At 38.0% G+C, this 144,179-nt stretch overlaps 1 protein-coding gene across 22 annotated transcripts; it reads left to right on the plus strand.

Moving 5' to 3' along the window:
• The first annotated feature begins 7,507 nt into the window (after positions 1–7,507).
• Positions 7,508–44,645, plus strand: POSTN (periostin). Of its 22 annotated transcripts, none has more exons than XM_087757890.1 (24): positions 7,508–7,810; positions 9,308–9,406; positions 16,184–16,248; positions 17,553–17,710; positions 18,305–18,469; positions 19,281–19,427; positions 22,049–22,190; positions 23,389–23,601; positions 23,762–23,896; positions 24,775–24,923; positions 25,457–25,593; positions 26,339–26,469; positions 28,685–28,815; positions 28,986–29,088; positions 29,467–29,534; positions 30,116–30,161; positions 32,353–32,400; positions 35,482–35,577; positions 36,197–36,286; positions 37,868–37,945; positions 38,376–38,456; positions 40,656–40,742; positions 42,815–42,856; positions 43,401–44,645. In XM_087757890.1, exons 1-24 carry the CDS (start codon positions 7,689–7,691, stop codon positions 43,433–43,435), a joined length of 2,568 nt encoding a protein of 855 aa, XP_087614016.1. In that variant the 5' UTR covers positions 7,508–7,688; the 3' UTR covers positions 43,436–44,645. The 22 variants fall into 22 exon arrangements, with proteins under 22 accessions (XP_087614016.1, XP_087614017.1, XP_087614018.1 ...); XM_087757891.1 differs by having other exon boundaries at positions 42,818–42,856; XM_087757892.1 differs by lacking the exon at positions 32,353–32,400.
• Positions 44,646–144,179: the final 99,534 nt, after the last annotated feature.

Consider the following 144,179-nt stretch of genomic DNA (forward strand, 5'->3'; position numbering starts at 1 on the left):
AACTTTGAGTCTTCTCCTTTCCTTGTCTCCCATATTGAAATGGCTTAGAGCTGTCTTTGTGTTTCTCTATCTAGCAATGCTTTCTCTGATTTAATCCCCATATACATATACATGGTATGTCATCCATTCATTGAGGGATGTGATGGGGAAGAATAATACAAAATTACTTCGCTAAACATCTTAATATGTTGATTAAGCTTGTGAAGGCAGATTAATGTATAGAATAAGCTTAGTGAAAAACAGTGGAAATATGAGGAGAAAAACCATTTGCAGAGGTGTCCCAAATGAAATTTAAATTTTAAAACAAAAATAATTGATATTTAGGAGATGAGTCCTTTGTCTAAGTCCTGCAGTAAATGACCAGAGAGAAATGAATCCAGAATTAGTACTGGCTTCTTTTGAACCATAATACAATCATGTTGAGATTTGTTTTCACTTTTTTATATCTTGTTGGCTGAGAGATTTTTGACAAGGGAGGCTAGGTTCAGACAAGAGCAGCGTAATGATAAGAAGAATTGGGTAATGGGGCAACATTAGAAGATTCAAATTGTGTAGCTTGGCAATGAGAAACCTAATGAGATTTATGAGAAGAATCTAAAAGCATTTGAATAAATTAACCCAACAGTAGGAGGAAAATTAATTAGCTCTTGCAGGTGTGGTGTAGCTATGCTTAATAGTACGCCCTTAATAAAAGTGAAAATTTAGGCAGAATACCAGCAGGAGGCCCTGTGGGGCTAGTCATTAGGCTGGGAAATAGCAGAGGAAAAAAGTAATAACCCAGCTGATCACCAGAAAACATATGGTATTGTAAAGTAATCTTATTCAACATAGTATATTTCTAAGCGTCTATTCCAAGAAAAACAACCACCCAAGAAAGGATCCAAAGGGTGGGATTCTTCTCACGTGACATTAGGCTGTCTAAATGTTAGGAGTCAGTTCAAACTAGTCACCTCACCTGCTCTGCTGGTAAAGGAGAGAGGCACTTACAGAACGCAAATCATCTGCACCTAAAATCTGAATTGCCCTCTCTCCATCTGGGATAAAAGGAGAGCCAAGATAACTAGCTTTGACTTTAAGATAGCTAAAGTTAGGTGATATGAACCCTGATTTGAAAAGCAATCACATCAAAAAATCATCAGTTGAGCAGTGTCATGATGTTTCAGAAGTGGAATATACTTTCAGAAGTGGAATATACTTGAGGATACCTCAAAGTAAAACCCTGATGTGACAGAAAAGAAGCAGGTAACTTAAGAGGGTTTATTAGCATCTAAGTACTGGTCATAGTGGAGGAAAAAATTAGGAGCCTTCTTGGACTATTTTATTTTAATTTCCCAACAAGATTGACTGTGACTATCAACCCATGCACTCATTATCATCCTCTTCAGAGGACCCACCATCAAGTCTTTTCTAGTTTCTTCCTTGAAGTTTATTTCTATTTCTCATTTGTGGTCATAGTTGTATACGGATTCTTCTTCACTAAAATAGGTATGGAAAGGAAAGACATAACTGATAGCAGCAAAGTTTTGCCAGGGAGTTATGTCAGAAATCCTGCAATGAATGTTTTGTTTATAATCCATCCCCTTAGAAACACACAACATTTTCGATCTTGCTTTCAGACAAACCAAGCTTGATTTTATTCCTTTACAAACTTCTCCTTAAGATATCGCTATCGTTATTGCTATTGTTATTGTTATTGTTGTTATTATTGTTATTATTATCACTATCACTATTATTATTATATTATTAGGTATTTACTTTATAGCTCTCGATTTCTGTGTATCCATGTAAACATCAAGCCCTCTTCCCTCTATTTGATATTTAAAACCCCCAAATTATACGAGTTTGTGTGGAAACCAGGCTGCATCTGGTCTAAGCATTGCTGGGTCCTTCACTACACCAGGGGAACTTGCTTCCCTTGGCAGTTTGTGTTGATAGCCAGGCTTACCGTGCGCTGCACTTTTTTTTTAAAAAAAAAAAAGTCTGATCTAAATCTCCAGAATGTACAAATTCTTGCTGAATTAAACTGATTATGCTGTACATCTTTATCCCCAGTGGTTCTCTGCTAGATACTCTCAAGGAAACAGAAGCATTTTTACAAAGCTTTTTCATGCTTTTTCAAGCTTTTCTGATGGGGTTCCTAAGTGGTGCTGCAGTAAACCACCAGGTGTTAAATAATTTTTTTCCCTTGGCTACAGCTCCCTTACACCACTCCTGTAAGGCAGATATGCAGAGAAGCCATGTACCCCAGCTGCAACTGGCGCAGATCTCTTTTACAACTAAACCCTTTACTTCTAAAAGGTGTATCACCTTGCACTTACAAAAATCTAGTGATTTCTTATACACATGTTACTGTCAGCGTCTTAGTTTGTCCAAATGGACAATGGATTGCTTGGGTTCTTCTAGTACATATCAATGGCATTCCTAAAAACAAACTAGTTTTTAAGAAGAGACACTGTAGGTTACTCCAGATGCAAACTGCTGATCTAAGTAAAGTTAATAACAAAAATCCCAAACTTGCTGAATCAAGGTTTCCAAGGAAACCTAAGGATTTAGGGCTAGGAAGGAGGACCTGGGTAATTACAGAGCATCACTTCTGCACCTGGGAAGATCATGGAACGGATCCTCATGGAAGCAATGTTAAGGAACATGCAAGACAAGGATGTGATCCGAGTAAGCCAGCATGGATTCACTAAGGGCAAATCATGCCTGACCAATCTGGTGGCCTTCTATGATGGAGTCACTGCAACAGTCAACAAGGGAAGACCGATTGATGTCATCTACCTAGACTTCTGTAAAGTCTTTGACAGAGTCCCACACGACATCCTTATTTCTAAATTGAGATATGGATTTGAAGGGTGGACTACTGAATGGATAAGAAATTAGCTGGATGGTCGCATCCACAGAGTTGCGGTCAATGGCTCTATGTCCAGGTGGAGACCAGTGACGAGTGGTATCCCTCGGGGCTCTGTCTTGGGACCAGTGCTTTTCAATATCTTTATCAATGACATAAACAGTGGGATAGAGTGCACCCTCACCAAGTTTGCGGATGACATGAAGTTGAGTGGGGCGGTTGACACCCCTGAAGGATGGGATGCCATCCAGGGGGACCTGGACAAGCTGGAGAAGCAGGCCCACATGAACCGAATGAGGTGCAACAAGGCCAAGTGTAAAGTCCTGTACCTGGGTCGAGGCAATCCCAGGTATGAGTACAGACTGGGGGAAGAACTCATTGAGAATAGCCCTGAGGAGAAGGATTTGGGGGTCCTGGTGGACGAAAAGCTGGACATGAGCTGGCAATGTGCACTCACAGCCCAGAAAGCCAACTGTATCCTGGGCTGCATCAGAAGAGGCATGGCCAGCAGGTCAAGGGAGGTGATTCTCCCCCTCTACTCTGCCCTCATGAGACCCCACCTGGAGTACTGCATCCAGCTCTGGAGCCCTCAACATAAGAAAGATGTGGACCTTTTAGAACAGGTCCAGAGGAGGGCCACTAAGATGATCAGAGGACTGGAACACCTCTGCTATGAAGACAGGCTGAGAGAGTTGGGGTTGTTCAGCCTGGAGAAGAGAAGGCTCTGGGGAGACCTTATAGTGGCCTTCCAATACTTAAAGGGGGCTTATATAAAAGAGGGGGAGAGACTCTTTTTAAGGGTAGATAGCAATAGGACAAGGGGGAACAGTTTCAAAATGAAAGAGGGGAAATTTAGATTAGATGTTAGGAAAAAATTCTTTACTCAGAGGGTGGTGAGGCACTGGAAGAGGTTGCCCAGAAAGGTTGTGAAAGCCCCGTCCCTGGCAGTGTTCAAGGCCAGGTTCGACAGGGCTGTGAGCAACCTGGTCTAATGGGTGGCGTCCCTGCCCATGGCAGCGGGGCTGGAGTTAGATGATCTTTAAGGTTCCTTCCAGCCCAAGCCATTCTATGATTCTATGATTCAAGCAACAACTGCAGGATAGAGGGAGCCTTTCTTTTCATTTAATTTTTTTTTTGGCCTATTTGCTCTTTCCACTGAGCACGCACACACTCACACAATAAAAAGTAAAGATATAAAGTAGTTATAAAATAAAGAAGCAGAATATGTATAGCACATGACCCACATTGTAAATGATCTGAAACATCTGCAGGTTTTAACTGGGAAGACAGTATTTGAAAAACCTTTAATTTCCTTCCATTCTTATTTGCTAAATCTGCACATCATCTGTAGAATTAGCCACAAGTGACTAATAGGTAGATGAGATGCTTCTGTTACTTCAATTTGATGTAAAGGCACTCATTCAACCCCCTAAATATTTGAATGCAAGGATTTTTGCATCATATAATTAAACTAATCTTTTTAAGGAATAATAAAACAAATTGCTTTATCATACAATAAATTCTTAGTGTAAACACTTAACACAGCTTTGAGAAAACTACTTTTATAGAGTTTTCTCCACTAGAGGTCTCTAGAGAAATACAAGAAACAATTCAGAATAGCAGATACCTTAGACTTTTCTTCTTGACACTATTCACATTTCGTGGAAGACAAAAATCAGCACTTGTTCTATACTTGTTCCAGGTATTTCTTTGGATATGCTTCTTCTGCTGTTGATAATAAAAAGTCCTTTTACTACAATAATAATTCATATCCATAAGATGCTTTAATGCATTTTATAATTAGATTTTCAGAATTTATAATTAGAATTTCAACATCACATCCCTTAGGAAATATAATATTGCACAAAGTATTTAGCCAAAGGAAGAAAAAACCTAAGGTGGCTACTTGGTGGGGTAGCCACCTTGCTAAATAAAGAACAAATTAAAATAAATACTGTAATCATTAGAAAATTATTACTCTGGTGTGCTGTTCAGCACGCCATTATATCACAGGCAAAACACAGCCTGGCTTCATTATTTGTTTTTATATCTGGCCTAACATAAACATAAATGAGGAACAGGATTCATGTAGTTTGACTGTTTTTTCTTCTTGATGGTTTTTGCTGGTTTTTGTTTGTTTGTTTGTTTGTTTTTTGGTTTTGTTTGTTTTTACTGGAAGTTTTTAAATTATAAATTTGTGCAGTTTCCATTGGGTTGATGATTTTCAAAAAAGTAATTTCCAGTTAAAGATGTCCTTTATCCATTTTAGGATCTGTGGATTTTCACACCACTCACCAGAACAACTCATTCATGATTTAGAGATTTTTCAGAAAGTCAAGCTTATGATCATTATGTTTTTTCTCATGCTGTTTTATTTCAGTGAACTTTATGTCTGCATTGACTATTTTTTACTAACATTTGCCTCACTAAATACAATGATGTCACCAGGGCTGCTATAAGGTTTAATGTTGATTATCCTTTAATTTGGTTAATTAATATGAATGTCTATTTGCATATTTCTTCATCACCAGTTTCTGTGCTGCCCTATTACCCCTGCCACCATGTTTGATATTAAGTTTGACATATAACAATCCTTCAGATCTTTTCTTCTATACCTCTGAAGTGGAAAGGGGAGTTTTATAACATTAATGTATGGAAGTGGGAAGATGAATGGTCTTAGCATCACTATTTATTCCCATTATGCCCAGCTCCTATCACAATCAAAGACAAGTGGAAACAGAGAAGAGTAAGGTATTATTAATAATAACTACCAGTTTAAGAATTATAGCCTACTGTACTCTATGCAGAGAACAAAGGGGGCTCTCTGCAATTTGAGGTTGGGTCACTAATCAGAAAGCTGGAAAAATCTGGAAATAAAAGTACTTGCCCTGCTCAGATTGCTCTTTCTTTTACTGTGGTGGATAGCTCTGTAAACAACAGGAGCCCAGTGCACTCAGCAGCATTAATTTCTACTCATTTTTTAATGCTACTGGTAAGTGTGAAAGAGAAGAACATGAGTTATGCCAAGAATTGAGAGACTCAGGAGGGAGGCACTCCTGAGAAGGCAGGTTACTGGGACAGTTCTGGGACTTTCTGAAGTTTGTCAAGTTACTTTAACAGAGTATCCTCTAATTTTTTCATCTGTAGATTGAGCACTGCAAAGGGTAACCAACTGAGGCCAATCAGCAGCTTGAAATGTCATAGCTAGACATTTAGGAGGTGATACTTCTCACTCTAGAGAGGTGTATTTCTCCCTGCAAAGACCAGAAGGACATAAAAAGCTCTGAAAGGAATAGAAGGAGCACAGCAGTGACTTTCTCCTAAAACTTGTAATATTATATCACAGAGTTGACCTGTCACCTCTATGAGCTGATCTGACAGTGGTGGTTTCAGACATGGAGTTTTACTGAGTTCACACACAGTGAGTCTAGAGATGCTAATACTTCCACGAGCTATCTCGAATCATTTGCAGGTAGGATGAGTACAGGTCGCAGTAGAAAAGAAATCCACCTACCATTTAACCAAATGTCCCTGCTCTTAACCTTAGAAACCATGAAGTGCTATGGTTATGTAAGACATGACCTTAATCATAAAATGTTTATATACCTACACCTAGTTATAACCTTTACCTATGACGGTATATAGGAAATAATCATTGTTTCTGCTTGCTGCTCCTTGCACCGTTTGTGTCTGTTCTATAATGAGAGGTTGGTCCCAGGTGTGTCAGTCCAATACTGCATCCATTTCCAGTTATTCACCTCACTACTCTCTCTGGTTTGGAGGAAGAAATTACAGCAAAGTAGTGCCATTAGAACTCACCTTACTTTCACAAAGATCTGAAATGAGCTACAGACTATACCTTGAAATTGTATTCATATGCAAACACTTCTATATATATATATATATTTGGCAGAATTTTTCCTTGACATGAAAATTGCAAACTCCTGGATTGCAGTCCAAACACCAGCTGTCCCTGGAGCCTTAAGACTGTCACTTCAATAGAGGTTTCGGCCTGTCGCTTCACCCTTCTGCCTCAGTTCCCTCATTTACAGCTTGGAATTATATTTTCCATTTACTTCACAAGAGGCTCCCAAGGACCGACTAATAAGTATAGAAAGGTATATATACAAATTTTCAGATAGTCAGTGATTTTTATGTGATTACATAAAGCTCCGAATAAAAGCATTATGTAATAGCAACTGTTATTATTGGAATTAAAATTAATATTTAAGCTAATTATGCATTTGATTGTATAACCACTTCATAATCAGAATGTGTGTTAATAGAGCTTTTTTTTCTCAAGAAAAAAATGTTATTCCAGGTTATTGACAACAATATTGTTTGGAACTTTCGTCAGCTTCACTAGTTAAACAGCTCATAGCTGATAACTGTGAGGACATAGAAAACAAAGGAAAGCAGTGCAGTTCGTATGGGAACAGACAACATCTTCCTCTGGGTTTGAACAAAACCACACACAATGATCATCACCTCTGGATGCTTCAGTGCTATAAATACTGAATCATAAGTCAAAGTCTAAACTTTTCAAACTTTCTCTGCTGTTGTGTCAGCAGAATAAAATGCTAAGCCTTCTGTAATAAGGAAGAAATTAGTCAATCAGGGATTAAAAAAAAACGGTTTATATGGTTAATGTATGGCACTAATTTAGGTTACTGAAGTTGGCAGCAAATGCTGCTGTTCTAAGGAGGGTGGTACGAAGTTTCAGGTTGATCCTGTGGTTCCCTCCCACCACCTTCCAACAAGTATATAAATTGTCAGCTCTCCAGACCCTTTGCCAGTTTTCTCTTCTAGGCTTGCCAGAAGCAACAGAGGACTAAAGATGAAGATCTTTTTCTTATTCACGTTTTCCACTTTTTTGTTGTCTGCTTTTGAACAAGCAGCTGCTTCTGCTCACTATGACAAGATTTTAACTCATAGTCGAATAAGGGCACGCGACCAAGGGTAAGTAACTGGATTTTATTTCTATTTTAAAAGGGTGCTTGTTAATCTTTATTCTCCCCTTTCTTCTCACATTATATTAAATGTGATATTTCACTATAAATTCTTACTATCATTCAAGTGGAACTTTCTTTCTTTCTCAATTAATTTTATAAGAATTGTTCCTAAATAAAAAGCTTTCTGAGGAGTTTCAAAAGGAGACGGAATACTGTTAAACTTCATGAAATGTGGAAAAATCTAAAAACACCACTTCTCAATGAATAAAACACATGCATTTTAGAATCACTGAAGTTAATTACAGTTCACAATTAATGTAATGGGATGTCAGATATGTTTAATATATATTTTCAAATGTTTAAATAGAGTTGACATCTATCGCACAGTATTTGCTCTCTTTATGCCATCCTAATGAAAATCACGAACTCTATTTAAATGCTTTCTAACATGGGACTATATACTGGGAGCCCTTTGTAAAACTTCTGTTCCCACTAGAGCAATGCGGCAAGCTGCTCGGCAGGGTACCCAAAAGACAATGCTTACAAGCCAGGCTGCTCAGAGACATGGAAATAATTTGAACAGCTGGTGTCAGGGAGACACATGTGTCTAAACATATTTTCCTTCAGTCTTCTTAAGTAAAAAACGTTCTGTGAATAAGAATTGTTTACCATCCTATCTTCCTTTGTGGAATTCCTTCTGCCTGCTACACACACACACACTGAGCTTTTCAAATAAAAAGTTCACTGGTTTCCCACTGATGTGAAATATATGTTCTAACTTTTGAGCTGATGAATTTTTTTTGACAAAATGCATTTGTTCCATGGAATTTTCCCTTAAGAAATTCCTCTTCTGTACATTACCATGCTAAGGAAAAAGTATTCCTCATTTAAAATCTGTGACTCCTTTTATTTACATGCCAATTTACCCTTTGGTCCCCAGTAATTCCCAGAATGTTTACTTAGGTGCCTGCGGTACTCCAAATGGTTGGTAATCAAAATAGCTGATTGATTTACAGAAGAGAAGGTTTCCTTCTACATAAAGAACAAGGCACTTTTCTTCCCCATTTCCGCATGACCTTCAGCTGCACAGATGTGTACAAGACAAAAACTTTAATGAAAAGAGCCTAATGGTATTCACAGCTTGGTCCCTGGTGGCTGGTAATTAATTCACTTTTTGCAGGGGGAAGGGAGAAATGTAAAGCATATTGAGACTTGAGTAGGCACAGCTGGTGATCACTGCCCATCAGAGACAGTGGGTCAAACCAGAATGGAGGGGAATCTTCTGTCCCTGCCAGGAGGGTGGGCTTGCCAAGGAACCCAGCTGGGCAGTCCTTGGGACCATGCACTGTGGTTGCTTGAAAACACACCTGCCCTGGGAACTGAATCCAGATGTTCATTTTTTGCTCTTGCTCAACAGAAATGGTATTTGCCACTATTTTATATAAAACTTTTCCAAAGATGTACAGAAACTTCTTTCCAAAATGTTTCTCACTCCCACCCATAGCCCGAATGTCTGTGCCCTTCAGCAAGTTATGGGAACAAAAAAGAAATACTTCAGCACCTGCAGAAACTGGTACCAGGGAGCCATCTGTGGAAAGAAAGCGTAAGTATGCTCTGTTTCAAAACTATTCCCCATTCATTGAGATAATATAATGTGCAATTAGTTTGCCTCTGAGAAAATGAGAGGTTTCTAACTGTTTGTTTCAAATGCAGACACAGGAAGAATTCAGTTCGTAATTTTACAGGGTTACATCTTCTCTTTAGCTGCTTCTAAAACCACCTGGATAACTGATCCAATAATTGTTGCCAAAAACAATCACAAAAGGAGTGGAAAGCCTGAAAATGATATCATAGTATATAGGTTTTTTAAGTTTAAGAGGCTTCAAAATATTAGTTTCAGCAATGCTTCTTTAAGTATTCATAGCTCTATTTTAAACAAAAAAAGATATGAGGTTAAGTGACCTACCCAAAGCCACAGAGGGACCTAATAGGCCATTTGTGAAAAGAACTCAACACTACCCAGCAGAGATGTGTGCTCAGACCACACCTGTCCACAAAGAAGAAAAAAATCAAAATATGGTTGTGGATACAGATTAAATCTGGGTGAGTTTGCCATTCTTTTAGAACCTGTGTGTATATTTCAATTATCACTTCTCGGAACACAAGTCATTGACTTCTCTGTGACAAAGTGTCAAAGTCACTACTGCTTTGTCAGCCATAAACCAGCTTCAGAGTGTGAACACATAAAAACCCCTCAGTCCTGAACTTGATCTGCCCCACTTTTCTCACTTAGAATTAAGTAATTTAAAAGACTGACTGTTTATCCAATGCAATAAACTAATGTTCTTCTCATGTACCACATTTTATCTTGCTGTTATGCAATTACTTGGATAAATTTCTCCGCAGTTGTCACTGTCACAGGGAATCTTTATTTTTATTTTTCCAGTATTCTCTTACAAGGTCCAAATAGGTCTTGGGTGACATTTTCAGAAAGGCTTGAGTGAACAGGGAGTCCAGTCTTCAATTGCAACTGTCTTAGGGTATTAAGAATCTCTTAGTGAAAGCCTATAAAACCCTTCCAAATGCCCAAGTAATATTTAAATACACAACTTGAATACTTGCTGAGAGACTGCATGCCCTAAGACATAAAGATGTTACTTTATATTGATACACGGTGCAAATTATATGTCTGAGGAACTTAACTCCATTTAAAGAAAGATTTGTATTTAAAACTTTCCTAATGAACATCAACCATTGTTTTAGATGTTAATGTAATGTGGAATAGAGATTTTTTTATTTCTGTGCCAAATGCTTCCTTAACAGAGGTTAATATGGAAGAAAAATATCTACAGTGTTAGCAACATAAACCAGTCAAGATGACTGCCTTTGTAAACAAGCTCTTAAATTCTCTTGAAAATGTTTTTATGATCAACAATAATTCCCTAAATAAACTAGAAAGGAGAGCTTGAACAAGAAGTGACTGATAATTTCCAATTAGTTAGTCATATTTTTATTCTCTTGATTGTCAAAGTCATGAGTAAATAAGATCCACATTTTCCAGTCCATTCTTCAAATCTAAAAAAGTGTTTCTGAATATAGAAACAATGATAAATTCTGGGAAAAAAAAATAGATATATTTGGCTTCAAACAGTTACACATGGCTCACATTGAAGCTCAAGTGAGCTTTTACGAACAGGATATTTTTAAGTTAAAACTGCAACTATAAGACTTTGTAAACTTGTATGAAATTCATCAAATGGTTCTTTACAGAAAGTCAAAGAATTCTATGTTGACCAAGAATTAGGTGCAGACACAATCTGGGTTTGTGCTGGGAATGGGGGGCACAAAAAATGATGCAGATTGTGTATGCATCACTAGCAATGCTGATGTGTCTACAGTCTCTCATGCTCTCTTCAGTGCATCTACATATATGAAAATTTCATAATTAAAAAGTATCCTTTTCCTATTTATTTTTTTTCATTTTTCTTCAAAGCCAGCTTTACATTTTGTTTCATTTTTCAGCTGGTTCAGCTGGCCTGGCTGACGAACAATTATATTCATAGTTCTTCTTGCGCATAATCCCTATACTTACTAATGTAAAACTGATTAAGACTCCCAAATTATTATTTATGTGAGAGAAATGTCTCTAGTAACAATTTTTGCACTGTTAAAATCAGACATGTAAATCTGATAGTAGTCAGGTAAAGATCTGAAATGGACTTGGATTGTGGTTTCTACTGCTTCTGTTAGGTGTCAGAGGCTCTGCATTTTTTGAGATTCCTGAAAGACGCTGCATGTCATAACACAGTGTTGGAAAGGATCTTTAGGAAAAAGACTGAGGGAAGATGTAGTAGGAGGAAGTTTTTTTCCACTTTCTTTCTGAGAAAATGTTTTCAGTGCTCTGACAGCGTACCATAAATTAATGGAGCTGAGTTATACTTCCGATACAGTGAAACACTGATTCCAACACACAGTCTTGCTTTTGAAGCACTGCAATGGCTTTGATGTCTCAACTCTAAAGTCCATCTAGACATGAAGAATGATACCATGGCACCACCAGAGCTGAGGAAAAGACCTGATTTTCATGGGGCCAAGCTATCACCCTAAGCTTTCTGCTATTGTAAACTTTATTGGTTACTAATTACTTAAGGAGGTTGAAGAAAGTAACAGCGGTAAGTTAGAGTGGACATAACGTAAATCATAATGAACGTCCTACCCAGACAAGGAATCTGATTATTCTAAATCCCCAGAAGTTTCTTTGGAACATAATTGACTGTCTGGAATCCTAACCAGTCTCTCCCATTTTGATTTTGGCTTTGTTTTTATAAGCAATTCCAAACAGTTTAAAACTCATTTTTCATACAAATTGCAGATTCGTATGCCTTTGATGATGGTAATAATGATCAATTTCCAGTCAGACTAGACTCTGTGTGGTCATTTCACCCACCTCTATCTTCAATTTTTTCAGGACCCATAGGTTTATAGTTTTTATCAGAATCTTTCTTTCTCCTCCAGGTGGCTTTATAATACTGAGTTCCCTTTTCCTTCAATGGATGTGCTGCAAGTCATCCAAAATACTTAATCTTTCATGTGAAGTCTGCCATACCACTTTGGCACTACATTTTATTCCGCTGCAGACACATCAGGAAGAAGGGTACAGCCTGAAAATGACTTAGACTGAAACTTGGATATTCTCAAAGTCAGTCTTGGAAAACATCCTACTCTTGCGGTTTTATTCCTAGATAGATGTCATTTCTTCCCATGAGAGAAAGTCTGCTCTCAGCACAAATCTGACAGGGAATTCATTACTTTGCTGAGCTCCAGAAGCAAAATGAGTTATGCAGTGATAGATACCTTCATGTGTCAGGAAAAACAGTTTGAAGGAATAGGCAGTTTGGACTCATTGAACTAAAATCAGGTAGTGACTTTGTTCTCTTCACTGACTAGAATTTAGAGGAATGTAAGCATTTTACAGAGTCTGTGTAAGGCCCTAAGCAAGAAGCCTGCTACAGCCAACCAGAGGAAGACATTGAGCCGTCAGGCTTGGTGGATTTGAACATGAAAGTCTACACAAAACTATCACCTATCTTCTCCCTCCTCTTTTAACATTCCTACCATTGTACAAGCACTCACAGAGCAAGGCTAGAGGGGGAAAACAGTGTGTATGAGAGTAAGTTAAGTCACAGAACTCTTGAGGGTTTTTTTGTGCCTGTAATAGAGCATCTGTTATAACTTAGTCTTAGCTGTTAATGGGAATTTTATACTCTGTGTGCTCAAAACAGAAACGCAGACATGACTAAAGAGGTTACTGTAATAAGAATGCTAATCCAAAGGACAATGGCTCTTCTCATTTTAATATCTCCATGTAAACAAGTCCTCCCTAACTTGTATATATGATCTATAAAATGTTAATTTAAGAACGCTTTTATTATTTACACTTCCTATCCACTGCTGTAAATCTCCAATTGGGATGCAACTTAAAGATTTGCTAAAATCAAAGTCTATTGGACCAAAAGTCTTTCCACTGTTTCTCTGAAGTATTTTATCTCCATGCCAGCAAGGAGTAGAAATAGATGAGTCATAGAGCTGATCTGAATAAAGTGAAAACTGGCCCTGGTAGCCATGAATAACAAGGACATAAGGTAGTGTTGCTCTGCCCCTTTTTCCTTTAGAATATAGTCTCTAGGTGAGGTCAGAACAACTTTGTGCTAAAAAAAAAACCAATAAAAAACCCAATAACCAATCAACAAAAAAAACACCCCAAAACAAAAAAATACACCTCCAAAAACTCAAGAATGCAGCATTGCTTGTCGTGTGAGTAACTGCATTCTTCACTTGGGCACCATCTTATATTGAACTAGTAGGGAGATACATATAAGGATAACTTATAGTGTGAGATGGTACTTCCCCTGTGTAATGTGTCTATACAGGAGTGGTGCTGAAGAACTGCATCTTGCATTGTGTTTTATCTGGTTCTAACCTTACCTTGGGATCCTCCATACAGACCCCTTTTCTCCTATTCCATCTTTCTCACTACATTTTGAGCACAGCTGATACATGGACCTTCTAATTGCAGTCAACTGTAAGGGAACATGAATGCTGTAAGTAGGCACTTACAGTAACCCTTGATGACTGAAAAAAGCCTGGGCTGTACATAACAAGTTACATGGTAAAAAAGGCACTGATCTTGTAATGTTTGGCTGAAAAAGCATTTTCTTTCTTAACTATGCTCTTCAGCCAATTTTCTGCCTTTCATTAATTGTGTCATTGTTGGATATGGTAAGAAGACTAAACTTGCCATATCTTATTCTATGCTTATAACTCAGCTTCCTCTTTCCTTTTTCCAAAAGCTAATTAAGACTGCAATCTTTCATAGCTGCTTATGGGGTGAGAGGGAGATATTTTCTATTCCATGGAAGGAAAAAATATTTTCTCATGACAAAGCAGTTCACACAGTTGGGAGAACATTCTGACTCCTATTCTGCTACACAGTTTTCTTTAATCAGATTTTTTTTATTAGCTTCTGGCAGGTATGCAACAAGGAGCAAGAGTATACCATTAATTTCCTCATTAGTTAGAAAATCTGTAGCCTAAACCATATGCTATTCTTGCATTCCCAAGAAATAGCCATTCAGTGAATTGCTTTAAAGAAGGAGATGTACTTAAAAGAACTGTACAAATACTTTCAATATATGGCTTCTCAGTTGAAAAGATGCACATGGCAGAAGGGTGAATATGTCATGTGTGCATATGTACATGAGGGAATGGAGACAAAATATTTTCATAGCACAGGGAAAGGAAAGACTTTTTAAAAAATATTCTTTAAACATCACCAGCTCTATCAGATTGCTGTCAATTATGGAATTATAATCCTCACTTTTAAAATCATGCTTTGTTATGCTAATGTTCTTCCAGTCTACTTTAATTTTTTAATCTCTTCAAGTAGTTTGGATGTTGAAGGCCTTAAGTTCAACTTTTCATTTGAATAAGCTGTTCATTTTAGTGTGCTTGTGGTTAATGTTTTGTCAGCTTTAGTTTATGAAAAATGAGAGAAGTGTACTCAGCTGCCACCAAAGAGTCTACAAATTAAAAGCTGGAATGTAGTGGTAAAGACTCAGCAAAAACCTTCAAGGAGTTACTGTTCAGTACTCTAGCACTGCCAACATCAGCCACACCTATAAAAATAAATCTATTATGTAAAACTGCAATGGCAATTTTTCCTTGTCATTCACAGTGTACCATAATTTGAAAAGTAATATCTGAAGTCTAATGTCTTAAAGTTTATGTTTTAGACTTTGGTAAGATTGTATAATTTGTTGGCGTTCCCTCTCCCAAGGAGCCAAAATCAACTCTGTCATAACTTTAGTGAATTTGCACTTTCATGTAAGAGAGGAGTATTTGTCAAGCAGATCTATGGCAGAGCTTTTATTTCTGTCATATTAACTAAAAAGATAATATATCTTATAAGACCATCAGTGCTAAATTGAGTGCTACAGTATAGAATTATCAGTTAGCCCTGATTTGCTGTTATGTTAGCTTACACATATTCAAGAAGGAGAATATTTTATTGACACCATTATATAACAGTTCCTGGTCCCTGGTATTGTTAAATTCTATGTATGCTGTGATGACATACTCTTTTAACTTTGTTTTTGATTTCCTGTAGTCTGGTTTTCATCCTCACTACATTTACTAGTGAACTGGTGTCCATCTATCCAGTCTTTAGTGTCCTTCTTCTCTATAACCTGCTTTATGTCTGTTCTTAATTAGTTCTCTCCCTCATTCCTGAGCTTCTTCAGTCTTCCTTGAAAAACTGAGGCTCTGCCATCCCACTTCCTGTCAGTGTACAATCCACAGGACCTTCTCCTAAATACCTGTTTAATTCCTATATCCAGTACATAGATGACCTCATGTAGTTTTGTCATTTTAAATTCTCTTCAGTTCATTTAATTTTTTTCTTTTTCCTTTACAACCACCAGTTTCTCTCAATGTCCTCACTTTCTTTATTTTTACTTTTCTTCAATCTCGTCTAATCTTTTCAAAATAGACTAGTTAAATTAATTTTCTTCAGCTGCTGTTCTAGTCACATAATCTTTTAATAACTCTACATGAGTTCCACATCCCCTCCAATGTTCCTTCCTACCACTTAAACTTAATGATGGCACTCATTCTGTAAATTCAAAAGCCTTGCATTTAGTAAAATGCAATCAATTTGTAGTCTATACAGAAAAGGTTCAATGATAAAAAAGGGGTGAAGATCTGGAGAGTGTACTTAGGAAGGAAAAAGTAATAATAAAAAAAAGAAAAATTAGACTCAGCTAAAATTAGTATACATTTGTCCTGTATATTATTTAATTATGCTTTTGTCTATATCCCACAGAACTGTCTTATATGAGTGCTGTCCTGGCTATATGAAGATGGATGGTATGAGAGGATGTCCTGCAGGTACGAGCTTATTTTCATATGGATGAGTCAGTATATGAGAAGCATTACAACGCAGGAGACTTTCAAAGGTGGTCATCTTGAGAAATGATTGCCTTTTTTTAGGAATTACTGCCTGAGAATACACAGCTTTATTTGCACACAGGCAGCACAGTTAAAAATCAGCCAGCACTGAATTTGATCATGCAGTTTTAGTTGAATTTCCCAGGTCCTTCCAGTTGCTGGATGGGAGAGGAACAATAGTGTCTTCAATTCCCGAAGCTGCTAAAGAAGAACTTTTATTCCAATTCCCATCACACCCCAGAATAACCTAAAGCATACCAGTGAGGTCAGAAACCCAGGACATAAGGTGTAGCATATCTAAATTCTGTTTATTCCTTTGCCTTGAATCTTATTTACTAGAAGAGTGTTATAGGCTTTAAATAAACTAAGAAGGAGTGAAAATGAAGACAGGAATTCTTGATTTCTCCTATTATTTGTGCTATTCTGTTTTGCATAAATAAAATTAATTGCAGCAGGGAAGAGTAATCTGAGAAGGAATGTATTTCACAACTTTAGATCCCTATATCTGAACTAATCCTTTTACATTCAATAACAGTTAGGCATATCTAAGGCAGATTTCAGTTTGTTTAATTAATTAATCAATTAATCTCACTTTAGATGTTTACATTAGGATGAGGTCAGTCACAGTCTACAATTGCCTGTTCCTCTCCATGACCATAAAAAGAGCCAAGAACAGCTAGCTTGCATGCAGATGCCTCACTTCTAGATGCCTAGAATTAGGAGAAATTAATCTTGTTCTCATGTAGCAGCATTTTAACTGTGAGACTATGGCCGTTCTTACTATCTTGATGAATCAATATATGCACAAACCACACACTGGAAGAAGAGCAAGAAGCCTCACAAGAAGAATTCTGGTCCATCATGACCGAATCAGACCCACTCCATTGAAATATTTGTGATTATAGGTGGAATTTGCTCCTGTTCTCAATGGATAGCCTCCCATTTCAGGTTGGGTTGGCACAAAACAAGACAACTCTTCTAAAGAAAAATTTTAAAATATTCAGTTTTGTTTGATTTAATTTTTCATTAAGCAAACAAGCAAAAAAAAAAAAGGCGGATCTGTTTGGATGGGTTTTGAGTATGTTGACAATGGAATTTTAATCCAAGCACATTGTTTTAATATTGATTTAAACAGCTTCAGAAGGACAATACTATTGTCCAACCAAAAGAAACAAAGTAGATTTGATTGTGAGAAACTGGATGACTGAAGAGTTTACAGTATTCTTATCTGATGTTTATTTTAGTTGCTCCTATTGATCATGTATATGGTACACTTGGTATTGTGGGAGCTACCTCCACGCAGCAGTATTCTGACATATCAAAGCTGAGAGAAGAGATTGAGGGACGAGGATCATTCACTTTCTTTGCACCAAGCAATGAAGCCTGGGAGCAATTAAATTCAGTAAGTGTGTGTGCGCACGTGTACATGTGTTGAAGTGTGTTTCTCTTTCAGCTAATGTCATTTTAGCTGCAACAGCTAGTCTATAATAAGGTAGACTAGAAACAGTATCGATATTTTAAATATAAAAGGGCATTACACAAGTTATAATAAAATAATTTGCATGTTTGACATGCATTGCTGAAGCTAGAGTCTGAATTTATTTTCAGGAGTACTAAACAACTCTAAGTGTTTCTTATTTAAGTACCTGCATGACAAATATTAATATTGTTAGTGTTATTAGCATAGTTTTAGGGAAACTGACAGGAATTCCAGCAATTGCATGATGTAGAGTATAATTGTACTTTGTCACTGATTCAGGTGTCCTTCTTTTAGTAATGTTTTTAGTTACATAAATATTGAATCAAAGCTCCTCCAATGACTTTGTGATTAGACCTCTTGTCTTCCATTTGTGAGCAAATCAGACTAAAGCATAATTTAAGTAGAGCCAGATTGATAGGTATCAAAGCTGCGTCTCCTAACAAGAAATATCCATTGTTGAATATACTGGAAGAATGTTTTGAAGCCTCTAATTATTTAAACTCCTTTCTTCTTCAGGAAATTCACAGGAATTTGGTTGACAATGTAAATATTGAGCTGTATAACGCTCTCCACCACCACATGGTAAACAAGCGCATTTTGACAAAAGATCTTAAAAATGGCATGACTCTGGTGTCTATGTATAATGATCAGAAATTGCTTATTAACCATTATCCTAATGGGGTAAGTCAATTCTCTTTTTTTTCCCCTAATATAATTATTCAGTTATAGCCATTACTCTTTCTTTTATTTACTTCTATAGCTAAGAAAACAGGCTATAGACAGTTTAACATCTAGCAAGTCAGTTGTCACTGACAGAAATAAATCAATTTTCTCTTGAAGAAATATTGTCCACTATGTAGACTAATCACTAAGAAAGAATAAACAAAAGTGCTGTTTGCTGTTTAGAAATCAAAGTTCAAATGAGAATGAACTTTCTTCCTAAAAGACAAAGCTTTTTGTGGCCAAAATATATGATCATAATAAATCCAAGAGCAAAATCTACTATTAATCTTTATGTGTTTACAAAATAATATTAAATCAGATCTTTTATTTGAATTGGGGTGCACGGAAGCAGCATTTAAGATTGTAGGAGACACACATCCATTATGTGGCTGGAAAAAAAATCATTTTTATAAATGCTAGAAATCTCCCAGTCAAGTCACTCATCTTTGTTGCCTTAAATGAATCAAAATGTTTATATTTGACTATAGTTTACATCAGTAAAGACCAATACAATCACCATATTAACCAGATATGGAAAAAAATGAATATGAGATCAGTGTAGCCTGAATAAATCTGCTGCTAGCTTTCCAGAAGCTTAGTCAGCCTTTCAAATCTTACAAGATTTTACTTAAAATATAAAATAAAAACTGAAAGAACAACAGTGAATACATAATGTACAGTACATACATTGCCAATCTGCAAGAATCAGATTCCAAGTATATGATCAAATTAATGTTTAATCTTCTACTGTTTGACTCTTCAAATATAGGTTGTTACTGTTAACTGTGCCAGGGTCATCCATGGCAACCAGATTGCTACCAATGGCGTTGTTCATGTCATTGATCGTGTCTTGACCGCTATTGGAAATACCATTCAAGATTTCATTGAAGTCGAGGATGATCTTTCATCTCTTAGAGTAAGTGGACAAAAAAAAAAAATTATCCTCTGTTTTTTTAGGTTTTTTTTTCTTCGTTTTCTATTTGTGCATGATACCTGGAATTAAGAAGGGTTAGTTCAGTAAGAGATGGAAATAAATTAAATTAAGAACTCCAGCTAATATTGCAAATCTAGCTATATAAAAAGGCAAAGTATATTTTACATAAGGAGTCTGCTTCTCTTCTTTTGTGGATCAAATAAGACCACATCAATAAAAAAATGTGTCTTCTCTTCAAGCACTGAGGTAATGAAATGTGTGAGCATAAATTACAGCGTCTGGTGCTAGATAAATAAAAATAATTTCAAAATGGAAAATAGGAAATGGTAAAAAAAAAAAAAATAATAAATTCCAGAACCTGACTCATAGCAACTTTCAGAACACCAGTAGGTACAATTTTTCTTGCACAGTGGAAACAGGGTTTTTTTCTGTCCAAGTTTCTAATTTCTCCTTCTCCTAGAAGATGTGTCTGCTTAGTGCAATGGGATTTCATGCTGCACATGTTTAAAAAAAATATGGCATGGTTTTGCAAATAGCTGTTGTCCTTTTTCCTCCTCCATTTCTTCAATAAATACAAAAAATATTTTAAATGCAGAGCCATAAAGGTGGAAAAGACGCTCTGAAACCCTCAAATCCAGTCCATGACAGTTACAGGCAACCACGTCATTTAATCCCTTTAAAAAAATGAATATAAAAGCCAACCCTTTCTAGTCTACAGTTGAAAAAGAAGGCCTCTCTATTTCATTTTTTCCCTGTGTGTTCTTTCTTGTATCTCTTCTATTTGGGTTTAACTTTTGTGAACTCTAAGCAGACTTTTTCACCTAATCCTAGATAAGGTCTTACCTATTCCTTTCATATTAACTTGCATACCTCCCTAACTCTGCTTGAAAAAAAACTTACTGGTTTCCAGGATACATGCTAGCATCATGCTTGTCTTTCTTTCAGTTGCATCACATTGCACTCTGCCTTTCTGACTTTTCAAAAGGTGAAGTCTCTGTTGATAGCACATACACCTGCTAGCTCCTGTCTGCATGCCTCTGCACTTCATACTGCTTTAATGACTTTGGCTCCAAAAGCAAATGTTTTAATGAAACCATTAAACAAAATCAGCCCCGAGACTCTAATATGACATTTCCTTGAGGATGGTTATTCCCATCTTCCAGTTTGCCAGTTTCACAGGTACTTTATCTTTCTGTCTTAGGTTGAGCTAATAGTATTTCATATTTAACTGAGCAAATTCTTTACTCAAGTCCAGGTGTGTTCAATTTTACATACATTCTTTTTCTAGGAAATCTGTTCATGATTTATATTGGCATACTCTATCATATTATCTTTTTAATCCATCATATATTCTCACAACACCTTTGATTATTTTTCCTGCATTGTTCTTTTTCTTCAGTCTTTGATTCTAATGAGGACAGGTTGCAGCCACCAAAGAAATACATATTATTATAGTATTCTCTTTTAGGATTAATCCAATAATGGAAACACCCAAATTGTGAGGTTGTACAGAGGAGATTTATAAGCAAGTTAAGATGATTTATTTAAGGAATAAAAGGGAAAATATATTGTTTTGAAAGATATTGAATTGGGTTTTATTTATTTCAGACTGCTTACCTCTTCTTCATTACTAAAAAGTAGATAATTTTTCATCAATTGTGTTTAACTTTACTTGTTTAATGTGCAGAGCTGAGTAACATTTTAGGGATTAAAAACCTGGAGATAATTTTCCCTGGCCTCAAAGTCTGAGACAGAACAGAACAGAACAGAACAGAACAGAACAGAACAGAATAGAATAGAATAGAATAGAATAGAATAGAATAGAATAGAATAGAATATTTCGGTTGGAGGGGATCTACAATGATCATCTAATCCAACTGCCTGCCCAATTCAGGGCTCACCAGAAGTTAAAGCATGTTATTAAGGGCATTGTCCAAATGCCTTTTAAATACTGACAGGCTTGAGGCATCAACCACCTCTCTAGGAAGCCTGTTCCAGTGTTTGACCACCCTCTCAGTAAAGAAATGCTTCCTAATGTCCAGTCTAAACCTTCCCTGGTGCAGCTTTGAGCCATTCCCACTCATCCTATCACCTGGGAGAAGAGCTCAGCACCTCCCTCTCCACTTCCCCTCCTCAGGAAGCTGTAGAGAGCAATGAGGTCACCCCTCAGCCTCCTGTTGTGATTCAAAACCTCCTCCTTGTATTTAATCAAACTAGTCATACACCTGTAACACATTTTTTATTATTTCAGGGACAAATTATTAGCTTTGATAGACTATTGCTTTGATCTAATTTGTCAAAACCTATATGTCCACATTTAAAAATTCAGGCCATAATAATAAAAATTTCTGCCCTGTTGTCATATCTATAAGAATTTATTGATTATTGTGCTCTAAATTAAGGAAGTAACTCAGTATATCAAGACACATTTTTCCCACAAAATTAATTTTCTATTCCTTTTTGTCAATTCATTTTTTCATCTTTCTATAACACTGTTCTCAGTCTAGCATTAAAGTACCTGGGGACTCTAGGTGAAACTAGACAGATAATGTATTTGGTAATATTTTAAATAACCAGCATTAAAAACCAAATTTATTTTCTAGGCTGCTGCCATCACATCAGATGTCTTGGATATTCTTGGAAGGCCTGGTCATTACACACTCTTTGCTCCTACTAATGAAGCTTTTGAGAGACTTCCAAGGGGAGTCTTAGAAAGGATCATGGGTGACAAGGTGGCTTCTGAAGGTATGTAACTTTTTTTTGCAAATGAGAAATACAGGTGAATAGATCTGGAGGTAGAAACTACATTATCCTAGTAGCTCTGAAATTAAGCAGCTGTACTTTCATACATATAGGAGGAGTTATTTCTTCTGTTTTTGATTTTTCCAGTTACCTAAGGATTCAAATTCACTGAAAACTTAGTTTCCAAAACAGTTTAAAGGAAACTGTGAAAACATAGGCACACTGATGTTTCTAATAGGTCAGCTGCATTGTTCCGATAGAGATTCCTGCCTCTAGAAATGCAGGGCTATCTGAATGTGGGACTCTCTCATATCTTTCTCGTGAACAGCTTTGTCATATAAAAAGGACATGTTCTTGTAAAAGGCCCATTTTGCCCTGCAAGTTGAACTGAATTTATACTATATATTCTGCCAAACTACAACAGTCAGCACACTTATTCTTTTGAGAACTACAATAAAATGAAATAATAACTGAATCAGTCTGTTATGTGCACAGTAATATAATGGACCATTAAGAAATGGAAGGTTACATTTCTATTGTCATTTATGAGCTCCACTGCACTAACCAAGTTCTCCATCATTTCATTATAGCCTGATTAAGTCACTGTGCAGTATCTCAATGGAGAATGGTGAAAAGAGGGATCTGGGCTAATTTTAATGTGAGGCAATGACTAAAACTGGAATCCTGAAATAACATGACATTTTTGTTGTGGCTTTTTTAATTTTTTTTTTCAGTTTGTTTTCAGGAATTTTTTGCTGATTCTTTTGGTACCCACAGAGGATAGTACACTGAATCTCACTTATATAGTAAGACAACAAAATATAAATCTGGGGCTGACTTTGCATAGCCTGTAGAGTTTTGTACTTAGAGGTCCATTTGGAGCATACCCTCTGCAGTGACTGAGTTATATACTCTGTTACATGCAGATCACAGCAAAGCCAGTATAGTTTTCATAATATAAGGGATGCCAAAGATTTTTGACCATAGATGTTGTTTAGAGGCCTATAGTATCAATTATCATATAAATAACTTTCAATAAAGAATCTATGAGTGCAAATAGGAAAATATGCTAGATAAGCTAGTAAACAATAAAATAGTGTAGATGTAATAATTTATCCTACAACTATATGTGAATTATATATATATATGAATATATGTGTCCAAACACCTATATGTGGACTTCCTGCTCTTTTCTCCACAGCTCTCGTGAAGTTCCATATTTTAAATACTCTCCAGTGCTCTGAAGCCATCACAGGTGGAGCTGTCTATGAAACCTTGGAAGGAAACACAGTTGAAGTTGGTTGTGATGGTGAAAGTCTGACTGTGAATGGAGTGAAGATGGTGAAACGCAAAGATATCGTGACAAGCAATGGTGTTATCCATCTTATTGATGAAGTGCTAATTCCTGATTCTGGTCAGTGATGTGTATGAAAAACTTCTTACACTGAAGGTGTTTTCTACAATCTTACCTAGATTCCCTCAGATATATCATTATGGATAAGCATGGAGAATTGAAATCTGGAAAAGGAATAAATTGTGTGTTAAAATACCTTTTCTTATTCCTCTATTTGCAGCCAAGCAAGTCATTGAGCTTGGGGGTGCCCAGCAGTCTACTTTTACAGAGCTGGTGGCACAGCTAGGACTGGCATCTTCTCTAAGACCAGAAGGCCAATACACTCTTCTGGCACCACTGAATGGTGCTTTCTCAGGTTAGTAGCCTTAAAAGATTATGCTCCGAATGTCAAAATAAACAAGAATATATGCTACCCTGACAGTTTTCCAAATAAGCCCCAGTACTTGTTCTAAGTCCCAAGGAAAGAGAGCAATAGAGAAATAGAGATACTTCATCCTTTCAAAATACATACCACGCAGAAAGACAAACCAAACCTAACCACCAGGCTGCACAGCTTGTTTTTAGTGGTATCATTTGTTAATGGAAATAGTATCACTAAAATAAGGTACAAAATATGCACAGCCAGATTGTGGGAAAGGAAAGATATTAATGAACTGCCAGTTCCCTTAACATTTGCATTACTTGCACTAGATTCACAACTTATTTATTCTCAAAAAATTTATACAAGAAGGATGGTATTTTCCAGCACATTAAAGCAGAGAGAAACAGTACAAATATACTATAAAACAGGTGTTTGCATATTTGCAGAAGTGACCACATGGGCATCCTGCCCTTCCCCCAAGAATTCAAGGGTTCACTCACCACCACAGCAAAAAATTTGGAAAAAAATAGTTTTTAAGGTGCACATGCAGAAAGAAAAAGTTCTAATAAGAACTTCAGCAGTAATTCAGAAGATGGAGCAGGCCCACCTATAAATCAACTGTCATATTATTTATAGTAATTAATCAGGGCTATGTCAAAAGTTCATGTCTGAATTTAAGGAATGGCAATTTGCAGAAACTACTTAATAATTCATTTTCTGTGTACACAGATCTGTCCAAGACTTACTTCAAGCATTTCAAAGAAAGATTCAGTATTTCCATGTTCTTTTAAGATAGCATCCACAGGTAACCTTATTTGAATAAAAATTCACTATATAAATCACTATATCTTAATATGTAAATGGCTTTGTAGATGACACCTTAAGGATGGATCAACGCCTTCTTAAAACGATCCTGCAGAATCACATTATAAAAGTGAAAGTTGGGCTCAATGAACTGTACAATGGACAAGAGCTGGAGACAATTGGAGGAAAACTGCTTAGAGTCTTTGTGTATCGCACAGTAAGTGAACAGGACTTTCTAACAAAATGTATCCCAACTATGAAAATGAAGAGTCATGAAAGAATGAAAGACAAAGCTGAATGAAACCTCCAACATTTACCATTATGACTATCTAGCAAAAATCTTTAAGCTTTTAAGCTAGTAAAATGTGAAAATCTGATCTTTATCAACGGGAACTTTGTTTGCATGGAAGACTCTTTGGGAAAACCAAACAAGATTCCAGATTTGGCACTTCATTAATCACAAATTTTTAAAGCTAGATTTTAAAACTAATTAAGGACATTCTCAAGGGAAACAAAAAAATCAACTTTGGAAATATTTACACCATATTACTCCAGATTTTGCTACTTTTGCTTTTTCAAGTGATACCAGATTTCCTGGCAAGAACACACAATCTGACTGTGGGAAATAGATATGAATATTACTTTTAAATTTAGGAGCCTGTTGGGAAGTATGAATCCATCGCATTTTCTCAAATATGTTTAAATGTGTACCATTATGTGAATAGCTACACTTCTTTCTCTTTTAATCAGGCTGTTTGTATCGAAAATTCATGCATGGTCAGAGGAAGTAAAGAAGGAAGGAATGGTTTTATTCACATCTTCAGACAGATCATCAATCCAGCAGAAAAGACACTGCATGAAATGCTGAGAAATGATAAGCGTTTTAGGTGAGTAGCAGTTTTGACAGCACTGAGATTTTCCTAAAAGGGTAGCTGTATACACAGCACAGCTGGTCTGAGAAATAGTTGTGGACTGTGGGTTATTGGATTTTTGGGGGGCAGGGAGGGCAGGGAAGGGGTTATTGCGTCCTCCAAAAAAAAAGAAGGGAGGGAAGAAAAAAGAAAAAATGTTCTCTTCCAGTTCTATGCTGAAAGAGCTCCCAGACTTTATGCTGGAACGGGTGTTTACAGCACATAAGAGTCAGTAATATACCAGAATGAGAGGAGTAAGATGACAAAAGGGATTGGATGATACATCCAGAGCTATAAATGCCTCTGAGTCTGGAGTTTTAATTAACAAGCATTACAATTCTATATGGCTGCAGCATGATTGCATATCCTTCCAGTACATATTTCTGTCCCCTTCCTGCAAGTATCTCAATACTCCTAGAGAGAGCAACTACCCTTGGCATCCTCCCTTCATCTCTTTGATCTGTGGGGTTTTAGTTGATGAATTCTGCTCTGATGTAGGCTGCCAATATTTTTTTTTTTTTCCAAATCCTTTTTCTTCAGTCTGCTACTCTTAAGACCATCTTTTCTTTTTTTTTTTTTTTTTTTTCTTTCTTTATTTCCGGGAAACAGTGTTTGAAGATTCATGCACTATCAGAAAAAATAAGGGAACTAAGTGCCTGGACCAAAGTACAGTTACTACACTTCAACAGAATGTATTTGTGTTTTGTCTGTTTGTAAACAGTGTTTTCCTCAGTCTGGTGAAAGCTGCAGATTTAGATGATGTTCTGTCGCAGCCTGGAGAATGGACTCTGTTTGTTCCAACTAATGATGCCTTTAAGGGTTTGACTGATGACGATAAGGATATATTGATAAGTAAGTAACATAAGAAAACTAGAAATATAAGCAAATGTAAAATTGATAAGAAAGGTGGCTAGTGCATTTCTTACACAAAAGATGTCTGATTGATAAAACAGTTTACCTTTTGCATAGAGCAGGTCATAGGATTTCCCTAAATTAATTCCTTCTTGGGGGATAGAGAAAACACCTTTTTGGAAAAAAACATCCAACCTGAATTTAAATTTAAATTTCAATCCTTGATATATTATTCCAAGGTGTAATTACCTTCCAATTTATGTAATTTCTTTCCACCTTACACTTTCAAAGTCTGGAGTTATGTAGATTTTTCACAAGACTTAAAAGTAGTTTCTTTAATGTCATGCTTTATTTCCATAAGAGAAGAAATGCACAGTAAATACTTCAAATGTCCTGCAGAATTTCCCACTGGAGGGGTAGACTGTGGCCACAGCACTATAAATATTTTTAGTTTATTTGAGAGTAATGTAAATGTGCCTGTGCAAAAGTGTGGGAGGAGTGGTTGCCTTGAATCCCACATCCAGAACGTCAGTCACATTTTCCGTTCCTGCACTTTTCAGATCAAAGTTTGAAGACATGAAGCCAAATCCCATGAATCCTTAATGACTTCAAAGAGTCCAGCTCAGAGCACTGATAAGCAGCAACCCCAGCTCTATACATCCTTTAACTCATTAATGAGGCACAGTGAATTTGAATTATCTCTTCAGCCATTTAAAATTCTGATAGTGGTCTGAATTACCTTCTAGTGTGGTGTGTCTCTAGTGACTAATAATAAATTAACAGATAGCCCAAATGACTAACATTAGATAGCTATAAAATGAAATGAAGCTTGTCTCAAGGCTGTGAACTGAAGTAACTAGATAAATGTCATTGTTCTGTTTTTATTGGACTATATAGTTATTTTACTAACTAAGACTGAGTTTATCAGGTCTATTATTTTTGTTTTCAATTCACAACTTGACATTGTACCCAAGGCCCATGCCATTTTGGATTATTGCTATAATTAAGAATACAATCATAGTAGCCGTCCTGCTTTTCAAGGGGCTTTATTTATATTTAATTTAATTGCATTTCAGTAGTAAAGTGAATTGCAGTAATATCAGTGATTAAAACAAAAAGCAGAAAAAGGAACATGTTCACTGAAAGAGACACCAGGAAAAAATTATAACCAGACAGTAGTTCCATTGCAGTTTCATCAAGGCTGAAACTCCTCATTACAATCAATATCAGCGTGTAATGCTAATATGAAACTTCTAACAGAATGGTCACTATTCCATGTAATGGCAGGCAGATGTGTTTTAAAACTACTCTGCGTGGTACCCTGTCTCCTGGGGAGGTTGTGGGTATTCCTACAGCCCATCCTATGACTCTGAACATCCATGGACCCAGAGCACCAGAGCGCCCTGTCAGCACATTCACTTGGGCTCCAGAATCCATTTCCTTTTTAAGACAGTCTTGAAAATGTTGGCTTTTTTTCTTTTTTTTTTTTTCCCAAATAATAATGTCAAACTTTGAAATATGGAAATCATCCCTAGAATAGGGGCTTTTTCCCCTTTCCCAGCTTCTCCAAGCTGTGCCTGTTCTCTGTAAGAACAGACAAAAACAGCACTCCAAATGACTCCTTCTTTTCTGTCTGAAGTAAATAGCAACTTTCTCCTGCCCCAGATAGGAAAAGATGTATGTATATAAAGAATTGTGAGTTATCCCCAGTCATCTCAGAAAGGTGTTGCCACAAGAGAATAATTATATTAATCATTAGCTATGGTTCCCTTTAATTGCAACAGTGTTAAGGCTGGAGTTTATCTAGTAGCTTGGTGAAATTTGATACTGCCAACTGCTTAGTGGTCCTGAAATTACTGTGTTTGCAGATGAATTGTGAAGCATGTTTAAGAAAAGGGAGAAAAAATCTGATTAGAGGTGCAAGCAAAAAAGAGAAGATAATACAGAAAAACAGGAAAATGCTGGCCACTTTTCTATTCTTTTGTATAGGACTTCCATAGCATCTTTATGATTATGTTCTGAGTGCCTTTGTGTCATATGGTTGGTTTTTACCTTTTATCATCATTTTAACAGACTCAAATTGTATGTGTTCATGGTAGTTTCTTTCATACTATGCTTAATTCTGGCTCAGCCTGTATGAATCCTTAGAATTTCCGGGAAGAACTATCCAATACCATTTAATTTTTACTCCTACTTTTCTTTTCTTTCTAAATAGGAGACAAAAATGCTCTCAGGAATATTCTTCTTTACCACTTGACACAAGGAGTTTTCATTGGAAGTGGCTTTGAGCCTGGCGTGACAAACATTCTTAAAACCATCCAAGGAGGGAAACTCTACTTGAAAACAGTTAAGTGCTGAAAAAGAAGTCTCCCTGAAACAGCCTTGTAACAGGGATTTGACATTCCATGTCTATCCACATTACAGAATGGGATGCATTTCTCTGAAGGTTATATTATGGTTTGGGCTTGTTTTTTAATGTCCCTGATAACCTGTGTTTTCCTTTCATCCTTTACCAGGTGAATGATACTCTACTGGTTAATGAACTGAAATCAAGAGAATCTGATCTCATGGCAACCAATGGTGTTATTCATGTTATTGATAAACTCCTATATCCAGCAGGTGAGTATTAATTCATGGAATTTATACACACTCTTCTCAATCTGTTTACATGTTATGTAGGTGCAATAACTTAAAAAAAGTAATTACTTTAAAGAGACAAATCCTATGTGGAATAAGAAACAGAAAATTTACCTTACTACTCATTTTGTGGAAGAACCTTGCTTGAAACCCTGGCAACTCTTTGAAATTCTGTGAAAGTCAAGTATATGGAAGACAAGATGCCATAGGCTATCTTTTCCACCAATATAGAAGAAAGTATGTGTACAAGTACACACTTGTGTGAGTGTTTGAGAGGGATTACATCTCCTGATCACTGTAAATGAAAGTAAAATGAACACAGATCTATGTTTCCTCTTACATGCTTATTTCTTTTGTCAGATCTGCCTGTTGGAAATGATCAGCTGCTCACAATCCTGAAGAAGTTGATTAAGTACATTCAAATTAAGGTACTCTTTAAATAATGATCCTTTCGTCCTTTTGGCAGGATCTCTGAAACCGTGTACATAATTCATTAGTGATTCTCTGGTCCCTCTGTTTCTTCAGCAGACAACACATTCAATAGCTCCCAGTTACCAAAACATAGTCATGAATGATACACTGCACGCAATAGTTAGAGTTTATGTTTTTCAACACCAAATCATTGTAGAATATTTGCATTTGGATAACTCCAATGTGAACTGGCCCAAATCTGCTCTTTGGTTAAGGTACACTTTATCACCCCAGCAAAATAAATCACTTCTAAATCCTTGAGGCAATCCCTTTTTGAAAGAAATATTGAGTGGATAAATTGCTATGTCATTAAACCCACCAGCCTCAATAGCCTGTGGAGAAAAACAGGCATCCTTACGTATCTCAGCTATACTCTTGAGATTACGTTCTCCCTCAACAATGAATGACAGGACCTAGGCAAATAGCATAGCCTAACTTTTACATCAATGAAGCAGTGAATCCTACCCACACTCATTGGGAAAGCAGAAGGCAAGTTCTCTTTCTTTTAAATTTTAAAATTACTTTTTTGTATTTATAGTTTGTTCGTGACAGTACCTTCAAAGAGATTCCACTGACGTTTTACAGTAAGTTCATTTTAAATACTTCCAGATGGGTTTGAGATTGCTTTTTAAATGTTGCCAACTCCAATCTTGAATTGTAGATCTTTTTCTCAACCAAAAAGAAAGCAATTTCTGGGAAATTAAGATGTGCCAATGAAGCACAGGAAGAGAAAGACTCAAAGTAGAATTTTTCTGGCTTTTGTGGGTATTTTTTTCCCTTTTCAGATGTGTGACAGGGAAATAACCCTGAAGTAAGCTGTTCAGACTCTTTGGGGTAGGCAAGATACATGTGGAAAAGATTGTTTTTCAGTTTTTAGCCAAGGTTCAGTGCTTGGTGCATAGTACAGTTGTACTGCCTCTCTCTCTGAGATGTAGCATTGTACTGTGCTGACTCTCCAAGATGTAGCATTGACCAAACTCTGCACTGAGATGCTTTCTTTTTCATAAATGTTTCTAGATGGACAGAGTGTACCTGTTCCACCTGTTTCCCATACACGAAAATATGAAGCTTGTATGGGAGGCAGTTGTTCTGACCGTTTTCTCTTTAGGGAGTAAATGTAAAAAAGGAACCTTTTTTGCTCTCTTGCAGTCTTTCTCAGGGTTTGCATTTAGTTTCTGCATATAAAGTACAATCTGCTGAAGCAAACTGTTAGAAGACGAAGATCCTGCTGAAGCTTTGGCTTGTGAGGGAATATGAATTTAGGCAGATAATTAAATTAATGTAGGATTCTACCCACATTTCTCAGAAGAAATGGAGACCATCACATTAAGCTTTTGAAAATTGAGAATGGACACACTGAATTTAAAAGACTCTTGGAACAAAAAATGGAATACTCTATCTTGATGGCAAGTTGAATATGAGTCAACAGTGTGCCCTGGCATCCAAAAGGGGCAACCGTGTCCTGGGGTGCAGGAAGCACAGCATAGCTAACCAGTCGGGGCAGGTGATTGTCCCACTCTACACTGCACTGGTGCAGCCCCACCTCAAGTACTGTGTGCAGTTTTGGGTGCCTCAATATAAGGACATCAAACTATTAGAGTGTGTCCAGAGGAGTGTGACCAAGATGGTGAAAGGTCTTAAGGGCAAGACTTACGAGGAGTGGCTGAGGTCACTTGGTTTGTTCAGCTTGGAGAAGTCTGAGGGGTGACCTCATCGCGGTCTAAGCTTCCTCAAGGGGAACAGTGGAGGGGGAGGTGCTGATCTCCTCTCTCTGGTGACCAGTGATAGGACATGAGGAAATGGAATGAAGCTGCATCAGGGGAAGTTCAGACTGGACATTAGGAAAAGGTTCTTCACCGAGAGGGTGATTGGTCACCGGAACAGGCTCCCCAGGGAAGTGGTCACAGCACCAAGCCTGTCAGAATTCAAGGAGCATCTGGACAATGCTCTTAGTCATATGGTTTAGTTTATGTTTAGTTAGTGCTATTAGTCATATGGTTTAGTCTCCTGTGAGGAGAAGGGAGTTGGACTTCATGATCCTTATAGGTCGCTTCCAACTGGAGATATTCTATGATTCTATGATACTGTCTCCCATGGCCAGTGAGAGCAGCATAAGAAGCAATGCCTGTAAACTGAAGTAAGGGAGGTCAATGTCAGGCATCAAGAATTTTTTAACTGTTGATTTAGTTGAACACAGGAATAAAAAGGCTAGGACCTCTATCAGTGAAGGCTTCTCTGCTAGTGAATGGATATGAGTCAAATAACAATCTATCAGAGATGTTTAATGAATACTTGAGTCTGTCTTAGGTGTAGAGGGACAACTTGATCTCCCAAGGGCACCACAGTTGTGCTCTCCGTGACATTGTACCAAGTGTAAGAACAGTTCTGAATGTTAGAGGGCTTCCTCTGTTTACCAGGTCAGCTCCCTAATGAAAAGAAAAGGGCAAGATTCAAATTTAAGGTACATCAGGGAATTGTGCAAATCTTTATGCAGGGAATTGTATGAGCCATGGGTTTCATGACCAGTGGGTTTCATAACGCACAAAGATAAATAGCACGCCAGCAGACTCTGTCTGTGGGTGACTTGTATACACGACCATTTAGTAACTAGAACCAAGATCCATACTTTAGATCCTTTTGAGTTACTTCTTTTCTGTCCATTAATATCTGTGATTTTATCCACATCTTTATGACCAGACCAAATCTAACTGATCATTACCATCAAGAAACTGTAAGAATGGAATGTGCTTTAGATTCCATTTTCTATACTTTCAGAAATTAACATAATTGAAAGCAACGTCCAGCCCATCATCAGAAAGGAAGGTAAATGAGGCCCTTAGAATATATATTTCTGTATATTTTCATATACATATACAGAATATATATTCTATATATTTCTTTAACAGGATGCATTTTGTTCATAACAACCCCAGGATGTTCAGCACTTTGCTGGAAAAGCAAAGATACAAATATTGCAATTAGAACTGGCTGAAATATTTTGTACAAAAAGATTTCCCACAGTTGTTCTCCCCAAATGGATTTTCTCCTTTTTCTATGGGCATTTTTAAAATATTTTTTAAATAATCTTTTTTCAAACCATTTCTTTTAAGTGCCCCAAATGTTACTATACTTTCAATGAAAACACTTACTTTTTAAAATTAAAACAGTTATTTTAAAAAATGAAGTAAAAAATCAGTTCATTTTTCTATAGTTTTCAATCAGTTCTAAATACCAATATCTGTCAGACGCCTGGAAAGGACGGTTAGCCAAACTTTCTTTTTCAGTTTCTTGAGGCAAATGCATGACTTAAAGATTGGGGGGGACTTCCTCTCAGCAGAAGTGACATGAGCTTGCTTTTTCAGCAGCTGGTCTGTGCATCATCTCATTTAGAATTAGACGCCATCTAGCATATATGCTGATCTTTGTTGCCTAGTCTCCATCATTAAATCAGATCCACAGAGCAATATAAATGGACAGATGATTCTATCTAATTCATCCAAGATATTTTAGAAATCTTCCTATGATGGTGAATCACTCTCTGAAAGTACCTGTTCTTTGTTAAATCCAGAGACAGAGCATTTAGTTTAGGTGATTTACATGATGTTTAGAAGTTGAAAGCTGACTGAAACAAAATCTTCTTTTAAAGAAAAAATGAAATGTCTGAGCACTTCTATAGTCAAAGGTACAACCAAGTGTTATTCACCAGAGAGAGAAAAAATAACTTCATAAGTTAGTGAGCATTGAAGAGTTACTCTTTCCCATTGCCAGTACAGTGTTTCTGCTTTGAGATGCACTCCAGGGAATGATCTCTGGCCAATACAGCCTTTCTGCTGATGATTCAGAAATAGACTCAATAAAGCCAATTCTGGCTCTTCCAAGCTCGCTAGTAGTAACAGTAGTGAGTGTCAGCTCCCATCAAAACTATATAAGCCCACAACTGCCTGTAGAAAAAAGCTGGTAAAGTTGCATGTTAATTTTTTCAGCATACATCAGGAAGTTCTAGCAGATCATGATGGAAAGGAGATTTCAGTAAAAAAAGAAAAAACATCCCCACCCCCAAGTTTAGAGGGTGATGTCTGTCCTTTCTTGTTTCAATGTTTTCTACTTGATTTGTGCTTCCATTGTCAATACATAGGCAAGTTAAAAGGATCTAAAGAGTTAAATCTGATAGAAATCCAAATCTTAATGGATTAAATGTTCAAAGGATTGATCCTAGATTAGGCAGTATAGCAAACCATGGCTTTACCTTTTGTTCTGCGTACATCTGCTGTATCAATCACATAGGAAGGTACAGTAATTTAGAAATATATAAAAAAAAAAAAAAAGGATTTATAGGCATTCATAAATATACCTTTGACATGTTTTCATTGATATTCATCACTTTTATCAATGTGTATTAGTATTTAATGGATTCTAAACATGCAAAAATGCCTCTAAATTTAAAACAGAAGCACATGAATGAATCTTGTAAGATTGTTTCTTTAAAACATTTATGAATGTTTTTCAGTCAGACTTGTTAGAATATAAAAGAAAAAGCAATGGGTTGTTCAGCTATTTAAAGTCCAGATTAGATGAATAGAGCTCTATAATGACTGGGCATCGTTATGATCCTACCATCTCATCTGCAGCAAATAAATGAATTGTTTAGCTCTAAAGTCTAACTTATACAATCATCTTCTGCTGCAAAAGCAAACAAAAATGTATGCTTGGATTTGTTACTATTGAAGGACACTAGGTAGCCTGAATTCTACTGTTTTCAACAGTTAACACCAGGGACACATATTAAAAAGCTATTGTTAAATCCTGATCAGTAATTTAAAAAAAAAAAAAATCTATGCAGTATTGACTTCTACATAAATTCACATAAAGGAAGATTTGAAAGGATTTTTAAGGAAAGTGAGAGAGGTGGACTGTGTTAAGTTTCTAACTCTGAATGTGGAATAAGTTAAGAGTGTATTACAGCAGCTTCTTAAGTGGAAGATGTTGCCGTAACACTTGTTACAGAAGAACCATGTTATTCCTGCTAATTGACTGCATCAATAGTATGTTCCTAATTTATTTAGTATCTGCTGCTCCAGCTTGTCAGACAGAGATACATTTGGATCAGTGTGGTCTATAGGGATTGCACAAGATTAAGAGGTTTGTTTTGGCCATTGAAATCAAGATGACCTCTCACATGCAAATCAAAGATTGATAGCCATTAATGCTGACAAATATCCTTACAGCTGTTCCAATTGATCTCTGAAGGTTTTTTTTGTTTTTTTTTTCTTTAAGCTGGATGACGACTGGCCAAGTCTTGGTAGCTTAAAAAGGAAAAAAAGCCAAATAACATCCCCCAAAACCAACAAAATAATAATAAAAAAACCCAACCCGAACAAAACAACATAAGGAATTCTGATTAAAAGACCTAGTTTGCTCTTGGATATCTATACAGTTAGTAGGAAATAATGTGACAAACATTCCCCTATCTAGTTCTTTTCTAAGCTTTCATACAATAGTTTGCATGCTGATCACTAGCAGAGCAACAGCTCTAAGATTCCAGCAACGCTGGCAGAGTAGGCTTCTTACCAATATGTATAGAGGAAGACTTCCTTTCAGCTGCTGAGGATCTGTTTTTTTGCTTGAGACATGTCAACAGATGTTAAAAATATCAGATACACAAAACTTTAAAAAAATTGTAAATATTTGGTGCACAATAGGATCTAAATTTAAGATAGCATGGGAGGAAGTGCAAGATTGTACAACATTGCTGCAAATGGCTTCTTAGATTTAAAAAATCCTCCATTACAGTCATCTGGTTTATTTAGGGCAGGGGGGATAATGCTAACTTCATCTCAGCCCCGTGGAACACCATAAATATTTTTATGACTATTTGTAACATGTTGTTTTTTTCCTGTATCACAGACCCATCTATCACACAGCTCACTAAATTAATTGAAGGGGAACCTGAGTTCAAAATAGTCAGGGAAGGGGAGACAATAACTAAAGTGATTCATGGAGGTTGGTATGCTTTCAGCAACTCGATTTGTATTAGTTAAAATTTGAAACATTCACTATTCCCAGTCAGTTCCTACTTTATGTAAGTGATTCACGTGATATGTTAGACAACTGTTCTGTTTTTAACAAGACCTTCTGGAATTGTTGTAATTTTATTGCATCATTTCATTCTCGCTTCTCACGTATTTCAGAAAATTGGATTTTTTCAGAAAAACTGTGTGTTCCATAGCTACAGTCAAGACAGTGTTAGAAATGCTCTGCATGCTGACATAACATCTGTCTCAGTTAAGAATTATTTGCCGTTCATTGTCCTGCAGTCAAAAACGCAGTACGTGATTCTGTAATAGAAGGGTAATTTTATCAGGTAGAGGTAAACTTTGCCTTCTGCTTCGCTAGGGCCATTGAGAAGTTCACATCTATGTTGCTTTTAAAGGAAAACCAGCATGTGGCCATCCTAACTTTAGAGGAAACTTAGTTCCTGGTCTCCTCTGAACATTTTTATTTTCTGTAAAATATGCTATGGGATTTCCTTGTGTGCTTCAGTAAGTTTCAACATCTCAAAAACAGCACTTGTAACACTGTTCATCACTTGATTATGTCTTCAATTTAAAAATCCTTGTAGAACCAATTATTAAAACATACACCAAAATCATTGATGGGCGACCTGTGGAAGTGACAGAGAAAAAAGTAACAGAAGAAAGAATTATTCAAGGTAAATTATGCTGAACGATTTTTACTTAGTAAAGTTCACCATTACATACAAAAGTAACATATCTTAAGTTCTGTCCTAATGCCTAAACTGCATTTCCTGGAGAGAAATGCCTAAACTGCATTTCCTGGAGAGATTCATTTTCCCTAATGCTTCCCACTGCCTATGTAAAGCTCAAATTCTGGCTGTGTGTGCTACACACACATATGCAGAAATGACAACAATATTTTAACAGCATGAAAAACAATGAAAACTTGTCTTTTTTTTTTTCTGCTTTTGCAAAATTCTTGCTACCGTTTTAGGATGAGACTGCTTTTGTTGCATTTTTTCTGATGGCTTGCTTTAAAAAGAAGACTTCTTTTTTTGTGTGTGTGAACTTTTGGGTTGTATATCTCCAGGTAGGTTTCATTTGACCAAAGGCAGACCTTCAGTGTGTAGATATCTACTTTTGCATGTCATCCCAGGCTCCCTTAACAATCATTTCAGAAAAAGAACTTTTCTGTTTCTCTGTAAGGAGGGGCCTAAATTGATCTGACATCCACAAGTTAGACATTTGTATTCAGCTAATATAAGATAATATTAATACGCATCTGTGTTGTTGATCTCCCACAGTAACTTTCAAACTCTGTGGCCAATTTCAATTATCTTTGACCTACTACAGAGATATTTCTTTAAGAATCCTAGAAACTTCACAGAAATTGAAAAGTGGAGTGAGGCGTATTTAAGCAGTCACAAATTCTCCGCTAAGATATTTTGATTCCCTTGGTTAAATATCAGTTTGAAACTGACATTAAAATTCTGTCTGCCAGAGCAGTTGTAAGGGAAAGACAGTGTTATAGGAACATATTGACTTAGCAGAAATCTTAATATTTAGTTTATTTAGAAAATCTTATAATTCAATTTAAGAAGTCATTCAAGCAAGAGAGAAATAAAGAACCAGATTTAAGTTATTCTCATACATCTATTTACTACAATGAAAATAACTGAATGAAAAACATTGGTGGTTTCTGAATAAACCTGGGACTATTTTTCAACACAAAATTTCTGGGGGAGAAAATAAAATACCATTTTCTCATTTCTCAAATTCAAGTTTCACTAATATCCCACGTAAAATGGTCAATATAATGTAAAATGCCAGAGTTTCAGACCTAATATTTCCTTCTCTTCATTCTGTAGTAGAAACTGATAAAGAATCACAAATGTTAAGCTCTCAAATGATTCACAGCAGTAATAGAAGCAACAACGTTTATTTACAACCATGGATCCAGACCCTTTTTGCACTTAGGAAATATCTGATCTATGACCTAATACAACAATGTGTTTAAAACTGTGTCTTACTTTAAGAATGTGAGCGGATATTTACTATGTTAACATTATCTAAGTACTTTCCTGAATAGCTCTAAATACTATTTGTAGCCCTCTTTCAGTTTAATTTCGGACACAGTGAAAGATAACATGATCATAAAAGGAGATTAAAGCATGTTAACCATGGAGCCATCCTAAGTGTTAAACAGGAAAAAATAACTTAAAAAGCAATCCTGTAATATCTGATTAAAGTCACTGTCTTACACATCTTTTTTCCAGGTCCTGAAATAAAATATACCAGAATTACTGCAGGTGGTTCAGACAATGAAGAAAAGTTAAAGAAATTGCTTGAAGAAGGTTAGTATTCTTGTTTTCTTTCCTTCCTTAAAAATATATATATATATATATATATATATATATATATATATATAACTTAAGTAATTACAGAATGGATACTCCATGTTTTCAGCAAATATTGCAAAATCATACCCAGAGATTAAACCTCAGTTAATCTGAGAAATGTCCAAATCTAATGTTCTAGTTTAAGTCTGTGATCTTCACATTTCAGTCAGATCCAGAGTTGAGGCTGCCTGGGTCTAATATATAGTATTCTATGTTTGTCATAAAATAAGGTGTTTTCAGTGTTTACATGGAATTTAATATTGCGACAGATGAATTTTGTAATTCAGAAAAATGTTATGACAGGATTAATTCAGTAGTATGTTGTTATAGGATTGTCAAATGTTTTCTGTAAATCAATTTTTTGCCATAACCTGTATCCTATCAGAGGTTACCAAGGTGACCAAATTTATTGAAGGTGATGGTCATTTACTTGAAGATGAAGAAATTAAAAGACTTCTGCAGGGAGGTAATTCAGTGTATTATAACTAACCTTTTTGCAACAGGTTATGATAACTGAAACCCCTCTCAGATATGTTGATATCAACATTTTAAAGACTGACCTAGAGGAAGTGTAATTTTAATGGGATAAAAAATAGAATGCCATATATGAAGTGCCAGATGCCTGTGAAATGGAAATAAGTATAAAAGTTTGATTAATCAATTTTTTTTATGATATTGATCATGAAAAAAAAAAAAATTGTTTTTTTTCAGTCTTTAAAAAGTTACCTAATTAAAACTCAGGGGAGCAATGAAGATTTATTCCACTAGCTGTGAACTCCAGCAAATTTAAATCTGTGAAAAACTTATGAAGTGGAAAGTATTGTAACAGGCCAAATTCATCTTACTTATCAGTTCTTCAGAAATGAATATTCATTGCCCTCAAGTTAATACTTAAAGGCATGTTTAGCATCCTTCTTTCAGTGCTTACAGGTGATGGATATCAAGGCTTTAACTTTAATTCTCTTCAAATATAGCATTCCAAGGAATGGTTTTCTTTCCTTCTTGCTCTCTTATTTCTAACAGTTTTGGCAATATATAACCAGTAGCTGTAGAAAACTGGTAAAAAACCTTGTGCTTATGAAATTAATCTTTATCTATGAATTTGGAATGTTCTCTGCTTAATGTAGATTAGAAAAACTATCTATAATAGCAATGTGGAATAAAAAAAAGAGAATTCAAGTGTTCTGTTTTTAGTCAATGTTTGTGTAAACCTGAGTCAGAAGCTCAAAAACATGTATGGATGTTTCTCTTGGCATAAATTAGCTGAATCCACTTTATTTTATGTTTGTTTTTTAATAAGTTACAAACGTGAATACCAGTGAAGTAGCTCACAGCCAGCTGTGTGTTCACTAAACTAAATCTTGTAGTCCTTCAAAAGCACTGTTCTGTGGATGTGACTTAAACTTCAGTCAAGTAAAAAATATAGTGACGGCTGAACAGCTGAACAGCTTTCCACCAAACCATGCTAGATGTTAAAACAGCTAGTCTTAGAGAAAAGCCAACATATGGCTATGAATACTGTTGATTGTATTTCTTTCTTCTGTTTTAAACATCTAAATCGTAGTTTTACAGATCGAAGTCAGGATTTGCCTATAATCACTGGAGAGAAAGAGGACCTTCCAGAGGATTTTTCAACTTATCCTATCTTAAGTGTCCCAGCTATGTGAAAAGAGTTGCTCTCTGGAGATGCCTATTTCAGTGCTGAATATCTAAAAGGAAAGTTGAAAATGAAAGAAATTATAGCAAGAAAATCCCTCCATATACTGGACTATGTCCGGTTGGTGTCAACCAGGCAATAAAGAGCAGGATCAAACTTTATCTGTAGAATTGTTCAAAATTCTGGTGACAGGTCTGATGCCAGAATCTAACAATTACAATTGTAATTGCAATCATCTTCAGTTACAGATGTATACCATTAAATAGATATAATCTGTAGAGATACAACTTACAGTGATCCTATAGGCGTATGGAAAAGAGATAAATAGTTTCTCTGTAGTAAATTTGGAAAAGACAATATTGTCTCTTGAATTCTTGCTGGTTTTCCTTGCTATTATATGTTAGTTTGCATAAGCATCCTGCTTTACAGAATGGACCAAACAGGCATATTTGTCTCTTGTTTTAATTTGATTTTTCTCTGTCTTTTCCATTATTTATCCAGTCAGCTACCCTTGACTGCCATGATAATACCTTACCATTTAGCCAATAAAAGCAGATGCACATGCTGCTTTATGGCTGTTGGTGATAATGGTGATAATTGTTTACAGCCCTCTTGTCTGCATCAAATTACTTCTATTTTACTGAAAATTTCCTAAGCATTTAAATCCAAGTCCAGTCACAAATGAATGTGTTACCACTGTCTAAAGTAAAAGAAACATTTCATATGGGCTGTAATTCTACTCATACAATATCCAGCGCTGCTTATTACAATTGGCAGTCTTTGCTGAAACAAAACTTCAAGCCAAGATTACAATGAATGACTCTCAACCCTAGAGAAGGAATCACCTGTGGCAGGGCCAATGAAATTAGCAGGACCTTACAGTATGAATAACATGGTGGCCTGCATACACCTACACCCTCAAAATGACATTGTTTCCACTGAAGGTTCCTTGCATATGGAAAAATGCTATGCCAGATTTAACTCATTTGTTTTTGATGCTTATCGTAGCTGGAACTGAGTACACCAAGGTTACTAAAGTAATTGAGGGAGAGCCACAGATTATCGAGAGAGAAATCAAGAAAGTCCATCTGGAAGGTTAGTTTGTCTAAAAATCTAGTATCACTAAGACCTGCTTTGTCTGCAGTGATCATTCCAGGTGGGATTTTATGGTATCTATTCACAAAAATTACCTAGGTCTGAAGCCAGTATTTTAGCAAGAAGAGGTTTATAATTGTTTTGGAAAAGAATTTTTTCACTGACGTTGCAGAGAAAAATGTTGAGGCTTACCTTGTGGCTAAAAGTAACTAAAATATTTGGCAAGCATAGTAGACAAGAGGAAATGTCTAACCACAAAGCTTAGGTAAAACATTTGAAGGAACCCGCACCATAAGAATTGCCTTTTCTCTAAGCAGCACATCCAGAAGAAGAACACGTGAGTTGTTTTTAACTTGAGTTATTTCTTGTCAGTGTTAACGTGATCTGTTGATGTGAGAGGTTCTCGGTTTGGTGAAGGGAGGGTAGGGAGGGGGGAATATAACCTCTGGGGTTGAGTAAATATCTCATAGGGTCTTGGAATTTCTCGACCCTTATCCTGTTGTTAAATGAGGGAAACTCTTGGATTTGAAAAAGCTGAATGGTGTCAAGGTCCAAAATGAATCTCTTAAAGGAGCCAAACACAATTCAGCCTGGCTTTGTACCAGGAATTTGTTCTTCAAGTTTGACAATCATTTTTTAATGATCTTCATTCAAAGTTAAGAAATAGCTTGTTTAGGGTTTCTTTTGTATTTGTATGTATATCCTTTTCTAATTCTAATAATGCAGAAGAAGTTATTCTGTCAGCCTTTGAACTAAATTCATAGGAAAAAATATTATGGCTGGTGGAGAATGAAGCTAAATAAATATGTTTCTACTTTTTAAATTTCTAAGCCTATGCTAAATGCTGAAGGTATACCACAGTGTTTGTATAACTTCAATGATGAGTAGTACAAGGCATGCAGGGAAGTCAGCTCTTGCCTGAAAATGACAGACAGGTGTGATCTTCAACCATGAAGTTTGTCTGAAAACATAATTTTATGGACAGCATATAAGTATGGCAAGCATACTTTGGATGGACTGTGTTCTGTCCTTGTCAGGGCAATGTAGAGCTTGAAATTTTCTATCATGTTGGTGCAGACATTCAGTGTTTAGCCTCGGCTGTAATGAGGTGAAGCTTGTATCTCAGGGCTATGCATTTATATACCCTGTACCTCAGGATGAAAAGACAACTGGCTGCAGCTGGTTAAATGAAGATGCAAGTACCTCATGGCTGTAAAGAAGGAAAAATACCGCAGTAACATTTCTGTGACAGTAACAGAAGAATTCTCTCTTATGCTTGTGAAATGTTTTTCCTCTCAATGAGGAGACATCTGGTTTAAAAAATGTCTCAAGGTTTGATGAGAAAGAGGAAGAAGTGTCCATAGTTTCACTAAGTCAGTATTTTGGAAAATAGATGTATCTGCTAATGAGGTTGGTACCTATTCAATAGCCCTTGCTCTACTCTGCCCTTTAAAAGAGAAGTCTCTGAGAAAACTAACTGAACTCTAAATGTGGAATCATAGTGTGGACTCACAATTCAGTTACACATCAAGCCCCAAACACAGCTGGAAATGTGGCCAACATCTTATGATAGTTGAGTTTCAAGCATAGCACTTATAAATAATTCCTGAAATAATGTCTATACAGCAGACCTGGACATCCTCTGCCAAAAGCTGAGACTGAGTCCTGGGCTGTGCGTTAACCGGAACTTGTATGTCACTGACAGTGTCAGATGGTGTTTGCTGAAGGAAGAGCATGGGCAAAACGTCCTGGCACCTGCCTACATCATGTAACCATCTGTAGGAGATCAGTGTGAATAATGTATTAATTCATACTGTTAAAATGTAAAAATACTTTTGAAATGTTGGTAAGATTTGATGGATGACTGCAGATGACAGAAATGTGTGAATTGTATTATAAGCATTCATGTTTCAGGTGATGAAGTCAACATGTTAATGGACAAAATTCTTAATTTATTGAAAACCTTAAAGAACAAACTTTGCAAGTCAGCAATGGGTTTCCAACATTTCTAATGAGCTTTAACTCAAAGGCTCTTAAAAATAACTTCTGACTGCAACATTTCTGTTTTCTAGAAGCGCCTGTACGGAAAGTACAAACAACCAGGAGGACACAAGGTAAAAGCAAAATATATATTTAAACATTTTAGCATACATCAAATATTATTCTCAGTTACGTTAAAAGCCAGGAGGGAAAAAAATACCCTTAAGAAAACAGAGTTCAAAAGGAAAGAGTGGCATGTACGTTTTTAAAAAAAAGAAATTTTAACAAAATTTGGTATTGTTAATTACTGGGTTTCTAGATTTTTTTCTTATATACATTTCTATCTGAAAACAACTTAGATTACATGCTTTGGTCAAACAGTGTTTCAGATTAGAATAAAGCCGTCGAAGTGAGATCTGACTCTGGAGTCTAACACTGTGAAAATGGCATTGTGGGATTCCCCACCACAGGATTTGTAACTCACTGATTTTACATTATTTTGATCAATTAAGAAGCTGAGAGATCATTGTAATTTCCTAGCTGCTAGCACAAGAAAGATTCAGCATCAAGCCTCATCTTTCCTCTTCACATGCCTGTTTCACAAGTAAATACAGTATATAGTGTAACTATATTATAAATAATTATAGGTAATAATTATGGTTCTTCCATTTTTCCCAGGGGGAGCAGCAAGAAGGAGGACAAGACTAGCTTAACCCTAAAAGCTTTCCAAGATAGAATCCACAGAATTATAAATTAACAGCATGGTCTTTGAAAGGAAGAGAAACTGTTTTTTTTTAAAATGAGAACATTAGAAAACAACATTGTTTTGATAACATAACGTAAACTGAACCATGAATCCACAGAAAGATGTGAATCTGCAGATACTCACTGCTAGCACAGTGTTCACCAGGAGGAGTAGTCCATTGAGGGTGCTTTAACTGCTCTTGATGGTAAGCACTATGCAGGGTGGGATCCTGGAACTGCTGAAGGCCATCAGCTTCTGTAGAACCAGGATTCCTTCTTATGCTGGCTAGTAAGTGTTTGTAGGATTGGATTCAAAAAGAGCAGGGAACAATATAGAGTGTATTTTTTTATTATTATTTTTCCACTAAATAAGAAATATAAATGAAATTAGATCATTTCTAGAAAAAATCATTTCAGGTAACTTTTAGAGTAATCTAAGGAAACATGAGATGTTAACATAACACTTTTGGTTCAGTAGTATTGTATTCTTTTTATAAGTCAAAATTCTTCATGTGTTTAATGTCGTAATAACACCAGTAACATTTCCTTTTCTAAACAAACAAATATGCCTTATATTAAATGTATCCTTTTTTTGTTGTTGTTCTACATTGCATATCCAAATGTCTTCTAGTAACGTGGCTAATGGAAGCTCTTAAAAAGAAGAAAAGCAAACATTGTGAGCTTCTTGAAATGTATTTGAGATCATGTTGACTTCTTTATTTATAAGAAAAATCATTCCCATTAAAGGAATTCTGTACCAATACATATACTGAGATTCTTAAGTGTTTTCCCACTTTTTCCTAAATGTGTCTTTTCATTATTAAAGTGGATTATAAAAGGGATAAATAAAATGCATGCAAGCAGTTAACTCAGCATGGAAAAAGGTTTTACAAAAATGAGGCTAGGTCTGAAAGCTGTTATATCAAAACATGCTTTGCTAATGTCTGATACTGATGTGGAGTTGTCTGTAAATTATGTCAATTTTATAACTCCAGTTTTGTATTCATAGAAGTTGTTTGCCTTTATTAACAGAAGTTGGAAAACAATTACTCATGGAGTAGAAAAAATGTGTTCAAAGTGCCTTAATTCTGCAGACCAAAGTTTTAGAGGGGTTATCCAATGTGCTTTTATACTTCTATTTTGAAACAAATACTCAATAAAGAATTCGGCTGAACTGTGCTTGCTTTCATTTGTAAATACTTTTTTGAATAGTAAAGCAAATTCTAAATATTCTTAAGTTTTTAGTGTATGTTAGTTAAAAAATATGTTTTCACAGGAGCAAAATGATGCTTCCCTTTCTCACTTAGCACATGCTAATGCACTTAAACTGCATCATTGTCCTTAAACACAATTAAAAACCTTCCCTAATTCCATAATCACATACCATGAGCACTACTCCCTGAATGATAAAGCTATCTGAGCATTGGATTGATATGGTGTGTAGCCTTACTGGGTTGTCAGACTCTCTCAATAAGGTAACCTCAGTAACAACTACCATAGTGCTTTGGTGGAAGGACAGCTTTTAACCCTGGTAAGAGCTAGATAGCTTTTAGGTGAGAATGAGAGCTCTTAGGACTGCCTAGAGGGTGAACTGAAGCTGTCATCTGTCCCCAGGGCCTTTGTCTGTCATTAAATCATTAACTTTAATCTACTTTCTTCACTGCTGTGCCACTGTGAGCTGTTGGTCAAGTGAGATTTTAAAGGACAGTAATTATGTTAGGAGAGGAATGTGTCTGTGCTCTCCTCTCCCAAAAAAAGAGTAGGAGGTGAGGAAGAAAATGGAATGGAACTGACAGATAAATTATGTACAGGAACTGGGGAGGAAGCAGGAGGAGGCAAGAAAATGGATTAAAACCAATCCTGTGGTAGGACATTTTTAACTTTTCCGGTGGGAATAAATTTCTAACATACTAATTTTGGTATGTTTTCCACTTTGATAACATTTTAAAGCCTCTGGTAGTCACTAAAATATCTTTCTGTACTTCACCCTTCATTAATATAATCCAGGTGAAATACGACAGTATATAAAGGGCACTCCTCCATGAACGCTTGTTTCCCTGATACACTCTGTCCCTCTGAGTCCTTCCTTGACCACAGGTGTCTGCCCAGCTGCACTGTACACTGACATTTCTTTTGATGGAGTGGCTTTTTCTATTTATGTGAACAAGAATCCTTCCACAACCCAATGTAGAAAGAAAATCAACATGTTCTTTTAATGGTTTTTCATATAGTTAGTCATTTATGTCTCAGCACGCACAGCCTTTTACTAAAGAGTAGATTTGGAGAACTTTTGTGACTATGGCTCCTCCCACCCCATTATCTATTTCCCCTCACCTTATAGTAATTTAAACTAATGTAATGTGATTAAACAAGGAATTAGCATACTACCAAGTCAGAATGCTTACTAATAATAGAGAACTCACTCTTTTCTTTGGTGTTTCCTTATAGTCTCTTGGGGATTTATAAGCAGGAATGACCGGTTGAGTTGGTGATGGAATTCTCACAGTGCTTTATCTGCTTCCTTTGGTATCTTGTATGAAAAACTGATGCCAAAGACTTTGTAATGGGCAGTGCTCCCAAATCTGTCTTTTTTGCCAGCAGTAGGTGCAGACAAGAGATCTATAAGATCACTAAATATTCATGTTTGCTTTAAAAATATTGAAATTTTAGAATTACACATTTAATTGTTACCTTGTGATTTTCTGGAAACTAGAACTTGTATCTACTTGCTTTTATTTGTGATGTAGGAGTGTGAATATTCATAAATATTGATAATTTGACCAGTATTGAACAGAGGAGACCATGGTGAATGTTTTTCATGTATCAGATAAGATGAAAAAAAGTGGAAGCTACAAGACACAGACATTATAGGTGCATGTCAAAATTGCCCTGGATTTAACAATACTTTACATTTAAATATCACCATATACTTAATTCTTCATCTCTGTTCTTCATTATCAAGGCCTTCATTGTCTGTATTTGTCAGACTCATAACAAAAGTCCTCTCATCTCCATTCATTTAAGCTATGCCAGATAAACAATAACACAGTGGGAGAGGAGGAAAAGAGGGCATTGAGGAATATCTACATTGGTATCCGTGAGAGAAAGCCAATCATAATGTTCTAGGAAATTACAAGTCCATACCCCAAAGCTATGATAATACAGGATTCATCCATAGGCCACTAGAAAAGAGCAGCTTCAAATTGTGACAGTCCACAAAATGGATATCATCATAGTAGCAAACTTGGGGTTGATGGAGAAGGACTTTAAAATTACCATCGCAATAAACTGTTTTTCAATATCACTGCAATAGTTCAACCACAAAACTGGTAAGTGGAAAGGAAGCCCTAAGGAGTAAAAAAAATATTGCCAGGATTGAGATTTTTGACTGAAGGTTTCAACAAAGAAAGTTTTTCAGTTAAAGTTAAAGCTGAGGTGCAGATCAATGTTTATAAAACAAATATGTCAGAGGAGAAGACTGAAAACTTGAGTAGCATCTTATGACCATAATTACTGTTGGAGGAGACTTGAGTGGTGAGCTAGTGACCTGACCTAGCAATGGCAGAAAATAGGTCTTGTTCTAGATCACTGAATATGCTTTTTTTGAATATAAAATGGTCGCTTCTGTCCTCTCTTCCTCTTTCTCTCATCTCCCATGTGAAGTGACCAGCAAAGATGCCTGAACACTTCTTTGGCATGGATCTATGAAGTCAAAACATTCCTAAACTGGTCCTCTGAGCTTTGCAGTCATGTTAACTCTGCTTAGTTTAATACATATAAAGCCCGCTTCCCAAATTTTCCGGTGATAAAGAACAAGACAAAATAACTGAAATTGACTTCTCCAAAACAAAACTTTGTTTATTCTTTCCCTTAAACGTGAAAAGTAAATGGATCAAAGACATAAAATAAATAATTAAAAAAAATAAAAATAAAATAAAAGCATCACCACAAATCATATGCTGTTTCATATAGATTTCTGTCTTCTGTATTCAATACCCCTCTGCCCAATTGATCTGAAATTTCCTGAGGTCCAAAATTTAACAGACGACTGACATCCTTGTACAAATCTTTACATACTCTTATACATATTCCTGTCAGTGTACCCTCACCCGTGACCACAAGATTGATGAATCAAGGCCTGAAAAAAGGAGAAAAAAATTATTCTTAATAATGCCTGATTCTTTAGTTACATGATTCAGCAAAAAGTTTCATCCAGCCCTATATCTCCCTTTCTAGTTTGAATCAGAGCACTGTATTGTACAGCCTGATATCTGCATCACAGGCGTGTCAGCCTTAAACTGCTTATGCTACCTTTTCTTTTCAGGGTTCACATTTTTAAGCTTAAATAATGTTCTGTTAATCTTGGTACTATATAAGGAAAGTAAATTTTTCTATCTCTATAGACACAGACTTTGGATTTTATCTTGCTTTCTCACCCTTCTGTTGTTTCTTCAAAGATCCTTAGAATCACCTGTGGTGCCACCTTGGTGCTCTCACCATGGACCACTCACACAGCAGCTTTTTGACACAACTGTAGGAGCTCTAGTAGTAAAGGCACATGCAATATTTCTAAAAGCCAAACAGAACAAAACTCTCACTGCTTTAATTCTACCCCCACCAAATACATCAAAAAACGTTACAAAATTTAAAAATGTCAATGTTGTTGAATATTGACTTCTTCAATAGGAAAAATGCCATCTGTGATATTTTTCTACATGAAAAATTGAGTAGCTCTATTCGTTAGTGCATTTTAAATGCCTATTTCAGCTATGCACATTCAGTGTTGGCTTTCCTTTTTTCTTTTTTTTTTTTTTTTTTACCAGGAACAATTTTCAAAAATATTGCTTTTAGAGAGATTAAGCTGACATTTTATAAAGACATATGATTTGCATTATCTCATGGACTTTGAGTTTCAATTAAATGCCATTTGTGTAAAGTGGAGGCTTTTGAAATTAGCTATACACCAAAACAATGCAGCAGTTTTTTAGAAAAATACTAGACAGAATGTTTTCAGGTTATACATTAACTAAAAGAAGGGACAAAAAAAAAGACTTCTTATAAGAAAACTGTATAGTTACAGTTGCATTCTTCTTGCAGACTCTCTCAGAGTGGTTAACAAGTATTGGTCAAACTGACAAAAAGTTATTTCATTAACATTGTTACTAATTGCCAAACAGTGTTTATTACTAAAAATAAAATTGGTTAAAACACTCAAAAATCCATTTGTCTAATGATCTAACAAACCTGGAAATAAATAATAAAAAATCAAAGGCATCCTTTCTGTTTTAGTGCATGTGTTTTGAGATTAATTTTTAGTAAGAGGAGTATTAAATAGAAATTAAATAGCTGTTCTCATACTTGGAAAATACAAGAAAATTAGTTACTTTTTTTAGTCAACAGATCCCCAAGCATCTTACAAAAAAAAATCAACATCTTTGTCCCGGTTTTACAGATGGAGACACTTAGTCACAGAAAAAATTAAATCCTCTCTTCTGAGTTCCAGTTCATTTCACCGTTTTCCAGATCACACTTCTCTGGTTTCCTCATCACTAGCTAACATTTGATATCAAAATGCCATAAAAAAAATTGACATCTTGTTACTCTGATGGTGGTACTTTTTGTGGTTTTATGAGAGCAGCTATGTTAATAGGACAATTGGTAGAGGTGACATGACTCCTGATCTTCTGCCTCTGATCCTTCTGGGTGCTCCACGGACAATGAACAAACTGCCTGTCCTTTGTCATTCAAAGTGAGAAATATGTTCATATATATACACTGGAGAAGAGAGATGATACTATGGTAGTGTCAGAAAGCTCCATCTATGCAATACTACTGCATGGGAAGGGAAGGGAAGAGTGCCAGGCTAATACTTACAGTTGTGCCTATGCTAGCAAACTAAACAGAGAGGGGAAACAAGCTCGAGCACTGACATTCAGTGATCCATGTTATTTAGCTGATAGTATGTTCCTTGGACTGGGTTTTGCCTATGACAACCACGCAGTGCCTGGACATAGTTCAGGATACAGTGAAGAGAAAGGATTGTTCCCAATAGGAAACATAGACAATGCCATCTTGATTTAAGCAGGGTGGAGTATTGAGCCCCACGGAGAGCAATAAAGTGCCACTTTCCCCCACAGTCAGGAAACAGGCCTTCATCTTTTTTTATTGGCTAGTATAAATGGTGTGCATAATACCAGTCTTGTGACCTGTTGTGGGCCAGATGGCCGCCTTCTGTCTCTATTCCTCTCCTTAATTCCCTGTTTTCAGTGTTTTACCCATATGGAACTTGAAATAGCATTTCTGCCTTAAAAAAGAGAGAGACTGGGTAAGACCTTGTTTGTACTTCATTCCCCCCAACCGTAGCTCCTCATCGCTCTCCTTAGCCAAGTGGAAGAGCTGAGCAGAGTTGCTGTTTCAGGAAGGCCAAGGTGCATCTCTGCTTCTTGGAAAAAGGAGTAGTAATATATTTTAAAAATAAAATCCACCACCTGTGTTGACCAAGTATCTGCTCCAGGGTAGAGGGAATGTAACCTAGACTGTCTGAACATCCATTGCATAAAAAGGGGTGCTAAGGTTGCAAGCTCAGACATGGACTACCTTACATTGTAGCAGGTCTCTGTTGGATGAATAATGTTCAATGAGTTTTGAGTCTGCAAATCAAGTTTCTTAAATGCAAGATTCTTTCTTTTGCAGAAATAACTATAAAAATCTACCAAGTAAAATCAAATGGATAATTTGATTCCTTTATAAAGACAACGGTGTGAAATCTTAAATAATGTCAGGAAGGATTTTTTTTACCATTTCCTTTTTGACAAATGAAAACGTGCTATGTAAGCGACCATCGTCAGTGTAAACCTAGTATCTCTTTTCCTGTCATTCATCTGTAAAAAGATCTAGAATAGCAACACTGAAATAATGAATTCCACTTTTTGTCCACCAAGTATTTTAGTAAGATAATTGGTGGAGGCAACAGTCCTGAGAGATAAATGTGTATTGTGATTTGTTCTTTTACTGTCTGAAGCTCAGAATTGCTAAATGCCAATCCCAGACGGAGGGTCTAAGAGACACCAAAGTCTAGGCATAGCTCAAATAAAAGAAGACTTGATCCCTTTGAGTACTGAGTTGCAGAAATTCCTGATGATAGCATGAGATACGTAGGGCCTCCTCTTTGTAACTGGGACGTGTGTGATGTAGAAAGTCTTTCTGAAATTCATGACGGCACAAGGCTTCATGTTCAGTTATCAAAGGAAGGTTTGCCTCCACGCCTCTTCTGCTTTATGCATCACAAGTGTGAAGATTTCAAAAGCTCACCATCTCTGTGTCATCTTTCTCCAAATGTATGTTTTTATAGCATTTCAAGAAAATGCTAGTATGAAAGTATAAAAGCTTGCCAACATTTGCCAAGGGTTGTTTTTTTCAATATAACATTACTCTATTTTTGACATATACAAAAATTTTTGCATCAGTATATTACCTTTCTTTTAACCAGCACGAATTAAAAATTCAGTGATATATGAGTTTTGTGTTTAACTGCTAGCACAGAAGGGGAAATATTGGCTACAGATTCTACATGGAGAGAAGAATAATTCCTTGTGGTACAAGTAATTAGCAAAAGATCGGGATGACACTGTATCATTAGGAGCCCAGCACACTGTTGATTGAAAGGTAGCAGTACTTTTTTATTCAGGAGATTTTTCAGTCTCCTTTACAGCCATAGTAGTTTATTCCTAATGTCATACCAGATTAAAATGCTTCTTTTCTTGCTGCTTTAACTGGTGTCTTTTAAATACCAATCTTTCTTTTATAGATTTCTTCCTTGTTAAACAGAAGTAACCTCTATGATGGAAGGTGCAACTTGGAGGAATGGCATCAGAACTTACACTTTGGATCATAAAGTTCACCCATCCTCATGTGTTGGGTTTTGCATTCTTGCTTCACTTTCTGGTCTGATGCATCTTTTGCCTGCTCAGATTTCTTGGCTTTTGATTTTAATTTCCATATCTATACTGCTAAATAAAAACAGAACTAGAGACTTTGCTCATGTATTTAGATCCAGTGGCACATGCAGTCTGCAATCACACTACACAGCAGTTTGTCCTCAGCTTCTTTTACCATCTGGTGCCCCTATGATGTAATTTTCTTGGCAGGGGCTGGGGACGAATGCCTTTTTTCCCCCGTCGCTGATTTAGACTTGTGTGAAATGACATGGTGCTTTTGAGGATGCTGTTTTAACATGACACAGAAGTTTTGCATTGTATGCACTGTGGTAAAGTGTACAGGAGTTAATTGAGAGTGCAAAAACTGCTGGGGCAGGGATGGAGAAAGAGAGAAAGCAAAATCTGTGCAGCCTTGTCTATGCTGTCTGTTGGAACATTTCCTGGAATCTGTTATTCACAGATTAATGCATGGGATTGGCTCAAAAAGTAGAAGCTGGTGTGGGCCAAAACCATGCTACAGAGTGCTCTATCAGCAGAGTACTGTGTCCAGTGCTTTGTCTTGTTCCCATATACTATTTATAGTTTAGATGTAGCTATGGACTAGGATAGTTGGAATTCGCTCTTTATATACTGTACTTTATGTTTAACTTCATCTGAGTCAGTGTAAATTAGGTGCTGTAATATTGGTATAGGTCTGGAATATTCAAATGGAGGGGCGGGGGAGAGAAAAAATTACTAGTTTTGGACATCCTTTTATCAACTGCCCTGCCCGTCTTTCTTTTTAATTTCCAATAATTAACTCATCTCTGGTAACAGATGTGTGAGATTCACCTGTGTGAGAGGTGATCATTTTTATCTACAAACCACATTGTTTAGGTTATTTGTAGAAAAAAATATAAGCTTTACGCTTCCCCTGGACATCACAGAATCACAGAATGTTTGAAGCTGGGAAGTGTCTCTGGAGATCATCTAGTTCAACCCCCCTGCCTAAGCAAGTGCAGCTACAGCAACTTGCCTGGGCCTGTGTCCAGTCAGGTGTTGAGCATCTTCAAGGATGGAAAGTCCACAATCTCTCTGGACAACCTCTGCCAGTGATTGACCACCTTCACAATAAAATCGTTTTTTCTTATGTTTAAATGGCATTTCTTGTATTTCATTTTTTGCCCATTGCCTCTTGTCCTGTCATTGCTAACCTCTGAGAAGAGCCTGGCTCCCTTTTTGTTACACCTTCCCTTCAGGTATTTATGAGCTTTGCTGAGATCCTTCTGAGCCTTCTCTTCTCCAGGCTGAACAATCCCAGCTCTCTCAGCCTCTCCTCATATGTCAGATGTTCTAGCCCCTTCATCTTAGTGGCCATTTGCTGTACTCACTCAACTAGCTCCATTTCTTTCTTGTACTGGAGATCCCAAAACTGGACACAGTACTCCAGGTGTGGTGTAACCAGTGCTGAGTAGAGGGGAAGGATCAGCTCCCTTGACATGCTGACAGTGCTTTTCCCAATGCAGCCCAAGAGGCTGTTGGCCTGCTTTCCCATGAGGACACATTGCTGACCCATGGTTGATGTGTCGTCCAACAGGACCCAATGTCCTCTGCAGAGCTGCCTTCCAGACAGTGAGCCCACAGCCTGTACTGGTGCCTGGGATTATTCCTCCCCAGGGGCACGACTTGGCTTTTGCCTTTGTTGAACTTCATGAGATCACCATCGGCCAGTTTCTCCAGCCTGTCTTCTGAATGGCAGAACAGCCATCTGGTATATCAATCACTCCTTCTTCTTTTGTAGTCTCTGCAAACTTGCTGTGAGTACGCTTTGTCCCATTGCCCAAATCATTAACAGAGATGTTAAACAATATTGGGCCCAGTACTGATCCCTGGGATATACCACTATGAAATGAAAGATGCTGCTGGTCATGGTGTGTTGGATGTTTAAGCTATGAGGAGCACTGCTTACTGCATGCCTGCTTTATAATCATTCATTTCATTATAACTCCTGTTGATACTTTTTAAGGTTGCTTTAATCATGTCTGGGTTGAATCACAGGCATTTATCCCTCTAATTGCTAGTCCGATTATCTTTTAATTTTTTTCTCAGCAAAATATTTAACAGTTTTTTCAACAGCTGTCTTTCCCACAATGGATCATGTGGCCTGAGTCAGGGCCACACTGAAGCCATGTGATGAGAATGTGATGCTAAACAGAATTAAAACAGCATGTTTATTAATTGAGAAGAATACATGAATGCAAAAACTACTGGCAAGAGATGGGGACATTTTCAGGGGTATAGACAGGAGTGACTTGAGGTATGATTTGCAGAAGTTTACCCCAGGCTCTGTCTGTGCTGCAAATAAGTTCTAAGAAACCTCTTAAGGTCATCAGTGTCCCTGCAATGCCCCAGAGCTCAGGTGCCTGCCTGTCACTGTCAGTCTGTTGCCGTGATCTATAGCAAAACCAGACCCCGCAGTTCTCAATGGCAAGTACAGATCCATCTGCCTACAGACACCTAGATCCATTTGTCTGGAGGACTTAGCATGACTTGTGTCTGTCCTTTATGAAGACCTTGATTACAAAGTGCCCATATGGCAGTGGAAGATAAAGATGGAGTGGTGAGTGAGACTGCTGAGCCCCCTTGTTCCATCTCTAGAAAAAAGCACCTATGATTTAATCAGGAAAGACTGTTCTTTCCAGGGAGGGCAGAAGGATGGCTCGTTTCTGGAACCCAGCTGGTCAGAGACAAGAAATACAGTAAGTACAATTTTTAAAGAGGAATCCTGGCAAAGAGCTTTTTAAAATAAGCTGTATATTGCCGCATTTTTTTTCTTTTGCATTTTCGTATAAAATCAGGTATGGATGTGGTTGTCTTTGGAAAGGTTTATTCTGTAGTGCCAAGACCTTGGCAGAAGTGCATGTGATCACTGCAAGGCACACACCTCCTATGCAAGTCTGCAGAAGCCCCAGGAGCATTTCCAAGACAGTGGATCTTCATGTGTGTCCCAAATATGCCCTAAGTCTATTGGGACAATACCTGAATGTGTACTCTCCTCCATCTCCAGTCCTCAGCAAGGACTCAGAAAACATGAGCCAGGGAGATGTCATGCCAGAATCCAAACAGAAGCCAGTCTGGAACAAAACAGCTGTACATCAAATGTGTATTTATTATTTCTCCAGCTGCAGATCAGAGAAATTACAGATGGAAAAGTCTTATTAGATCATTTTATCAATCTCCTTGCCAAAGCTGGATTGTTCCCCACTGTTACAGTCCATAATGCTTTGCCCAGGCAAGTGGTGCCTTCCTATAGTCATTCTCTCACACGCTCCTCAGAGCCACTTTCCCATATTTTTCTCCCCTTTCTGGCTTAGGTGTCATCACACTAGGCAGACATATTTTATCAAGTACTCCTTCAGCAGAAAAGACAGCTGTTTTAGCTATAAAAGGATGAACATCCCTGTTAATGTGACAGTAATGAACTTGCTCATACTTTCCTGAAACATCTGTACAATTGGACATCTATTTTGGTGTTGAACAAACTATTGACTTTAATTTAGTTTGTGGATGGCCTCATATGTCTGTTACTTTTTTTTTTTTTTTTTGCCTTCTTAATGATGCCATAATAGTTCAGGATATGCGATTCATGAAATCACAGAATCACAGAATGTTTAAGGTTGGAAGGGACCTCTGGAGGTCATCTGGCGCAAACCCCCTACTCCAGCAGGGTCAACTAGAGTTCTAAAAAAAACTTAAAGACTTAGTTGCATTTGTGAAAAATTTCTTATGAGCTGGAAATGCCCCTATGTATTTCCCTCCTTTGTCCCAAAATCAAATGCATTTTTCAAACACCAGTGCAATGAGAACCTATTTCATGTAATTGTTGGCACTCCTCAGGAATCAAGTAGAGTTATGTCAGTAGAAGTGTGGCAGCGGATGACTATAAAATTCAGCATTCTTTTCAGTTTCATTGTTGAAAATCTTACTGGTCTGAAAGTCTTCATCCCCTGGCAGCCAGGATACCAGGGCTGCCCCCAAGAATCAGGCAGCAGAAAATCATTTCAAGTCATTTGGCTCTTGACATCTAGACCCGGAGACTCAAAGTTCAGGAAGCCCCTAGGCTTCTGGTTGCACAGCCAGAATTGCCTGTGAGTAGGAGCACAGCTGACTGAAATAACACCAGAAAATCAGCTGTATTGGCTGATCACAGAGAGACAATAAGACATATGTGCAAAGTATATGCATCTGCAGTTTGTTCACTGGGAATCTTTAGATTGTGTCTGTCTCATCTATCCATATAGAGTGCATACACAGACACCATGAATTTATCATGCGGATAGTTTTGTGCATTTTGTAACTGTGTACTCAACTGCAAATGTCAAAATTTGCAGCTCAGTTCTATAGTATGATTCAAATGAACTTAGGACAGCAACCAGCCACTCTGAAGTGCTAAGTGAAAAAAACCCTCCTCTAAATTTTAAGCAACCAGAGTCAGATGTTACCTAGGTGCCTGTGGCTTAGAAATGCTAAAGAACCCAACCAAGCAATTAATCATGGACTGTCCTCTTTCTGCTCAAGGATAGTTCAATGGTAGATTCTGTTTGTTAAAATGCACTACACTGACAATGATGACACTTTCAGCACTAAGATCCTAGACCCAGTGCTAAAAAGCTCTTTTGAATCTTTCGTTTTCTCCCTATCCAGAATTCCAGGTCAACAAGGATCATGACAGGGCTTAGCTGGTGACATTTATGAGTCACTTTCTAGTATTGCTGACACACTGCCATCTAATCAGTTTGTGAGGTTATGATCTAACTCTTTGTGGTTTCTGTGTGAATGCTATTAAAAATATTTTTGCAGTGGAAAATTACCACATAAGGAGTAACAAAAGTTGAAGATATAAACCAGACTTTTTGTATGTCTTCTATTCCTGAATGCTCTTTTGTTCATAGAATCATAGAATCGTAGAATCATAGAATCATAGAATACCTGGTTGGAAGGGACCTCAAGAATCATCTGGTCCAACCTTTCTAGGCAAGAGCACAGTCTAAACAAGATGGCCCAACACCCTGTCCAGCTGAGTCTTAAAAGTGTCCGGTATTCATTCATAGGTGATGAGACACTATTAGAAGCTGACCTGGCTCCACTCTGCCCCTTGGTCACCATGTGCCTCTCAGGGAAACCACAGCATGGGGGGGAAATCCCTGTATGACCCAGGCTTACCTGAACACGAGGGTAGATGGTATGAGATACTCAGATCACAGAACATCATGATCAGGTTAACTAACCTGCTCCCTAGTACATGGCAGAGATTCCCCTATGTTTGTTTCTCTGCACTATTCAATGTGGTAAACCTTTACTTCTGCAATTTAATTATTTAGGTCTCCCGCTACGATACTATTATTGCTTTTTTATTCTCTTTGTCACTCTCAACAATCTACAGGAAAGCAAGGTATTTTTCTTTGAGCAATGGCTATAGCTGCAAGTAACAGAGAAGCTTTCAGGTGCACAAGCTCTTTGTCAGGGCTGAAGTGGAAGCATTCAATAACTGACCCACACAGTACCAGAAGGATAGGTCACTTCATAAGCTTAATTTGGGAGGTGCAAAAAGTATGGCTGGGACAAAGATTTTACCAGCTGTTTGATTAGAGATAGTAGGTGAGTATTATCTAGGAGGAGACATCCTACTCCTGCAGACACCGGTGGGAGTTTTGTCATTAATTTTAGTGGAGGCAGAATTACATCATAGTCTTTTTCCTTTCTTTTTGTACTGTCTCTCCAATCTTATTTTATTATATTACCTAAAGAAGAGGAGCTGTGATTCTGAATCTGAATAAAACCTTTAAACACATGATGTCAGTGGGTTGATATATCAGATAGTCTTGCTCCCAGCACTTGCTAACTACAGCAAAGGGACCTGTGGGTGGGAGGTCCTAAAGGGTGGGTGGTTTGGAAGTATATCACTCTCCCTTTGGAATTATGAACTGAGGTAGATGCCTAAGTCTGTCATCTACTCTACAGTAAATAGGCAGATTATGGCTCTTGGTCTTTACAGTATCCAGGAAAAAGGAAGGTCTGCAGTTATGACTATCACCTATATGAACCTGCAGAAGTGACTGGCCTTCAAATATCAGTGTGAAAAATGGAACATTTGGGTTATGGTCTAAGATGCAGTTAGTTAAAACACAGCTTGATGTAAATTACTCACGTTCAGAGTTTTTTTCAAGGGAATAACTTACTGAAACAGCAGTGTAATTGAGGAATCTGTTTTACTGATGTTGCTTCTAACAAAGAAAGAGTCTCTGTTTTTGATAACGGTGTTCCAGAGGTCCCTGAAACAGGGCCAGCTAATTCACTCTTAGGATTTTTTTTCCTTCGAACCCAATCACCCTTTTCATCACATCAGAGATCCTTAGCAACTTGTCAGTACGTCACTTCTGTTTTCAAAAATACTTGTAAGATGCTAAGGTGAACATATCGGATTCCAGTCAGGTGACAGACATGGTACTGTAAGAATTTACAACTAGTGGATGTAACCTCATTATGGGAACTTTTATGGTGGGATTATGTAGGTTGAAAGAATGGTTTTACTGAAAAAAAAAAAAGAAAGCAAATAATACTTCAGGATAAGGCATCCTTGAGCAAACATATAGGGATCATTGCAGGACAACTGAAGAGCTACTGATAAGCAGAATATGGACTGATTGTTTTGTATTTTTCTGCAATCAAAAACTTATCTCAGCAGGTCTCTCTGAGTTCCCTAATTGTCTTTTGCATAGAAGTGTTAGTCTACTCCTAGGGTTTCTTTGGAGCTCCCTCTAAGACAAAAATTGGTTATGACCAGCTGATAGTTCACTCTGGGTCCTCAGTCCATAGGCACTACTGAGCTGGCATACAAGGTGTGCTCCCTCTGCCCTACGTATAGACATCCAGCAGGCTTTCCATCTTCAGTCCCTCTTGTGTGATTTCATACCATACCTCATGACTTTCAGCACCTGCCCTCAGTTTCATGACACATTGTTTTTCTGGGTTGTAGCACAGACTTCACGTTGGTTTTGACACTCTGGACTGAAAGGCACAGACCAAAGAATTGCAAGGTTGAGAGAAAGCCTGGATTCATGCACTGTATGAATGAGCCAATCCACTGTAAAGGAAGCTGTCTCTGAACAACATGGATACAACCACTGACCTCATATGGCATGACGTCCCTGAAGCAGATTCGTTCACTTGTGTGTAGCTACTAGCTAACAGCATAGTCAGAAAACCTATGGGCTGAGAAAACACAGATGCTCAAGCTTGATAAGAAAGCAGCGCAAGGCTGTTCAGGCAATCACACAAGGCCACACAGAACTTCCTGTGGAGACCTGCCTGGTTAAACATTGCTATCTACTACAGCTTTCAACACAATACACGTTTGCCCATTTATTTTTTAACACTTTTCTCTTACACTCGACCTTCTTTCTGCTGTTAAAATTAAGTAATGATTTGATTTGGAGAACATCATACATATACCTGAACTGGAGAACTTGGAAGAGCTCTATCCTTCCAGACCTGAAGGCCTATTTGTGACACTGTTACTGAAACTGGGACAAAACCTGAATATATACCATCATCTCACAAGCACAGGTTTTCCAATAAAAGGAAATCCAAATACATGTGCCCAGGAACAGTGATATGCTGTATCAGGTAAGCTGGTGTGGACAAGCAGTGGACCAAGACTTTGAGAAGACCACAGATCCCACCCACACAGTTAAAATCCATCTCTACCCACAAAAGCAGGAAAGGAAGGGTCTCAGGGGTGAAACGCAGCTGAGGAAGTCAGGTTACCAGAGTCTGATCTAAGGATAGGTGAATCCTACAAGTCTGCACCAGAAGAGATGAAGACATGATGTTTGCTTGATTACAGGGGTATTTTCAGGCACACCATAACATAGTCAGCCAGAAACTTAGTAAAAAGACCAAACATTCCAGATAATCCAGTACAATCTTCATATACAGGGATAGTTCTAACACACTCACTGAAAACTCTGGGATAATATTTTGCCCTAGGTTTTTTTTTTTGCCAGGACAGATTTTTAATACTACAGCAAAAAAGAAAGAGGCAGAAACCATGGCCCTGATCCCATCCCTCATGGCAGGTTATATTGTGTGATGTATGTCCCCATTGCTAAAGTCCTACCTCCTTCCCCAAGCTTCACTTAGAAAAGATCTCTCTTCCCTCTAATCCAGCTCAGCCTCAATATTGTTAGATCGCTCGTATCATTACATTTTTTGTTAGTAGTTAGGTTAGACCCAATGCAGAATTTGGTCTCAGCTGAAAACGCACCATACATGGTGCTAGCTGAAACTGCAGTTTTGAGTGATTTGCAGGCCAGCATGAATATGTATAAGCAATATCCAACACTTTCTGACTATTTCCACAAGCCGGTGGAAGTGCAGCTGCTGGTGTGATCACCCTGTGTGTACTCTGCCTGCAGATACAGACAGCCTGGACTACAAGAAAGCCTTTGGCACACTAACCTTTGGTAATAAGTCTTTCTGCTGTGCGTAAATCTGCGCAAGAGTGAAGCTCTCTATAGTGAATTCAATCTCCTTTTCAGTAAGTAGCAAAACCACTTGAGTTATCCAGGGGATATTTCATGTTTCTAAATTGGGAATTTGCTTTGTCTCACTTGGCCTGAGTGAGTGTTCTTCACCCAAAAAAGGAAGAGACATTGTAATGAACTTAAGCCTGATGCACAGAGTGCACAGTATTTGGCTATCTTCATCAAAGTCTTTTAAGGTATCCAGTGTCAGAATTAATCTTTAGTATTTAGATTTTATTGCCAAAACATTTAGGCAGTCTCAATTTTTATCTAGCCGTAAAAATGTAAAAATGTTTGAGGGATTGTTTATAATTTGAAATTGTATGAAGAAAGGTGGCCAACAAATCCTATACACATAATTAATAATAACAAAAAAAACATTGTTTCTGTTGTTTCTGGTAAAGAGTATTATCTTCAGTGTAATAATAATAATAAATACTCATGGTCTCAAAAATACTTAGAGGTCACTGATACTACTATTTATGGACATCAGCATTTTCCAAAGAGGGAAAATCTATTCATAGCAAAATTCTTAAATTATCCTCATGACCACAGGATTGCAATCAATATAAAAGGAAGATTCTGACATTTGGCATTTCAGGATATAAGTTTTGAAGGAGTGCAGAAGATTTAGGCACTTATCTCTCAATTACTTTTGAATGACGGTCAAGCTCCAAGAGGAGTATGTGCATTTAAGGATAAATAAAGGAAGAAAAAGACTGTAAAGCACAAGCTTAAATTTAGTTAAGATAAAAATATCAGTATCAGATTTTCTTCAGGTAGAAATCCTAAGCACTGCCATCTGCAGACAGAAAAAGCATGAGGCTCTCTCTGATGGGACTTTCTTTGCCATATTTGACAATTGGTCAGTTTACATGCTGTAGATACGTCTGACTGTTCACCAGAACATCTCTCCCCTCTCTCAGCTCCTCCTATCCTTTGGTCTTCACCTCAAGTGCCACAATGTCCTGCCAGTGGAGCCTGAGTTCCCAGATTCTCTGTGGGAGAAAAGAAAGGTAATTTTTTTCTTGAGTACTCTGACAATTCATCTCAAAACAGCTGCGATGATAGTATACTTCAGTAGTCAAAGGTTCTTCTGGTGGGGAGGATTTTAGACATGGCACTAATTAATTGGATAATACCCAATACAAAGATTTCAACAAAAATGCAAACACCTGTGGTGTTTTGATCATAATAGTTTCCACTACTATCAATCTTTCTGTAAAGAAAAACTGCTATAAAAGATGTGATTTAATTCACACATTGTGTAATTTTGATTTGCGTATTTTACAAGTTGTTCAAGCTTTTAACCTAGACAGTAATAACAGGAAGCTTTAAAATAAGTCACAATGACTTATTTGGACTAAAACTGGATATAAAGATATCAGAGCTGATATGTTCATAGAACAAGTCTGAAAGTTTCTGTTTCAGTGTAAAGGCTGTCATTTTAAATTATGCTACTACTAAGTGTTTTATTCACTTAAATAACTGGTGATCATTTCTTACACTTTCACCTTCAGCCAGATATTCTCCTTTTTTCGGAAGTACACCCTTTGTTGCAAACTGATTTCATTTTCTGCATGACCTTGAAGCCGTTTCTCCAAGACACAGGACAACTGTGCTGAACAAGCGATCTGTCTATATTTTAATATTAATAGTCTGCTCTTTAGCCTCTATTGTGCATTTAACTTTTATAGTTCTCATTTATAGTCACCCATCCTGTCTGTCCTGAGAAAACACCTCTTTAAACTTAATTGGCCTCTCTGAGATTTTGCAATGCCTGAATAGTGTCTGGTAATGGAAAAGGACCTGTATTTACTGTTATCCAAGAAAGTTCTTATCGTGATTATATAAAAAACAAGCTATTTTTTCCTCTTTTATCATATCATATTCTTTAAAAAAGTCTTTTTATGATGAAGAGATCAGTTCTTTCAAATTAAATTTTCTCCTTTCATAAACTATAAATATTTAGCAACAAAATTGATATTTCTTTACAAAAATCACAAGATAAAACTGAATAATAATAATAATAATAATAATAATAACAACAACAACAGCAACAACAGCTCTTAGAAAAGATGACAGCCAGCTGGGATCTCAGGAGTTTCATAGGGCCATTGAGTAGCTTGGAGTGTCTCGTTTCCATACTTTCCCCCAAATGTCCATTATCTTGTCCCTAAGATGTGCAAAAAGTGATGGTCCTCCAAAGCTGCTTTTCCTTGTCAGTGCAGAAGACAGTAAACCCTACAGCAGACAGAATCATTAATTACAGATGATATACACAGTCTCCCCATAACAGTGAATTGCACAGTAAAGGAATCACCAAGCAGTGGTCAAAAATTGCTGATGGAAACAGGTTTTGTTGTAGTGCTTCACGGGTAGCATGTGTCTACGTTCCTGACTTTGGCTCAAGAGGACAGTCATGTGAGACACCTATACTCAATTTCCAGGAGAGATCACTATGGGAGTTTCTCAACCAACCTATTTTGTGCTTGTGTAGAATTATTCCACTTTTCCCCTCAAAGAAATTGAAACTTTCTATGAGAAAATATATTTGTGCACCTTTATTTTTGCTCTGCATTTTAGACAGATTGTCACCGCATAATTTGCAGTTTTACTTTTCCACTTTGATAGAACTTTTCTGTGCATTGATTCCTTTCCCATCTCTAGGGACTTCTGGGAAATCGATAACATTGTTTTCTGATTTTACATGCCACAAAAATATTTTCAAAGTAATGATTTGTAGTTAATGATTTCACACCTGAAATCAGTAATATACCTCATAAAACACTGTATCGAACTGCACAGAGGAGTTTCTGGAACTATTTCTATATTGTCAAAGAATACATCAGGACTAAAAAGTATTGGTTAAATATTTCTCTGCTCAAAACCTGGGATTCATCTAGTCATTATGAGCTGTATATTTGTTCTGGTGTGATTTTTTTTTTCAAATTATTAGCATGAATTTACATGGATTTTAGTGCCTGAAATTAAATTATGAAGTTCCAGGAAATACACAGAAATCTGCCAGTGCTCTAAAAGATGCTTAGTGCTTCAAACTTTTCCTTCATTACTTCTTATTTAGTACTTTCACCTAAATCAATCATTAAGTCTTCCTCAGACAGACTTCTCATCACAGGAGCTCAAAGAGGCAGGAGAACATCTTAACTATTTTAGCCATAAAGGCATATGATTAAAAATGCCCAGTTTACTTCTCCAGGCAGACCTAAACCAGTGTGATTCCTCTGTTATGGATTCAAATATTTCATTATACAGATAGATTTATAACTACATTTACAGCTTCTGGGATAAGGGATATATGAAATCTGCACACATCTTTGACAGAAGTATATGCTTCTGCTATGCAATGTGATGGGTACCTTCAGCTGCTGTTGAAACACCATCCAGGTCCTTAAAAACTCATTATTTCATATATGTTCATCATCATCTTTCACCTTCTTGAACAGCCAAATCTGGAAGTTTTCAGCAGTTTTTGGTTTACAGTGTGTGTGTGTTCACTGCCTTAAAGATACAGCATGAATATGTTATAATAGATAACAGTGCAATTTAATACTTGGTTGTATTTGTTCTTCTGCCTGTTTTGAGTTGTACGCTTCATTAAGTCATAACAATTGCTCACTGAGAAATGTTATTTTGTTTTTATATTCATTATTTGCATTTAATTTCATTTTCCCTGTTTGTTGCCATGTGTTCTTTCATACAATAAAATCCTTCCTAGTTTAGGAATTTCATTTTTATTCTTAAAGTGCTTAGCAATATCTTTTTTTACACCTTGGATTTCTATTCTCTTCTCAAATCAAGCAGTAACAAAACCCAATTTACTTCAATAGACCATATGATCTTCAGGTCTAAGTTTAATAACTGAAGAGCAAGTCTTTGCTCTCATTATTTGGATAGTGACAAGTTACAGTATTGATAAATGAAATATAAAGGTGTGAAAAATAAACCAAAGGAGTTGGCAATTCCGTAGAGGAAAATAAAGGTAACAACACAAGTACAAATTATGCCTATGCTTAAAAAAAAAAAAAGAAAATGCAGTAACACAGCAACTTGACTTGCATATAAGTTCTTCATTCCCCTTCAGCACAAGAAGCAAGCACAGAGACAGTGGAAACAAGATGATTTTGCTAACAAGTATTAAGAAAATGATCCAACCATGCAGTATGAATATCAGAAAAGGCAAGGTAAAAAACTAAATGAGAGTAACACCAAAAGAGTACGAGGATATAATTTCTGAGTTCCTAAGCAGCAGAGTGATGGATGTGTTGGTCTACAGTTACATAGAAAGGGAAAACTGCCAGCCAGTCTGATGCTTTTTGTAATCCTTTGCAATAGTGCTCCCTTGGTAGGTCAGACTAGTTGCTATCAAAATTAACTCCAGTCACAAAGAGCAAAGGTCTTTCTCTAGAGTAGAATGAAAAAATACTTTGAGAATTGAATGTCTTCAGATTGGTTGGACATGATTAATTTAATTCTAGGAGATAAAAGAAACTGCCATAATCTCAGAAGAAAAAGAGATTATCTTGAAGAATTTTTTGGAGAAGGGTGAAGTACCAGAATACTGAGAGAGGTGTTTTTTAAAAGGGACAAAACAAAAAATATGAACTTTCAGTCCTATTCATCAGATAGAATTCAGTCCGATACTGGAAAAGACCTTCAATCCTGGAAAAGTTCTGGAGGAAGCAATCTTTTAGCACATAGTAAATAACAAAGAGAACAGTAACTGAGAGTATGGTCAATTACAACTCATGTTAAAAAAATCTGTTTTTCTTCTAGTTATCAGTCTTTCTGGATACAAGGAGAGGGCCACGTTAAAAATAGCATTGCCACTAGTCTCTTGTAAGCTCTCTAAGTGTTCCTAAAACAATTTGCCTATGTTACATATACAGTCTACCAAAAAATGCAGGCTAGTGTGTTACATAGGAAAAGTTTTTATTAACATGTCTTTCAAATAATCTGTGCTGATTCAGTCTCAGACTTACTGTTTTGTTTCTGCAATTAGGTATATGGGCAGCTTATGGACCATTTGAAAATACATTCATTTTGTCACAGACTAGTCTTAGCATGCATCCATTAGATCATACCTATTCCTAGTACAGGCCAAATATTTTATTCTAAAACAAAAGCTCATCCAAATGTTATATTTATCCCCATGTCTATTAGTTTACAGAACTAGGTTTTAAATTTCACCAAGTACAATATTTCTTACGCTTTTTCTGACACTTTCACTTCTATTCTCAGCTGGGAAAAAGCTAAATAGAGCTCCTCATGGTAGTCAAATATTTCCTTTTTTGGCACCAATCCAAAATTCAGAGGTGAAGAAGAAAAATTCAAGCCTCAAAAACACTGAAGAATTTTTGGTTTAAGTTTGCCACTGAAAAATGAGAATGAGCTCTTGACATTTTTCTGGCATCTGGCCCAGACACTGGTGGTGGTGGGCAGGAGGGAAATATATTCCACACTGTGAAGGGTAATGTTCTTCCATACCAAAAGATGTGTTATTTCAGCCACACTCTCCATACAGTCGTTACTTGTCGTTCAGCAATTCAGCATTGACACAGATATGGTGAAGCAAAGCTTATGCAAATTATTATACAAACAGTATCATTGTTGTGTTTAGCTGTAGCAGAAGGTTTATAGCTTCACATAATCCCATAAATCATTCAAAGAGCCTGGAGTTTCTCAAATACAAGGAAGAGATTTCAGCTGCAGCACCTGCAGAGGCAGGGGAGACCCAGTGAATAAGGTGGCAGGTGAATACTTCAGCAGAGTCCTCCCTCCAGCTTCCAGTGGCCAGCTGCTTTCTCCCACTGGGCCATATAACTTTGGAGGTACCAACCCACAGGCTGGACTAGCAATGTCTTTCAGAGTGAGTAGCTTCCCGGCCCAGCACACCACCAGCAGCCCTGCATCCAGTTCAAAACACAGGTTATGTATTAGGTCTCTCACAGGGTAAACAGGAAACCAGTCTGAGTCCTCCCGGTCCAGACAGGGTCCTCCTTCCCCAATAGGGGCCAGCATTGTAACTTCTCATCCCAGAGCCAGGAACCAGACTTACAAGCATTGCAGCATTTTGTCCACTTTTGGGTACCAATGTATTTCTTAAATCACTTGACAATTCATTGGATAAAGAGGAGGGAAATATTTTAAAAGCCAATGTCTGACTTTATAGAATAAAGTTTAAGTGATATGCTCCCAGCTCATGCTGTTGAGGAAAATGAAAGCAGGAAAGCAAAGAAATAAATATATAAATTGAATTTCCTTGCTACTACATCCCTGGTATCAATACAGGCTGGGGGATGAAGGGATTGAGTGCAGCCAAGGACTTGGGGATACTGATAGATGAAAAGCTGGACATGAGCCGACAATGTGCTCTTGCAGCCCAGAAAGCCAACCGTATCCTGGGCTGCATCAAAAGAAGCGCGGCCAGCAGGTCGAGGGAGGTGATTCTGCCCTCTACTCTGCCCTCGTGAGACTCCACTTGGAGTACTGTGTCCAGCTCTGGGGTCCTCAGTACAAGAAGGATGTAGACCTGTTGGAGTGGGTCCAGAGGAGGGCCAGAAAAATGATCAGAGGGATGGAACACCTCTGCTATGAGGGAAGACTGAAAGAGCTGGGGTTGTTCAGCCTGGAGAAGAGAAGGCTGTGGGGAGACCTTATTGCAGCCTTTCAATACTTAAAGAGAGCTTATAAGAAAGATGGGGACAGACTTTTTAGCAGGGCCAGTAGCGATAGGACAAGGGGTAATGGTTTTAAACTAAAAGAGGGTACATTCAGACTAGATATAAGGAAGAAATTTTTTACCATGAGGGTAGTGAAACACTTGAACGGGTTGCCCAGAGAGGTGGTAGGTGCCCCATCCTTGGAAACATTCAAGGTCAGGCTGGATGGGGCTCTGAGCAACCTGATCTAGTTGAAGATGTCCCTGCTCATTGCAGGGGGGATGGACTAGATGACCTTTAAAGGTCCCTTCCATCCCAAAGCATTCAATGATTCTGATTCTAATTTGGATATTTTCTAGTTCATGTGGGGACCATAAAGCTAAACTTTCTTAACTGAAAGTATAGTGATTATAAAGAAAGCACAGAGTACAGTAAGGGTGCAAAAAATACTTTGAGACAAAGCTAGTTGCCTTCTAAATAAAGAACTAGAAATCTCAGGTGATTCATTTTAATGGTCAGACCAATAGCTCTGTCTCATTAATTCCATACAGGAGCATGCTGAGATATAAAAAGTTTCATGAGTCATTTGTCCTACTGCTGCAGATTATTCATGAGCCTTGTGATCTCTTGTCTCCCTGTATTTATAGTCACATCAGCTAATTTGTGCATTACTGATTTGATCTTAAAATTTCAAAGGACCAAAATTAATGAAGCTGAAATGGTGTTTAATGAAAGGGGGGAAATGTATTCAGATGAATAACAAATATATTAAACCAAAACCTGTTGTTTTATTTTGATTCATCCTGTATATAAATCCATATCAAGCTCACAAAATACTTTTGATTAAGAATGGAGGAAATGTTTATTTCAGCATTTTCAGATCTTTCAGTTTGTGTTTCAAAATGACATTTCAGAATGAAAAGTGAAAAAATTTGATTAAATAACAGCTGAAAATAATGAAAGGTTTTCTTATCAAATATTTTCTGTGAACATGGACACGCTATTTTTAATTTTTCATTTGACAAAGAAAACAAAAAGATATAAATTTTATATTGATTCATTCCTTAATAATTTTTCAGCACAGCTTATTAGCCAGAAGTTGATCATTAGCACAGCCTTAATTGTGTTTTTGTAATACCATGTAAAAAGGAACCTGGTTAAACAAACTGATAGAGGACCTAACTTTTATATTATATTACAATGATTGTTTATCCAATAGTTATTGGGGAAAAAAAATCAAATTAGGTTATAGTATGACTGCAAGTACAGTTTTATGTATTTTAGTCACTCAGTCACTCGCACACTAAGAATTCATTGGTGGTCCTGTCATAGTCTAATTAGACACTTCACCTACAGAATGAGCAAATTTCTGGACACAGAGCTGTGCAAACACATTTTAAGTACGTTGGCCTCAGCTCAGCACCAGAGGTTTCAGAGGTCCTCTAAAAATCTCACAGTTTACAAAGTTGATAAAGAAAATTATATTTAATCATTATTTCACTAACAAAGGACACAATCCTTTTTCATTTGAAATGATCTGCAAAAAATGTTTAACTAATGATTAATAAAATCACATGGTTGAATTTTCCGGAAGCCTCAATAAATTAAGATTTGTAATTCAAAATGTGTGTCTACATTGAAAAATTCAAAGTTACAAGGGTAGATAAATATTCTAACCTTTCATTAGATACTATTTTTACAAATAGTATCACATTCCCCATGTCTTAGTAGAAAGAAAATCAATTCCTTTCCTGTTTAAAGAGAGGTAAAAATAGCATTTACCCTTTTTCAAACACCAGCAAAAGAGAATGAACTAATGACACTGTAATGAACAACATTTGCATTACTGGCATTGTCTCCCAGCCTTTTCTAAAACATTAACGATGTAAATCAGAAATCTCTGTGCTAGCTGACAGTTTGCCAGTATCACTGAACTCCTGATCAACAACCATTTTTTTCCATAAGTGTTCATTTATGGAAAATGGTACTTGAGCAGAATTTAGGCCCCTATATCCAGAGTTATCATTCCTACCTCCATCCTAAGTTCCTGCTAAGTATTGAAGGCTGCTAAACTGCACAGGAATTTTTTACTTTACAAATCAACATGTGAAATTCCGAGTAGGTCAAAAGATGCCTCAGTCTTGGCAAGGCAACTGTCCCACAGCTGACTCTTCCTGTGATATAGGAATGACACGTTCCTTCTAAACACCCAAAAGGCCAAACACATCTGAGACGATGTGACACATCAGACTGAATTCCTCCCAAAATACCCTGGCAGCTGCAGCTTTTACTTAGCAATAGGCATCACCAGCAGGTCAAGGGAGGTGATCCTTCTCTACTCAGCACTGGTGAGACAAATCTGAAGTACTGGGTGCAGTGCTGGGCTCCCCAGTACAAAAGAGACATGGACATACTGGAGATAGTCCCACTAAGGGTCATGAAGATGATTAAGGGACTGGAGCATCTCTCCTGTGAGGAAAGGCTGAGAGAGCTGTGACTGTTCAACCAGGGGAAGAGAAGGCTTTCTACTGTGAAGGAAGGTTGCTCCTGTTTACTCTAGGTGTTTTACACTGACAACTTCAGAAAATAAAGACATATACCTTTGAAGAGAGTTCATATGTCTCAAGGTGTCACACGTTGAGCTGTGTGATCTTACCAGGATTCCCAGCCTGCTGCAAACTGCTGCAGAACTTTATGGATGATAAAAGCATTCATTTAGTCTTTCTGCCAGACAAAGGCACTGCTAATCTTCAACAAGTCTAGCAAAGCAGCAGCCTAGCAAAACAGCAAGATTTTTACCTTTTTCCTTGCTATCACCCATAATTCTCTCAGTCATGTTTGACAAGTTCACCAGTTGGGAATCTCCCCCTTAACTTTTGGTCTCTTTCACCTACATTATAGTGAGGTTCAGATGTTCTAATTGTAACTCCATATAAGAGTGAGGTTAGAAGCTTTTTCTGCTGACATTCTTTTTAGAACATTCTCCAGACATCCCATTGCATAGAAGGGAGCTCTGTGCTTTCTCAGAAATCAAATAACTTAAATACAGTTTCTTTACATAGCTGTGTGCAGGGCTACCATTTCTTGGAGTGCATCACTGAAAGCACACTCAAAGAGGTAACAGTTTGTATCTGGCAGATCACTGACATATGCATGCATCAGAGCCATGCAAACACAGCATGCTGGGACTGGCTTTAGATATTAATAAGCTACCTTTTTCCTCCCCATTATAGCTTTTTGATAGTCTCAAGACATAATATAGTAACATTTTCTTTAAATATGAATATACATCATTAACATACGGTAATTAGTTCTTTATGCTGCCATTTACCAAAGAAATGTTATAAATGAGCTTGTCAAAGGAAATTACTTAACTGGGGGGGGATGGAAATCCCATGCTAGGTATATCAGTGTAAATGTAAAAGGGCTTCAGGAGGTTAAGGGAATTTTTCTGTGGAACTGAGAGAACTGGGGTTACTTATTCTGCTTTACAGGGTTCTGATAACTTTCACACAGTAAGGTACCCATTAAACCACTAGGCCAAATAGCCTCCTAGCCTGGAGGCTGGCTGAAATCCAGGAAAAGGTTTACACATCTGACATGACACTTAAACGGAATTTAGCTTCATAAATCCTAAGCTGTGATCCAGAAAACCCCATTTTAACCGTCAGATAACCTAAAGCTAAAAGCATTCAGGTTCTGTAGATAATTTAGAATTTTACTTTGAAGTTCTCCAGGTATCTGGGTTCATATTCCCAGAAACACTTCAGAGCTGAGTAAACTGACACCTACCTTATCATTCCTTTGAAATCCACATATTCAGCTGCCTAAGCTGCCTGACAGATCTGATCTGTTAAGTCTGATAAGTATGAATGTGTTTTGGCTAGAACATGTTAAAGTAGAATAGTGACATTTTTTCTTTTAAAAACTGTAGGAGGCAAGGAAGTCTATGACAGTAGAAGCCGTCTCTTAGCTGGCAACCTGTCCTCATCAAGGAAAGAAAAGACCTGGATTTCGCCTCAGGCTGAAGAGCTTTATATCAGTATCTGTCTACTATAAGGCTTGCTATGCTAGAGTGAGGTACTCAGCACCTCTTCTTCTGAAGCTTTTCCGCCACAGACTAAAGTACGCAGGGTGCTGGAAAGAGAGCAAGCAAGAGAAAATACTCTGGGTCAGTCAATGGAAGGAACACCTCACTGTATACGTGTCCCTGCTATCAAGACCATTTTATACATGTTTCATACGTATTCAGCAAAGCTTGGATGTAATAAAGGAGTGATTCTAGAAGGTCTTCCCTTCCCAGCTGAATGCGGTGCTGATCTACACAGCCTTGCTCCTCCTCAAACTCATCATCTAGCACAGCAGCTCCTTGAGCCTTTGCTGCCAAATATTAAGAGAGGAGGTGGAGGGCGTGAATCATGAGTCATTACACAGAATAATCTGTACCCTGGTGCTTAAGACCTCTGTTTAGAAAAGTAAACATGGGTTTGTGTATTTGTATGATCTGCCCTGCACCAGTGACCCCTGGAAGCACTGTAGCTCAAGGCCAGGGGTATGCTTGCCAGAAAGCTAGCAAGTGCTCTCTAAGGCACTGGGCTTGAGCTCAGAAAAAGTCTTCACTTGGACTCAGTCCAATGTCTTAATTTATGAACTGAAAAGGGTCTGGGAATCCACTGCATAAATCCCAAGCTAGCAGTAGAATATGCATATGTAAAAGTTTTACACACATAATGAACTTTAAAAATTAAGTACATGAAAACCAGTTTCTTTCATATACGAAATTCAGATAGCATGATAATTTCATTAATCCCATGTGGTTTTCTCATACCTAGCCACGGGGATTTCCCTTTTACTTGTGTTGAATTCAGTGGTAGGAATGTGCCCTTGCTGCCTTCTTCAGAAGCCTACCTGGCTCCACTGCAACAGACATGCTTAGATTGCCGAGAAGCTAAGCAGCACCTCTTCCACATACATTAAAGCAGAGAGGTATGTTGTCTTCCCCCCGTCCCATGCCCCTGAAAGTTGTCGCTGTACTCAGGGTAGGTAATTTTTCTCAGCGTTATGACTGATGATGTTCAGCACTTTGTAAGGCAGAGACATCAGGGGCAAGCATCCTCAGTTTCCTTGCCAACATTTTGTCATCTTGCTTCTTTCACTATGTTCTCCAACCTCTAGGAGCTGTCAGGTCACCTTACAATACCCCAGAAGGTTATTGGTTTTACAAATCTATGGAAGCTTTGATGATTTCCATAAAATAAAAGGAAACATTTTGCACTTCTTTAGATGTATGTCACAAATCGTAGGCTAATCTGGTCTATGAATATCCTTAACAATATTTAATAAATAATAAAATCAGCTAGTTAGGTGTCGCAAAGAAGAAAACAGACTGCGCTGTGATTGCTTAATTGCAGCAACACCACAGCAGAATGGGAGATAAGCAGAACTCTGATACAAAATTCAACTTTTGTTGAACATGATACAGAATGACAGTTCCCTTCTGCCAGAGGCCTGATCTGTTGACACAGTACCTGGACATTTAGAGGTTTGACATTATTACTTGTACAAGCATATATGAAAAGGGTTTATCTCTGCATACAGTTGGTTTTAGACTCAGAAAGATCAACATCATAGGCCTCCTGGAGAAGAAAGATGAGTGCATCTGAAACAGTGCCTAGTAAAAACAGCAACAACAGAAAGCAGTGACCTGGTAACTATGCAGGACTTAAGAAAAAGTAAGGTAATGAAATACTACGGAACATTTTTAATGGGTGTTGAAGAAGTTGATTCTAAAAACTAAAAAACAGTTGCAGGAAAAACAAAGAAGCCCTGGAGATTTAATGGTGTGTTTGTTAATAGCTATTTTTGTAAAAAATTATATGAAACATCAGTCTAATGTGTGGTTATAGTTAAAGGCAAATAAAATACTGGAATATATCAAGGACAGAAAAATGTGATGAAACATCATATTTGCTGTGCAAAGCAAAACCTGATTGCAGGCTATACTTGGGTTAAGCTGTGGATTTTTTTGTCTTCTATTGGAAGACTTACACTGCTTTGGGGACAATGTACCAGTGGCAAATCAAAGGGAGTCTGGAATTTAAAGTTATACATAATAAAGGCAGGCTAAGAAACGTTCAACTTAATTTTTACTAGAAAAATGTTCCTAGTAGCCTTATAGCAATAAAATTTTTAAAATAAAAAACAAACCACCTTATGAAAGATAGAACTTATAGAAGACTTACACTATGCATGTTTCTGCGAGGAATTACATTCCAGAAGAATATTCCTCATAAAATTATTAAGAGTAAATGAAGAAATCATGAAGAATAATTTCACTGTGACTACAGCAAGGGGGTGGAACCAGCAGGACTATCAAAAGAGACAGCTTATATTAAGCAGAAGCATGGAATGGCTCATGGCCTTGGATACTGAGTCATATTCAAGTGTTATGTTTCGATTGATCTTATATCTAACAGCAGTGTGTTTGCTTCCCAAATCCTATTTATAGAAGTATTTCAAACTATGTCTACTGGGATTAAAAAATGGCCTGTGGCTATTTAGGTACAAGGCAGATTCAGTGTGGATTAAGCTGAACTGCGCCAGTGTCTTGCTGCACCCCAGCTGACATGCCAGGTTGAGGCACCTCTCTGATCAGAGGCAGAGCATGTTTGCTCGGCCACAGCCCTGCATGCCACGCAGGTTTCAGAGCAGGGCTGGCTCTCATTTTGCCAGTTCAGAGTATCCTGCCTTTACTTGCATCTGCAGGTATGCCCTAAGCACCCAGACATGCAGCCAAGCATGCACAGGGTTTTGGAGAGTGCTGAGACACCCTGCTGTTGGTGGATAGAAATTAGGTGAAAGGCACTCTAGAAAATGCCACTACGTGCTTGTCTGCAAGTTCAAGTGTGTAAAAATCCTAGCAATCTGGGTCTTCAGAGCGTGTTCAGAGGGGTTGACTTTGGTGCCCTTTAGAAAGTGATGGTGAATAGGTAAGAGAGGTTGTCACTCCAAGGCACCCCTGTGGGCAGTCTGTCTCCCTGCTCTCGGACAAGGGATGTAGCAGGAGAAGAGGATCGAATGCCTGGAGCATTTGTTCTGGATCTGGTTTCTATTTCATGCTCCATTCCAAACTCCTGTAAAGCATGATGCTACTTTCAATAAAGGCAATGATATTTGTCATTATATTTGCATCGTCTTTGGAGTCATAGCATTGTTTTCCTGAATTATTATGATATATAGGCTGAATTTTCCCTCCAAAATTTGTATCTTATCATACACCATTGTGTATGAGTGTACTTCTGGAACTAGTAGCAGATATTCACACATGTGTATGATCCTGTTCAGCTTTATTTTTAAGTATTTTGAGGTTCCTGACCTCCTTTGTGCTGGCTTTGGTCTATTACCTGTCTTGCCTGTTATTTTGCTGAGGATAGTTTATGAACTTCTATGGCTGATCATTCAGAACCGGTATTTAAGAATGTTTACTTCTTGAGTTGCTTACGCAGGGCATTGCAAATCTGAGAAAATCTTTAGAAAGGGGAGTGTCCTGCTATTTTTAGGCCTGGCCGTGTGCTGGCTGGTGCCTTGTATTTGATTTTTACGTTGTTTCCAATGACCACCACATTTTATCTCTTTAAAGCAGCATAAATAATGTTCTGCCTTGCTATCTGCTGGAGTTTATTGTACATGATACACTTGGACTTCTGGTGCAGGAGTTTTCCAGCTCCTTTTTTTATATCTTGAAAAATTCTGAAATTTCACCTTTTTGTTAGAACTTAACCGCGCGAAGCCTTTAGCAATGGATGTAGCTGTTCAGTGTCATTTACAGTCAGGAAGTTAAAGGATAAAATATGTCATTTGTGGTTATGCAAAGTTAAAATTGGCCTTTAACAACAGAAATATTTGCCAAACCTAAGAGAAACAGTAAAGTCATAGGGTTTGACTTGTCAGCAAGGGTCCTGATAACCCTTCATCACACTAATAGCTCTTTGTTAGTCCGGGAGTATCACTGAGGTCAACATACAAAGATGTTAGCCACCCCCGATAAGAGTTTATTAGAGATATAAACAATTTAGTCTTACAACACCATGATTAATTAACTCTCAATGAATGATATAAGTTTTTCTGCTGATACACCTTCCATCACAACAAAAATAAAAACACATCTGTAGACATCTTTCATTTGTTGTTTTTTTTCCTCAGGAAGATGGATTATCTCTTGATTTAATTTCAGCCCTATGGAAAAACATGAACTTGTTTTCAAAGGTTTTACTAAAAGCCTTGGAATTCTGCTTTCCTGTTTTGTATGAATAACTAATTGAATGGGAAAAAACAAACAGCCTTTCAATATATAACATATCCAGCAATGGCCCTATCAGCAGTGGGCAATTTTTTTTCCTGAAGAGGACAGTAGATATACTCTGAGAACATATAATCAGGAAAGTCTTGGAAAACAGTGACATCAAACAGCACATTCCAAGAGAGAAAGAACAAGCAAGTTTAGCACAAACATATACTGGGTATACTTGATAGCCGAAAGAAAAGTTTTCCTTCACAGCATAGGGAAAAAAAAACCATATTTCCCATAATTAGTAGCAATTTACAGTAAACACTTATGAAAAATGCATTTCAAAAAAGCCCCAGTAGATAAAAGCCACCATAAATACAAGAGCATTGGTCTGTAAAATTTAAGATTGTCTCTTGGAGAGGAAGGGTGCGAGTTCAGCAAGCAAAAAAAAAAACCTCAACAGTTTTCACTGATGTCAATTAAAATAGCCCCACTACACTGAATGTCATTTGGAACTAAATAATATTGGGAAGAACTCAGCTAATTTTAAGTACCTGAAAGTTAGCTGTCTGAGCTAAGCTTATCATGTTAGTTCCCTCAGTCATCAGTCACTCTCATAATACAACACAGCAAAACCCAGAAGAACTATTTAAGAGAACTAAGATACCTTGCTGTCAAAAAGTAGTTTACCTCTCCTTGTAAATCATAGTGATATCCAGTTTGGTTTGTTTGAACTTGATGCATAACTTTCAGATAGCAGGATAAACTAATTCAGGCCTATCTAACATACTTAAGGTTTTACCAAAACTCTGGATTATGGACCTTGACTTCAAATCTTCAAATGAAAAGCTGAAGAAGTCTGAACACTTTGTATGCGCTCATTATTTTAAATTATATTATGCGTAAGAGTTACATTAAAAAAAAGATGAGAAGCAGTGCCATATTACAAAATGCCAAATTTAGTATTAACACAAACATTTTCCTTTACATTAAAAAACTTAAGAAATTGTTAGGCAGATATCTGAACACAAAAGTTACAGCTGATGCTGTAACATTTTTGGAGAGAAATGAGCTAGTGAGAACACACATCCTAAAATGAAAAATGTTGGGGTCATTAACAATGCAGCAATAGAAATTTGCACAGCACTATTATTTCAGACATAGTTTTATGTAAAAGTTAATAAAAGTTGCTGCCCAGAAGTCCCCATATTTGGTGGAGACACCCTTCAACAAATCCTGGCCACTGCCAATAGAGGATACTGTTGAAATGTAGACACTAAGAAAACAGGAGGAAAGCATTATCAGATTGGTAGCAACCTGGGAACAAAAGCTATCTATCACAGAAGCTTGAAATGAGTTTGTTTCCATTTACTTTTAGGTAAACAAGTTACTGCAGCTTCAAACACCTCAGAGGCTCACCTTTTCTTAGCTGTCATCTGCAACTGTGAAACAATGCTGCCTTCCCATCCTCTCATACAACCCTCAATCATTACTCCTTTTCTCTTGCTGTAATCTGCATGGTGAAGTTTTGTTTAGCTCTGCAATCATGGCATAGAAACCCTGTTCTGATTTCATTTGTAGAAGGTTTGTTAGATAAAATTACATAGTACCATATGCAGTCCCCCATTCACAACAAGAATTAGCTGAATAAAGGCTTCTCCAGCACGCTAGGAGCATTAGACTACTCCATGCTGGGTAATATCTGTGAATATATTCCATTAGGAAGATATTTCCTTCAGTTGAAATTGCTGGTTTGCCATAGTTAAATAAAACCATATGCCTGTGAAATGCGGACAACCTCCCTCCTCAGACCTCTAATGACAGGGCAAAACAGAACATAAAGAGCACCATGTAAATTATTACATTGTGCTACCATATTTGCCATTATGCTTTTCAACTACTCTGAAATAATTCTCCTCTCTCTCATGGCTGATGGTAAAGTAAAGCCAACACATATGGTATTGTTTGGTTTTAAGGCTTTTGACACTGTTGCATTGAAATTCCCATACGCAAGCCAAGGAAACGTGGGATAGAGGAAATCATCACAAGGTGTCTGTGTATTTGAAAAGCAATTCTCAAAGCCATTAGCAATGATTTCTTCCTGAAGTATTTAGGACATTTCTATTAGGATCCCATAAATACCTGTGCTGGGTTTGGTTAATACCTTCCTGAAATACTAGGAATAGAATAGAATATATATCTATAAAGTTGGTGGATTACACTAAGCTGGGAGGCTGGCAAACACACTGAAGGAATTAGATATATGGCCAGGCAGAAGAGTGGCAGATTAGGATGCAGAAGGTCACTGAATTTTAAAAAACAAATGATTAACAAATATGATTCTGATATTTAAAAAAACCAACCAAACAAACAGATGTAATTCTGTGATTCATTAAAAAGTATGGAGTAGTAAGACATGCAGGATAATTATTCTGTCTTAATTGACATGGGAAAGGCCTCAGATGAAATACTGGGCTCTACTTTTGGCAAGAGGTTTTTAAGAAACTTATAGGCAAACTGGAAAATCTAAGGGAAAACAATGAGAATGACAAGAAAAAAAATACAATGTATGAGAAAATTGAAAAGGAATTAGGTTTGTTCTCTGTAGCGAAAAGGACAATTTAAGGAGTTTCATGGAAGGATGAAGGAGAAAGGGAAGGCACAGTAACAGTACTGTAGGGAAGATGACAACCAGTTCTACTGGCAATCGGGGCCGTAGGCTGGATTTAGGAAAGGACTTTGTAATCTTCAGGAGGGTAAAGCCCTGTAACAGACTATCTACAGAGATCATGGAATCCATTTCATTCCAGGAGGTAGCAAAGACGTACCTGGCCCTTCCTTAGCACATGACAGGAAAACGTGGGACAAATCTATTTACAGATTTGTTTTCTCCTTTATTTTTGAACGTTGTACCCTAAAAGCAAAAGGTATCAGATAAATACACTAATAACACACTTTAAACTACACACGCTTTGGATGTGCCAAGAGGATTCTTTAATGTATTTGAATTTGTCATTGTTCTAAAACCCCTGGAACATATCCAGTTATCGTAACATCAGAATCTCTGTCCACGCCCACGTGGGGACTGTGCTACTATCTCAGCCATACCAGTAGCATACAAGCTTCTGCTTCTCATACTCTTCCCCTCACTATTCTTCTTCAACACCCTTTTGCTTGGTGCATTCTTATGTGCAAGACTTTCTGATGACAAAAGCATCAGAGAAATAACAAAGTAGCCAAGGCCTAGGGTTATGCCACAGGGACCACAGCAGCCTGTCATACAAAATGAAGTCAGCGTCAGGGAATGTAGTTTAAGCTGGGTTGTGAAACTACTCTCTGACTTTCCGCTTCTTTTGAGTGTAACCACAGAGCTGATCATTCAGCACCAGGACTCGTTTTATACAGAAGTGATGTTGCAATTCTACACCAGCCCTGTTCATCTCCCCACACTGTGTGCAGCTGCTAATGGCCTTCCTCATGATGCCAGTTTTCTAATTTATTTTGTTTCATTTAATTGCCCTCAATGGCTTTTCCTCTCATTTGAATCTTGAAACACAGCCAACAGAAAATCTTTTTCAGTGTCAGTGTTGACCACTGCCTCTCTTGAAACTTTATGTGAATTTTCCATTTGTAGATGAATGAATTATTATTAATACCAGTGAGGAAAATATTGAATTACTTCGTTTCTATTTTGTATTGTAAAATTAATGTATGTGACATTAATTACATATATGTGCTCTAAATGCGTGCCTTTTGTGCTTTTTACTTAATAGCTTTATACAAAAAATAATTATTGAACCATTGGTTTAATTGAATGTTAAATACAGAAATTATTTTTTTCTACTACTACTGCCATAATATAGTCAATGTTCGAAAATGCAAATCTCCTTTGATTTCCAGACTGATAATTAAAAGCTGCATTTCATCCAAGATCAGAAATTGGCAGCATTCGGTACTGTAATTGCACAAAGGTGCAAAGGTACTGGAGAAGAACCACAGGAAAAAATACTCAATCCCCACATTTCAGAACAAGGCTATTTATTTTTCATTGTTAGACCAACCAATGAATGATTTTCCTTTCTCTGAACTGATTTTTGGAGTTTTTTTCTGCTCACTCTGAGTGCAGTCTCACAAACTGTAGATTCAATATTCAGCTCAAGGGACATAAACATCTGGAGAGGAGAACGGAAATGAACTGCCAAGGAGGAAGAGAGATTTCCTTCCCCTTCTGAAGAAAATTCCCATTGTAGAAGTGCTTGAAGGAGGTTTACATTTACATCCATTCCTGCCTACCCTCTCCCAGACCATGCCTGTAAATGAACTGTTTATGTCTCTGCCTTCTAAGTGTTGGGGCAGAAACCTCCATCTGAGGTGTGTGAAAAAGGGGCAAACCACTGGAAGGAGGAAAGTGAATCAGCAAAATAACCATCTAAAATGGCAACAAGAAGGTAAAGTTCTTATCATCAATGATAACCAATATTTCACGTACCAACTCGTATTCATAAGTTTGTTTAAGTGGCCTACCACTAAGTAGTGATTAGTATTGATAAAGAGATTCGTAGACGTGATTTCCTTTTCTCTTTAACACGTGCTTCAATCTCTGGGCTCATTCAGTACTGTGAGACTGTGAGAAACTTCTGTGGAAATGAGCTGGCAGAAATGATACATGTATACCAATGTCATAATCTCCCCACAAGCAGTATTTCTTTTAGCTTATACAAGCAGTATTACTCTTAAGCTAAGTGTACTTGCACTGTGTGTGAAGATGGTGTTGTGGTATGCATGAATATAGCTTGTTGCCAGAGATTTTTCCACAGTCAGTCCAAGCCCATTGGGATGCTAGTCTATGCTGAAACCTGTGCTGTCACATGTTGCCTGGGCTTATTTGATTAAAGCTAGCACAAATTGCGACCACATCTTCATTTCTTGTGTAGGCATGGCCTTCAGAGCAGATTCGTATGGTCTAATTTTGTTCCTCTAATAAATAGATACCTACTGTAAAATAATTATATGTCTAGTGTTAATTTTACAGATGGTAAAATCTCCTGAAGCTTAGTAAAGGCAGAATATGTCTTTGGGACAGAATAACATCAGGTAACAGTGCAGGGTCCAGATGGATGGAAGGCAGCTATGAAGAAAAAAGAGAGGGAAAAAATAATCTCTCATTTCTCAACAGAGAAAAAGAAGTTATGTGAACCTTCAAAGAAGGGAGGCTAATCTACATTTCTAAATAGACAGTTTGTTGGGGGTTTATGAAGTGCTGATTTCAAAAGACAACTGAATCATCTGTGATGTTGATTTGCTCAAAGGAGATTTATAATTTAAATTTAATTTGTGCAGTAATATTTTTACTGTACCATCTCACTGAAAAGTAACCATATATAAATAATCAGTTACATCATTAAACTGGCATAAACCTGCACTGTCTCGGTTACTCATGACATTCTCTTCAATGAAGAATTACACAGTGAGTGAACAGCCCTCAGTAGTTCACAAGTGGGGCAGGGCAGTCTTTGATTCTTTTTCTTTAGTGACTCATGCTAAAATAAATCTGTGTTAATAGATGGTCCACAATAAAAAATCCGTGGTTTTGAAAAATATTTTAAAGTAGCTGCTTCTAAGAGGGTTGCAAAAGATATCTGAATATTCTGTTTTTTACCAAGACACATGATCTGTTTTGAACATTTTAATAAGGACTTGGCTTTGTTTGATTTACATTTAGTCTTTAATGTAAATCAAATGCACATTAATGTAAATGAAATGTACATTAAATTAATAATGACATGAAGTCATTATTTCTATGGCATTGCTTTCTCAAAGGTTGCTGATACAGCTCCAAGGTAGCCAACTGAAAGTTTAGGACAAAATAATGAAGCCCAGTAAATAATCAAGATAGAAGGAGAAAAAAGGGATAAATGAAAAACTTTACTAACTTGTCCTTATGTAAGGATGTCAAAAATTAGAAAAGGAAGCCAGAGAATTTGAGACCAAATTCTCAGAGATATTACTTCCGCGCCTTCTGCAACAGTGCTGTACCTTAGATTACAGAAATGGGAAAGAGAGGAAGGAACATTTCTCTCTCAACTTAATCACAGATGGGCCTCAGCTCATAAGTATTAAATGGGTTCTTTCCTGCCTGTCTCTTGAGGAGCTTGGAGATATTTTATGGGTAAATACCTGACTTAGGGCTGTACCTAACAGATATGTGTTTGCCTTGAACTAATAAAGAAGAATGTTTTCCATTTAGTATCTCCAGACTATTGCTCTGGCCGTCTAACAGCTATTCTTGTACATATTTAACATTCTATTTTCTTGATTTAATGAAAGGAACTATTTGCATAGTAGATTTCAAAGTATATCAGTAATAAAGCAGGACTCAGATTTTAATGTGCAAATAGTATTTCAAAAGTTTGTGGGTAGATTAGAAACAGTGAAGTGTTCAATGTACTAGAATTTACAGACAGATTTTTAAGATCTCATATTTATTCATATGGACTACAATAACACTGAGATTGTCAAAATGATGAAGACCTCATTATGGCAGGTACTGAAAACTATGCTCAGATATTGCCAGAGGAATCAGACAATCAGAAATGAAGTAACATAGTGCAGGACCATAGAAATGTTGCCTGGAAGCGATCTCTAGACATGACACAATCTGACTTCAGGCTCAAAGTGGGATTACAGCCAACACCTGGACAGGTCAGTCAGCGTTGTGTACAAATTCTTGAAAATCTCCAAGAACAGAGATGCTACATCCCTCCTGGAATGAAAAGGTTTTCCTTATGTCTAATCTGAACTTCATGTGTTGTAACTTGTCACCATTGTCCCTTATTTAAGATATTAAATGAAGTCATCGTCATGACCAGAGATTAAGCTTCACAGCCTCCTGTCTGCCTATAGAGCAAACTTCTTTCATTGTCTGAGTGATGATTGCAATAAGGTAAAGTGTCATGTTTTCTTGAAATTGGGTTTCTAAACATTAGGTATTGTAAACATCAGGTGTATCTGCCCCATAGCTGGTCCTATATTGCTGCAACTGTCTATGCAGCTGCTCAGTGACTCAGACTGGGAAACTGACCCAGGTTAAAAATAACAACTTGTTCTTTTGTCAGATTATTCTTAATTCAGCCCCCGGGTTGTATAGACAGTGAGAACTGGACTCCAATCTCACACCATGGACATAGCCCCTAGTAGGTTTTTTTCCTATGCAAGATGTTGCTTCTTTAGCAAACCGCTGTCAGATGACGTCATCTTGAAACTATATTGATTTATCCTTTTTCTTCTCACAGACAGTGCCATGACTGTCAGCATTTTTTCTGTCACTTGTATCTCTTGATGCAACAAACATTCATTAGTCTGAGCTGTAATTGCCTCATAAAGCTTCAAAGCATCTGAGACAATTTCCTGAGAGAAGGAGCAGAAAGTGAATGCAGTACCCAACTTGTGAACTTACTGGACTGAAAAGCACACAGTAAATTTACACCCTACTTAGCACTAAACTGAAAAGCATATCAAGACATGGGCAAAAAAAGAAAAGAAATGGCTTTGTGCTTTTTCACTGTACGTTAAAGGAATTGAAAAACTTTTGTTGTTTTAAATTAAGCTTTCTATCAGCTTGTTTGCCATATTAAGACTTAGATCTTCTCTGTTCTGTGAACTGGAAGCTAAAAGTTGATTCTGGGCCCACTGAAGTGAATGGCAAAACAAGAGATGACGGATATTCTAGCACAGAGCCCCTGGAAAACAGTTGAGACAAGATCGTCACAGCTCCTAAGGAAGTTCAAATAGATTTTCCAATTGGGAAATGGCTCAAAACCTTCTTTATAAATGCTGCTTAGAAAAGACACATGTAAAATTCTGACCCAAAAAAGAGGGAAATACTTAGCTACCTTCCTTTTCCTATCTTCTTTGTTTTTTTTTTTTAAACTTGATAATGACATCAAACATGGGAGAAAAGATGTTTGTTAAGTGTTTACCAGTTTGTACCTTTAGAATCTGAGAGAGTTCCCATGCCACATCTGAGCTATCAGAGGAAAGTTTCCAGCAAAACAGAATACTTCAGGTATTTCATTCTTGATATGGGATCAAAAACTCTTTAAAGAGAAAATTCATTTGTTTCAGTCCATACCTGCATGTGCACTCACACTGCAATGAATCAAGAAAGTATACACAAAAAGAAAATAAGTAGAACTAGAGAAGGGTAACCTTCAGTGAATATAATTTAAAAATACAGCAGTTGTTTACCTCAGTTTTCCAGAGGCATAATGCATCCTACAGGCACCCATCAGTTGACTGCTTGTATCTACATCTCATTCACAGCCCAACAAAACAAAGCAAGACTTTTTTGAATTTAGGATTAAACAGTTAATATCTCTGTTAAGTTCATAAAGGTACTTTTATATGTATGCATGACATGTTTTGAATGATCCAGATCCTGGGCTAATAGTTGTAATACCTCCGTTGCAGTCAGCGGGACAGTGTAATTTACATTTTTTTAGTGTGCATCCTCTAATTTGCAGCAACTTTACCCAGCTGAGATGTCTGGGTTTCTAGCTGTGTACTTGGGTGCCAATTTAAATTATTTATTTTATTCTTTGTTTTCTCAGAGTTCAGAGGAAAAGATGCTCTGCCTGCTTACAGAAAATAGGAATTGGAACTTTATCCCATTGCACGTGTAAAGGCCTTTCAGCTGATATAGCAGTAAACAATTCAAATTTCTACTTCCACAGTAGTAAATCCAGCATGGTCAGCAACCCCTGGCACTGATATGGTGTGCAATCACAACTACCCAGACTGTTAAGGTTGCCCAAACTGGCAAAAGTCCCTGGACCTATGATATCTCCCAAACCACGAGTTTTGGATTACCTGGTAGACTCTTAGGTGACCTAGACCAAAGCCCTCCAGGAAATATTGTAATAGCAGAATGCGACAAGCACATGTGTCCCACATGCCTCAGCAGTATTTATTTGCCAATTTACAAATCTCCAATGCTTAGTCAACAGATTTTGAGGAACTTTGTGGACCATTTTAAAAAAAATGGGTTTTATTGGGTTCTTTTCTGGATATTGTTGATATGTCAAAACTGAACATTTTTTCATAGACTGAAGCTAAACTTTTTTCACAGACTGAAGCTAAACTTTTTTCACTTCCATAATGTTTTTGGCATTGAGGAAAGCAATATTCATAACATCTCATAGATTGAAAGTTCAGAGACGTATTTTGCACAGGACATGTCTGTACTGAAGTCTTGGATCTGCAAAGGTTGGAAAAAAGTTTAAAAATTTGTAATTTCATTCCAATGAGGAAGAAGAACAGAATTTTGAAGATAGAAAGTAAATGCGAATTGACATTCAGTATTTTCATGATCATCTGAGTTAGTTAAATGTGAGATTTCAATAGTAGTATTATGTTTCTATCTTCCCTGCAAAGAATTAAAATAGATCAATGCCTTATATTTTTAATTCAAAGGTTATTCAAACACTGTTCTGTAAAGAATATGTTGAAGTAGCTCATGCTCAGTCTAATACCTGTGATTATTTTTAGCACCCTTTTCTGTTCAGAAGCTGAGTCTTCTAAGTATTCAAAAAAGTACCAGCTTCCTCACGTTGCCTTGAAATGTGGCATTCCTCATAAGAGTACAAAGGATCTTTCATAAATCAAATCTCAATTTTTTTCAGCAAAGCATTTCATTCTTTTTTTATTTTATTTTATTTCAAAACTCAAAAATATGTCTCTCCAAACCCAACATTATTTTTATAGATATTTTCATAGCTTTGTGCAAGCCTGCAGCTCCTCAGATAGAGCTCTGATAATTCCCTAATTGTTATCAGGCACGTTCCAGCACCTGGCTTTTGTAAGACCTTTAGGAAAGAAAGATGAAAACAATTATTCAGGAAAAGATTTAGCAAAAGGCTTACAATGGCCGGAAAGGTTTCTAAAAAATCCATTTTCTCACTAGTGGATGACTCCAGTTTATAGAAACGGTATTTAAACTTGGATACAGCAGAGCGATGTAAACTGCACTGAAATCTGAGGAAGTTTTGGAGTCAGAAAGCTATTAATTATTTCTGTCAAAGGGTTTATCTGCTGAGGGAAGGGTGGAATGCACAAGGGCTGTAACTGATAGGTTAGGGGAAACATGCTAAGTGAGGCTGAAGTCAGCCTCACGGGTCATTGATGCAGCAGTGGTGTTCAGTGCCTTTCAGTAAGCTGTAAAGTATCACCTTGCAACTAGGCAGCTCTTGCCCCTTTCTCTTTATTTTAGAAGGCTGTCACAGGACCTCCTTCTTCTGGAGGCAAAAAACCTTTTTCTGTTCTTCAGTCTGTCTTTATTCATAGCCAGACCATCCCCAGTGGTTCTTACGCTGACATGGTTCTTTCAACTTGTATAGTCCTTCCCCATCTTAGTTTATATGGAGAGAAATCCTGTCCCATTCCTACCTTCATTCTCCCAGACTGTCAGCCAAGTTTCTTCTGTCTGCTCCTTGCACAGGCTGTCCATGCCTCCAGTGATGCTAGTAGCTCTTTGCTGAACCACTATAATTTGACCTCATTTGCTTTGAAAGTCATTAACCAAAACTGAGCACAGGACATGAAATGTGACCTTCTCAGTGCTTCACAGTTCATGACGTTAATATTCTGCTTCATGCGTCTTATGTGATACATGACTAAGTCATAAGGTGCATGTTACTGGTGGATCGTAGTACATTTGAGCCCTTTACTGTACTCTGATAACTGTCAAGCTCCCACATGAGAAATTCTTGTTATTAGCTCCTGTGCATGTGAATTTTCATTTTAGCCATCGTTTGTTTCCAGATGATGCAGTTTCAGCATCCTCCCAATGAATTCTTGTATCAGGGATATGTCTTCTGTGTATCAGTGTGTTCTAACATTTGTTTGCCAATGGAAATATTGAAATGGTTTCAAAGGCTAGCCATAAGAAACCAGACTTGAAATCTCCTCCCAGTCAAAACGATGTGTTGTTATCTTCTCTTCAGCCAGCTCCTCACCTACCTCAAAATTCTTGTGCTTATCCCCATCATCTCCACCTAACTAGTAATTTTTCAAGTAACACCCTACCAAATGTGTTGAAGAAATCCAGACAGATAAGATCTATTACATTTTCTTCCCTAGAAAACAAGCTCTCATATCAGAGAAAGTTATCAGATTAGACGGGCACATACAACTCTGATAAATCTGCATTAATTATATCTTTAAAATTATTTCCTTTAACATTCATATTTTAATTATTCTCCCTTTCAAAATGTTTCCTAAATCTTTCCATGCTGCTCAGAACAAATAACTTGTGAGAGCAAACGCAACTGCCCGGATCACTTCCTTACCATTTTTATGTATAAGCATTACTACTACTTTTAAAACTAACATGGTACCCTCTCTCCCTAGATCTGCTGTATGTACCTGCAGCCAGACTGAAAGTTGGTATGCACCTTCACTGAGAATCCTGGAGCTGACATTCCCCAGGGAGATGAATGTGGTGGGTTTCAGTACTGTCTGCTTCCATGACCTTATTCCCACCAATTATCATGCCTGTTAAACTTTTTTTCCTCTCTCCCTAATGTTATCCTCTCCTCCCAGTCAACATTATCCTTCCTATTGAAAACTGAGTCAAATATTCAGCTGATCTGGGGGTCATGACTAAGTTACTTTACTACCTATCACCTTCGCTGTGTGAGGTGAAGTAGTCAATCGCTTTTATGGTAAGGTAACCTCGTGAAATGTATTTTAACAGTTTTGTAAAGTCTAATTGGCAATTCTCTTTTTGCACTTCTCAATTTATGTTCTCACATCCTGACCTCAAATCTGTAAGACTCATACCTTAATTTCTTGCACATTCTCTCCTCTTTCCTGATACAATTCTTGGCAAGGTTAGCTGTCCAATTAGATTTTCTTGCCAGATTTCTTCCTTGCTCATTCCTCTAAAATAAAGCACGTTAGCTTTATCAGTCCAGGTGGCACCATTGACTCATTATTCCTGGTCTTCTGTTTTGAAATCCAGAGCCTTAGTCTCAGGCCTTAGCTGAATTAACCCTTCCATTTAACTGAAGTTGGATAAACTCACAACTACCTAACCCAACTCTTTTTTGTATAATTACCAAACTCAAATCAAATCAGTATCATAGTTACCTACCTTAGTTCTGCACTAAGTTGTTTTGTCAAGGAATGATAGCATTAGTAAACTAAAGCTAATGACAAGTTAATTCAAAATTTGAAATCTGGAGCTTTCCAAAGTCAGCCTGTGGTCAGATATAACCTGAATCCTTGTTGTCAGAAGTTATGGGTAAGTATTCATTGATAAGATTAGATTTCTTACTTTCCACTGTGATCTGATTGCTACTCTACATTTGATCTAAGTCACCAACATATAGTTTATGAAGCCCCAGGCTTCAGCTGAACTGACAATCCTTAGTCCTAACAAAGCAAATATTGGTTAACTGACTATAACTTCAGGGTAAAGTTTGAATAGTAGAGGAAAAAGTATTTCCTTCATTCACGTATAAGGTGGATTTCATACTACATACAATATTAGTGAAATGTGTCTTCAATTAATGGATTTCCATTCCTTTATTTCAAAATATGTGCTTACAGATACTTAAGAGAAAAAGCTTTTCAGACGTGTAAGAAACTGTAAGCACATTTCAGACATGATACAGACCTTTTTTCTACTTTGGGCAAATAACAAGGTTGTGGTAAAAATGGTGTCCACTGAAAGAACTGAAAAAGAGAAAAATGTAACCAAAATGTAACTTTTTATGTTAAGAAAATGACTTATTTTTTGGCAACAGCATTTCATTCTTACAGGATGCCCACTACCAGCTATGCCTGTATTTTCTTCAAGGGGAATTTTGAAGTTTAAAAAAAATCAAGAGACATGACTACTATAATTTTTCCCCACGTGATGGCTTTCTGCACTGTTGCTTGAGCAACACACCTGAGAAAACATTTTATTGCTGAAATGAGAAATGAGAAACAGTACTGTGCTTCCATGTTCAAGTAAAATATATACAAAATGTTGTTTCAAGAGTAACAGTTATTTTGTTGTAATGAATTTAACAGACGTTAAAGCTTTTCTAACAATGCCATTTTTAAAAAATTTTGCCACAAACAGTGGTTTGGTGAATAGAACAAGAACATCATATGTGTTCTATTTGCCTAACTAAGGCAACCTTTTAATTGTGTTTTTTCATGCGCTCCTATTTATTTTTTTCCTCCCATTTCCAAAAAACAAAGAACATTCCCAAATATGTCTCTTTCTTTAAGCAAAGTGATATTTGACTTTTTGTATGCGATTTTTTTCATGTGGATGAGAAGAAAATGTATGGGAACATTCTGAAAAAAAGAAAAGGTTTGCTTTTTTCCACTTCAGCTTTCTTCTCTAAAATCTGTTTGGGGAACCAATGTAATTTTTTTCATTTAATAACACAAAAGTAATATGTTTAAAATTATTTAAATTAATTTCCTGGGTTTATGAGAGTAAGACTTGGGACCAAAAGTCTGCAGTAATATGGGCGAGACCTTATGAAGTCTGAGAAGACTGATGCCTGCCTATGCTTATAGAGTAATGGTAAGAAGCTGTTATGCCCATCTTGCAGTAGATACAACTGAGCAATAGCAAGACAGTGACCCACTGCCTACAATAGCTGGTATTTTACCTATAAGAAAATACAGACTTTTTTTTTTGGTTGTTGGGTGTTTGGGTTTTTTTGTCCCTATAATGTGAAGCTTATTGACACCAGTTTGAAATCTCACTGGAAATTATGCATGTTTCTCAGCTGTTTCTGAAAATATCAGTGAAATAAGGAAAGGGATAAAGGAGAGAGAGCTGATTCCCAACTTGAGGATCAGATTAACCATCTTTTGGGGAAGTCATGGAGAATCCAGGCAAGTCCATCCATTTCTGTGGCATCATGCAACCACTCGTAATTCATACAGGGAAGCATCTTCTTCCATTCAAGTTGTCAGTCTTTACGATTTACATTCGTCCTCACCCCAGCGACCGTGTTTTCTCCTGACAACATGAAAGTACTTTTGTTTGTACTTGCTGCTGTGCTTGTAAAACCATGGCACATGCTTTCTGTCACTTCACTGACTGATTAAGAGCTTTGGGCCTATATTTTGACAGAGATTAACATCCTATCATATGTTAAACAAAGTTAAACTGTCATGAGGTGCACGAGAAGACCACATTCCTGCAGATCAGATTCTTGATAGCAAACACAACTTGAAAACACATTATTCCAAAGAATAATTTCCTGGAATAGACTTTGTATTATAAAATCTTTAAAAGCAGGAGCACTGTTGGTTTGGCTCTAAATATCCACCCACACATCACAGTTTGGAAAATTAAAATAGTAATAAAGTGTCTTTGATGTGCAGATGGTATTTTTAATCATTAAAGCAAACAAATAAAATATATGGCTGAAACCCACTCCTACTGTATGTGGGAGATCATTGCTGAAAAGTCACTGGACATGTCACGGGCCAGAAAACTAATGTGTAGTCCCACCGGGACCTAGAGAGAGAGTTCTTCCAAGCCAGCATTTAGATACTACATGGGAAGTATGCGCTTATGTTTTCCATTTATGTATCAGTCCTCATGAAAACACAAGTCTCTAGACTAATCAATCATTTTTAATAAGTGGAATAATGATTCTTCATAGATCTCCATATGTGCACACACGTCTATGTGTCTCTGTGTGTATACAGCATACCTAAGTCCAAAAATTGAGAGTTCTGTGTGTTGCCCTCCCAAACCTAACATATTTTAAAATGTTGATCTGAAAGCAAGCTAGCAAAATTGGTCATTTAATCATAGAATCATAGAATCGTTAAGGTTGGAAAAGGCGTTTAGGATCATCAAGTCCAACCATTAACCTAACACTGCCAACTCCACCACTAAACCATGTCCTCAAGCACCACGTCTACCCGTTCTTTAAATACCTCCAGGGATGGGGACTCAACCACTTCCCTGGGCAGCCTGGTCCAATGCCTGACTACCCTTTCGGTGAAGAAATTTTTCCCAATATCTGACCTACACCTCCCCTGGCGCAACTTGAGGCCATTTCCTCTTGTCCTATCGCTTGTTACTTGGCAGAAGAAATCAACCCCCGCCTCACTACAACCTCCTTTCAGGTAGTTGTAGAGAGTGAAAAGGTCTCCCCTCAGCCTCCTCTTCTCCAGGTTAAACAACCCCAGTTCCTTCAGCTGCTTCTCATAAGACTTGTGCTCCAGATGCCTCACCAGCTTTGTTGCCCTTCTTGGACACGCTCCAGCACCTCGATGTCCTTTTTGTAGTGAGGGGCCCAAAACTGAACACAGTACTCGAGGTGTGGCCTCACCAGTGCTGAGTACAGGGGGATGATCATAATAATAAACCGGTATGCATCATGCTGCTGTCACCTCACAAGCACAGAGTTAGGTTTCTATATCTTATGCGTATTGCAATGCGGGGGCTGAGCAGTCAGGCCTGATGGTGAGACCTTGGGCAGTGATCCAAGAAGGTGTTGTAGTCAGGAAATATGCTTTGATCAGGAGGCATGGTCTACAACAAAGCTTTGTTGTGACCCAGAAATGAAGATGTGAAAACATTCCTCTACCCAAAGGGGCATTTTGAGAATCAGAGGCATGGTCAATAAACAGAGTCATTTTGCAAAACTTCATAGCCTGAGACAAAAGCACAGGCAGAAAGCAGGATGAAAATGAGGAAGCCAAAGAAACAGCACAACAAGAAATGGGCTAGGATATGGAGCAGGATGGTACTAGACTTTGTTGGGAGAAGGAACCAAACCGAAGGCAAAAAAGAGACAGGATCGGGACCTGAGAAAAGACAAGAATTAGATTTGCATTGTTAGGAATGGGATGAAGAAGATCTATGGGATCTCAAGAGCTGTATTGCAAAGACATCCCCTTGTCACTGCTGGCTGGCTACAGAACTGTGCGTCACAGTCACTTTTCTGTGTGCAAAACGACCACTGAGTGAATGGATAACTTAACACTGTCTAGGCAGCAACTCATTAAATGCAAAACACCATACTGTCTTTCATATGGCACCATTCATATTTTGTTCTTATTGGCAAGGATTGTGAAATGGGGAAAGTCCTTACTGAACTAACTAAACTATCATAGAAACCTAGAATTGTTAAGGTTGGAAAAGACCCTTAAGATCATCGAGTCCAACCGTTAACCTAACACTGCCAACTCCACCACTAAACCATGTCCTCAAGCACCACATCTACACGTCTTTTAAATACCTCCAGGGATGAAGACTCAACCACTTCCCTGGGCAGCCTGTTCCAATGCCTGACTACCCTTTCGGTGAAGAAGTTTTTCCTAATATCCAACCTAAACTTCCCCTGGCGCAGCTTGAGGCCATTTCCTCTCGTCCTATCACTTGTTACTAGGGAGAAGAGACCGACCCCCACCTCACTACATCCTCCTTTCAGGTAGTTCTAGAGAGCAATAAGGTCTCCCCTCAGCCTCCTCTTCTCCAGACTAAACAACCCCAGCTCCCTCAGCCTCTCCTCATAAGACTTGTGCTCCAGACCCTTCACCAACTTCGTTGCTCTTCTTTGGACACGCTCCAGCACCTCAGTGTCCTTCTTGTAGTGAGGGGCCCAAAACTGAACACAGTACTCGAGGTGTGGCCTCATCAGTGCTGAATACAGGGGCACTATCACCTCCCTGGTCCTGCTGGCCACATTATTCCTGATACAGGCCAGGATGCTGTTGGCCCTCTTGGCCACCTGAGCACACTGCTGGCTCACGTTCAGGCAGCTGTCAACCAACACCCCCAGGTTCTTTTCCACCAGGCAGCTCTCCAGCCACTCCTCCCCAAGCCTCTAGTGTTGCATGGGGTTGTTGTGACTCAAGTGCAGGACCTGGCACTTAGCCTTGTTGAATCTCATACAGTTGGCCCAGGCCCATCGATCCAGCCTGTCCAGGTCCCTCTGCAGGGCCTTCCTACCCTCCAGCAGATCGACACTTCCACCCAACCTGGTGTCATCTGCAAACTGCCTGAGGGTGCACTCAATCCCCTCATCCAGATCATCGATGAAGATATTGAACAGGACCAGCCCCAACACTGAGCCCTGGGGAACACCACTCGTGACAGGCCGCCAACTGGATTTGACTCCATTCACCACCACTCTCTGGGCTTGGCCGTCCAGCCAGTTTTTAACCTAGTGCAGAGTGCACCCATCCAAGCCGTGAGCAGCCAGCTTGTCCAGGAGAATGCTGTGGGAGACAGTGTCAAAGGCCTTACTAAAGTCCAAGTAGACAACATCCACAGCCTTCCCCTCATCCACTAAGCGGGTCACGTTGTCATAGAAGGAGACTAGGTTAGTGAAGCAGGACCTCCCTTTCGTAAACCCATGCTAGCTGAGCCTGATCCCCTGGTTGTCCCACACGTGCTGCATAATGGCACTCAAGACGGTCTGCTCCATGACCTTCCCCGGCACCGAGGTGAAGCTGACAGGCCCGTAGTTCCCCAGATCCTCCTTCCGACCCTTCTTGTAGAGGGGCGCCAGTCATCTGGGACCTCCCCGGTTGACCAGGACTGCTGATAAATGATGGAGAGTGTCTTGGCCAGCTCCTCTGCCAGCTCCCTCATTGTCCTCGGGTGGATCCCATCTGACCCCATAGACTTGTGAGCATTCAGGTGGAGGAGCAGGTCCATGACTGTTACCTCTTCGATTCTTCTACCAGTATTCCAGAGAACAGTGTCAGAATTTGAAATGATGTTCACAAAGTAGCAACCTGGTCAGAAAAAGTAAACTGAAATTCAATAGTGACAAATGCACTTTGGGAAAGAAGACTCAGGCACGTGAATTATATACGGGGAACAACCTGTTCATATGAATTCTTCCAAAAAGTATAAGGAGAGCGATGCTTTGACTATTAAAGGTGAAAATGATTCAGCACCCATGTTGCTACAAAAAACCATCATGTCGTATATTATATGAACAGAGGTACAATCTGAAAAAGATGGGTTGAGGAATCTTTCTATTCAAGGCAGAAAGGATGTTCGACTTGAGATACAGCACAGTTGGGAGTGGCAGATTGAAGAAAACATGTAAATTAATTGCAGAAAGTAATTGTAGAAAGTTCAGTAGAGAGCAGAGAAACTGGTCTGAAAAAAAGGGCCAGTGAGGAAAGACTGAAGAACGACAATTGTTTAAACTGGAAGAAAGTGAGAGAAGACAGGAAAATACTGCTGAAATACATACATGGTTGATTCAAAGAGAGAAAGAATAAAATGTTTTTAACATTACTGTGACAAATACAACAATTAATGGGTTTAAATCATGAGACTGAGACTGAACACTAGGAAAAACTTACTAATATGAGTAATAATATGTAATAATATGAGTATCAGGTACTGAAATAGACTGTGGTAGAAGCTTTCCATCACTGGAGATCTTTCAATAAAAAGTTAGGAAAACATTTGTCATGAATGATACTCAAGAGTTGATCTTGAGCTGCAGCATGTACAAAAGAACCCCCTCAAGGACCCTTCTCTCAGGCGGGTCTTGATTTTTCTGGTAGTACCTCCAGTTTGAATTTCTCTCTGGAAATGAGTCATTGGCACAGGGCTGAGATCACTAAGAACATCAGAGAGTGCTGCTTCTGGCCGTTTCTGGTTTATTTTTGTTTACTGCATTGTCAGACTACATAATGTGTTTCTTGTCCCCAAAGGAGAGATGACTTACAGTGACCTTATTTCTCCTATGACTTGCCTGGGAGACTGTAAAATCAAATATATTAACAAAAATGGAACAAGAGCTACATATTTGCTCTGTGACTCTTTCCAGATGCAAGATATTAAAGTAATTTATCAATCAGAGGTTTTTCTCAGCTTGTCATTCAAATCATTTCTATATTATTTAGATTTCTGGGCATAGACAGACAAGAAAATTCCTAAAAGAGAGCAAGAAAGGTATCTGAAATTAAATTCTAAAGCTGCAAATATTGCAAATGCAATGGTAGCTTCTCTTTAATGCCAGTTTATTTACAACTAATCTTTCTATAAAAATCTGAGAAAAATCAGCTTTTCCTTTCAAATCTGGTGAGAATAAACACTTTTTTAACAAATTTCCTTTAATGCAAAGGGTCATATGAGTTTCAATTGTTCATATTTATCACAAGAAACATAAGAACACCTTTAGACAAGAATTTGCCTTTGCATTGTTAAAAATCCTTTGATCATGTCTCAGAGTGAATAGCAAAAACCAATACTGGAATCTGTTGGAATCAGTTTCTAAATTTTTTAAAATTTTAGAAAGCACATGTTTCTGAGATTCATTTGGCATCTATGTCAAAGCACTGGAAAGGAAGGGAAGGAGGGAGAAAGGGAGGAGAGGAGAAAGGGAGGGAAGAAGGCATGTGGGGCATGGCTTTCCAATTCCCATAGGTACCTTTTGAAAATGTATATTCCCACTGAAATTTATTCCGAATTTAAATATGCACAAGTGTCCTCATGCACATGTGCACATGTAATATGTTACTGCATTACCTTTGGTAATTCTATTTTAGTCAATGATATATTTATTTTGTGTGCATCACTAAAATTATATTTATAGAGTACTGCTTAGATAACATTCTGTAGGTTGCCTACAACATGGCGACATACTGCAAAAATAAATAATCATCTGGTTTGGATTGACTTCAGAAATTGAAAAATTAGGAGCAAACCAAGTATATACTTGTTAGCAAATGTTTTCCTTCTTACTATATGTGGTTGTAGTCAGCACGTAAGAACTATGCAAGCCAGTAAACACTGTGGTTGGTAAGAAATGCTTGTACTAGATTTCTGCTCGTGATGACATTTGCTTCAGTCCGCTGCACTCAGAGACACTGTCATTATTGAAAGCATATTCTTCAAGTAGTTAGAGAGTTTGCTTCAGGTCTATAGTATAGCAGGCTTAGTCATAGCTAGTGATGTCTACTGGTGAGTTAGAGCAGTAGATTCTGGCCCCAGTGATGTCTTTGCACTATTTGTTGGCAACTGTAGGACCATAAAAGCTGCTAAATCAGATACGTGTTCCCATGAGTGTAAATGATGTAGGTACCACTGGACACATGGAGTTACCTGCACCTATATCAGCTCACAGCCGTGGTCCATTTGCTATGGAACAATGTGTCAAACGTCAGCTGGAAATCTCCACGAACAATCAGCACATGGAAAATGTACACAAATCTAATATGCAAAAGAAATCCAAACCCTGAATCTTTTTTTTTTTTCCTCATTCTGGATCTGACAGACTATGGTACAAAGGCATACCTTTCAAGTAGACAAAGAAAAGCCCTAGACTCTGAAGAGTGCCCAAGAGCCTTCAAGAAGGTCTCTTGAAGGATACACAAGAAAGACATAAAAATGTTGAGCCAACTCTTTGGTAAAATAGAAGAAAAAATACTTACTAGGGGAAAAAATGAGACAGTTGTATAGCATCTTTTGTTTTTCAAAAAGATTTGCTACATATTGAGTATAGATCCACATGCTACTGTTAATAATAATACATTTGTGCTCTTACATATGGCTTTTCACTGATAGAGTTCAAAATGTACAGAAGAAGGTCAGAGAAAGGTTTACTAAGGCTTCTCCATTTAAAACATGGGGAAGCTGGAGCTTAAATAAGTGAAATAATGGCCAGGAAAATAGAGGCAAAGAAAAGGAAAGAACCCTTGGCTTTCATTTATAGTCAACACATGAATTTTACTATACTGACAGTTTAAATAGGCCTATGAGATTTAGTCTTACCTTTATCCACTTCATGTACCTCTGAACTAAGCAATATTTTGGAATAGTTATTTTAGCTGTTTAAAGGTGTTCTTGCAATAGTGTAAATGGTAACAGAAATTACTCCCAGTATCACACATACAACTTAGTCACTCTTCCTTTTTTGTTTGTTTTTTTTTTAAGCAGTGCTATAGCATAAATTCAGGAGACAGTTTTATGCTTTCCCAGAGAATCCCTTTTGTTCTCCTCTCCTGTCTCCTTATTAGCCGAGTGAGTAGCTAGATATTACAGCCAGTAATATCTAGCCAATATAAACTAAATCTACGGTGGCAGCATCTGTGTTATGCAAGCAACTTCATCCTAGCAGCACTGGAAGTGCAGGGGATTTTACTTAAAAAAATAAACGCCACAGGCTGCATTTTTTTCTTGACTGCCAATATAACTACCTGTGTCCATGAGGTGGGTTATTTTTTGTTCTTCACCAGCAATATCCTATTTCTGATGTCATAACACACTAGCTCCTTGGGTCCTTGGCTAAAGGCTACGTGCAAGCCCAGTCATTTTGTATTTCTTCAGTATGAAAAAGAAAGAAAACCCAAACTTCAGGATATACAGCCACCATCACGAGGGCAGCTTCTTAAAATGTAAAAATATGTCAAAATGAAGTGTTCCTGAGACTAGTCATCTCTTCTGCCTGGTAGAAATTGGGTTTAATGAGTAGCCTTCATGGGAAAGGAAGTCTTTCTCTTTGTATTTCTGCATCTCTATGCATTTCTCTAATTCCTGTGCAAGAGGCCTGCATAGACAACATTTGTATAACTGTATTATCTCTAACATCCTCTTATTTTTGCCTGAAACCAAGATTACTTCACTGTTGAATACGGCAAAATTCCTTGTCTCTAGGGACTTTCAGAACATATTACACAGAATTAATTAAGGCCGGGTTCGACACTGCATAAATGCTACAACTTGGGGGTTAAAGTTTTATAGCCTTGTTCAGGCAAGAAAGATAGAAAGAAGGCAACATGGACACATACATTTTCAGCGTGAAATTCCATAGACATTAAAGTCTAAACCTAAGTCTTAAATCTAATCTGTCCTGCCATGAAACTACACTGACATGTGTGTAACCGCTCAGTGAAGATGAATCAGGAAGCTAATCTAGCTGAAAACAATCCATTTCTTTTTCAGCTGGTCTCCAGCTTCCTGAGCCCACTTATCACTCAGTCTGCTGAACTGCAGTGCCAGCACATGGGAAGAGGAGGGAATAAATGGCTATGGGCGGGGGAAAGAGGGGCAAAGCAACAGCCCGCAATCACACCATCGTTATCCATCCTATGGCTATGCTATGCATTTATGGCCTCAGACTGAGCAACAGGATGGCTTGAGATATTTTTGCCTGCATAGCACATTTCTGCCTTTGCACATCTCTCAGTGCTATATAAGCAGAGCTGGTTAAGGAACTGTAATTTGAACTGGACTGAGGAATGTATCTAGCTGGGAAGAAAAGTTGTTTTGTCTTCAGCTGGATCAGCTTCCCAATCCACTTTAGAAAATGGCTCTGCGAACACTTATTCTGAGGTTGTGCAGGGCGTGGGGGAGCAAGGGAAGAAATTGCTTAATCAGGTATGATTACTGAAGAAATTCACATGGAAACACAGCCTCTATAAAATAAATTAAAAAAAACAAAACAAAGCGAAACAACCACTGCACATAGAAAATACTCTAGAGTACAAAAAAACTCTGCAAATACCTTATGAAATACCATGAGTAACTTTTAAGCAAGTCCTCCCACAATGTGAATCTACTGGGAATCCTTGCAGCTGCCTCTTTTCATTCCTGCTCTTGTAGGTATTTTGCTAATAAATGTGAACAAAAGGGTTATTCTTCTATACTTTAACATATACAGGTCTAATGCTCACCTTCAGCAATGACTTCTTAGACATTAATCAGCATCCAAGATATACAGGCTATGCCACCTGGACTCTTTAGACCACACAGAGATGGGGCAGTGTCTCAGGGATTTTCCAAGTATTTCAAAGTCATTAAGCAAACAAGCAAGCGGAGGAGGGGGACTCCAGAGTCCCAGTCCGTGATTAATAATTTACTGCTTTCCTGTTACTGTTGAGACAAAAAGCTGTTCTTTATAACCAGAAGGGTACAACAAAACTGTTTGGCTTGTCATGACCCATCAAAACTTCAACTATGTGTTTGCTACATTAGTAATGTCTCTCCTTCTTTCTCTGTCTTTACTCCTGATCTATTGTTAGCACTCAAAAGTGCGGCTGCAGCAATCTGCAAAATAACTTGCACAGTATGAGAGAACTGCTGAATATGACTAATGTCAACCACATCCTATTTTTGGATATTTCTCTTCCTTCTGTTTCAGTTGCCCTACTCTGTGAGCACATACCGTGAGAAAGAGTATTACAGCTAATACTTCCGTTTCCTTCCTGCTGTTCCTACTCTTCTTTGGGACAAGCATCAAAATGCTTCACTCTAAAGTGTGTGGGTTAACCTGCATCGGCCCCACTGTCTAAGGCAGAAAGTGTAAGGTAAGCAGAGGCGCTGCTTATTTAGAAAATATACCCCCAACTATGTATTTCTATAGCATCTGGTTTTATAATCTGTGCTGGTAAAACCTACAGCATATGCAATTAAATCCCTTCATGAGCCCATTGAGGCCTCATAGGAGACAGGTGTGGAGGTGAGGGCAGGACATGATATTAAAGAGCCAAAGATTTACTGTCCTGTGTATGACTGACAAATCTCTGCGTGCTTGTGGAAAAAGAAATTAAAGTTTGAATATGCTGGGAAGTAACAAGGATAAAATATAAGCTGAGCTGCTGCATAAATCCTGTTTTAGTATGCCGTATTGCTCCGTGAGATACTATGACTGTGTCCATGCTCACTGCGAAGATGGACATTGGGACCTCGAAAGCAACACACAGCCCCACTCTGGAAAGGGCTGTGATACTAAAGGCAGACAGCAAACTCCTCTCAAGGACACACACTGTCCTGCCTCCTTTGTAGTCTCGGTTGTGTTCCTGTTGCCTGTGAACTACCAGAGAGAGTCCTGAACCCTTTTCAAAGTGCACATGTGCAGCTTTTTAAGGAAAATAAACTCTGTTTTTCATGACCAGTGGAAAACCTGTGGTTGCAATTTTCTGCCAGCATTAAGCTTGCTTTTAGACTAATGTTGAAATTGAAATCTAAACCAAAGTTTGGACAGGCATGTTTTGAGGAGTGCTGTAGAGGAGGGTTTTTTTGGACACATTTATGAAACTAAGATAAATAGCAGTACCCTCAGGAAAGCTGGACACAGACTTCTGCTTCCTGGCTGACCCAGAGGAGCAGTAATGATCTTTGTTCAAGTTAACTTAGAGCACACACATTCAGTGAAAGAGTGAGGTGGCACGCAACCGCTTGTCAAAGGAAGCCAGAAAGTTGCTGATTTGGGATTTCTGCTACTTTAAGTATATTTCATGTCATAACATTTGCAATACTCCAAATAAATAGAAAAAGCAACTGAAGAGACACAGACAAGTCATGCCTTCTCTGCATAAACGTTTCATGACATGATTGATAGTGACATACTAGTGAAACCACAATCTGTACGTAACTCGGTGAATTCAGCATTTCCTGTTTGTTGTCTAAACTCCATGAGCTTTTACAAGCTTGGAGAAATTCCCATTTAGGTCATTCAGCTTTCCAGATACGGTTATATCTTTTCTAATATATGGCACAGTCTGCTAATTAATACATTGGATGGTAAAAAAAAAAGATTAAAAAAAAATGTATGTTCTACACTACCTCATGCCCTACCAGCTACCAATGAATGGAAGAATGTTTCATGTGCACACTGCTCCTTAGTTGTATATGGAGTGCAAATTCTTTGCCCAAAGACCACAAGCACAACAGACTAGTTGACTGTTTTTTTTTTTTTCTGTCAGCAGCAGCTCTGAATAAAATGTTCACCACAGTTGACATTCAGGGTGGAGCAGCTTTTCCTCAGCCCAGCACACATCTCTGTAAGCGCACAACTCCTGTGTCAGTCTGCATACTTTCTTCGAAGACCTCATTTTGCATGCAGTGGCCCTCCTGAACTGTGGGTGTTCTCTTGCATTGCTGCTATGAATGAAATCATTGACATTACTCTGGGAACTATTTTTATAACTTTTGGCAACAAAATGGGAGTTTCAAAACGTAAACTAGTCTAACAAAATATTTTATAAACTCATAGAATTATATCACCAGTCCTGAAGGGAATAAAACTATTCTTCAAGCTTCCAGGAACTTTCAGTGACATTATTAACATTTGTTTTCACTTAAATTATCCTAAAAAATGAGTTTCGTTAAAAAATGATCAAGGATAGATGCTGATATGTATAACTTTATGCAGCATTTTACACATACTAATGATTGTAACTGAAAGGTCAAATGATTTCTTTTCTACAATTGTTTGTATTTTTCCGTACATTATTAGAAATAATTGGAAAAGAGCAAAAAATTGTTTTTCTGTGGAAAAACATAGTAAAAGGTATCATTTTGAAAATGTAACATTAATAAATAAATGTGTCCAATGGACATGCTTAAATTGTCCCTCTGAGAGAATGACAATGACATTCAGGGGAGCTGAAAATCCAGAAATACTTCATTAATACATTAAGCTTCACTATGACAGCAGCTCAATTCTCTTCAAGTCATTATGCACTTACTTTATAGCAAGGAAGGACAGAAGGGAAGAAAACTGTGATATATCTGATCAAATGAGGGATGTTACCCTGGAGGTACCTCTTGCTCTCCAATAACTACACAGAGCCCAAAAAAGCAAGACTACACTAGACAGCTAATTTTCAGATTGATAGAGGCAGGTGACCTGAATTCCAGTTTAGAGTTCTGCTTACCTCACTTTAGTAATATGAACCTTATATCTCCAAATTTTGCAAAACTTTAACCAAGGAAAGTCTTGATAAGGAGACACCGTCTAAGTACAGCCATCATTTGGCTTCACATTTCTCCAAATCCCACTCGCCAAAAATATGAGGCTGGATTCTGCTGCTCTGTCCCCATTAGCCTCTACCCAGAAAACCACACTACTATTCAGCCATGTCGACAGTTTCCGTTGGCCTTGGGGAGTTATTTACAGTGTTAATTTCTATTTATGCAGTTGTGATTTCCATGGAAGAAGTTATTTGTTTAGAAAGAAGTTAGAGTCTAGGTAAGGGTCTCATGGTATCAGCTGAAGGGTGTCCCTCAGTTCCAGGGTCCAATCAGGTTCAGGGAGAAAAGGAGGTACACGGGCAAGTAGGAGACTAGGACAGACAAGAACAATCCTGAGGGTTTTGCTGAGGAAGGGTGATGTCATTGGAAGGACAGAAAAGTACAAGTCATGAAAACTGGCCCAGTTAAAAAACTGTGCAAAGACTAAATGACCTTGACCCATAAAGGTGGAACAATAAGTTTGAATTTGCTGATAGCACAGTAGAATCTTGTGGGTCACAAGCAAGAGAGATGATCTGTAAACCAGTATTTTAACCTGAATTAAGTAATGGTTGATTTCAAAAAGACACAAAGGAAGAACTTTTCTTGATGGCATAGCTTACCTTCTGAATTGGTTTCTAAATCAGGACTAGAGTACAAAGATCCCTCCAGATCTGAACCTTGAAGTTTTCTGGGTTTGAGGTATTTCACTATTTTTCTTTGCAAGACTACAGCTTTATCTGTCTGCTTGCAAAATATTGAGTATGGCTTTACGTTTTCCACTGAGACAAAATCAGATGTCTTTTATGTAGTCATGACAGGTATATAATGTTATTTCCAAAATTAAGTATGTATGTTCCTCATTAGAAGATGATACTAAGTATAGAGTGTATCTCTAAGAACTTGTGCTTGTACCTGAATTCCTCGAATAACATTCAAGGAACATAATTAAATCAACTGTGGTACATTTTCACAGTAGTTAATGATTGCCATATGTGAGTACCATGAATGTCAACAACAAATTTGGAGGACTGCATACACGAAGAACTTTTATAATGGAAAAAGAAGGGGAAAAGATGACTTAAACCAACTTCTGGGCCAAAAGGAGAGCAAACAAATATGCTGGCTCTTCTGCACTAATTTAAATTTGATTTCTTTCTTGTTATTTTGCATGAAGATATCAAAGTTCTTGGCATACTGAAAATAAATTCTCTGCAGATTTTTTTTCATAAAGATATCTCATTTGCTATGTGTGCACATCTCAGTTCTTCCCTTGTAAATCTGATACCTTTCACAACACCATTAACAGAGCAGCTCATATAGACAAAGACTCTTTTATACACAGTAAGCAGTTCTACCAGCATGCGTCTTCAAAGACTGATGAAGAGTATCCACTGACTTGGAAAGGACACGCTCCCTTGATGGAAAGGGCATATCTGTGTAACATCTATTTTGCAGCATGTTATATGTTGGGCACACGGGAAACAGGGTAGAAAACGAAAAAGTACTGGAGAAAATCTCATTTTAGATTAAATCATCTTGTGATTTGGAGATTTTCTTGAGAAACAAGTCTGTGATAGCTACAGCAGAATGCTTTATTTAGTGTGGCTGTGGACTCCCTGCTACAGGGAACAGAGGCCAGACCTGTTGTCCTGGAGATGTGTTTCTTATCAGCATCCCAGATGTGAAGTGTTACAAAAAGAGTGCAGAGGCTCCTCTAGCCCTTTGGGTGGTTATTCTTCTCTGGTCATCAGCATGAGTACTAGTGGTACTGCTGGAGAGTGAGCTTGATCATATCAGGAGTGACTACAGGGCTCTGGGGACTGGAGAGAGGAGCATGGGAGCTGAGGTGAGGTTATCCTTGGTCCTGCCAGCTGTAGTGGGAGGACTTTGCCTGGCTACCAAACATCCACCGAGCCACTCCCTCACTCCACCTCCTCAACAGGCCAGGGGGAGAAAATAAGATGAAAAAGCTTGTGGGTCAAAATAAAGACAAGGATGTCACTTACCAACCGCCATCATGGGCAAAACAGACTCTAAAAATTAATTTGTTGACAGTAAAATAAAGTTGGATGATGAGGAACAAAGACAAAACTAATGACACTTTCCCCACACACCCCCTTCTTTCCAGGCTCAACTTCCTTCATTTCTGACTCTTCTCCCTCCTCCTCCTGAGCGGCAAAAGGGGAATGGGAGGTTGTTGTCAGCCCATAACAGCTCCTCTCTGCTGCATCTTCCTCCTCACACTTTTCTCCTGCTCCAGTGCGGGTGCCCCATGGGCTGCAGTTCCTGCCAGAAAACCTGGTCCTGCATGGGCTCCTCTCCAGCAGCCGCAGATCCTGCCAGGAGTCTGCTCCAGCGTGGGTCTCCAAGGGCTGCAGCTTCCTTCAGGACATATCCACCTGCTCCAGCATGGGGTCCTCCACAGGCTGCAGTGTGCATATCTGCTCTGACATAGTCCTCTCCATGGGCTACAGAGTGACAACCTGCTTTGCCATGGCCTTCTCCATGGGCTGCAGGGGAATCTCTGCTCTAGCTCTTGGAGCACCTTGTACCCCTCCTTATTCTCTCACCTTGGTGCTTGCAGGGTTTTTTCTCACACTTTTTTTTCCTCACCCTTCATTGCAGGGCAGTGTTTTGTCCTTTCTTAAATATGCTTTCCCAGAGGCGCCACCATCTTGGCTGAGGGGTTCAGCTGTGCAGTGTGGTGGGTCCGTTGGAGACAGCTGGAATTGGCTGTGTCTGGCATGGGGCAGCCCTGGCCTCTCCTCACGGAGGCCACCCTGCAGCCTCCCCTGCAAACACCTTGACACTGACACCCAACCAAGCCAAGGGGAAGGGCCCAGGTAGGAACAGATGCATCCTGTGGGTCAACACCTAGCCATGCGATGCAGTCAGGGCTTTGGCTCTTACAGCCATGGGACTCTCTGAGCAGCCTGGTCTAACTTCAAAGTTAACCTTGTTTTGAGCAGGGGTTGGACCAGGTGACCTCTGGCAGACCCTTCCAACCTAAATTATTTTACTACTCTACACCTAACACCAAGAAATATTTGTCTGCTGGAGAGATTGTACCTTTCCCCCTCCCCCAAGTACATCAGTATGTCTAATGACAGAAACTACCTCTCCCTGCCTGATTTCTCAACAATGTATGTAGTAAAGGGGACTCATTTCCTCTTAATATCACAAAGAAACTGACTATTGAAAATCAATGAGTGAAGCATGGAGGTACTGATACAAGAAGAAGTATACAGTTGCCAGTTGATACAGGCTTTCTCAGTAACAGTTTTCCATCTTTGATCTCAGGCCTTGTATCTGTCTACCTATCTACCTTGTGTTTTTAAGAAAACAAATGCTTCTACCTCTGCATAACTTCTACACAATCATTCTTATCAGCTGCTGAGGTAAAGGCAGCTAGTATTCACCTTAAAATAATAGAAAACAGATGAGAAAAAATGAATGGAATAAAAATTAACATGAATAAAAATTGTCTCATTAACAATCTTTAACTTCCATTAACAGGGCTGGGTTTTTTATTTTATTTTCAGTGGGAGGTATACTTCACATATTTGAGCAGGTCAGAAAAATCCAGTCTTCTGTGATTATGAAACATATTTATACATACTTCAAGTTTTCACTGGAAAAGTGCATTAACTGGAGACAAATCAGCTATGTATCCGTTTAAGAAAACTCATAAACATCAAGTTTTCCACATACTACTATAGTTTATGTCCACAGGACCCTTTGTACTATTACATCCAAGGGTACATTCCAGTAAACCAGAAAATAAAACAGGATCTATGAGACTGGGAAGGAATACAAATAACATCCCTTTTAAACAAAGGTTGTGTCAAATCTAGTAAAAGGAACTTTATATTTTTCTAAAGAAAGATGCTAATATTATTTATCCACTTCAAACATCTGTTGGGGCTGTGTGTCATGGAGGAAGAGAGAAATTCATTAAAGGTCTGTGCAAGCCCGGATAAGAAGATGACATACAGAAACACATAAAAAGCAACAAGAAAGACAGACAGCCACATGAAAACCATACGTAGAGTTATAATGCATATAGTGTTTTGGAAGGAAAACTGTGAAAGTTTTTGGAAGACAGTTTCCCAGTAAGATTAGTGTCATGGTTTATCCCCAGCCAGCAACCAAGCACCATACAGCCGCTCGCTCACTCCCCCCGTCCCGCAGTGGGATGGGGGTGAGAATCGGAAGAGAAAAAGTGAGAAACTCATGGCTTGAGATAAGAACAGTTTAATAATTGAAATAAAGTAAAATAACAGCAACAGCAACAGCAACAGCAACAGCAACAGCAACAACAACAACAACAACAACAACAACAACAACAACAATAATAATAATAATAATAATAATAATAATAATAATAGAATGTACAAAGCACGTGATGCACAATGCAACTGCTCACCACCTCCCAAACGATGCCCAGGGCATCCTCAAGCAGTGGTCACTGCCCCCTGGCCAACTCTCCCCAGTTTATATACTGAGCATGACGTCATATGGTATGGAATAGCCCTTTGGCCAGTTTGGGTCATCTGTCCTGGCTGTGCCCCCTCCCAGCTTCTTGTGCACCTGGCAGAGCACGGGAAGCTGAAAAGTCCTTGACCAGTGTAAACACCACTTAGCAACAACTAAAATGTCAGTGTGTTATCAACATTATTCTCATCCTAAATCCAAAACTCAGCACTATACCAGCTACTGGGAAGAAAATTAAATCTATTCCAGCTGAAACCAAGACAACTAGGAAAGCAAAACTGTGGTTAGTAATAACTTCCGTCACTCACAGTGCCCATGACCTGAGTGGACCTTCAAAACTTGAAGCCGAGATGAGTGAAGTAAGCATATTTTTTTTCACTTGGCCAAAAGTGTAGCACTTAGCTTAGTGGGATGGCACTTCAGGTGTATTCATGTCATCTAAGCACAGGCGGCTAAATTAGGAACCTTTATAAGGAACCTCAAATCCCTGTATAGATGGTGAAGCTTCCAGAGGGGAAAAAAAAGACTCATATTTTAATAACTCACCCGTCTCATTTGCTGGAAAAGAGCCAAAACTTAATTCTTTATGTTACTTCAAATCTCTTTGTATTCTTCAAATCATGTCATCTCATCAGAAAGTATTCTCATTCTTTATGAAGGCAAGGATGCGTTTTAGCTCAGTCTTCTGATCCACTTGAATAAAAAAACCAAAGCACTTTCTCACAGTCCTTTTTCTTCCAATTCTTATAAGTCATCTCGTTTACAGAATTCTTTTGGGCCCTATGTTGTCTTATTCACTGGTAGACAGATTTTCCTAATCCGAATTATGTTGCTGCATCAGATTTGAGTTTGAAAAGCAGCTGTGGAAAAAGATGGAAACAGAAGATTTCTGGATTCTGTCATATCTTGTTATTCAAATATGTGGGGAAGGGATGGAAGAGGTATATCTGACTGATATGTCTTTCAGGGTAGAGGTTTTCCCTTTTGTTTTCAGATGTTATTTCCCTGCAGAACTGATCCTAATGCAGAAGATAGTCACTTTTTATCCTTAGCTCTTTGTGATTTTATGTCTTTAGGTACACAAAAAGCAGTTGCAATGACCTGGCTCCGTTCCTCAAGTTCTGGACTCCCTCAGTTTAAGGCTTAAAACGTTCAGTTTACAAAATAGAATTGGCCATTTCTGGAATTCAGAAACAAAAAAGTGTGATTCTTTCTGGTTTAATATGAAAGAATTTTTATTTGTTGTGTTTCATAAGTATAAAAATGGAATTCAGGCAAGTGAGGTTAAACTTTTGTGCTACATCACCAATAACTATATAGAAACATCACAGATTTGTTTATTTGTACAGGAAACAAAAGTTAGCTAATAACCTCAGCGTTTCAATGCTCTCTGAAAGTTTATGCACAGAGAAAATTTATAATCCCAGTGTTTTCATAGTTAGAACTCATCCATCAACATCCTAATATTAACTGAAGATCTACTGAGTTTTACCTTCAGGAGGATCTGGATGAGATGTTTAATGAATCATAACATCAAAGACTGCCAGCAAATCACACCTGAAAAGAAATCTTATTTCTGTAGATTTGACTAAGAAGCAGGCCCAGCCCCTTTTGCTTCTAACAAAGAGGTTTTTATTTCAGTGGGTTCCAAACAAAACCAGCTATTTTTCCAGCAGAATATTTATGCTAAATAAAATTGCTCCTTATGTTCTATACCAAAATCTCAAACATTTTGATTAACTCCACATAAGGAGTCCTTTGAAGGCTGCTTTAAAGGTGGAGAAAATTGGATTTAGATCTACACAATTCACACTCCATATATAGATTAATAATAAGAGATTTTTAAGCAATTTCCCTTCTAAAACCAGGAAGGCAATTAACATAACACTTTTTTTGTGGATATTCCCTTGTGCCAACCATTGCCAAACCCCTTTCCAGCAACCATATTGAAAAGGCTTTTTGTCAGCTACATTTTAGGCAAGATAACATTATTTTTGTTTTTTAATTGGTTTATGGTGTTAGTGAAATTATAACTTTTACGACAGTGTTCCCTTGTTCCCTTCTTGGGAACAATCTTGTTCCCTTCCTCTGCCAAATCTACTTCTATAAAGGATGGAGTAACTGCCTTCCGATTTACAAAACTCTTACACCAGACTGTGTCCCAAGGACACTTTCTGTAGTAACTACCTTTCTTCAGATCCCTTCAGCTCCTCCAGAGAATTTCCATCCCCATTTGCAGTCAGGTACTTCCCAAGACTCTCCGATCAAGAACAGAAAATCTCAGCTGGTTTTTCATAGCCTGTGCTAAAGCCTTCTTCATGGTACAGTAATGTGTAATCCCTCTCTTTTACGATGCAGGGCCACTGGAAGTGTGATTACTAGGGAAATCATTAGCAGTCTTCACTGAGTAAAGGCCAAGTGATCACAGGTAAATGCAGCTAGATTGCCATCAGGAATTCAACTTAATCTTTAATTTATAGGTTTTTACTGTACTATATCTACATACAAATATCCACATATTTAATTTTTGGCAATATAAAAGGCTATTTCCAGGCTCTCCATTCTCTACAGAGGAAACTGGGAATAAAGTTTATGGCAAAATCCTATTGAACTGCCAAAAACACAAAGTAGTTTGTTTTATAAACCTATCCAAAGTGGTAAAAGAGACCCACTGTTGCTTTTCCATAGACATAGTCATTTACTCAAAATATTCCACTCAGCTCAATCACAACCCATTTCCACAGCTGAATACTAGACTGCTGAATGACTAATTTCTGTTCCTAGCTCACCACCCTGTTTTAATGCTCATTTCTTTTTTTGCCTGCTGTATAAGAGCAACAGTGAAGTTAAAGCATGTGGCAAGAAGAGAAAGTGCCTTAAATAGAAGTGAGAATGTACTGAATAATATGTTGGTGAAGTCAACCAGCAAAACCTACTGAAATCAATGAGATTATTCCCACTTATTTCCATACACACTGGGCAAACCTTTTGATGGCTTTCAAGGCCAGTCTGTCAGGAGATACGCATCAAGGACTCTTAACAAGGCTGTTAAATGGTATCTTCAATTATAGCATGTTCTTCACATCATAAAATGTTCCTGCTCAAGTTTTCCACCTAACCAGGAGGTGGTATCCAAAATACATTTCTACAGCTGTAAGTACAAGTAAGCAAATCCATTACATATGATCAATGCAATTTTTCAGATGTGTTCAAATTGTCAAGGTCCCAAACTAATTTCAAACCATCTTTCTGTTAGCTTAAACTGGAGGTAAATATGGAAAAGAAAGAGAAGCAGTCTGTTGAACATGCACGTTATTTCAAAGCATATAACTACTCTGGCATTTGGCATTACCTCAACATGGCTATGGGCAAGCAGCCACCCTGCAAACTTAGACATTCTGTGAACTTAAGCTATAATTTTGGAAACAGCTTGCTGCTTACCCATTGAAAACTAATCCTATTTTTTTTTCCAGTGTGCTGTTCATTTGCTGGAAAACTCAACTCTCCCTCACATAAAGCCAGAAATGCTTGTATCTCTGTTTTGCTGTTTCGCAAAAGCAGAATGGTACATTGAATGGCAAAATAAGTAACATCTGCAATCCTTAGATGGAAGAAAAGAGAACATTCCCCGTAGTGTCCAATATAAATATCTGCAATAAACACCCCTCAATGGGCTCAACTGGAGGACAATATGAGCATTACAGTGCAATACTTTGATTTTTGGTATTCCACAGTTCAAGTGAAAAGGACACCTCTTTGTTTCAGTGCATCTCAGGTTTTCAGAGGATGGATAATAATAAAAAGCTAACATTTAGCCTGAAGAAAATGGCTTCAGATATGTACTTGCCAGTTTTGTCATAGTTGTTCTTTTGGACAGAAATGTCTGTCCTGGTTCAGCCTTGCTGTTCTCCAAAACTCCAAATTACTGCTCAGTCCAAATAAGTGATGGAAGGAAAATACTTTATTTTTTTTTTAATTTACACCTCTGGGACTGCATAAATACCATACATTAATTTGGAGTCATAAAATATTGTAAAATCATTAAGTAATGGATGGGGTGACTATGCAAACTTTGCCAACTTGCTTTTCCAATAACTCAAGATAATCCAAGGTTTGTGTGTATGAATTTTTGTTTTCAGATGACTCCAAGCTGCAGAAAGACTTAGTCTTTTTTTCCAGAGTATTTAAAAACATGATTTTTTTAATGTCTTCCATTATTGTACCCAAGCAATGGATTCCGATAACTTCTGCTCCACTCTGTTTTCCAGACAGCACAATAGAGATGACAATACCATCATGTTCACAACTCAGTGGTTTGATTCAACAAGAAATATGGCAACACAGTGGTTCTTTTTTTTCCCCAGTTATCCAGAGAGAGACAAAGTTAAATGTAAAGGCATATTTTGTGAAATGTAGAGACATATTTTGTGACATACTGAAGGGGAATGGACCTTCAGTGGGGTCAGGCCAGCATATAGGCCTGTGACCAGTAATGGTCTGTGCTAGACACCTCAAAGGAAGGCAAGAGACAGCAAGTCCTTGTCAGAAATTTCTCTGCAGGGAATTCTCAACTTTCAACAAGAATTGGTTTAAAAAACAGGCAACAGGATTTCCATTCCTTTCCAAACAGCTGATTATTCAGTATTTCCTATTATATCTCTTGATAGCCTTGTACAAGTGATTAGTGCAATCATGTAACTGATATAATTCGGCTTCACAGAGGTTAAGAAACTCTAATTGCCTTCTGGACTCCCATTAGAATTAGAAGTTCAGAAAACTTTGTGCTGTATGAATTCACTTCTTCCCAGTGTACAGAATTCATGGCTTTTGGAGTTGTACATTTCAGCTGTTTTATCAAAGGAAATAACAAACATCATTTTCTCTTTGGCCATCAGGAAAGACACACTAGCTAAAATATGTGGTATATGCTCCCTTACATATAGGCTTCTGGTCTAACAGGGTCATTTAATTTTTGTTTTTTGACATTGATGAAAATGAAGAATTTGTTGTTACTGTTGTTTTTTAACACACACAATACCTCTCACAGGCTGCCAGTATGAGTTATCTGACTAAAAGCTTTTAAAAAGTAAACATTTTCAGGTAAAAAGTAAACGTTCAGGTAAAAAGTAAACGTTTTCAGGAAACAAAAGCATTTTGACCTTTTTTTGTAAACAGAAACAAGTTTTGAAAAATAAATAAAACATATTTTGACTTGGAAAAGAAAGAAAATTATATACCATATATTTTAAAATGTAAATTTAATTCTGATTTTTTTTTTTATTTAGTTTTTCTCAAAATATTTTTTCTTTAAAAACCTGTGCTTCAAAGGTTTTTTGGAAGGAGGAGGGTCATATTTTTTTTTTAAATGGATGCAAGCTCACCAGAAACATATTTTGTCAAAATGGTACTTCAAATCTCTACAAAACAGTACAGAATTGTTTATAAGAACTTTTCTTATTAACATTATTAGTGAATTCATACAAGATTTAGCAATTACTAAAAAGAATGGAGAATCAACTTTTTTACTGGAAGAGCTGATTATTTCTCCAGGCTATCACCTAAGTAAAAATAGAGGAGTAAATTCAATTGCAAATATTCTTCTGCTTTGGGGTAATGCACTCTCTTGGTGTTTTGGTTTCTGTAGAGCATCTTTTTGAGGGGTGGGGGATCATTGCCTGGAAACACGGTGGGATGACTCACACAACTGGAGTGCTGCAATGGACAGCTACAAGCTCTTCAGAAGGGACAGGCAAGGAAGGAGAGGTGGTGGGGTAGCCTTGTACGTTAGAGAGTGTTTTGACTGTCTAGAGCTCAACAAAGGTAATGATAAGGTTACGTGCTTATGGGTAGAGATCAGGGGGAAGGCTAATAAGGCAGATATCCTGGTGGGAGTCTGTTATAGACCACCCAACCAGGGTGAGGAAACAGACGAAGTTTTCTACAAGCGGCTGGCTGAAGTCTCACAATCTCTAGCCCTTGGTCTCGTGGGAGACTTCAACTTACCAGATATCTGCTGGAAATACAACACAGCAGAGAGAAAGCAGTCTCGGAGGTTCCTGGAGTGTGTGGAAGATAACTTCTGATGCAGCTGGTAAGCGAGCCAGCCACGGGAGGTGGCCCGCTGGACCTGCTGTTTACGAAAAGAAAAAGCCTGGTGGGTGATGTGGTGGTCAGAGGCTGTCTTGTGCTCAGTGACCATGACATAACAGAGTTTTCAATTCTTGGAGAAGTAAGGAAGGGGGGTAGCAAAACTGCTACCCTGAACTTTAGAAGGGCAGACTTTGGATTGTTTAGGAGTCTGGTGAACAGAGTCCCTTAGGAGGCAGTCCTGAAGGGCAAAGGGGTCCAGGAAGGTTGGATGTTATTCAAGAAGGAAGTCTTAAAAGCACAGGAGCAGGACGTCCTCATGTGCCATCTGATGAGCAGGCGGGGGAGAAGACCAGCCTGGCTGAACAGAGAGCTTTGGCTGGAACTCAGGAAAAAAAGAAGAGGCTACCACCTTTGGAAGAAGGGGCGGGTGACTCAGGAGGACTACAAGGATGTTGTGGGAGAAGATTATGCAGAGAGAAGATTAGAAAGGCGAAGGCCCAGCTAGAACTTAAACTGGCCACCGCCGTTAAAGGTAACAAAAAATGTTTCTACAGATATACCAGCGAAAAAAGGAGGGCCAGGGAGAATCTCCCTCCTTTGTTGGATGCGGAGGGAAACTTTGCCACAAAGGATGAGGAGAAGGCTGAGGTACTTAATGCCTTCTTTGCCTCAGTCTTTAATAGTCAGACTGGTCACCCTTGGGGTTTTCAGGTCCCTGAGCTGGGAGACAGAGATAGGATGCAGAATGAAGCCCCAGTTGTCGAAGAGGTAGCAGTCACCAACCTGCTCCTCCACCTGAATGCGCACAAGTCGATGGGGCCAGATGGGATCCACCCGAGGATACTGAGGGAGCTGGCAGAGGAGCTGGCCAAGCCATTCTCCATCATTTAACAGCAGTCCTGGTCAACCGGGGAGGTCCCAGCTGACTGGAAGTTAGCAAATGTGACACCCCTCTACAAGAAGGGTCGGAAGGAGGATCTGGGGAACTACAGGCCTGTGGATGTTGTCTAACTGGACTTTAGTAAGGCCTTTGACACAGTCTCCCACAGCATTCTCCTGGACAAGCTGGCTGCTCACAGCTTGGATGGGTGCACACTGGCTGGACGGCCGAGCCCAGAGAGTGGTGGTGAATGGAGTCAAATCCAGTTGGCGGCTGGTCACGAGTGGTGTTCCCCAGGGCTCAGTGTTGGGGCTGGTCCTGTTCAATATCTTCATTGATGATCTGGATGAGGGGATTGAGTGCACCCTCAGGCAGTTTGCAGATGACACCAGGTTGGGTGGAAGTGTCGATCTGCTGGAGGGTAGGAAGGCCCTGCAGAGGGACCTGGACAGGCTGGATCGATGGGCCTGGGCCAACTGTATGAGATTCAACAAGGCTAAGTGCCAGGTCCTGCACTTGAGTCACAACAACCCCATGCAACACTAGAGGCTTGGGGAGGAGTGGCTGGAGAGCTGCCTGGTGGAAAAGAACCTGGGGGTGTTGGTTGACAGCTGCCTGAACGTGAGCCAGCAGTGTGCTCAGGTGGCCAAGAGGGCCAACAGCATCCTGGCCTGTATCAGGAATAGTGTGGCCAGCAGGACCAGGGAGGTGGTAGTGCCCCTGTACTCGGCACTGATGAGGCCACACCTCGAGTACTGTGTTCAGTTTTGGGCCCCTCACTACAAGAAGGACACTGAGGTGCTGGAGCATGTCCAAAGAAGAGCAACGAAGCTGGTGAAGGGTCTGGAGCACAAGTCTTATGAGGAGAGGCTGAGGGAGCTGGGGTTGTTTAGTCTGGAGAAGAGGAGGCTGAGGGGAGACCTTATTGCTCTCTACAACTACCTGAAAGGAGGTTGTAGTGAGGCGGGGGTCAGTCTGTTCTCCCAAGTAACAAGTGATAGGACGAGAGAAAATGGCCTCAAGCTGCACCAGGGGAAGTTTAAGTTGGATATTAGGAAAAACTTCTTCACCGAAAGGGTAGTTAGGCATTGGAACAGGCTGCCCAGGGAAGTGGTTGAGTCTCCATCCCTGGAGGTATTTAAAAGACGTGTAGATGTGGTGCTGGAGGACATGGTTTAGTGGTGGAGTTGGCAGTGCTAGGTTAATGGTTGGACCTGATGATCTTAAAGGTCTTTTCCAACTTAAACGATTCTATGATTCTATGATTCTATGATATTTTTACTATACTGTTATACAAACTGCAGTGCTTCTTCAAGCTTTTCATGCCTAAGTATGTTTTCACACTTTCTCCAAAAATAAGATCATAAATATTATTTTCAAAACACTTCCTTCTGAAAATTAGCAGGAATGTTTCTTGAAGATTTTTCCCCTTTTTTAAATTGTTCCTTCCAGCACCATATTAAGGTGGTTGCATTTTTTGCTGTGAATAATGACATGTGGCTTCAATATCCCAGGTGAAATGTAATTAAAGTCAAGCATGGAAGTAAATGTTTGCAGGACTGAGGCTTTAAACAACTTTACAAAAATAAATTTAGAAGATGATTGATTCTTTCCTTGCCTCTTTCTTTTTCCTTGGATCTCAGGGGAACCATCTACATGACTCCGCTGAAACCTATATAACTTTATGAAACTTTTTTCTTCCCCAAAACACATTATTCTACTAAAAATACAGAGCATTAAAGATGATTCATCTGAAACCAGCTCTGTTCTCCTCACCAAGTCTTCAGGCAGGCCTGCTGCACCTTTTCATGTATATTCTTACAATTTCAGATGGTGAAATTTATATATTACTCGGCATTTTAATCCAAAGGTATTCATTCTCTCACTTTTATAAAGAGATGCATTGTCCACATTTTTTCAGTGCAGAGGCATTAGTGTGTTGAAGCTTTACACTGAAATCTATTTAAATACATTCCTGTGGGTTTTTTTGTTAGAAGTCCACCTAAATCCTATAGTTTTCATGAGTCATTTTTCTCTCTTTGAAATTTCCTTTGCAGTACTTACTTTTAATCTGAAATATCTGTACAGTTTTCTACAGCATTTTTTTTCTTTTCTTTTTTATTTCTTAGATTTCGAGTCTGAGTTTCACAGATCCATGACTCAGTTTAATAACAGCATTGTTTTAATCTTGCTAGTCTAAGACGTTCCTTCACATTTGATGTGTACTTGTGCTATGTGAATATCATCATGTGGCAATACTAAATCACTCTCTGAATCGCTTCAGCGCCATCAAAGCTGTTGTAAACTAAAGAAAATTAGACACTTAAAAATAACCATCTTTGGCGTGGCCTGGGAGATGCTAAAAGAAGTGTCCAAAGCCATAAGAAATTAATATACCTGAAATGCAGTACAGGAATGTGACTCTGATATCTCTGTGTGTTGTGGAAGAACAAATTGTTACTGTTTTCTCCAAACTGAGTTTTATTTTGATTAATCATTTAAGAAATGGCAGAAGAAATTAAAGCAATGCTGCACATGTACCTTACATTTGGCACATAAAGAAGTGTTTCTAAAGATTGAGGTCTCAAGACAAGTCCATGTGATCACTCTGTTTTATGCACAAAAGGAGGTCCGTATGTGCAAAAATTATCATAACCTAAGTCTCTGACTGCTAACTCTGTAGATGCATGGGGCTCATAACCTGAAAATTTGGCTGGTAGCCAAAAGTATACCTGAAAATTAGGTGATACTGCAAATTTTTCTCTCATTTTTTATTTCAATAAAGAGCATAGTACAATATAAATTCTGATGGCTGTATAACTCAGAAGTACAGCAGTGCTGGGAAAATAAATAGAAAAAAGTCATACCAAAGGCAAACTAGAGTAACTGTATAAAAACAATTAGTACCCCATTTTTATCCCAATGGAATGCATTTTCCTTAGTAACTGAACAACAGTGTTATCCTGTATTAGCATTTTTTGTTCTTTCCACACTTTTAAAAGCCTGGATCTAATTAGAATAACCAGTTGCAAATTAGCTATTGTTTTCGTTAGTGATGTATCAAATTAAATGGTTATTTTAACTGCACTTTACTTTTTAAACACTTTATTGCCCTTTAAATCTGCTTTTTACATATGATTGCATTACTTAGGAGTTTAACAAAGAATGTTTTTAATTCTGCTGATGGGTGGAGAGTAGATTTAAATAGTGTGTTTTGCAAACCATTCCTATTTTAATAGGCAAATCCCCAACAAGGAAAATATATGATCCATCCAGTCCACAGACAAAATATTTCTGCCACAGTTCATACCTGTCATAAATGTGCCTAACATTCAATCATTCTGTGTATTGTAACAGAAATGCCATCCTTCTGAAAAATCATTTCAGAGATCCAAGGGTAAGGTACAGATGAGCACTTCAACTTGTGCTTCAAATGAACACTTCAATAGCTGAAAATTAGACAAACTATAGTCTCTTACATGAAGTAAAAAAAAAGCAACAAAGAAACCCTGCCCAATTCCATAGGTGTCTGAAGTGCACCTAAAATTTCTTACAAACAGTATTTTGCTTGCTGAAAGTTGAATCCAGAAGCTTGGCTATTTTATGTGGAACAGTCATGGGAATCTATCTCTTGACTTCTCATTTATGACCCAGAAATTAGACAGCCTTACACCCAAATTTCTTACAAATCCTGCTGAAATCACACCAAAGACATGGGAACACCTCTCTCAGCAGTCTTTAATTTACTCCTGTTTCCCCCATCATCCACATTGCATAACTATCAGTTCCTTCCAGGGTTGTCTCTTGAAGGAAAACACCCAGTGCCTGGTAAAATCCAATTGTGGGTCTGAGGACAGTTCTCTCACCAGATTGTTCTTAAAGGAAAATATGGTATGACTTTGGCTGCACCAGACATAGTTGCTTCGGCCCTATCCAGTTCTTCAATTCTATTCAAGCTGCCTTTTCTCCCTTGGAAACCTCTGTGCGCCCTCACACCAAGCACCATGGCGTACAACACACTACTCATTTTGCTCTGCCACCAGTGTGTGTGTTTCTGACAGGCTGCAGGTACTTGCAGGATGTGGACAGTACATTTCACCAGCCTGGACATTTGTCTGCACATGTCCTGTCCTTAAGTCTGTAGCACTAACAAGAGACAGAGCTGACAAAGCTTCATGCTTTCTTTATGAAAACTTGACTTAGAAGTGAGAGGCATGAAAGAAAACAAGTTCCAGCATATTATTGAAGTGGGTAATGCTGATTGGGAACAGGGCTGCCCAGCTGGAGTGTTTCTCATCCCTGCAAGTCACAAAAGCATACCTCAAACCCAAAGAAGCATGTGTAGTCCCAACACTTCAGTGACACCACTAAACCTTACTGTACTAGGTATGACAAAGTATTTGGAATGGTGAATAAAAATGAAGATATTTAAAACAAATATGTGATTTTTTTCAGCACATATGACTAGCATGTGAGGCACATAGTTGCAGTGCTAACAGCTTCATAGCTCTCTATCTCACAATATTTGGGCTTCTGGAAGAGAGCAAACATCACTCCCATCTTCAAGAAGGGCAAGAAGGAGAATCTGAGAACTACAGACAAGTCAGTTTCACCTTGATCCTCTGGAAAGTGATGGAACAAATAAACCTAGAAGTCATTTCTGACTATATGAAGGACAAGAAGGTAGTAGTCAGCATGGATCAATGAAGGGGAAATCACACTCGGCCAACCTGATCACCTTCTGTGATCAAATGAACAAGTTGGTGGATGAGGGGAGAACAGTGGATGTTGTATCTTGATTTTAGCAAGGCCTTCAACATTGCATCCTGTAACATCCTCATAGGCAAAATAAGTAAGTGGACAGTCAAATGTATTTAAAACTGGCTGAAATGCCAGACTCAAAAGGCTGTGATCAGTGGCACAAAGTCCAGCTGGAGGCAAGTCACAATCGGTGTACCTCAGGGATCAATATGGGATCATTCATGTTTAACATTCTCATTAATGAACTGGATGAGAGGGTGCACCCTCAGCATATTTCCAGATGATACAAACCTGGGAGGAGTGGCTGATATACCAGACGGTTGTGCTACCATTCAGAGGGACCTCAATGGGCTGGAGAAATGACTGGACAGGAACCTCATGAAGTTCAACAAAGGGAAAGTCCTGCAACTGGAGAGGAACAACCCTATGCATGTGCACATGCTGGAGTCCTGATGGGCAACAAGCATGAGCCATTAATGTACTCTCACTGCAAAGAAGGCCAACAACTTCCTGGGCTGCATTAGAAAAACTGTTGCCAGCAGGCTGAGGGAGATGATCCTTCTCGTCTTCTCAGCACTGGTGAGACACATCTGGGGTACTACGTACAGGTTTGGGCTCCCCAGTAAAAGAGAGACATGGCCTCATTAGAGTGTGTCCAGTCAAGGGCAACTAAGCTGATTAAGGGTTTGGAGCATCTTACATATGAAGAGCGGCTGAAAGAGCTGGGACAGTCCTGCCTGAAGAAGGATTAGAGGGACATCCCTGAGCCTATACACAATGTGTATAAATACTTGATGGGTACAAGACATCAGAACTAGAGATGTCTTGTCAATGGTGCCTAGTGACAGGACAAAAGGTAATGCGAAAAAAACCTGAAGTACAGGAAATTCCATTTAAACATGAGAAAAAATGTTTCAGTGTGAGGATGGTCAAACACTGGAGTAGCTTGTCCACAGATGTTGTGGAGTCTCCATCCATGGAGGTATTCAGAACCCAACTGGACACAGCCATGAGCAACGTGTAGCTCAACCTGCTCTGAGCAGAGGGGTTAGACTAGATGATCTCCAAAGGTGTCTTCCAATCTCAACTATTTCATTAATCTGCCATTCTGTAATTTTGGGGTCATTGTAGATGGCAATGACTGATTATTTCCATCTTTATAGTAATAAACCATCACTACTGCCTAGCTTCAGGCAGTAACCAAAAGATTTATCCCATGTGGACCTAACAAGTTCCAGACACATGGGCAAGCTACAAATGCCTGACTCACTGCAGGGAATGCGGTTAGCTATGGCTAGTTCTGACTCAAGTAAACTAGTCTGTAAATTAAATTGCAGATTACTACTATCTCTGGGACAAATCCAAACCCCATTAAACTCCTTCATCAAATTCAACTATTTCTGAATCTGGAACTTTCATTCTTATAATTAATTTATCAAGTTAAAAACAAACCCCAGCAATTAAATTATCTCTGATTTAAAATAAAATGTCAAACTGCATAGCTGGAGGCTCTACCAATGCATTTGTTTCCTTCATGGCATTGTTCTGTGACATCTGTTAAAATGTTGTCATGACAATTTTTTGCATCATTCAGGAATTTTGATAATCTTACAATTATGGGGTGTGGATTGGCAGATATAATTAGAGATTTGTGCTTTGGGAGTGAGGGAGAAATAAATTATAAAAACATAAAATATTACCACATATTGCACTGAAACTGAAAACTATTATTATGGGGTGTGTGATATAGACAAGCTGGTATACAACATAAAAAAAGCATCTCAGGCTATTAATTCAAACAGTAAAAAAAGATGTATTAACTGTAATTAAGGCTGGCTTATTTCTTTTTCAACCATGTATTACTTAATTGCCCTCTGAAACAGCATGACTTAAACTTTGTTTAGTACTTACTGTAGCAAAAAAAGTTATAATAAGGAAAGAAAAAGGTGATTATAAGGAGCTATTATCACAATTCTGGTCATGGTATGCCATATTTTTAGGAGTAATGACATGGAGAACATTTTAATTGCTCTGACTTTCTTAATATATTGAGTTTTCATCCTTGCATTAAATTCTATGCTAATTGTCTGAACTGTCTTTGAATTTGACTTGGAAGTTTCTCTTAACTTGAGTGATTCTCCTGTCATTATAGGTGAATCTTGCTTCATCTCTCCTTGTATGTACAAATTCAAGTAATTCAGGCTATAGTAAAACATGCTTTTTTTTTTTTTTTTTACATTCCAGCTAAAGGGGAATCCACAATGAGAGAAATTGCTGTAACATTGTTCACATGTCATTGTAATAGAGAAAAGGAGAAAAAGGTTTTATACCAAATTTAAAAAAAAAAAAAATGTTTAATTAACAGACTTCCTGGAATTGAATTTCTTCCCAGGATTCTGATTTGTAGTCGTGTGTGTGTACCTTTCCTCTCTGTATTGGCATATTTTCTCTGAACTCAGTAGAAGTACTCACCTGCAAAAAAATTCTATATATTTATAAACATTCACAAATTTTTTTTATTAGCAATTATTACTAGTAAATGGAAGCCATCAATCTGACCATCAGACATATTTTCTATTTCATAGGGATGGCGCACTGGAAAAATTACAACAAAGAATTATGATAGTTGATTCATTTTATTGCTGAAAGTCGCTTTCACATTTGTATTACGATTAGAAGCACAGGAAGTAGAATTCAAGTAGAGGAAGGAGGGAGAATTTGAGAGAAACTTTATTCCCAGACATGGAAAGAAATAAAATAACTAAAATTTTGGGCAGAAGAAAATTCTGAGGGGAAAAAAAATGTTTTTAGGAAGAACAACAGTGACAGATTTTTGTTTTACTGCCTGACAATGTGACTTTAGGGACTGGACACACTATCTGCATCCTTAGATTTATCACAACAGTGGATGGAAATAATACAGTTCCAGTGGTGTTTCAGTTTCCTTAATTCCTCATTTTACAGGGCCAAACTATGGATTTTGCAGCTAAACTTTATAGTTACACAAACAATTTTCTTATAATGTTGTTATGTGTTAGTTAATTCATGATCCTACAGAATTTTAAAAATAATGTAGCAAACCAGCAGCATTTTTCCATGCTTTTTGATGGCGGCTGGTTTACTTACTTGAAACTTCATGCTTTTTTATAAAGTATCTTTTTATCACAATGTCTTAGGTAGCAGCCAAATCAGTATTATGAAGTCAATCCTTTGCGGGACCAAGTGGTTGATATGCTAAGCGGCAGGCAGGTTCTTCCACAGGACAGGGTTATTACTGAGTAGTGGAGTTCTTCAAACTATTTTCCTTTCATATCAACAAACCTTCAGGCCTGCCTTGGGTTTAATCTTATTCAAGCTCTTACCTCACTGAGGCAGTGAGGGGACTGAATAGCAGTACTCCTTACAGTCAACATAGAGTCATAGAATCATAGAATTGTTTAAGTTGGAAAAGACCTTTACGATCATCAAGCCCAGCCATTAACCCAACACTGCCAAGTCCACCACTAAACCATGTCCTCAAGCACCACGTCTTGAGGCCATTTCCATGATATATCTATAACAAGCAAGTTTCTGCAGCAGCAGTGTCACTGGAAGGCCCTTAATTAACTGACAATTGAAACAATTCTCTAAATTACCTTTTAACGTGTGTTATGCTTAACGTAATGCTCAAGGAAAGGCAGCAATGGAGCGGTATAAGAAGCTGCTGCATGAGCAGCTGGCTTAGGGCTGGACCTCCACTTCCAGCACTACCTTCAGACATAGGAATTTTCTTCTGGCAGAGCAACAGGTCTCATCCCACAGTACACAGACAGCATAGGCCAACACTGAGAGGAAACAGCTCTGAAATATATATGACTTTCAGTGCACTGAACACACAAGGTCACACGCAATTGATTTTTCACTATTTTTCACAGAATTGTACCTTTAGAACTGCCCCACAGACCTGCCAGTATAGGAGCTATAAATCACAGCATTAATAACTTATTCCTAACAATTTGTTCTGGCTAGACTTGAGAAGTGGCATATCATTCCATCACCCTTACTAATTTCCTTCAAAAACATGAAAAACAAAACTGAGCACAAGGTTTAGTTCTTGTTAAACAATATCATCACCATGTAATAACTGACAGTTTGAAAATAATTTTTTTCAAGTACTGAGGAAAATATCTGTTTTAGCCCTATTTGACAAGGTGAGATTAACTTTACGAAATACTCTTTTCTCAGACATGCTGTTGTTTCAGTTACATTTTAAGTAGAAGATGATAGCAGATAAATATTGATTTGGGAGTAACATTGTGCCAAAACAGCTCAAGACTGTGCACTTTGAACAACAAAGAGAGGAAAAGTGTTGTAAAATCTAAGAATTGCCTCATTTTGACCATCCAGCCATAAGCACAGAAAACAATTTAATAATCCCAAGCAGACGCGTGTATATGATGGGACAGTGTGGGGTGAAGGGGTGAATGCTGTTTCCATCAGCCTTTGAGTCAAATGATGAGAAAGGCTTGGGTTGCCTCTTGTGTCACCTCTGCTCATGCTAGTATGGAACAAGAAAGCTCAAGGATCCCTTTGCTCTTCTTCCCATAAATCTACCCCTCAAAGTGTGTAGGCCTTTTGCAAGCAAATCGTTGTGAGGAAGTTACAGAGATGAAAAAAGCAAAGAGATCTGTGGGGAAATACAGGACAGTGTCTTGTTTCTTAGCCCTCTGTTGACTGGTATATCCACGTTGAGTTGCCTTCTGATTTTCAGATTCTGATGAAAAGTGCCTTCAAGTGTTTGGCTTGGTAAGACAAGTAAATGCAGGACTTTTTTCCATAGACACAAGATTTGCTTAAACCTAGGGTCCTCAAACCCTTTCTGGTAAAAAAAAAAAAAAAAAAAAAAAAAAAAAGATAGAAGTCAGGGATTAAAACATGCTCTAATGATTTCAGTAACTGCAACACTAAAGTAAAAAAAAAAATGAATGCTGGTAAGTAAAATCTATGGCACCAACAAATAACTTGCTACCACACATAGTCTCAGTGCCACACATCTAGACATACACCTGTGCACTGTCCTTAAGCATGAACATACAAGCAGGTTAGCAAGGCAAAAAGACCCTTCTGATCCAAAGGTAGGGAAAAAGTGTTGCAGAAACATCACCTCCTGAAACAGTCATTTCAATAAATGAAAATCTAACCTAACCTAGAAATGTTACCTCTTGTTACACTCTGAAGAGGTTTATTTTGGAGAAAGTTGCTGTGCAATAACTCTGGGTTTGGTAAATCCAGTCTTTGTCCTATACCTGGGCAACTCCATCCTGTGACTAAGGTTTTAGAAATACTAAACTAATTAAAGGTATTCCTTTTCCTCTCTAAAGTAGAATTTATTTAGCAAAAGTTGAGATGTCTTGTCCAACCTCATTTTCAGGCTCTCTCAATAGTCAGCAGAATGATACATCTCCTCTCAGCTGTCTAAAGTATTTGGGATGAATTGCCCTTGAGGGGTTCTGTCCTTCTCTATTTGCCAGTAGACAAAACAATTAGCTTAGACTAGCCTTTTTTAACAGTTGGAAAGATGAAGTGAGATCAGACAAACCACCTGGAACATTTCCCTGGAGAGAGATAGCTGCAGTAACAGAGGTGGTAAAAGTATTTTTTAAACAGCCATTTCTCATTTGATTTTTGTTAGTCTACTCTACGCTATCTGTCATAAGTAATTAATAGTAAAGGTAACAATTAGCCAGTAACTGCTAGTTACTCCTGACAAAAGGCTGAAGAGATTAGCCAAGCCATAAACCTTCAAAGGTATCAGCCTGAGTGTAACTTTATCATAAATTTGAAACCTATAAAAAAAGCTTGTGGCAAAGTCTCTCTCACTTCCATAAATTAGTGATAGGACTGTCTGTGAAAGAATATATTGGTTGTGAAAACATTAAGTATGTGAATAAATATGTGTATTTAAGTGCTGGAAGAATCACAGCCTAATCCAAGTCCCACAAAAAATTCTCTCTTAAAAGAATGAATCAGAAGCTTCTCTGTGTCATGGTGGCATTAATGCTTAAACTGATGTACTGGTATTCATTCATCATTCATTTTATAAATACTTGAGAAAAAAAACACCGAATTACACCTACAAGATAAAGCATAAGACATCTACCATTTGAGCCAAGCTCCATTGTCCTTGCAAATATGCACATATGCTAATAACCATAATCAATCACATATGTCAGGGTATACCTAAATAATGCATATTTTCCACGTTGCGTAGTTTCAGCAAAGGTTTTTTTACATGAAATGTAAAGCACAGGAATTTGGACCCAGCTCAATCTATGCATGCTTATGTGATCACCACTGGGTTTTCCCACAGGAACGGGGTAATCAGATCTTCTAGTCTTCTGATATTTCCATTCTAGAAGCTAGATCCTGGTCCTAGTTATGTGGGGGTAAATGAGAAATGCTTGCACCAAAATAAGAAAATGCCTTGGTTTTTTTCAGGTTGACCAGGAATGTTTTGCATTTGGTTACATAGTTTCATTCCATATCACAGAACAACCAAGACCCTTAAAATGTACTGATTATACATTTAGAGTGCAACCTCAAAACAGGCAGGATATCAGTGACCAGGCCAGTCGCCAAACATCTGGGAAGATTAATTCAAAGTTTTAGCTCCTCTAAATTACTTCTCTAATCTGAGGAACATTCATGATTTATATAACATACAGTAACTCTAACAGGAAAGTGTCCTGCTTTACAGTGTGCTGTCAGCTATTTAAACCTGAGCAGGTATTTAACATTAAAATTTTGACTTAACCACTAATCTACTTTCTCTGTTCCTTCTTAATGTGTCTATAGTGTATCTGATAAAGTTTTCCTCCTTCCTTCATGGAAACGCACACATTCTAACCCAAACTCAAACTTTATAGTATAAATGAAATGAATCAGATAAGTTTACCAGAAGATTAAAACAAGTAGATCTTTACTGTAGATAATAGTTCCAAATGATCAGATTCTCTGAGAATAGTTCTTCAGAATGTACATCCAGAGCTTTGGACAGACTTCATCACTTCAAAAGCAATTTAAAGAGTACAAAGTCATACTCGAAGTTATAAATACAGTGAATCAATAATGCAATGAAATATGTGAACATGAATCTACATGTAACATGTCATTATTTGATGATCTGCTGATAATCTTCATTAAAAAAATCCCTTCAACTCATATTCACACCTTCCTCAGTCAAAAGCATCACTGAAGTCAGAAGTTCAGAAAATAAGAATGTGTTTGTCTATGCTTTCCTGAAGTAAAGGTAACAGCTTGTTGTAACCTGAAATAAAAATCAGTGTGAAGTTGGGCTGTCCCACAGGGAACATCAGGACAGTTGAGGCAGTGATGCTCTCTTGTTCTCAAACTAGGTTTTGTCACCATACACATTATAATCTCAGCCCACATTAAGAGTCACCTCCAGCCAAAACGCAGCCCCCCAACAGTGGGAACAGCCTTGTCCATTCAGCACTTGAGCTCAGGTTCAGATTGCTGTTCACATAATGTGTATGGATCTGGCACAGAAGCAGCCAAAGCGAGGATGCCACCTTCCCGAACCTTAGCAAATATTGTAAGCCCTGTTCTTGCCTGCATGGTCTGGAGCCTGGCCAGCAGACAGGAGAGTATCATGAGTACAGGAGTCATGGCCTCCAGTTCATGTTTCGCTCCTGGGTGTAGGGCTAGCCAGTTTCCTAGGATTTCCAGACATCAAAGCAGTACTCAACCTTCTGAAGACAGCACAGTATAATTCCCTCTCACAATATATTTGGAGACCTGTCATGCAGCCTCCTGTAAACCCACTCTCGCTGTGTTGTACACTGTAATTTAAGGGTAAAGGGAGACAGGAGAGCATTTAGCTCCCATGTAGCTTATAAAAATAGTGGAGAGTTTCTTTTTCCTTTCAGCACGGTCCAATCAAGAGTCAAGTGTATCCCCAGGAATGCCTGCAAATGTATGGGCAGATATTTATGAAGTCAAGAACTTTCCCAGGTGAGTCAAATGAGATTGCTTTATTGGTTAGCCCAAATGGAGATGCATAAAGTTTATCCTTGATGGAAACTGAACTGTGTTGCTTACACAAGAGACCAACATATAAGTCAGATTTTGCTTTCCTGGTATTACCACCTTCTGAAAAGACAGTTAATGTAGCATTTCAAGGCTGGAAAACATGTCACTGTTGTTCAAGCCAAGTCTGATTTTTTTTTTGCCAGCAAAGCCATAATCTGATAAGCCTCCTCTTTTTTTCTGAGAACAGTAGCACTAAAGACATGAAAATGTTCATTTTCAAAGCAAGCAAAGTGATAATATATTTCCTCCAAACTGCTTTTATTTAAATGTCAATATTGCAGCTTTAGCTTTCATTATCAAAAGCTTGTCCCTCATTTCTGGAAGACTATGTTTGTGTCAGATACATTTCTTAAACATTTTTTTTTCTAACTTAATACCTCATAAAATCCCAACTTGCACATGGCAGTGAGAATGGGAAATCAGTAGGAGGGTGTGTTTCTGTTCACATTGGAGTAAAGTTAAGTTTTTCTTTCCTAATATTATTCTTCTGAATTTTCACTCAGACTAGGAGCTCACAGTTCCAAATTCATCATATGACCTCTTGGAAACTACAGAGTGTTAAAAGATAATATTATATTGTGAGTCTTCCCCCTTATTGCTCCAGGAAGAGCTACAAGTGGTTCAAAACCATCCTGAGCTTCCCATAGAGATGACTCTGTATGCCGACCATAAGGTGACTCCATATGGTGACTCTTAGATCTGGCAGAAGTGAAGCATTTAGCCCAGTCTAAGCAGTCACATGCAAATTGAAAAAAAATCTGATCTTGTCAAGCTGGCAATTACTGACAGCCTAGCACACTGTGTGTTTCCAGACCTCTGCAGGGACATAAATGGCAGTTTAGAGAGAAATGCTCCAAATAAAGTCCTCTCTTCACCCTCTCTGTTAAAGACGAACTAGTCTGCAGAAGGATACACAAGACTCAGCAACAAGGGTCGAGTAAGTAGATCAAAATCTGGCTTTGTAGCCTGTGGATAAGAGTCATAGAAAAGATGATCCTTTTAATTTGCCTAGGGAAATTTTAAAATTAAGCAGGAAGATATGCAAAGATTTCCACATATCTCCAGGGGAAGCAATGCTGGCAAACAGGTCTTCTCAATCATTCTCTGTTATAAACTCTGTTTAACCCTCATGCTACTTTATGTGCTTACCGGAAAGCTTAAGTTGGAAAAGGCAAAGTGTTTTGGTGTTTATTCTACAGTAAGATATTTCAAAGTTTTCTAGAGAACTGAGTGCTGCCAGGCTGGACACACATTTTTTTTCACTGTACTTGTTTATAATGAACAAGTTCACCTTCTTTTAGTCTTTCATTCACTCTGAATGAAGACTTGAATTAAAAATCTCTTATGCCCTTTCCTTGAAACTGACACATATTTTGGAAAGCTTTCTGTGCTACAGACCAGTAGATAAAGAAGAACACAGAAGATCAGGCCATATGAGCAGGTGAAACTTTTTCTTTAAATACTTAGCAAATAGGGAAATATCTAGTTGAACAATCCCTCGTCTTTCATCCACACAGGCCTCCTGGGATCTTTGCTCTACTTACAGGATTGAAAACCTTCCCAGAGAAGTTGTGGATGCCCCATCATTGGAAGAGTTCAAGGTCAGGTTGGATGGGGCTTTGAGCAACCTGATCTAGTGAAAGATGTCCCTGCCCACAGCAGGGAAGTTGGACTAGATGAACTTTAAAGCTCCCTTCCAACCCAAACCATTCTATGATTCTCTGCTTCTATAGTTTATTGTAGTCTATTTAATGCTTAATTCAGCCCTGAGATAGAAGCCTGAGCTAATCTGAGTAGAAGCAACTCTTTCTATATTGTCCTTTTTAATTTCAGGACAAGAGCCACAGAGGTATATCAGGTTACTTTTGAAACTTCCCATGGCCATCACAGCACATTTTGTTTGGCTGAAAGGCCAAATTAACTGTGGATCTGACATCTACATTTGTACTTAACCTGCTCTTCCCCCACTGAAATACACACATAGTTTTTTAGCATATATTTGTTCTTGGGAGTTGAGCCAAATTACATCTTAAAGCTGTAGAAGTTCCCAAGGAATCCAGCCAGAAAATATTAATATCTTTACAAGTCAGAAATCTATTCTTGTGTTTGGACCTAACCAGGGATTCTGTGATGAAATTGGGTGAGCCAAACATTTTAATTTTGTTTTTACTATAAAACATAGAAAGAAGACTCTTTTTCTTGCTATGCTGAATTTTTCAATAACATCATGTTTCCTTCATCTTGATGATTTTTGTTCTTTATTTTTTTTTTCATCTCGCGCTTGCAACATAAAAGACCTGGCTGGATTTACTAGCTCAGCAATACTAAAACCTTTTAATAGCTCGATGAATTCCTCTTAGCAAGCTATCTTTGTTTGTCCTGTAATCTGCTGCTTTATCTCACCATTCTTCTCATTTTAACACGTGACGCAGAATTTCAGTGCTAATCCAGTCACTAGATTAGAATAATTAACAAAAGATTATTTCACTTAATTTTAATTTCACTGACTCTAGCCATCTCAAAGTAAGTATGTGGACTAACTAATAATTTAGGCTCCCTCTGTAAGCAGCCAAGAGACATTTTCCAGAATATGACTCCTCTCACTCTGAAATAAGTGCCCATGACAAGTAGAAAGAACTGTTTCCTGGATGTACTTTTTTTCTGCTGACGAATGCAAGACCATAAATATTTACCTCAGACTGGAATTTAATGTTTCGAGTAGATTTTAGGGTAAAGCTGAATAAGGTTATCTCTACCCTGACTAGAGATAGAAAAATGTAAATTTTTTCCCATAATTGCACAATAAAAACACCCAGCAACTAAAATACCTTGTCTTGGCCACTCCTTCCAGCAAGTTAAGAGACTAGCTGAACAGTTAATCTGATCAACTTTAGCAATACTTATGTACTTATTATTGAGAAAATGACATAATATGATTTTTCTGTCATTTGCTGTAGAATTAAGTAATTGATAATTGGTATATGTGGCAACATAATGTCTTAAATGCATAAGGAATCCACATGGGATAAGAACATTTTACTCGCACTTACGTCTAGTCTTGTTAAAGCTTAGGTCCACTTTCACTCCAACCATGGGAACCAAGGAAATGAAGACAGACCCTTCAATGGTTGCACAATAAAATGGTGTTTGCTTTACCTAGAGGCTTGCTGGATAAAGCACCAGCTAGCCAAACCTCACATCTGGAAGAAAATGTGCATTTGAGTGTGTGGTTGCTTCTGCAAGCACAGCAGCTGCCTCCTTTCTACTAATGTTCTCTTCAGTACCAAGGAAAGTCATTAACCTATTAAAGGTTTGAAGGATAAAGAAAAAAGAGAGTAATGGTCTCTTGCTATGGGTGAAATGGGTGAAACGGGTGAAACTTCACATTCATGACATCTCCCAGAACACCAACCTTCAAGCAGCTCCTATAATATCAAATGACTTTTGTATGCGGTTTACAGAGTTTAATTTGGGACTATTGTTGTCTGTGGTCTGGTTTTGTTGACTTTTTTTCATTTTCAAGATTGTTCTTCAAGATTATGGTGGGAAAACACAATTAACCTTATTTGTAAATTGTGTTTAGGGAAAAAAAAAAGAAAGTGCCATTTGGCATAATTAGACATGGAGAAAAATTAATGCCCAGTAGCAAGGCACTGACTTTAACTATATATTCAATAAGAACAATGTCCTCCAAAGTAGAATCATATTTACCCCTTCTGGAGAATTTTGCAGGCTAAAATGTTAGAAAAAGAGCTGTCTGGCAAGCACCTCTTCGGAAAAGATAACAGGGCCAGACTGAGAAATGTGTCTTATTCTGATCTCTCTGATGCGGATCTTGTTTCAGAAATGTTTAGGTAATTAGTCTGAGAGGTATAGATATATATCAGTAAGTAGCCTGATATTCTGAATCTTGAAGGACTACATAGGATGTGGCTTTGATTTCCCCTAATGTTTTAAGGGTGTTTTTAGATATCAGAATTTGACTTTATGACCCAACAGATGTAAAACCTGTGAACCAGTGTTCTCTGTGTTAAGCAGTTGCAGTTGTACTTCAATAGGCACAAGTACATGATCCACAGTTATATGCTGAACACAAGATTTCTGTGCACTAAGCTTTGCCTTTGTGTACTTGAGCATTCATCTGTTCTTTGGAGTTTCACCTTCTCACAGAGCTGTAAGCAATCTCTCACCTGCCTCACTTAACATGATGTGAACAAGCCCTCACAACTGCTTCATTTAATCAAAGAAACCTCCAGAGAAATTTCATCTATCAATAAATCATTTAGGAAGTTTTATACATTAGGATCTTATTTTTTACTTGTACATAACAATAATGACCTTGCAGCCTATTCCAGTACAAAAGACTGTGTTGCCTGTACATTTCTGTGCTTCGTGGCATGTTTTCTACGCTTATGGTGACACAGACAAAACCTGCAAACTTTGTCTCATAACTAAAAAAAAGGTTCATTGTCTTACAGGGCTTAAAAAAATTATTTGTTGGAAAGCAGTTTATATATCTACAGTAATTGCTACACTTAGACCAACAATATCTGTTCTTATTTCTTACAAGCACAGTGCATGCAGAGGAATTCCAGGAAATTCAACAAAGCAAATGTGTACATTTATAAAGAAACAAATCTTTCCTTACTCTTATAATAAGTAAAAGACTTTCTTTTAAACCTGTATGTTTCCAGACTAGACAAACTTACAAGAGAAGCTAAAAAAGAGAAAGAGAAAGAGAAAGAGAAAGAGAAAGAGAAAGAGAAAGAGAAAGAGAAAGAGAAAGAGAGAAGGAGAGAAAGAGAGAAAGAAAGAGAGAGAAAGGAAAAGAGAAAGAAAAGGGAAAAGAAAAGGGAAAAGGAAAAAGAAAAGGAAAAGGGAAAGGGAAAAGAAAAAAGGAAAAGGGAAAAGAAAAAGGGAAAGGAGAAAGAAAAAGGAGAAAAAAGAAAAAAGATAAAAAAGATAAAAGAAAAAGAAAGGCTTAAATAGAAACAGATTGTTACTTAACAATAGGGAGAGTTACATTTAGTTGTAGAGTTACATTTAATGAAGTGGCTACAAAAGCACTTGCACCAATGATGGAAACAAATGTCTACTATGTAGTGATGAATGGAAGAAAGGAGGTATATGCAACAAGGTAAGCAATCAGTAAATATCACAGTGTTTCACGGCACAGTCATGAACTAGCTAAACCAAATTATTTGTTCATTATAAATTATTTGCTGTATTCTTTTTGCCACTGGAGGCAATTTGCATTCATTTGGCACAGAACAGAAGAAGAGATTTGTTTATTGGCATCTTCCAAAAAACCCCAAACCCAAAACAAAACAAAAACCCTGTCAGTAAAGGAACTTACATATTTCCTGGTGACCCCAAAGGAGAAGCAGCATTTTATTTTTCACTGTAAATAAAATAATTCATGGAGCAACTGTTAATAAATCCTTTATTGAAATCTTAAGGTTTCAATGTTATACCTTAACCACAGCAGCTGTGGTGAGGAAAGCAGAAGATAAATTGTTTGGGAGCTATGAGAATATGTAGTGTATACATGTTTGTAAGAGTGCAAATGGAAAAAAAAAAATAGTTCCTTAAAAGAGTGTTCCTAGCTTATTGTTCAGCATACAGAAATTCTCATTGTTGCTTCACTGGCATACAAATTTTTTAATTTCCTGTTCTAAACAGTATTGTTATGTGTTAAAAAATAAACGTTGCCCTTATTTCCAGACATGACTACAACCAGCAGTCAGTGAAGAGATTGCTATAGGGTCAGCTTCTCTCAAAATGATGTAAAAAGTAAATTGTAACCCAACCATGCGTCTGCAAACCTTCCTGTTGCGCATGCTCCCCCTTCACATCCCTACTGTCTGTTTCTTTCTTCAGCCCATGTGGCCATTATTTTGTCCAGATATACTCACTCAGGCTCTTTACATGCTCCCAGCCCATTTTTAGTGACTAATCAAAATGACAGAAAAAGGTCCATCCAAGGCACAACTGGTGGTGCAATCACTCTTCACGGGGGTGCAGGTTTCCCAGCAAGAGCACCATTCCCTGCAGTCTCTGCAGGAAGTGGACCAGGGGAAGAAGGAGGCAAAGGGGTTGAGGGAGAAACTGCCAAATTAAATTCTTGTCTTTTCCTTGCAATACCAGCTGTCATTACTTAGGGACACCAAGATCTCCATCCAACTCCCACTACTGAAAGACAGCCCATCCCTTTAACAGGATTTGAATACCAGGACAGAAAGAAGGAAGAATTCGAGTCAGAGCAGAAGAATACCAACTGGAGGATGCAGACAAATAAATGGAATTTATTTTATCTGTTCATCTAAGTAGCCATGGTATTTGGTTCATACAATGAGAATGAATTTAAAACATTGAATCTTCTATAGACAAATACGTAGTGTTCCTAAGAACATAAACATACATTTACTCATCTGGAATAAATAAAAAAAACTATTGATTTGATAATATCTATTCTCCGAAAGAAAATGTAAATTGAATTTAGTAATGTTAATCAGATAAGAACATGTATGAAAAGCTTAAATTGTTCCTAATATCAGTAACAGAATAAACTCCAAGCAAAAAGAAATAATAATTTAGTCAATGGAAGGTAAGAAAATAGCGTTTCTTAGGAAAACATCCTCTATGGTTATCTTGCAAGATGATAGATACTGGAAATGTTTTTAAAGCTTCTGCCACCTTTCTACACTACTCAGCCTTTAGGACTGAGTTCTGATTCTCAGTAGCCAGAAGTCAGCATATTCCCAGTATGGGAGAAGAAACTGAACAGAAAGAAGAGCACTGAAAGAAGAGAGAAAAATTCAAGAATGCGTAACGTAGGTGGAAGCAGCCATTCTATGGAGATACCTTGTCTACAGCCTAAATAATCAGTTTAAACTAAAACCTATTTTTTTTATAGTAGAAGTTGGGAAAGTGAATCCCACCTTGTTTGTGTGCATGATCTATTTCATATGGTCTTGATTACAATTAGATCCTCAAGGTATGCCTGTATACTGCTACTCAGACTGCAGATAATACTAATACTGCTAATAATAGTAATACAAATATTAATATGAATACAAATAGTAATACTTTATTTTATGGTTATAAAGTCATAGCAAAATACTCCCTGTCAAGAATAAGATCCATGAAACATGCTAGCATTTTTTCATCCTTTCTTCACTTTCTGTAACAATGAAATAATGCTCAACAGTCTCAATACTACTGCAGAAAAGTACCATCTATCAGAGAAAATTTAGTACAAAATTCTGGGGAAATTTTCTTTCATTACTTTAACAGAAATTCAAGTTCATTAGTTACATCAGTTGCAGCAGAAAACTGTAACAAAGCCGACAAACTCTAGAAAAATGCTTTTTCTTGACAATATCAGAGTTAACAATTTTGCTTTCACAAAACTTTACAAGGTATAAAGTATTACAATATTTCCAGCCTTTTATGCTCCCTTTTTTTTTTAAATTCAAATTTGATGTCACGAGTGATGCAAGTTCTCTGGAATCAAAATAACTTTGTAAACTGAAATCCTGAATTTGAATGGACAATGCTATTCTGTATTCTGAATTCTGAATTCTATTCTGTATTCTGAATCCCAGCAAAACCGTCTTAAGAAAAATGGGATGAGCTGTTTAGCTTTATTTAAGTATCAGAAATAGCATGCATTTAAAGCATGTTGTCATGTGTGATAAATGCAGTTTCATGGCATTGGACTTAACATAAAAAATTGTTGACTTTTTTTCCCCCAGATTTTTCGAATTTATGTAAATACATCACATACTGAGTCAATCCTTGTAATGTCTTGAGTTTAGCTATTTTAAATGCTATGGGGAAAGTTGATGGTTCAACAACTGACAGGCATTTATGATGCTGTAGGCCGGTCATTGTATGTCAGATGAAATACTGAGACCAAAGACAATCTGTGGCTTTCCTGTGGTGTATCAAAGGATGTGAAGAAAAGCAGGATGAAAAAAGGAGAAGCTTCAATGTACTTCTAAAGGAACATGACAGGGCAAAGCCTGTCTTTGTACCCCTTTCATGGCAGAAAGATGAGCAGCTCCACCACAGACTAGAGGATAATCCACGTCTGCTCATCAGGGTAAGAGACACCTGCAGAGGAGGCTGGCAGAGTTTCTTCTCTGCACAGAGATGTTCTCCACTGGCTGGCACAGTTAAGCACTCTTTCACTTCTAAAAGCCACTATTCATTCACTGAAATAAAAAATAAAAATTAAAAAAAAAAAGTCTTGTATGGCTGACAGACCTGAGACTTCAGTGCCTTTGTTCCCTTCACCCTTGATAGAGGCTTGAAGGTGAAACCCTTCACATTCAGTCTCTTCTCTATACACACACAATAATAGTAGGGTATGTCTTATCTAAATTAACCAGCTGAAAGTTAGACATCTGCTCTAAACTAGCAGTCTGGGCCCCTTATCATCAGCAGAGGGAGAGGGGCACCTTCCCAATGCGATTCATCCCATCTGCTTTAAATAATTTTCTGTGGATAGATGAACAGCCTCCAGAAGGGCCTGTGTTCCCCCAGTGATTACAAATTAGTCTAAACAACTGGTTAAGATTAGCTGCCAATTCACAGAGGGATGATACTAAGCAAGACAAATTTCACTTGCAGAGCAAAACAGGAACAAGATGCCTTGTTCCCTTTTCGTTTCTGGCATGTTTGGCACCTGGAGAACAAGGCACCCCTCACCCTTGACTTGCAGGGCAACAGCACTTGCTCCTTCCCCAGAGCCAAGGGAGGTGCACAGGGATCAGCATGGTCTTATCTGCTCCTTCCTGCAATGCGACAGGGCAGAGGGACAAGACCTGATAGCCTAAAAAGCAATACAGGAGTTCAGTAGCTGGTGCTTCCCTGGCCAGCTATCATGCTCTCATCTAAGCAAAAAATTGAGACACTAGGAAAGTAATTTCATGGTCCTATTGAGTAATAGGGGTGTACCTGCTAGCTAATGATTGTTCTTCAGTATTTATGGCTCTAAGGTTTGTTCCAAAGCCTATGTAGCCAATGCAAATATTTCCTTTGCCTTATATTTCCAGGCCTTTGATCATTGCTTATTATTTACTGTTGTTAATAGCAAAATAATGCTTATTGCATATGAAGACTTTCAGTTTCCACTGGTGTCTATCAATAAGACATTAAAGATGTGTTTCTTGTTTTGATTCGAACTACGTAACACTTTTTCTTTATGACAATTTTCAGCTTTTACCTTCAGCAACTGTTAATATATTGTTGAGAATGTTTTAGAGTATGTCATGTATCATGTATTTCATTTCATTTCATTTCATTTCATTTCATTTCATTCATGATTTCATCTGGGCCACAGATGAACACGTTTCTGCTTTACTTTTGTCAAAAAAAGGATTGCTGAAACAAGAAAACTTGAAAGGTTTTTGGAACTCCTTCTCCCAGAAGGTAACTTCATCACTTTCTGTGAAATACCATTCTTTGTACATCTTAATTAAAGGTATACCTTACACAAACACATTTTCTATTCTTTCATTTTCAGTAAGTGTGTAATATACTCTTTTTTTAAGATACTGTCCAAATGAAATTCTCTGCCATTTTATACTTATTATTATACACATAAAATTTGAAACCTAAAAGTGTGTGTTATGCATTTGTTCCTATTAATGAAAAATGGACTAAAATGATTTTCTAGATAGTCTCTCTATATCATAATTATCATTGTCCAAAAATTAAAATAGAGTAAAAATACAAATACATGCATTTTTTATGTCCTTGTAGAAAACAAATATATCCTATGACCTTCTAACCTATACAAGAATTGGCATTAAGACTATGTAGACCCATTATAACCAGTCATGGTGAAATTTATTTTGCCTGTTTTCAGTAGTCTAGAAGTTAGATGTCTAGTCCAAGAGACTCTCCAAGGCTTCTTGCAAAAGGAAACTGAGAAAAAAAAAACACCTCAAGAATTCATCTTAGCTTATCTAAATCATTCTCTGGAAGTACTTTTTCTCTTTATTGTTGCAGGAAGTTTATATGACTAGCTTAAAGTAAACTTCAAACATTTAGCTAGCACAAGCTGATCGAGATTAATTTCACCTGATGTTCATGGAAATTATAAAGAATTACTTAATTAAAGAACTAAAAGTGTATGTGAGTGATTCTATCAATGCTTCTATTAATTATTAATTAATTTTCCAAGTATGCTTAAATATTTTTAATTTCCTATTCAAAAGACTCATTAGAAATAAATTCAGATGCCTGATGGAGGTATGATTAGAACTGTCTTAGCTAGACTCTTTCTTATTCCTTAGAGACTTTAATACTCCATATTTAAGTCTGCCCTGAATGACATCAGTATAATTATTTGAACTGCCAAACAGTATTCTAAGAAATTCCATGTTTCCAAATTTCCATCTGCATTCAAGTCAATTCAGATATGAGACATATGTATAATAGACACAGTCTGCTAGGGCACCTAGAATTTAATTAAACAGTAATCTTACTGCATGGCTTAATTAAGAAGCACTTTTTGAGTAAGGGCATTGTGTCATGTACTTTTTTTTGCACTTGCAAAATGATGTAGGGCCACCTGTCATTCTTAGAGTGTATCATGTAAGTTTTTGGCTCTGTGCTAAAAAGTAGAATTCAAACAAAATTAACACTGTGAATAGACTGCAAGTCTGCTGCCCTTGGTGATCAACCGTACCTCAGTTTAAAATACTATCTACACTTCTTTGCCCTATGCTGAGCACAGCTCAGTCAGGGGACATGGTTCACTGTCTTTACCAAGGCTGCAGTTCCTGCATTCATAATCAAAAGTGTAGCTTTTGCCAAATCTCAGTTAAGTTCTCAACAGGCAAGAGAAAATTGTACCTGCCTGATGGCACGTGAAGTCAAGATCAAAGCCTATACCAGCATCCTTCTCACTCTAAACTGATCCCAAAATATATTTAGTTAGGAATGAATCCACTGCCCCTTAAAGGACTCATATCTCGTCTCATTAGAATTATTATTTCTGCTGCAAACTGTTTTCAGACCACAACAGCTAAGGGGTGTGTGTGTGTGTGTGTGTGTGTGTGTGTGTGTGTGTAAGCTTGTGTATGTGTCAGTGACAATAAGTAACTGCCATGTACACAATGTACTAATCCACAGGAGTTTGAAAGGAAATGGAAAGAACCTAGATGGCTTGTAATGCTGGATATAGGATCCCATCCCTTCACAGTTATGTTGTCTGAATGTGATGCAAAACAACAGCTTTCCAAATGCATTGCACCAGCATTCATAAACAAAATGATGAAGTAACTGGAGAGAGGATGTCCTTATTTCACCAGTTTTATGAAAGGAGTCACACAGAAAATATCCAGATCTCTGATACTACCATCACCCCCACCCAGGTGTACACTCATGTGTTGCCCTCTCAATGATTAAAATGATGCCACCAGCATTCTACAGAAAGGAACATATGATAAGTTATGTCAGCCTCACCTCTGTGCCTGGGAAGATCATGGAACAGATCTTCCTAGCAGCTATGCTAAGGCACATGGAGAACAGGGAGGTGATTTGAGACAGTCAACACGGCTTCACCAAGGGCAAGTCCTGCCTGACCAACCTTTTGGTCCTGGCACCTTTGGTGTGGGAGGAATCCCTGAACATTCGCAATTGCTGAGCCTGGCTCCGGCTTTACTCAGTGGCCCACGCAGATGGTATTGGACTTTGGGAGGCTACAGAAAGAGACAGCCCCAGCGTTTGTGGGGCTGTGAATGGGGTTGCCTGGATACTTGAAGAGCAGCAAGAGCTTTTGGTCCTGGCACCTTTGGTGTGGGAGGAATCCCTGGACGTTCGCAATTGCTGAGCCTGGCTCCGCATTTACTCAGCAGCCCAGGCAGAGAGATTGTATTGGACTTTGTAGTCACTTCTATGATGGAGTGACTACATCAGTGGATGAGGGAAGAGCTACGGATGTCATCTATCTGGACTTCTATAAGGCCTTTGACACGATCCCCCACAATACCCTTCTCTCTAAATTGGAAGGGTATGGATTTGATGGGCGGACTGTTCAGTGGATAGCAAATTGGCTGGATGGTTGCATCCAGAGGGTAGTGGTCAATGGCTCAATGTCCAGATGGAGAACAGTGACAAGTGGTGTCCCTCAGGGGCCCGTACTGGGGCCAGTGCTGTTTAATATCTTCATCAATGACATAGCAGGATCAACTGCACCCTCAGTAAGTTTGCAGATGACACCAAGCTGAGCAGTGCAGTTGACGTGCCTGAGGGATGGGATGCCATCCAGGGGGACCTGGACAAGTTCAAGAAGTGGGACTGTGTGAACCTCATGAGGTTCAGCAAGGCGAAGTGCAAGGTCCTGCACCTGAGTCGGGGCAATTTCCAGTATCAATACAGGCTGGGGGATTAAGAGATTGAGAGCAGCCCTGAGGAGAAAGACTTGGGGCTACTGATAGATGAAAAGCTGGACATCAGCTGGCAATGTGCTCTCACAGCCCAGAAAGCCAACCATATCCTGGGCTGCATCAAAAGAAGCGTGGCCAGATTCTGCCTCTCTGCTCTGGTGAGACCCCACCTGGAGTACTACGTCCAGCTCTGGAGTCCTCAGCACAGAAAGGACATGGACCTGTTGGAGCAGGCCCAGAGGAGGGCCACAAAAATGATCAGAGGGATGGAAACACCTCTGCTATGAGGAAAGGCTGAGAGAGTTGGGGTTATTCAGCCTGAAGAAGAAAAGGCTGCAGGGACACCTTATTGCAGCCTTTCAATACTTAAAGGGGGCCTACAAGAAAGATGGGGATAATCTCTTTAGCAAGGCCTGCTACGACAGGACAAGGGATAATGGTTTTAAACTAAAGGAGGGTAGATTCAGACTAAACACAAGGAAAAAATTTTTCATGATAAGGGTGGTGAAACACTGGAACGTGTTGCTCAGAGAGGTGGTAGATGCCCCATCCTTGGAAACATTCAAGGACAGGCTCTGAGCAACCTGATTTAGTTGAAGATGTCCTTGCTCATTGCAGGAGAGTTGGACTAGATGACCTTTAAAGGTCCCTTCCATCCCAAAGTATTCTATGATTCTATGATAAGTTCATACATCAAATGCAGTCCACAAACTGCTAAAAAAAGAAAGATCATTTCCATTTGTGAAACCAGTATTTTGCTATATTTAATGAGGAAAGTTCCCAAAGGTTCTGTTCCCAAAGTCTGTTGGGTTATATTTCCATACTTGTCATGCTTAGCTCTAGACAGCAGGGAGTCCTACTCCAGGATGATAAGTGTCTGGCAGCTCAAAAAGGTGTGTCCCATTCCCCTTGGCCAAAAGGACCACAAGGGCCGCAAGGATGCAGGGGAGGAATTAGAAAAAAGGATCCCTCAGGCTCTGAGAGGGCTTCCAAAGAAGCCTGCTCCCCTCGAATACAAATAAATCAAATAAACATGTGGTTTTGGCATCTGTGTGATGCTTTCCTGAAGTCTAAATTGCAGGTCCAGCTGATGACTTGATGTTGAAATGAGTCACCACTATTCACTGAAACACCATTCAAAGCACTTGGAATGTGACTAGAAGCAGGGATCAGTACTTTTGGATGGTGCTACTTATGACAAGAATTTGGAAACAGTCTGCATCCAGATAGTTAGAACTTGAATCAAACAGTACATTATTTACTTTTATTGCTGCCTGACAATGCCTGTTTCTCAAGAATCAACTACGAAGTTTATTAGAATCAGCTTCAGTCAGAAAGATGCTGCAGAACAGAACTACCTCACAGCATAAAAATTTTTGTATGAGCAAGAATTTTCTTAGGGTGTTTATAAGACCTGCAAGATATCTTCAGATACAAGAGATAAAGAAAATAATACCTACTCACTCTTCACTATTACTAAGAACTTTTTCATTCTAGACATTATGACTGAAATGTGATTAATATAACACTTCATACTTCTAAAATAAGTAATTTGTCCTTTTAGTCAGAGACATTGGTCATAGTCATAAAAAAAATCTCTATTCAACAAAAATCAGAACATAAGCAATTTTGTGTAGTTGTGATGAGCTAAGCATAGACACAAGACAAGATCTGTAGGAGGGATTTATAAGAGACACTTGTTTTTGTTAAACCAATTGATATCTCATGGGGATAAAAGACTGGTTTTCAGATCCACTAGTTCTTCTTCATGTTCAGACCCCAAATGGCAGCTTGTACTAGTTAGCATCTAATTCCACAAATGGTCTCAAACTGTCAGTGAGTTTGTCTATACAAGGGAGCTGTGTACCAATGACAATATGAATTTACAATACATTTATTAGTCTCCATTTGCATATTATGATTTGGATTCATTTTACATACTTTAGCCATCCAAAAAGTAGATAATTGCATGCAGTGGGGTGAAGAGTCTCCTCTGAATGTAGGATGTGCAACTTTTTTCCAAAGAAATGAAAATTATTCCCTTTTTGTTCTAAAAGGTGGACATAGCACCATCACCTACGTTTTATAACAGCGTACCATGTAGCACAGTCAGTGAGGAAGAGAAAGACTTGGATTTAATACCCTTCTGAGACTCTCTTACAGCCCAGAATGAAGTCCAGCTGCCCAGGTTATAGTTCAGCTGGAGAAAAATTGAATGGTCCATAAATTTTCTGTCCCTCTTACTTAAAACCATTCCACAGTTTGGGAAGTATTGCAGCAAGAGCAAGGGAGTAAGCATAGCCCTCAGTGTATGAACACTCTTCAGAGAGAAAGTAATTCTCCTAATTTCTCTTACAACAACTCAGTGACTGTTCAGTGCTTTCTCGCTAGAGCAGGGATTGGACCAGAGGTGCTTCTTCTTCCAGAAAAGCATCTATGTATTAGCCATGTTTAACTTAATGCTTTTTTTCTCTCTTTTTCCCTAACACCAAGGTTATTTCCCTTTATTTCTCTTGCACAATGGCACATCTTCATCATGAGGAGGAATGAATGCCAAAAGATGTAATAGATCTGGTGCCTTCAACTACCTCCTGCTCCATAGTACTGTGATCTTAAACCCCCTGAGGCAAAGGCAAGGTTCATCCCCTCATCATCACTGAACCACCCGAACACACAGCAACTGAAGTGAGAGGGAATAACATTTCTCTTCTTATGGTATTATGTTTTGAAAGAAAGAAAGATATCTTCCATCTCTCATTCAGCTTTTGATAGCTTTTGAAAGAAAAAACTTAGATGACAAGCCTGACTGAAAGAAGTTTGGCAGCTGTGTAAATAAGTGTCCTAAACCCCAGAGAATGCCTGGCACACCCCTGTTACCAGTGTTTACTACCAGCTGCTTGCTCAGCAAGCTGTTTTTTGTGGATCCCAATCTCAGATGTTTAACCTTCCTCATATATGCATCAGGGAGTTGCAAAGCTGAGGTAAAGGCTACAAATTCTGCATAACAGTTCAATTCCTAATGGTTAGAGACAGCTGAGTAGTTTAATACATATCTCCTTCTCGTGCTTGGTCTAAATTGCCGTAATTTATGGAGCTTGGTTCTAAAAATTTTCTTTACTGAAATCGTAGATAAAAGTGATTTTCAGTAAAGGATAGTTACTACAAAAATCATCAAACTCATTATTCTTAGCCATCTATACGCATTTATAGTATTTATTTAGGCACAGTTTACAGAAAATATCTTTTACTTATTGATAACATCTATACATTTATGTTATGGCTTAAAAATGGTTCTACAGAATAAACAATGGACGTTGAGATGTTTCTATAGAACAACAGCAGGTCACATCCACTCAAATATTTCAAACTCTACAGTCTTTGTAGGTCCTTGGCAAACCTCTTCTGCTGAGTCCTGTTGGGTTGATTCAAAATCTAATCCTGCACAGTTGTGACAGTGTATTTATTACCTGCCCCACAGCAGAAGTTTATTACCTGTTCAGAGCAGTGAACTAGAGTGGCTTAGACAAGGAGACCCACCTCACCCTGTGATGAGTCAGTAACCTCTGGGAGGACAAGGAACAAGATGGGGTGAAGACTGCTGCTGTGTTTCAGGAGGAAAAAACATATAGCAGTGCCAAAAAAGCATTTTGAATACTTTCTATAGATTTTTTGGATTACAGAACTCCTGCATCACACCAGGCAGGTGAGGAGACCTGCAATGTCTATCAGCTTAGATATCCTGTCTTAATTTGTGATGAGGTCTAGTAGATTGTAGAGATTAATGAAGCCTAAAGAGGGAACTAGCTACGCAACATCTCATCCAGGAGGAAACAATAGATGGCTCCTCTTCAGTTCCAGCTAAGATCCTTAGCTGCTTGGTCCTGGAGCAGAGAACTAGATTTTCTATGGCATTTAGTAGAATAAGTTCTTTTATTGTTATTTTATTATTATTATTAATTTAAGTTTTGACAGATCGGCACGGTGTTAAAGCAAGTCATTGTAAAAGATAAGCCACGGATGTTAAACCTTTGCCTGTGTGTGTGCTTAAAACAGTATACATCATGGTATAATGTGTTTTATAGCTTCATAAATAGAAGTATTTTAACTGGAACATTTTCTTTTTTACGTAAAAAACCTGTTATTGGATATAGATGCCTTTTCAGATAATTTCATTTATACCTTAAGCTTCTCAGTTGTATGCATACCAAAGATATGCTTCAGCATTCCTCCTGGGCGTCTTTATTTATTTTCCTTTTAAAAGCCTTTTTTGGCCCTCTTTTTAGCCTATGCTTAACATATTTTGTGAATAACATTTTACATTGAAGGGCTGGGTCATTATAGTGCTTTGTTTGCACAACCAAGTGGCTTGGGACAATGGTAATAGGATAATTCATACCAGCTTTCACCTGGAAATATGTTTAAATTCATTAATAGCTCCATTCATTTTGCTGGGATTAGTTATATGCTTAAAACTAAGCATACTGTTGGATTAAGGTCAAACTGTTCAGGAAGTTTTTGTTGGGTATACTATAACCATATAATTCAACTAATGCAAGGAAAACTTGGAGAACAGATACTGCTGAAACATGATACAGGGTGACAGAAAACAAAAAGTCAGATTTTCTGTTGAATTATCAAATCTGTTCTCCATTAATTACCCAAAGAAAGGTTTCTAGAAAAGGTAACCAGTTTTGAGTGAGAGGCTGCAAATTAGAAAAGGGCTAAAATACAAGAAACAAAGAAGTCTTCAATTTTGCTGCTCATTTTTTTTTTTTTCATAACATCACGATGGATTTCCAGTAAAACTGAAAGGCAGCAAATATATATGTGGTAAAAGAGTTTTCTGCATGTGACAGGGGAATGAGGAGAGAGAGATGGTGCAGGGTGTTTTCTGGATCTCAGTAAGAAAGGCCCAACAACAAATGGCTTAATAAAATAGCAGTTTTAATTAGATAGAATAAAAAGAGAAATATAGATGGTGAGAAAATCTTACATCCCTTCAGACGCTGAGAAGCCCACATTTGTGCAGCATCAGACAGACCTTGGGGAGGTTTTTCCACAGCACGCTGTACAGATCCACTCCGTGGAGAGGTTCCTCCACCCTCCCATGCCACAGTGCCCTTTATTTTGCGTTACAAGCAGAATCATATATCTTCTCCTGACAGGTTAGTCACAACACCCACCTGTGCATGGTGCACACCAGCAGCTTCCCATACAGCGGGTACACATGCTAACCTACGGGCTGCTCAGGCTCTAAGTGCAATGTCCAATAGAGCAGACGTAGCCTGTTCAAGATCACTAACTCCTTGAACACAGTATCATCTGTGAGACTGCCAATATAAACAGTTGAATCAGAAGTGCTGGTATGGAAGTAAGATAAACATTTACATTCATTACAGCACCAGCCAGAACTTCCTTGAAAGGAGATTTGAGCTACTGAAGTACTCTGAAAGAAAAGTGGTAAAAGGTCCATAATTCAGCATGCTTGTTTGGAAATGAAAATTCTGCAGAACAGTCCTATATTGACAAGAAGACATGCTAGAATACAGAGTTAAAGTCGTTTCCTCCATGCTTTCCATAAGTTTTGTGAAGTCTGTAATTAACACTAACTGTGATCTGCATGTTCTGTAAATAAACAAGGAGCTATGGTGCTGTCAGCCCACATGGGACTCTTGAAGAGATGAATAAGGATTGAAGGTCTTAATTAAGTATTTGCAGAAGGTACTTTGCTGTAGCTTTTTGAAACGTGCTGTCCATAGTCACAAGTAAACTCTCACTGTGAGGTATGCAATACCCTGCAGTCACCTGGATCAAGAGTTTTCATCTGAAATGCAGAGGTGCACAAGACCTCATGATTCAGAAATGTGATGGCTCAGTGTTTTATACTTAAGACTGGACATTCTAGTTCCTGAAATAACCATAAACTTTTCAAAACTTAGTTTTACCTCTAGCTCACATGCAACCACCTTGGGGTTAATCTGCTCAAAGACTGATGCACCTTGTGGTAAAGATGCAAGCTCAGCAAATGGTATGATACAGAGAGTGGAGAGCAGGCAGTCAACAGGTAAAATACTTGGGACTGTAGAAGAACAGGAATCCTTTTCATCATCTGGCTTTCATTTGGACCCAGTGATTAGGTCCGCAGTTAAAATCACTGCATAGCTTCCTTTTTTGTCTTACTGCCTTTGAGGGACTAGCAGTAAAGGCTCACCTCTCTGTAGCAGGACTCAGCCAGCTTTTAGGAAGATGCCCTTACAGTGTCTTCAGCCATTAGAAGAGAAAAATGGTTGTCCCTGATATGACCACAAGGCTGCTAAATGTCATAGGTGGTGAAAATGGAAGACATTTGAGGAAACCGTTTGTTCTTGTGTGAGACAAAGAACCAATAAAAAGCTCTTTAGGAAGAAAAACGAGTTTCTGTGTTCAGAAGGAAGAGGAAAGCTCCTGCTGCTGGATTTAGGGGTGCTGACACTTCAAAGCAGGCATCATCACAAGTGGCAGCACCCAAGTAAATGATACAAAACATCCCTCAGCCTGAAAGTATCCAAAGTATACCTTGGGAAAAAAAAATTCACAGTACAAAGCAGCCTTCCAGTCTCTTTCATCTAATAGAAAGCAGGGTGCAAAGAAGCAAGACATGAAGTTAATAATGTTAGCTTGTTTCATGATCTCCACATATATTTATGTTCCTGTGCTGTGAATGGAAAAACATCCAAAGTAAAAGCGACCTTTGCTGTCCCAGACTGCTCACTCACAGTTAATTCTCCCTCAGGGCACAGTG

This window comes from Nipponia nippon, unplaced genomic scaffold (assembly GCF_047370975.1).
Source record: "Nipponia nippon isolate SJK-2023a ecotype South Korea unplaced genomic scaffold, ASM4737097v1 scaffold_2, whole genome shotgun sequence".
NCBI classification, from domain to species: Eukaryota; Metazoa; Chordata; class Aves; order Pelecaniformes; family Threskiornithidae; genus Nipponia; species Nipponia nippon.

What these genes read in the sequence shown, in the direction of transcription:
- POSTN (XM_087757890.1), top strand. Translation starts at nt 7,689, where the DNA reads ATGAAGATCTTTTTCTTATTCACGTTTTCCACTTTTTTGTTGTCTGCT. An exon ending in GATTCCACTGACGTTTTACA is followed by an intron (nt 30,162 to 32,352) that starts GTAAGTTCATTT and finishes CTATACTTTCAG; the next exon opens with AAATTAACATAATTGAAAGC. An exon ending in AGAAGAAAGAATTATTCAAG is followed by an intron (nt 36,287 to 37,867) that starts GTAAATTATGCT and finishes TCTTTTTTCCAG; the next exon opens with GTCCTGAAATAAAATATACC.